Raw genomic sequence first — 121,896 nt, 5'->3', positions numbered from 1 at the left:
CAGCAGATACAACTGATGGAGTCAGTAACGCCAGCCAAATGACAGCTCCATGAGCTATCATCAGTTATATAAGGGAAGGGGTGGAGATACCGGTACCGATACTCATGCAAATGCACTGATACTGGTATCGGTGCAAGCCTACTGAAGACCATTGTCACTGAGACAGATAGTGATGGGTAATCCAACAATTCTGAGCTGTCACCAGTACATGAAGTGAGGGGAAAAGCATCCAATGGGGACACTTATTCCTGTGAACTCTCTAAGGTGGAAATTCTCCTCACTTTGGAGAGACTTCCTCTAATTTCCTGTTCTGTCTCCAAGACAGGAATTTAAGGGAAATCTCCCCAGATGGACACCGAGGGTAAAAAACAAACTTTATAAGGATATTTACCCTTCCCTACCCTAAAACAAGAAGAACAAGTTTTAGGTGTCCACACATTTTAAGCACAGAATGTGTTTGGCTCATTCGGGAGGTTACAGATCTGTGCTGCATACACATGTGATGGTATTCACGCCCATGGAGGAAGTTACTTTTATTAGTTAAAGAGGGAGCCCCGCGAAAATTTTTTTTTAAAAGTCAGCAGCTACAAATACTGCAGCTGCTGACTTTTAAAATATGGACACTTACCTGTCACAGGGTCCAGCGATGTCGGCACCCGAGGCCGAACCGTCCCTCGATCCTCAGGTGCTGCCGCCGCCATCTTCGGTATGGGAATCAGGAAATTAAGCATTGCAGCTTCACTTCACTTCCCGGTTCCCTACTGTGCATGCGCATGCGCGAGTCGCGCAGCACAATCTGAATGGTCCGTGCTGTCTCTGAGACCCGTGTGTGCGGCGGGACAGGAAGAGGCATAGACTCCCGTGGGAGTCTATGCCTGGAAGTGGGTGCAAAGACAGGTATCTGCACCCCCCTCCCCCCTGAAAGGTGCCAAATCTGACACGGGAGGGGGGGGGGTTCTGAAAAGCAGAGGTTCAATTTTTGTGTGAACCTCCGCTTTAAGCTGCAGAGAATGTTTACATAGGAAATGGTTTGTCGACCTGTGTTCTGTGGCTGGGGTTGGTCTTTGCAGATGCATTATTCTGAAAGTAAAAGAGACAAGCTTAGTATAAATATCATAGCAGAGGGATCAGAGGCTACCAGAGAAGATACAGATCTCCGTGTCTCCTCCAAGTAAGTGATGAAAATTGTGTCCACAAAAGGGACAAGCTTAGCATATTGTAGAAAGGGAACCAGAGACCACCAGAGAAGATACAGATCTCTGTGTCTCTTCCAGGTAAGAGATGAGAAATGTGTCTATGAAAGGGACAAGCTTAGCATATGTAGAAAGGGAACCAGAGACCACCAAAGAAGATACAGATATCCATGTCTCCTCCTGATTAGTGGTGAGAATTGTGTCCATGAAAAGGACAAGCTTAGCATAAATATCATTGCACAGTGCAGTGACCAGAGGCCACCAGAGAAGATACCAATATTCCTCCAGGTAAGTGATGACATTTGTATCAGTGATTGTATTCTCCTTCATGCAGATTATAATAGTATGCTCATGTCATAGATTCAGTTTTTGGTTTGTATCATTTGTCCTTGGAGGTAATCAAAAATGTTTCTGAGATAATATATCAGAATTCTGAGTTATTGGTCTTGATTTGGGTCAAGTGTGAGATGGTGCAAGTATCATTAAAGTACTGGTGTAACGCTCAGAGCTGAAATGCCCGACTATGAAAAATAGTGGGAGGATACGTATGCTGGTTCATCAATAGCAACAATAAAAATATATTGTAGAGGTAAAAATTAAAAAAAAACACAAAACAAAAAAAACAAAGGTTTTTGTAAAAAAAACGATCAAAGTCCTAAAATAAACGAGTTAAACATAAAGTTCTAGAGGGTGTGCCCCTGTCAACTCTGAGTCTCTGAAACAAATGCTGCAAAGGGAGCAAGGCTGCTTCAGGCTCGGGCTGGGGGACCCGATCACTATGGGAAAAGGAAGGCAAGAAAGGAAGAGAAGCGCCAGGCAAATCCTAGTGCAGCATTATTTTATTTGATTAAAATACAAATTGTTGACAGTATAAGGTGCACTTACACAGTGCTAGTGAGGGTAGGTGCCTACCATCACTAGGATTTGCACTAGGTCCTCACATACCTCCCCCAAGTTCAACATACAGTACCCACTTCAATCCAAAATCAATATTCAACCCAGTACACAAAAAAGGTCCCTACATACACACCTTTTACCAGATGGTGTATGCAGATCTCATCAAGATATGCCAAACCAACCAGAACTCCAAGAAAATATCCAACCTATCCAAGGCTGAACGAACAGCATTAGACACTCTGGCCGACAACGAGGACGTCATCATAAAAGCTCCAGACAAGGGTGGAGGTATTGTAATTCAAAATAAAACGGATTACATAAAGGAATCCCTGAGACTGTTACCAACACCTACTCTAAGCTAACTCGGGACCCTCTGCCCCGTTTCACTCAGGAAGCTACCACATTAGCCAATAGAGCCCTCCGGGAAGAAATTATTTCCAAACCAGAGTTCTCTTTTCTCATTCTCTTGTCTTACCCCCCCCCCCCCCACAAACAGGTCTGTCTCTGCCCTACCTCCTGTCGGGAGTGGTATAGTAAATATATTGTTTATATATATATATATATATATATATATATATATATATATATATATATACAGTATCTCACAAAAGTGAGTACACCCCTCACATTTTTGTAAATATTTTCTTCTATCTTTTCATGTGACAACACTGAAGAAATTACACTTTGCTACAATGTAAAGTAAAGTAGTGAGTGTACAGCTTGTATAAGGCCCCTTTCACACAAGGCGGACTCCGTTTCTATGGAGCCCGCCTCGGTCCGCCGGCTCAGCGGGAGATCAGTCCGTTGCTCTCCGCTGAGCCGGTGGATGACAGGTCCCTCTCTGCTCACTATGGAGGGATCGGATGAAAACGGACAGCCTGTTCGTTTTCATCAGATCTCACCCGATCCGATCCGCCAGCGACGGACCTGGACGTAGAGCCATCCGTCTGCTTTTAGCGGATCGGACCAGGTCGGATGTCAGCGGACATGTCTCCATAGGCTTACATGGAGCGCCCGTTCAGGTCCGCTGTCAAAACTGACAGGCGGACCTGGCGGTCCGATCGCGTGAAAGGGGCCTTACTGTGTAAACTTGCTGTCCCCTCAAAATAACTCAACACACAGTCATTAATGTCTAACCTGCTGGCAACAAAAGTGAGTACACCCCTAAGTGAAAATCTCCAAATTGGGCCCAAAGTGTCAATAGTTTGTGTGGCCACCATTATTTTTCAGCACTGCCTTAACCCTCTTGGGCATGGAGTTCACCAGAGCTTCACAGGTTGCCACTGGAGTCCTCTTCTACTCCTCCATGACAACATCACGGAGCTGGTGAATGTTAGAGACCTTGCTCTCCTTCACCTCCCATTTGAGGATGCCCCACAGATGCTCAATAGGGTTCAGGTCTGGAGACATGCTTGGCCAGTCTATCACCTTTAACCTCAGCTTCTTTAGCAAGGCAGTGGTCATCTTGGAGGTATGTTTGGGTCATTATCATGTTGGAATACTGCCCTGCGGCCCAGTTTGCAAAGGAAGGGGATCATGCTCTGCTTTAGTATGTCACAGTACATGTTGGCATTTACGGTTCCCTCAATGATCTGTAGCTCCCCAGTGCCAGCAGCTCTCATGCAGCCCCAGACCATGACACTCCCACCACCATGCTTGACTGTAGACAAGACACACTTGTCTTTGTACTCCTCACCTGGTTGCCACCACACACGCTTGACACCATCTGAACCAAATAGGTTTATCTTGGTCTCATCAGACCACAGGACATGGTTCCAGTAATCCATGTCCTTAGTCTGCTAGTTTTCAGCAAACTTTTTACGGGCTTTCTTATGCATCACCTTTAGAAGAGGCTTACTTCTGGGATGACAGCCATGCAGACCAATTTGATGCAGTGTGCAGCGTGTGGTCTGAGCACTGACAGGCTGACCCCCCACCCCTTCAACCTCTGTAGCAATGCTGGTAGCACTTATATGTCTATTTCCCAAAGACAAACTCTGGATATGATGCTGAGCATGTGCACTCAACTTCTTTGGTGGACCATGGCGAGGCCTGTTCTGAGTGGAACCTGTCCTGTTAATCCGCTGTATGGTCTTGGCCACCGTGCTGCAGCTCAGTTTCAGGGTCTTGGCAATCTTCTTACAGCCTAGGCCATCTTTATGTAGAGCAACAATTCTTTTTTTCAGATCCTCAGAGAGTTCGTTGCCATGAGGTGCCATGTTGAACTTCCAGTGACCAGTATGAGAGAGTGAGAGCAATAACACCAAATTTAACACACCTGATCCCCATTCACACCTGAGACCTTTTAACACCGAGTCACATGACTCGGGGGAGGGAAAATGGCTAATTGGGCCCAAATTGGACATTTTTACTTAGGGGTGTACTAACTTTTGTTGCCAGCGGTTTAGACATTAATGGCTGTGTGTTGAGTTATTTTGAGGGGAGAAATGTGAGGGGTGTACTCACTTTTGTGAGATACTGTATATATATATATATATATATATATATATATATATATATATATATATATACACATACACACACACAGACATATATACATATTGCATGATCCATCATTAGGTGCACCCTATTTGGTATCCACACCATGAAGGGACACATAAACATGCCTTGTATACCAATTAGGGGGAATGCAGCACCAATTTTATCATTACCGTTCATTATCATTATTAGGGATGGGCCGAACACCCCCCGGTTCGGTTCGCAGCAGAACATGCGAACAGGCAAAAAATTTGTTTGAACACGCAAACACCGTTAAAGTCTATGGGACACAAACATGAATAATCAAAAGTGCTAATTTTAAAGGCTAATATGCAAGTTATTGTGATAAAAAGTGTTTGGGGACCCGGGTCCTGCCCCAGGGGACATGGATCAATGCAAAAAAATGTTTTAAAAACGTCCGTTTTTTTCGGGAGCAGTGATTTTAATGATGCTTAAAGTAAAACAATAAAAGTGAAATATTCCTTTAAATTTCGTACCTGGGTGGTGTCTATAGTATGCCTGTAAAGTGGCGCATGTTTCCCGTGTTTAGAACAGTCCCTGCACAAAAATGACATTTCTAAAGGAAAAAAAGTAATTTAAAAGTACTCGCGGCTATAATGAATTGTCGATCCCGGCAATACACATCAAAGTCATTGAAAAAAACGGCATGGGATTCCCCCACAGTCCATTACCAGGCCCTTTGGTATGGGTATTAAGGGGGGACCCCGCGCCAAAATTGAAAAAAAAAAATGGCGTGGGGGTCCCCCTCAAAATCTATATCAGACCTGAAATATGGATTTTAAGAGGAACCCCGCGCCAAAATAAAAAAAAATGGCGTGGGGGTCCAACCTGGCAGGCCGCAGGAAAAGAGGGGGGCGAGAGAGCGCCCCCCCTTCTGAACCTGTACCAGGCCACATGCCGCAAGTACTTTTAAATGATTTTTTTCCTTTAGAAATGTCATTTTGCTCTTAGACTGTTGTAAACACGGTAAACATGCGCCACTTTACAGGCATACTATAGACACCCCTCAGGTACGAAATTTAAAGGAATATTTCACTTTAATTGTTTCACTTTAAGAATTATTAAAATCACTGCTCCCGAAAAAACTGACATTTTTAAAACATTTTTTGCATTGATCCATGTCCTCTGGGGCAGGACCCAGGTCCCCAAACACTTTTTATGACAATATCATGCATATAAGCCTTTAAAATTAGCACTTTTGATTTCTCCCATAGGTTTTTAAAGGGTGTTCAGCGGCTTTCGAATTTGCCACAAACAGCCCAAATTGTTTGCTATTCGGCAAACAGGCAAACACACAATGTTCGAGTCGAACTTAAAGTCAAAGAACAATTTTTCCACACCCGTTATTTCTATCCAAAGTCTGAGGTGGAGACACCAGAATTTATCCCAAAAATCTCTAATCTTGTTCCCAGTGCACTACATTGTGGCCTCATCATACAGACTGGCTCCCCAACCCGTTGCTTACAAAATAAAGAACGCTTTATTTTGGGAAAATGTCATTTTTTTGGGGCTTTATAAATGCAATTATTGCTGCAGATGCTTCTATACACAGTACAGATGTGGCACTTTACAGGTGGACTAAGGGGACCCCCCAGACACTATATTAAAATTAATTGTAGCAATAACTCTCGGTGGAGCTGCTGGTTTAAGCAGGTTGTTACTTTCACTCTCGATACCTCTGTTTCACCAGGACCGGGTCTAGGGTTCCGTTGAGTTTACCTCTGGACGATACAAGCACCAACACTTGAGTACGTTTTCAATGCTTTATTGAACCAAGTAATGAAGGAAGTAGCAGGAAAGAGGCAGGAGGAAAACTGCACGGAAGCTCAAATACCTTTCTTTAGGACTCTTTAGAACGTCCTTTAAAGTTGAATATTGTGATTGAATGCGATCCCCTTGTGGGACACGATCTTTGCTCGCCGGGATAGGCCTCTCTCACTTGTCTAGCAGCCAGTACGTAGCACGAACAAAAGTCTCTGCCACATACTTGCTTGGAATAAACCCGTATGATCCTCTGCCACAGGATGTATTGGTTTGCGGTGAATGTCAGACACAGTACTTGGATCTCTAAGCCAACCCGGCAGTACTATGCAGTGAGACTACTTCAGGATACGTCCTCCAACCGAGTCACCAGGCCCATCTCCAGACCAGCATGATCCTTCAATGACGGGTCCTCCCCTGGGATCTCCTCGGTTGTCCAGCTTCTTCACTCTGGATAGACAGCTCAGAACCATTCCTTGGCTGCTGTGGTAGGCCCCAGACAGGAATCTGGGCCCACCCACGCACCGCAGCAACGCAGGCCTCCGGAACGGAGGACCACGAGGTGGTACTCTAACGCATACCTGTCGGCCAGGAGTTCCAGCAGGTGGCTGTAAAAGGAACCCTGAAACATGGCGTCTGTCCCATAAATACCCTCTCCCAGAATGCAACTCGGAGGACCACCTCCACCGAGTTGTCTCCGGGACAGAGGAGCACTCATACGCTTCAACACGTTGCCTTTCCAACACCAGCTAAGGGTAACAACGACACCCACCGGCTCAGTGTGGAATCACACGCAACGTCAGCCAAGCTGGAACAGAGGCAAATCTCATTTCCTCTAACGAGCAATTTACTAAATTTACCTATCAGATGGTAGATCATAAATCTACCAGCGCTACATAATTTTTCATTTTTATGCTTTTACTTTAAGCATCAATAAATCACTGCTCATTTAAAAATGACGTTTTTTACAAACTTTTTTTTCATTGATACATTTCCCCCTGGGCAGTACCTGTACCCCCATAACCATTGTATGCCCATTTACTTGCATATAAGTCTTCAAAACGGGCACTTTTGATTTTTCACGTTCGGCTCCCATAGACTTCAATAGGGTTCGTTATTCGGTTCCGAACTTACGCGATGTTCGAAAGTTTTGGTGCGAACCGAGCAGGTTGTCGTTCGGCCCATCCCTAGTGGCTGCAGAACGCATAAATAGTCTAGAATCTGGAGCAGTCTGGTTCTTGTCCTGGAGAAGTTCCCAGCCTGGAGTGCTACTGCCCTCCCAGACAGCCCAGCTGAAACTTACCTGAGCTCATCGAGATAAAGTTGGGGGACCTAATTGCTAAGAACTTCTGAAGCTAAACCAGAGGGATTTATTATATTTTTTTATTTATCTATCTATCTCTCTCTCTCTCTCTCTCTATATATATTATGCATTCACATCAGTCCCTGCCCACAAGAAGCTTACAATTTCAGGTCCCTTGCTCACATTCATACATACACATACTACGGCCAATTTAGACAGATGGAACGAACGTTCTCAAGCATATGCGCTCTTTAGTTTTAATGTGATTCTATTGCGAGGCGTGGTACGCACACCGATTCGCCATCTTAATTTTACAGGGAGTGATCGCTGATTTGCTCTTCTGAGATTGATGACGCATCACAGGTCTGTTTCTCATTATTGGGGTCATACTTCTTATATAAATCAGAATGGCTACAGTGGACTGGCACCCCAGATGATGTCTATTCAGACGAAACGGATGGGCTCCACTGCCACCATACACATTTCTTAAGCGCTGTTTACTCTTCTCAAATGTGATGCTGGGAAACATGGAACGAAAAAGGAGAAGAGGACGACCGAATACAAGATTGATAGATAGCATCATCGAAACAATGAACATGAAGTTAAGCAAACTCCGGGAGGCAGTAGAGGACAAAAAAGCCTGGCGCACTATAGTCCATGAGGTCACGAAGAGTTGGACACGACTAAACGACTATACAGTAACAGCAACAATAGTGTAGTCTGCGTCTTTGTGGTGCTATGTTGCCCCTCACTTACTGTATATTGCTTTATCATCTAAGTTGCCATATTTCATGAAATCCAAGTTGCCTCCTCATGAAGTTTCCCACACATGCATAGGAATGCATTAAATGCAGGAGAAATTTTGTGGCTATTGTATGGGCGGCAATGCAATTCCACCCCACTGCCAACAAGCTTTGTTTTCAACACTTGCTACAACATTAGTGATGTTATAAATTTTTTGTGGGATCCGACTCTCACAGTAGGTCCAGCGCGCATACAGAGTGAAGGCTTTAAAATTGTTGCCCATGGACAATTTTAGGTACCGTCGTTTGTCACCATCTCACAGGCGAGCCCAGGTTTTAATCTTGACATGTTTGGTATCTATTTACTTGACGCAGCACCATCTTTTATATTTTACCAAAAAAAATGGGTATTATATTGTGTTTGTGTGCACCATAATTAATTTAAATGTATGTTTTCTTGAAAATTTGTATTTGTATTCTCCGGGGCCTCTGCTTTCAGTAAATATATAATGCTTGGGTATGGGACCGACGCACACGTTCGCCTTTGCGTGCTAGCGCGGGGAGGCGGGGACATGAAATATTATACATGAAAGTAAAAAAATAAGGTACTCAAGTCCCCGGGAACAATAATAAAATCAAGACAAACGTATAAAGAATCCCCAAGGATTCTAATTAATTTTCTAGGAGAAAGCCACTTGAGGACCAAGCTTTTTCTGGTACTTTTTGTTTACATGTAACAATCATTTTTTTATGGTAGAAAATTACTTAGAACCCCCAAACATTAGATATTTTATTAAAGCAGAGGCCCTAGATAATAAATTGGCGGGCTTTGCAATTTTTTATGTCACACTGCATTTGCACAGGGGTTTTTAAATTTGTGGGATCTGACCAGTGGCAGCCCGTCCATTAGGGGCGCATGGATGCCACCCCCACCCCCCCCCCCATTCATGCGTCCCGCCCCCTAAATCTACATGCAGGGCGCCGAACGCATGGATTCCAATGTTTTTTTTTTTAAGTACATGATTGGAGCCAGAGGCTCTAATAGGCTTCAAAAAAGGGTGGGCTCTGGGTGTAGAGCACTGTGCCCTGAACCCACCCAGGTGTGTGACAATAACGAATGAATATTCACTATTGTCACACTGATCCTCCTCCCTCCCGATCAGGAAGCAGGTCTTGAGACACGTCACTCGATTGGCTGAAAGGACAGGTGATCCTATTGGATCCCTAGGAGGAGGAGGGAGGAAACGCATGGCGGAATCCACCGTGATGCAGAATAAAAGGAGACGCGATGGAAGCCGCCGCCCGTAGGAGCACTGCCCGCCCTCGACTTAGATGGGGGGGTAAGTGTGGGGCTGAATTACCAACCAACCGCCAGTGCGGGTGACCCGACTGACCGACAGACAGCATGGGGGGGGGTGCCACTGGCTGACCGAGGGGGGGTGGTTGTTGTTTGCTGCCCCCCCCAATAATACACCAGCCGTCACTGGACCCGACTGTATGCGTGATGTGTGAGCTCTGCCAGTGTACACTCTGACTGTGCCACTCGGTATTTGCGCAGCGGTTTCTCAAACGCAATTTTTGGGGAAAAATACATTTTTTTTAATTTTTTTTTTGCATTAAAATTCAAAAAACAATACATGACCCTATTTTTTTGTAAATTATGAAAGATGATGTTACGCCAAGTATATAGATACCAAACATGTCATGCTGTCAAATTGTTCACACCCATGCAACAGCGACAAATGGCGTACATTTTACTATCCATAGGCGACGCTTTCAAAGCTTATACAGGCTACCACTTTAGATTTACAGAAGAGGTCCGGTGCTACAATTACTGCCCATGATCTGATGTTTGTGGCGATACATCACATGTATGGGACAATCGCTGTTTGCGTGTGTGTGTATGGGTCCGACACACACGTTCGCCTTTGCATGCTAGCGCGGGGAGGCGGGGACATGAAATATTATACAAGAAAATAAAAATATAAGGTACTCAAGTCCCTGGGAACAATAATAAAATCATGACAAAGGTATAAAGAAAAATAAGAAGAATAAAATGAATGTAAAATAAAAAAATATATATAATATAATATAATAATAAAAATATAGTATAGTATAATATTAAAAAATAATATTTTTCACATCAGCTATCATCCCACATGAAAAAGGATGTGAGTGGGACCCCTTTTACTGGTTAGCCTCAAAGATTCCAGATTTCATATGTCAGAACCCATTTACATCTACTGAGTTCCTACATGTAGCTTAGGTAGGGCGTACAGAAATTCATGTAGAATAATATAACACTTTTTTTTTGTTCCTGCAGATTATTGCAGAATGAGATCCCTTGTTGGTATACTCTTTTCTGTCTGGCTGATATTTGGGCTTCGGCAGACACAAGCGGTATGTAGACTGAAGTAAATGGTAACCAAATAATAAATAAATGTATTATTTAAATGGGGTTGCAGTTCGGCGAGTAAAATAAGTATTTGATCTCTTGACAAACCAACAATAATTCTCTCTCCCATAGACTGGCTACAGTAGGTGCTCATGTGGTACACAGATTAGTCTTGTCAATGTAAGAAGGTTCTCCTAACGACAACTCATTATGTTTATAAAAGACACCTCTCCACAGAATCGCTTTCTTCCATTAAAACTTTACCATCACGGGCAAGACCAAAGAGCTGTTAAAGGACATCAGGGACAAGATTGTAGACCTACTCAAGGCAGGAATGGGCTACAAGACCATCAGCAAAAAGCTTGGTTAGAAGGAGACAACTGTCGGAGCGATTATTCGCAAATGGATGAAATACAACATAACCATCAATCACCCTCGGTCTGGAGCTCCATGCAAGATTTCCCCTCATGGGGTGAGGATGATCATGAGAAAAGTGAGGGATCAGCTCAGAACTATACGGGAGGAGCTTGTGAATGATCTCAAACCATTGGTAACACAATATGCAGCTATAGATTAAAATCATGCAGTGCCCGCAAGGTCCCTCTCCTTAAGAAGGCACATGTACAGGCTTGTCTGGCACTTGCCAATGAACATCTAAATGATTCAGAGAAGGATTGGGAGAAAGTGATGTGGTCAGATGAGACAGAAATTGAGCTCTTTGGCATTAACTTGACTTGCCGTGCTAGGAGGAAGAAAAATGCTGACTATGACTCTAAGAACACCATCCCTACAGCCAAGCACGGAGGTGCTAACATGATGCTTTGGAGCTGTTTCTCTGCTAAAGGTACAGGCCGATTTTGCTGCATTGAGGGGCCAATGGACGGAGCCACGTATTGTGAAATCTTAGATGAGAACCTTTTTCCCCCAGCCAGAACACTGAAGATGGGTCATGGATGGGTCCACAACAATGACCCAAAACATACCGCCAAGGTAACAAAGGAGTGGCTCAATAAGAAGCACATGAAGGTCATGGAGTGGCCTAGTCAGTCTCCACGACCTTAATCCTATAGAATATTTATGGAGGGAGCTGAAACTTTGAGTTGCAAAGCGACAGCCAAGAAACCTTAATCATTTAGAGAAGATCTGTAAAGAAGAGTGGACCAAAATCCCTCCTGAGATGTGTGCAAACCTCATAACCAACTACAAGAAACTTCTTACCTCTGTGCTTGCCAACAAGGGTTTCTCCACCAAGTACTAAGTCATGTTTTGCTTGGGCATCAAATAATTATTTTACTCACTGAATTGCAACTCAATTTATAACATTTGTGTTTTTATGTGTTTTTTTCTGGATTTTTGGTTGATATTCTGTCTCTATCATTTAAACTACTCCTATGATTAAAATTATAGACCCTTCATTTCTTTGTAAGTGGGAAAACTTACAAAATCTGCAGAAGATCAAATTATTATTTTTGCCACTGTGTAACTGGGCAGGGAACAGGTGCATCTGAAGAGAAGGGGAGGGGTCACTGTGTAAATTTCACCTTCAGCTATTGAGCTCAGCAACCAATAGGGGAGCCTAGAAAATGTGCCGAGAGTCCAATTTGCTTCCTGCATTTGAAAATACTATTTATATACAATATTTCAGATATAACATATCTTTCAAAACATATATTGCCTTTAATAAGGGAGGGCAAAGATAGACAGGCAGCCTAAAGGCCAGTGTTGAAGACATAGGTGTGCACAACCTAAAATCTCCCAAATGTGTGCATCCCAAAGCTCAAACACACATGTGTGTGTGTGTGTACATATAACAGACTTTACTATGCTTTGGTTATGTATGAACGCAGTGAGTGATCGGTACTGATCACTCACTGTGTTCATTTAGAAAAGGAAGGGTCCAGTAAATGACATAGGGGCCCAGGCAGCAAGGGGAATCTGTGCCACATGGGGTATTTGGTATGCGCCCAGGCACACCTGGCACATAGGGTTGCCACATCATCCCTTTAAAACCGAGCACATATGAATTACACAGGTTCTGTGGCTGATTAAGGTGGTATTGAAACTCACTTGGTGCCTTAACTGAATTAAATTAGCCTCAGAACCTGTGTAATTCATGTGTGTTCGGGTTTAAAGGGATGAGGAGGCAACCCTACTGGCACACAATGTATGCACGCCTATGGTTGAAGGGCTTCAGGCTTGTGTTAATGGTATCAGTTTCAGATTCTTCTGAGATATTCTGAACCAGCATTTGACCTGCTTTAACCGGGTTTTGCATTCCCCTAGACTTGTATGGTATGCGAACAATAGCCTGTAAGTGCAGGCCCTTATACCTCCATCACCCATATGCAAAAACGGAAGCCAACTAGTCAGCATGTTATAGGACAGTGGGTGGGAAGATGAGAACATAGGAAAAACTCAGAGATACAAGGAGAACAGACTCAATACATTCCTGGTGGAAAAGGAACCCAGGACAACATAACTAGGTACTGACATTTATAGGTAAAGTTGATCCAGGGAAAATCCGCTTGCCTCTCTGGGATCAGGAAGGAATTTTTTCCCCTGCTGTAGCAAATTGGAGCATGCTCTGCTGGGGGTTTTTGCCTTCCTCTGGATCAACTGTGGGTATAGTATTGGGTATATTGGATTGTACGATTTATTTTTTTTTATGGTTGAACTGGATGGACTTGTGTCTTTTTTCAACCTGACTAACTATGTAACTATGTAACATTGCTGTAATCCCACCATGTCATTTACTATTGCACCATGCTGGAGTTTGTATGTTCTCCCGTATTTGCTGAGGTTCACAGCAGGTACTTTGATCAATTCCAATATCTAAAAGGACAACATGCCCATGGGACTGCCCAACAAAGTTTAAATTACATTACAATAAATTAAATAAACATAATAATAAATAGAAAAATATATAATAATAATTACATAATTATTTATTTATTTATTTTTTTAATTCTTTATTTGCAAAGAGGCAGGAAAACCGCAATATACAAACATCGATAGAAAAGGCACAACAATTTTACACATTTTATATACATTTCTACTGATTAATCCTTACTAGACTAGCAATACCGCCTAATAGCGTGTACACTCCTATACAGTCTTATCCTAGTTGGCCGGTCTACAATTTAAGGAGGTCTGCTGTGCCATGCTTAGTATTATGTATTACCTCTTAATGTATTTTCTTTGCTTAATTTTCTGTGTTCTCCCTCCTTTTTCCTTATCTGTATACCGTAGCATGTGAACAGAAAAACACCAAAAACGGAAAAGAAGGAGACAAGGAAGGTATAGAAAGTGAGGGGGAGAGGGATGAGAAGGAAAGAAGAGAGAGAGAGGGAATTAATAAAAAAAGAAAAAAAAGAAAAAGAAAAAAAAAATTAAATAGGAAGGGGGGGAAGGGGGGGGGGGGGTGGAAAAACCACCCTTCTCTAGCCACACTTACAGTGTCTCCACATTCCTATTCTCCAACCTACTAAGTATCTAGGCCACCAGCCCTGCGTACTCTTCTGAGTAGAAAAATTGGAGCCAATAATACCACTTCTTAGAGAACTGTTCTCCACGCCCCTGGTCAATGGCCACGAGGTCCTCCATTTTGTGAATGTCAACAATTTTTTTCAACCATACTGCGATACCTGGGGGCTCCGTCCTTTTCCAGCTCAGGGGGATGCAACTTTTCGCTGCTGTAATCAATGAGGGCAGGATTGATTTCCTGTATGCCTTGCTTGGTATTTCATGATGTTGTAATAAAAAGAACTCAGGGGTCTTGGGCAGCTCCCTATCTGTAAACTTCTGTGTGATCCGGTGTACCTCTGACCAGAAAGGTGCTGGAAGCCTACAAGACCAGAATATGTGAAGAAGAGTGCCCTCTTCCTCTCCACACCTCCAGCAAACATTCGTGCTCTGAGGAAACATCCGATGTAATCTGTCTGGCGTGTAATACCAATGTGATAGGACCTTGAACCCTGCCTCCTGTTGGGCCGCACAGATCGAGGTCTTGTAGGTAAAGAGAAAATATTCTTTCTGCCTGTCTCTCGTTTAGCTTTATTCCCAAAACTCGTTCCCACTTGGCTAGATAAGGAGGTCTAAATCCCTTGGGGAGTGAGATAAGGAGCTGGTAGGTTAACGAAATGGCATGACGCAACGGCTCCTGCTCCGAAATCATTTATTTTTTTAAATACATATTTTTATTCCATATTAAAGCTTAAAAAGGTGAACTATGGATACATCTTAGTATAAGAATTAAATAGACATGACAGCGTTGCTGTATGTTTCCACATGAAGACAACATTATGCAGAAGGACAGGTACATAAATACTAGACTTCATCTCAACACATTTCATTAAGTGATGTTCACTTTTTCAGAAGCAAACAAAATCCAAAAATCCAAGCATATTTGTCATCAGGGTCATCAGGTCATCATGTCATCAGGGTAAAAAAAGAGGAGAAAAAACACTCTAAGATTTGCAACTGGTTCTTTCTTGCTTAAATATTTTATTGTGTTTTTCAAGATTCATTTGCTATTTCTGAAGCATCGATGTCCAGGACAAACGGTAAAGCAGGGTTAGGGTGTTTAAGGATGGTAGCCGATGTGAAGAGCTCTTTAAGTTTCTCAAAAGCTGCCTGGGCCTGAGGAGTCCAAGAGAATCGGGTTCCCTGCCTGGTTAGTTCGGTTATTGGGGTGATTATTGCTGAAAACCCCTTAATGAACTTCCGGTAAAAATTAGAAAAGCAGATGAAGCGTTGCACACCTTTTTTATCCACAGGCGCAGGACAATCCAGGATGGTGGACACCTTTTGAGGGTCCATCTTGATGCCATCCACCGAGATGATTAGACCTAGGAATTGGATGCACTGGAGTTCGAATTCACATTTCTCTAGTTTTGCATAGAGACTGTGTAGTCTGAGCCAGGTTAGGACATTCCGAACATGTTTGCGGTGATCGGCCAGTGAGGAGGAAAAGATCAGAATATAGTCAAGATACACTATTACGTACAAATCCAGGTAGTCACGAAAAATGTCATTAACAAAGTGCTGGAATGTTGCAGGGGCGTTGCAGAGGCCAAAGGGCATGACAAGGTACTCGAAATGCCCAAATCGAGTGCGGAATGCCGTTTTCCACTCGTCACCTTACCGGATTCAAATTAAATTATAAGGTCCATGAAGATCAAGCTTCGTGAATACGACTGCAGTTCCCAACCTTTGAAAAAGTTCTGATACTAAGGGCAGAGGATAACGGTTCTTGATAGTTATCCTATTCAATTCCCGATAATCTATGCAGGGATGTAGGGAATGGTCTTTCTTTTTGACAAAAAAGATGCCTGCACCGGCTGGGGAGGTGGAAAGGCGGATAAATCCTTTTTTCCAGATTTTCGTCGATGTAGGTCTTTAGTGTGCTTAACTCCTGCTCAGTTAGCGGAAAGATTCTTCCGAAGGGAACCTCAGTTCCTGGTAAAAGTTCTATAGGACAGTCATAAGGCCTGTGCACAGGCAAAGTTTCTGCTCCTTTCTTGCTGAATATGTCCACAAAGTCTCGGTAGGGTTCAGGGATGGACTGTTGTAGTTCCAGATCGGAGTCCATACAAAGGAGTGGAGATGTTTCAGTAGAGGACCTGTATAAGCAGTGCTGCTGGCAGTACCCGGAAGGAAAAGTAACTTCCACTGTGGTCCAGTTAATGCTGGGATTATGGGCTTGCAGCCAAGGTATTCCCAAGATGATGGGGAAGAGAGGAGAGGAGATGGCATCCAAACAAAGGTGTTCCCGGTGATGGGTGCCAATGATGGCTAGTAAAGGGACGGTCTCTTGGGTGACCGGGCCAGAACGAAGGGCGGAGCCATCTGCCAGGTGTATAGTAAGTCCTTGGGCCTTAGGTTGAAGCGGGATGCGGAGATTAGCCGCGAGCGTCAGGTCGACGAAGCAACTACAGGCACCGGAATCAATGATGGCCGTCACTGGGGTAGTCCCTCCTGGAAGCTGCAAAGTGATGGAGAGAGCGCGGTGAGAACCGGTCTTAGGTACAATAGATGCACAAAATGAAGAAGCAGGAAGGCACTTACGCATCTTGTTGGGGCAGGCCCTCGCGTAGTGCCCGGGTTCACCGCAATACAGACAGAGGTTGTGGGCTCGTCTACGCAGCTTTTCCTCAGGAGTCAGCAAGCCAAGCTGCATGGGCTCTGGGGCGTCTAGAGCAGGTGCGGTAGAGATGGGAGGAAGTTGACTGACCGAACTGGGAACCTTAGGTAGCATCCAAGTAGGTCGTAACTGGTGAGAAGACCTCTCTGACCGGCGTTCCCTCAAACGATGGTCAATCTGGATGGACAGGTTGATGAGTTCATCCAAGGAGGGGGGTATTCCAACACGTGCCAGCTCATCTTTTAGGGGATCCGAAAGTCTCATTCTAAACTGGTGACGCAAGGCGGCGTCATTCCAATTGGTGTCAGAGCTCCAGCGTCTGAACTTCACCCCATAATCCTCCGCTGCTCTGCGACCCTGCCGTAGGGAGTGCAGAGCGGCTTCCGCAGTCGCAGTCAACTGTGGATCCTCATACAGTTGGGACATGGCCAGGAAGAAGGCCTCTAAACTATCCAAGGATACTGATTTTTGTTCCAGCAGGCGGTGGGCCCAGGTTTGGGGTTCGCCGGATAGCAGTGAAATGACAAAGCCCAATTTTGTTGCTTCTAAAGAGAAGGTGCGTGGTTGCAGAGCGAAATAGAGCTCGCAGGCGTTGCGGAACGCACGGTACATGCTGTGCTCTCCGGCAAACCTTTCAGGAGTGGGTACTCTGGGCTAAGGAGGAAGCATTACCATGGAGGGTGCAGATGAAAGTCCCTCAGAAGATGCTCCCTGGGGATTGGAGGGAGAGGATAGAACTGCAACTCGCTCCTCCAGTCTTGCATAGCCTTCCTGAAGGCTTTTCACGGCTTGGGTAAGACCCGCCAGATGTCTGCAAAGTTCATCCATGGGGGAGGCCCCCTGCCCGGACACGGTCATGGCTGCCTGATACTGTCAGACTTTACTTACCAGACCGGTGAGACCGCTTGGGCAGAGGGTGGTCTCCCGTACGTATCCCACTCGCGGCCCCTGGTAGAATGGACAGGAGGCACGGGAGTAAGGAATGGTAAGAGAGCCTGATGAGGGATCCAGGTGCTGGGTGGAAGAGGCTCTTCAAGCAGCAGGTGGAAAACTGGAACACAGGCAAACAGGTGCTGAGCAGGAGCAAGCAGGCAGGTCAGGACACAGGCAGAGTTCGGCAACAGACAGGCAGCACGGTACAAGGGAGCAGGCAGAAGAAGGGTCAAACAAGCCGAAGTCGGGTACGGGCAGCAATCAGAGGAAAGTCAGAGGCAGGCCGGGTCGTCAGGAGATCTGGAACACAGGAACACTAGAACAGGTAGTGGGGAACTAGGGAACCGGAAGCTGTTGATCAGGCAGCACCGAGCAGAGTGCATGGCAAACCTAAATAGGCCTATTGGCGCCTCACAGGCGCCCGCATGCCAGTACACCGACCAGCGCCTGCAGGGACATGCACAGCAGCACGCACAGGAACGCACGCGCCGGCGCACACCGGCGCACTCCAGCACCGCGACCAGCAAGGTAAGCTCTCTGACACACCACCACAATAGATTTGAAATGAAATGAACAAGATGTGCTTTAACTGCAGACTTTCAGCTTTAATTTTAGGGTATTTACATCCAAATCAGGTGAACGGTGTAGGAATTACAACAGTTTGTATATGTGCCTCCCACTTTTTAAGGGAACAAAAGTAATGGGACAGATTAACAATCATCCATCAAACTTTCAGGTTTTAATACTTGGTTGCAAATCCTTTGCAGTCAATTACAGCCTGAAGTCTGGAACGCATAGACATCACCAGACGCTGGGTTTCATCCCTGGTGATGCTCTGCCAGGCCTCTACTGCAAATGTCTTCAGTTCCTGCTTGTTTTGGGGGCATTTTCCCTTCAGTTTTGTCTTCAGCAAGTGAAATGCATGCTCAATCGGATTCAGGTCAGGTGATTGACTTGGCCATAGCATAACATTCCACTTCTTTCCCTTAAAAAACACTTTGGTTGCTTTCGCAGTATGCTTCGGGTCATTGTCCATCTGCACTGTGAAGCGCTGTCCATTGAGTTCTGAAGCATTTTGCTGAATATGAGCAGATAATATTGCCCGAAACACTTCAGAATTCATCCTGCTGCTTTTGTCAGCAGTCACATCATCAATAAATACAAGAGAACCAGTTCCATTGGCAGCCATACATGCCCACGCCATGACACTACCACCACCATGCTTCACTGATGAGGTGGTATGCTTTGCATCATGAGCAGTTCCTTTCCTTCTCCATATTCTTCTCTTCCCATCACTTTGGTACAAGTTGATCTTGGTCTCTCATCTGTCCATAGGATGTTGTTCCAGAACTATGAAGGCTTTTTTAGAAGTTGTTTGGCAAACTCTAATCTGGCCTTCCTGTTTTTGAGGCTCACCAATGGTTTACATCTTGTGGTGAACCCTCTGTATTCACTCTGGTGAAGTCTTCTCTTGATTGTTGACTTTGACACACATACAACTACTTCCTGGAGAGTGTTCTTGATCTGGCCAACTGTTGTGAAGGGTGTTTTCTTCCCCAGGGAAAAAATTCCTCGGTCATCCACCACAGTTGTTTTCCATGGTTTTCTGGGTCTTTTGGTGTTGCTGAGCACACGGTGCGTTCTTTCTTTTTAAGGATGTTCCAAACAGTTGATTTGCCCACACCTAATGTTTTTGCTATCTCTCTGATGGGTTTGTTTTGTTTTTTCAGCCTAATGATGGCTGGCTTCACTGATAGTAACAGCTCTTTGGATCTCATATTGAGAGTTGACAGCAACAGATTCCAAATGCAAATAGCACACTTGAAATGAACTCTGGACCTTTTATCTGCTCCTTGTAAATGGGATAATGAGGGAATAACACACACCTGGCTATGGAACAGCTGAGCAGCCAATTGTCCCATTTCTTTTGGTCCCTTAAAAAGTGGGAGGCACATGTACAAACTGTTGTAATTACTACACCATTCACCTGAAATTTAAAGCTGAAAGTCTGCAGTTAAAGCACATCTTGCTTGTTTAATTTCAAATCCATTGTGGTGGTGTATAGAGCCAAAAAGATAAGAATTGTGTTGATGTCCCAATATTTATGGACCTGACTGTATGTATGTGGGTGCCCAATGTGGTACAACCTCAAAAACAGTTGGAAGAGTATTGTTGGCTAAATTTGGCTATTATGGCTGGAACTAAATACCATCTGGTAATCATTTTGTATTTTGTTTCTAGGGCAACTATATTTGGCGTGGCTGATTTAGTTGCTTGCCAGATCTGAGTCCAATTTAAGTCATCTGTGTGGAGGTGAAGATCTGTCTCCCATTTAGAAGTATAGGATGGGGGAGAGGAAGTTGCATGTGAGAGTAATTGGGCATATAAATCAGAGATAAGTCCACGTCTGTGTGGATCCGATTTGCAACTCTGTTCAAAAATAGAGAATGTAAGAGGCGTGGTATCCAAAGGTTTGTTTTGGATTAAAAAGTTTTTGATTTGAAGATACTGGAAGGTTTCTGTCTGTGGTAGATTATGTTGTTCGCATAAGGTGAGGGAAGGATATTATGTTAGAGGATTAAAAGAATTGGTGGATTCGTATTAAACCAGCTTTAGACCATACTGAAAAGGATGTTGGGGATGACCAGGCCGGGTAGAAGGAAGGATTGTGGAGAAAGGAAAGAAGAAGATTCTATCAAGATTGGAATCTGAAACAAGTTTTCCGTCTATCCCAGATGGAAAGGCTATGTTTGGTGTAGGGATTAGTGATAGTTTTCCGTTGCATGGGGGCAAGCCACAATAGATTTGTAGTGGATCAGGGATCGCAGTCTACTGATTCAAGTGCTACCCACAGTGGTATTTCCTTGGTGGTACTGTATTTGGTCAATTGAGCCAATTGGGCTGCATAATAGTATTTTGTATAATCAGGTACTCCTAGACCTCCTCTGATTTTGGGTGAATACAGAGTATGCTTGGGTAATCGAGGTCTAAGTTTGTCGCAAATGTATTGAATAGTTTTCCGTTGGAGAATGCGTAGAAAGGGTGATGGGACTGGTATAGGGAGTACTCTAAAAAGATAAAGGATCTTGGGAAGAATAACTGTTATACGGCCCATCCATGCCAGTGGTAGGGATGACCAGGTTGAAAGCAATTTAGTAAGTTGTGTTAATAGTGGAGGGTAGTTAGACATATAGAGATCTTTCAGATTAGCTGTGAGATTAATACCTAGATATGTTATATGAGTTGTTGACCAGGTAAACGGGAGAGAGTTGTGCAATTGTGATTGAAATTTAGGTAATAATGATATATTTAGAGCTTTGGATTTATGAGGATTTATCATGAGGCCAGATAGATGTCCAAATTCTGTAAGGATGTTAAAAAGGACCTGTGCAGATATCAAGGGTTCAGTGAGAAATATTGGGACATCGTCTGCGAATAGGCAAATTTTATGGTGGTGACCTCCAAGTTCAAGACCCCTGATGTTTGCATTGGAACAAATGAGTTGGGCCAAGGGTTCAATTGCTAAAGCGAAGAGGGGGGCAACCTGACGCGTTCCTCTTTCTATGATAAAGAGATCAGAACAGAATTCTGAGTAGGATATAAATGCTTTTGGATGCTGATATAAGGTAGAAATCCATCTCAGGAAGTGTGTGCCAAATCCCCATTGAAGAAGGATCGAGTTTAAATAAAGCCAGGATAGCGAATCAAATGCCTTTCTGATGTCTAGTCAAAGGAAGCAGATTGGGATACTGCAGGTATGTGCAGTGTGAGCTAAAAGCAAAGCACGACGTATATTGTCTCCTACCTGTCTGGAGGGGATAAACCCTGTTTGGTCTCGATGGATTAGGGTACCTATAATAGGATTGAGTCTGTTAGAGAGGACCTTAGCTAATAGTTTAATATCAATATTGAGTATTGATATTGGTCTGTAATTAGACCAAGAGGTATAATCTGCGTTTGGTTTTGGAATCACTGAAATAGAGGCAACTAGTGATTCTGAACGGAAGGAGTGGCCTGTGAGAAGGGAGTTGAAGGCTTCAACCATGAGTGGAGATAGTAGTGTTGCAAATCGCTTATAATAAGTGGCTGAAAAACCATCTATGCCTGGGCGTTTACATGGTTTTAGTGATTTTATTGCTGTCTGTGTTTCTAGTTCGGTGATTGGTCTGTCTAGGGTTTCTTGTTGAGTATTGGAAAGGGAAGCAGACAAATTGAGGACAGAAGGGTGGTTAATCGTGAATAGTCAAATCTATGGGGATCTCTTTCAGTTCAGTTCAGACAGTTTTCTTTAAAATTCATGTAGGATTTTTTGTGGATTGCTGGTATAATTATTTTTGGTTAGTTTTAGTCTAATGGGTTTCAGATTATAGGTTTTCTTTCGTAATGCAAGGGCTAAGAAGGTGTCAGGTTTATTAGCCTTCATATAGAAAGTGTGCTTGGATTTTCGGAGAATCTTTTCCGCTGATTCCATCAAGAATAGAAGCTTCATTGAATGCATTTTCTAACTTTTTGTGAAGCATTCGCTTCTGTTTATGAAAGTAAGAAGCTTGACTTACACAAATCCCTCTGATACATGGTTTAAGAGCTTCCCAACTGGGTCAGGGGGTTTGTATCATCAGTATTGTTATTCACAATGTAATCTTTAATAGATTTCTCAATTATCTGTCTATATGAGGAATTTGCTAATAAACCATCATTTATGTAGCAGGTTCTGTGGTTCGGTCTTGGGATTAGTGAGGAAAGAGATGTCATGACCAAATTATGATCAGACCATGCGCATGGTAAAATGAGCGAGTTTTGAATATATACAGAGAGATTGGCGTTGATAAAGAGGTGATCTATGCGTGAGAATTGTTTGTGAGGATGGGAATAATGGGTTGTTTAGGTGGGTTTTGTTCTCTCCACGTGTCAAGAAGAGAATATTGATTAAGAAGTTGTTGATATGAGTGACGGTGAGCTGTTGCCGGAGTTGGGGATTTGTCTAGGAATGGATATATTATTTGATTTGAATCCCCACCTAATATAAGAGTGCCACGTTTATGATTTTCTACCACAGAAAATAGATGGGAGAGAAATGACAGCAGATTTTTGTTGGGAGCATAAAAGGAGACTATTGTCATTTCAGTATCTTGTAAGAGACCGGATAAAAGTATATATCGACCTTCAGGGTCTTTAAGTTCCGTATGGAGTGTAAATGGTGTTGTATGATGAAAAGCAATTAATAAACCTCTTTGTTTGGTTTCAGCTGAAGAAGTGTAAACTTGGGGGTATTTACGACTAAGGAATTTTGGATATGATTGAGATGAAAAGTGTGCCTCTTGAAGGCATACCACATGTAGAAATTTGTTTTGAAAAGGATCGAAAAGCTTTAGTACGTTTCGGGGGTGAATTAAGACCTTGGACATTAAGCGTTATTATGTTTAGAGGGGCCGTTATTTGAGTTGAAGAAAGTCAAGTGTTGTGGAGATAATTTGTGTGATTATCTCTCTGGGAGAAATTAGGGGAATAATGGTTAATGAGAGATTAGAGAAAAGTATGGATCGAGAAGGGGGTTAGTCAGTACATTGTTTATGTATATTTAGTCAAAGAAATAAGAAGCTTGTATTTCAGCTAAGGAGAAGGTGGCTCCTAAATGGAGCTAGTATGAAAAAACACCAGCCAGTGGGTACAATTTGTCCAAGAGTGTCCAAACCAATCCGTCCGGCACTCAAGGACATATTGGAGGTGCAGTGGCTATCTCCGGGACTACGACAGCCATCAAATAGGTGATTTAAAAACAAACATTATAACAATCAAGTCTCAAGTACAATAAATATTCGAGGTAACAAGTATGGATCCAATTGGTATGGTAAGGTAAACTGGATCATTTATTCTAGAACAGTGTTGTAGTTAATGTACAGTGGGGACGGAAAGTATTCAGACCCCCTTAAATTTTTCACTCTTAGTTATATTGCAGCCATTTGCTAAAATCATTTAAGTTCATTTTTTTCCTCATTAATGTACACACAGCACCCCATATTGACAGAAAAACACAGAATTGTTGACATTTTTCCAGATTTGATAAAAAAAGAAAAACTGAAATATCACATGGTCCTAAGTATTCAGACCCTTTGCTCAGTATTTAGTAGAAGCCCCTTTTGATCTAATACAGCCATAAGTCTCTTTGGGAAAGATGCAACAAGTTTTTCACACCTGGATTTGGGGATCCTCTGCCATTCCTCCTTGCAGATCCTCTCCAGTTCTGTCAGGTTAGATGGTAAACGTTGGTGGACAGCCATTTTTAGGTCTCTCCAGAAATGCTCAATTGGGTTTAAGTCAGGACTCTGGCTGGGCCATTCAAGAACAGTCACGAAGTTGTTGTGAAGCCACTCCTTTGTTATTTTAGCTGTGTGCTTAAGTTCATTGTCTTGTTGGAAGGTAAACCTTTGGCTCAGTCTGAGGTCCTGAGCACTCTGGAGAAGGTTTTCGTCCAGGATATCCCTGTACTTGGCCGTATTCATCTTTCCCTCGATTGCAACCAGTCATCCTGTCCCCACAGCATGATGCTGCCAGCACCATGCTTCACTGTTGGGACTGTATTGGACAGGTGATGAGCAGTGCCTGGTTTTCTCCACACATACCGCTTAGAATTAAGGCCAAAAAGTTCTATCCTGGTCTCATCAAACCAGAGAATCTTATTGCTCACCATCTTGGAGTCCTTCAGGTGTTTTTAGCAAACTCCATGCAGGCTTAAACATAAACCAACATAAACCACTTAACCCAGCCTGTTGACCTCTGACAGCGACCCACCTCTTTTCCAATATTTAATATCCCATATGTAAATATACCACCACATACAGCCTCCAGCTGTAGCCGCTCGGAGACACCCCCTTTCCCGCAGTGCCCATTACCGTATTTCAGACACCGTGCTGGAATACACCGGAGGGGCTCATCCTGCCGATGAACCCCCCACCCCATTATTATCACGTATATTTTACCGCCACTGTCAGAGACCAACAAGCAACACTACCACAGCCCGAAAGGGTGACTACCTTACTCTTGAGGGCGCCTCCACGGCCGCAGTGCCCTTTGGATCCCCTCCTGCAAACCCATTGTCCAAAGATCTATCCCTACATCTGAAAGATGAACCCCATCCTTCCTAAAATAAAGCCCAACATTCTTTTCAAGTTCCAAGTGCCGGACTACTAAACCCCCATTTTTAACCATAAACCGCCCCACCTCTTGTTGACTCGAATGCGTGTCTTCTGAATACTTGCCACTGACCGAGCCTCACGCCAAACTGTCCTTGCCACGATGTCAGACCATATCAACATGGTCTCAGGAAATTGTACTCGCAACTGTAAAAAATCTGACTTGTCGGCAAGCAAATCCCTCACTGGGCGGACCCCCAAGTCGTTTCCCCCGGCATGAAGTACCAAAATGTCCGGAGGTCTGCTTAAAGCGGCGTACCACACCACCTCCCGCATCACTCGCTCCCACTTCATCCCAGGCACACCCAACCACCTCACGTAAGCCTCTCTCCATTAAATGCCCAATTGGCGGCCATCCAGCCTAGCATCTCCTCTCCTGGCCCCTAACACACATAAGAATGCCTGAGGATCCAGACGAGGCCCGTGGAACCTCCATCTGAAACGATAAAACAACAAAACAGGATAGCAATACCCATTATGCCTGAACTTACTGACTAACTCCCCTGCACCTTATACCACAAACACCGTCCTTCGTAACCCCTTTTTTTTTTTTTAATTCAATGACCATATGCGGCCTAACATATGTACAAAATCTCCTAGATTCCCATCTCCCAATTCTGCGCACTGCCGCTTCATCCAACCCACATCTGGCAGCCTCAGTAGCCGCCCCTATGCAGAAGGAGTGTGAAGCATATTGTGCCCCGGCAAAGCCCGCCATTGCTAAACATTTTCTGAACACCGCAACAAACTGGAACTTTGACAAATATGACCCATCTTCATGTCACAACAACGGCCCTCCCCCTTGCGTTCTTACCTGCAAAAATCCCCTTACTGCCGTAACTGGGCATACCTCGGAACCCGGCAATGCAAATAACCAAATATCCACCCCGTTTCATCGTTGGTCCGTTTTTGACTTAGGCAGCCGACAACACACCCTGTCCTCTTCCAACCTTACATCCCGCTCCAACATCCCTCCTGCAATTCCCCTTGACGGGCTCACCAACTCCCCTATCCGGAACGCCCCATAAAATGCCAAGGAGAACGCTGCCTTAAACAAAATTACCTCATAGCTAGAAGTACACACCCCCAGTAACCATCCACAGATGGTCCTTAAATTTGCAAACGTGACAGGCCGCCTTGCATCCAATTGCATCCTCCCCCTCCTGGATTTTGCATCTGAGGTGGTCTGAAGGGCTTTAATAAGGACTCTTTCAAATTGACTAATTAAGTCAGAATTGAGTGATGTATGTTGTAGAGAATTAGGAATTATCCCAATCATATTCTGGCTCACTGTGCTGTGAGGAGACTGCAGCTGCTTCTGTGAGTAAGACAATAGCGGAGCCGCCATTTTACTTGTGGATCTAGTCAGCGGTTCTTGCACTTTCCCTGCCTTCAGTTTGGCTTTCCTCCCACTATACATCATTCCAAAAAGTGCCTGGGGGTAGCAGCTAGATACCTGTCACTGAGAAATGTCAGTATGTGAGCGAGGCTCGAGTTATTAGTCTGTTGTGTCCCAGTCGGAGCGGAGCGCTTAAGCGGACATGTCCATCTCAGGTGGCTTCGTGCAGGCGCCCCTGCAACTGGTTCTTTCTAGCCAAATCACTTAGTTTGTACCTTCAGGTTTTAGGTTCCTATAGCCAATGCTGACTTGTCTTTTAAATTCCTATACTAAAATATACAGTGGGGACGGAAAGTATTCAGACCCCCTTAAATTTTTCACTTTTTGTTATATTGCAGCCATTTGCTAAAATCATTTAAGTACATTTTTTTCTCATTAATGTACACACAGCACCCCACATTGACAGAAAAACACAGAATTGTGGACATTTTTGCAGATTTATTCAAAAAGAAAAACTGAAATATCACATGGTCCTAAGTATTCAGACCCTTTGCTCAGTATTTAGTAGAAGCGCCCTTTTGATCTAATACAGCCATGAGTCTTTTTGGGAAAGGTGCAACAAGTTTTTCACACCTGGATTTGGGGATCCTCTGCCATTCCGACTTGCAGATCCTCTCCAGTTCTGTCAGGTTGGATGGTAAACGTTGGTGGACAGCCATTTTTAGGTCTCTCCAGAGATGCTTAATTGGGTTTAAGTCAGGGCTCTGGCTGGGCCATTCAAGAACAGTCACGGAGTTGTTGTGAAGCCACTCCTTCGTTATTTTAGCTGTGTGCTTAGGGTCATTGTCTTGTTGGAAGGTAAACCTTTGGCTCAGTCTGAGGTCCTGAGCACTCTGGAGAAGGTTTTCGTCCAGGATATCCCTGTACTTGGCCGCATTCATCTTTCCCTCGATTGCAAACAGTTGTCCTGTCCCTGCAGCTGAAAAACACCCCCAAAGCATGATGCTGCCACCACCATGCTTCACTGTTGGGACTGTATTGGACAGGTGATGAGCAGTGCCTGGTTTTCTCCACACATACCGCTTAGAATTAAGGCCAAAAAGTTCTATCCTGGTCTCATCAGACCAGAGAATCTTATTTCTCACTATCTTGGAGTCCTTCAGGTGTTTTTTTTAGCAAACTCCAGGCAGACTTTCATGTGTCTTGCACTGAGGAGAGGCTTCCGTTGGGCCACTCTGCCATAAAGCCCCGACTGGTGGAGGGCTGCAGTGATGGTGGACTTTCTACAACTTTCTCCCATCTCCCGACTGCATCTCTGGAGCTCAAACACAGTCATCTTTGGGTTCTTCTTTACCTTTCTCACCAAGGCTCTTCTCCCCCGATAGCTCAGTTTGGCCGGACGGCCAGCTCTAGGAAGGGTTCTGGTCATCCCAAACGTCTTCCATTTAAGGATTATGGAGGCCACTGTGCTCTTAGCAACCTTAAGTGCAGCAGAACATTTTTTGTAACCTTGGCCAGATCTGTGCCTTGCCACAATTCTGTCTCTGAGCTCTTCAGGCAGTTCCTTTGACCTCATGATTCTCATTTGCTCTGACATGCACTGTGAGCTGTAAGGTCTTATATAGACAGGTGTGTGGCTTTCCTAATCAAGTCCAGTCAGTGTAATCAAACACAGCTGGACTCAAATTAACGTGTAGAACCATCTCAAGGATGATCAGAAGAAATGGACAGCACCTGAATTAAATATATGAGTGTCACAGTAAAGGGTCTGAATACTTAGGACCATGTGATATTTCAGTTTTTCTTTTTTAATAAATCTGCAAAAATATCAACAATTCTGTGTTTTCCTGTCAATATGGGGTGCTGTGTGTACAATATGGGGTGCTGTGTGTACATTAATGAGGAAAAAAATGAACTTGAATGATTTTAGCAAATGGCTGCAATATAACAAAGAGTGAAAAATTTAAGGGGGTCTGAATACTTTCCGTCCCCACTGTATGTATTGTTCATCGTTACATGGTTAGTCTGGCCGAAAAAAGACACAAGTCCATCCAGTTCAACCAATAAACCGTACAACCCCATATACACAATCCTATTAAACTTTATTATGGAATACAAATATGTATAATTTTATGTAATGTCATTTCAACTTTTTTGGCACAACTCAAACAAAGTCCTATGGGCATGTTCTCCTTTTAGATATCGTTTGGTTTAGGGATTGAGTTCTGCCTTCATCTCATGCACTCCTGGCCACCTTTATCTTTATACCTACTTCCCACTGTCCAAAAAATATTCTGATTGGTCAACACACTTCTAAATAAACTGACCCAAAATTCCATGCGGCAAGTAGGTTTAAAGTGGTTGTATACCCGCAATTTTTTTAAAATTTTTTTTTAACCCTGTAAAGCAAAAGGCATAATGAGCTAGTATGCACCGCATACTGATATGCCCGCGGCAGATTTCTTACCCGGCGAGGTCCAGCAGTTGCCGGGCTTCAGCCGAGAATCCCCTGTGCGCATGCGCCGCTGCAGTCAGCGCCTCATAGCAAGGGGAATTACGGTTTAGGAGATATTTTTTTTACCTCCAGGTAAGCCTTATTATAGGCTTACCTGTAGGTAAAAGTAAAAAAAATGACTATACAACCACTTTAAGGGCTTCCTGCTCGTGTTTATTGGTCAGTCAGCGTAGAGGAAAGCAAAATATAGGACCGGGGTAAGAGTCACAGTCCAAAACAAAAGTCCAGCAAAACAATTCAGGCCGGGCTCACACATGTCCGGCTGTGGTTTGCAGTGTGGAGTCCGGTGCGTTTCTGTTCACTGGTTTAGGTGCGATTTAGGTGCAAATTTTTGCCTGAATTCCCACCTGAACTGGACCCACAACTGCACAGGAAAACCGCACATCCCGGACATGCTTAAAAAAACGTCTAAAAACGCATCCAATTTGCATATATGTGAACCCAGCCTAAGCCTCCTGGCTAGTAAATAGACCTCGCTGGGTCTGCTTCAGACCGGTCGGTCAGGAAAAGGGGTGGGGACGAGCGAGCGCCCCCCCCCCCCCCCCCGAACCGTACAGACATGTTACCTCATAGCCTTCTTGCATTCTTTCCCAGTAACAACCCATTAAAGTGTTGCTAAACCCACAACAGTAACATCAGTCTGTATTTGCAGTAAAGCATGTTTGTTATACTCACTGTGGAGCCTAAGGGGTTAATCCTCTTTATTGTATATAAAAAGGCTGTTTGACAGTGGTGGCCCGTCCATAGGTCCATACATGGTGCTATCCCCTAATCCATGTGCCTAGCCCCTAATCTACTGGACGCATGGATTCCAACAAGGTTATTTATTTATTTATTTTTTTGAAGCACATGATTAGAGCTAGAGGCTCTAATTGGCTTAAAAAAAGTGTGGACTCGGGGCGCAGAGCATTGCACCCTGAGCCCACCCAGTTGTGTGACAGTAGCAAATTAATATTCCCTTATGTCTTTCTGATTCTCCTCCTTGCCAATCAGGAAGCGGGTCCTGAGACCTGTCACCCGATTGGCCGAGAGCAGAAGTGATCCTATTGGCCGCCTAGGAGGAGGAGACACAGGGGAAGCCGCCGCCTGCCCACCCAGAGGAAGCGATGCCTGCGACCTAGATGGGGTAAGTGAGGGGCTGGTGACTAACTGACCGACCGGCAATACACTGAGCATGTGCAGCCTGTCCCCTGGCTCTGTTCTATCGGGGGATGGTTTGAGGACAGGGGAAAAAGGGGAGGATCAGAGAAGACAGGATCAAACAGCAGTGGCGGCTGGTGGTATATTTTTTTTTGGGGGGGTAGAAAACAATGAAATGCAAAAAAATATATACCACCAGCCGCCACTGCTGTTTGATCCTGTCTCCTCCCCTTCTTCCACTATCTTCAAACCACCTCCTGATAGAACAGAGCCAGGGGACAGGCTGCACATGCTCAGTTTGGTGTGTATTGCTGGAGAGTTTTTTTTCTTCTTCTTGGTAGAGTGTATGATCAGCACAGGGCCAATTAGAACTCGTAGGACAGTCAGGGGGAATGAAAACGCCTCCTACAAGCTTTAACCAGACACTGATAGAAGTCACAAGACTGCTATATACTGCTGATTAGAAAAGGTATTCAGCAGTTTATATTTACTAAAATAATTGCATTTGCATGTTCTGTGTACTGTGGGAGACCAGATATTCAGGGTCCTGGGTTTAGTAACACTTTAACACAAGGAATGACAAATTATAACCCAGGTGGGGAACAAGGTGTGGTCAGTGATTAACCTCCTGCATCCTGCTACAAACTTTGCATTGCCGACCATTTACATCATGAACTGCAAAATCCTTTGTGGCAGATACACTGACTCCATGCACAGACAGGGGCGGTTTGTCACAATGTACATGTATGACCATAACAGAGTTCTTCTGATCCCACTAGGTCCCACTAACTATGAGTGACACGGCGTTTGATGATCAATACGAAGGCTGCACAGAAGAGATGGAAAGTAGAATAAATTCCCTACTTGCTGAAGAAAAACGAGCTGACCCAGAATTTAGTAGAACTTGGGATGCAGCTGAAAAGAAATGGAACACAAAGAAACCGACTGTACCGAGTGGCTTTCGGGATGAGTACGGCATTGCCATCATGGCTTATTCCAACAACGAGACCAACCTTTATAAGGAATTCAACAAGGCAGTGCGAGATTATCGGAGCAGGGACGCATTCCGTTACCATTCTCTGCATTTCTTGATGACACGAGCTGTAGTGCTCCTCAGGTCGAGCTGTTGGTGGTCATGGTCGGTATACAGAGGGATGAAAAACATACATTTTGAGCCTGAAAAAATAGGAGGAGAAGTCAGATTTGGCCAGTTTTCCTCTTCATCCACCAACCAAAAAGTAGCGGAGGGCTTTGGAAATGACACGTTTTTCACCTTCACCAGCTGCTTCGGTGCCAAGATCGAAGAATATTCCTATAATCCAAACCTAAAGGAGATTCTGATACCAGTAGACGAGATTTTCACAGTGACCAACTTTACAGATCAGGGAGGTAAAAACAGATTTATCCTTAAAACGACAAAAAGAAGATGTCACTACTACAACTGTGACTACCTAAGGAAAGGTTAGTAAACTTTTTTTACTTTTTTGACAGTTTGCTCTGGGCTTTCATGTGGAAAAAAGAGAATGTAGGTCCAACTAAACATATACCTGCTACAAACATGGACAATTCAAATCAAACATGATAAAAAAAAAAACAAAAAAACAACAACACATACTTTACACTTACAGGAATGAGTCACATACACTATATTATCAAAAGTATTGGGACGCCTGCCTTTACACACACGTGAACTTTAATGGCATCCCAGTCTAAAGCCTCGTACACACGTACGGATTGTTGGCCAATAAAGCGTCAGATTTTTGTCCAAAGGGCGTGTGCTGGGAACTTGTCTTGCATACAAACATAGTGACGTACTACGTGGAATTTCAGCTCTTGAGTGCCACCCTTTTGGCACCTTCTGCTAATGTCATGTTTGGTGAGCATTGATTCCGAGCATGCGTGTTTCTACTTTTTCGACTTTTGTGTGACGGACTTGTGTACAAACGATAGGAAAATCTGACAACAAACCGTTGTCTGCCGACAAATTTACTAGCCTGCCAACCAACATTTGTTGGTAGAAAGTTGGACAACAATTGTCTGATGGAGCGTACTAACGGTCGGATTTTAGGCAAACAGTCTGTCATCACACAATTCCCTGCCGAAAATCCTATTGTGTGTACGAGGCTTTAGTCCATAGGGTTCAATATTGAGTTGGCCCACCCTTTGCAGCTATAACAGCTTCAGCTCTTCTGGGAAGGCTGTCCACAAGGTTTAGGAGTGTGTCTATGGGAATGTTTGACCATTCTTCCAGAAGCGCATTTGTGAGGTCAGGCACTGATGTTGGATGAGAAGACCTGGCTTGCAGTCTCCATTCTAATTCCTCCCAGAGGTGTTCTACCGGGTTGAGGTCAGGACTCTGTGCAGGCCAATCAAGTTCCTCCACCCCAACCTCGCTCATCCATGTCGTTATGGACCTTGGTTTGTGCACTGGTCCAAATCATTTGGTGGAGGGGGGATTATGGTGTGGAGTTTTTTTTCAGGGGTTGGTCTTGGCCCCTTAGTTCCAGTGAGGGAAACTCTTAGGGCTTCAGCATACCAAGACATTTTGGATAATTTCCTGCTCCCAACTTTGTGGGAACAGTTTGGAGATGGCCCCTTCCAGTTCCCACATGACTGCTCACCAGTGCACAAAGCAAGGTCCATAAAGACATGAATGAGCGAGTTTGGGGTGGAGGCATTTGACTGGCCTGCACAGAGTCCTGACCCCCAACCAATAGAAACCTTTTGGGATGAAATAGAGCGGAGACTGTGAGCCAGGCCTTCTCATCCACATCAGTACCTGACCTCATAAATGCGCTTCTGGAAGAATGGTCAAACATTCCCATAGACACACTCCTAAACCTTGTGGACAGCCTTCCCAGAAGAGTTGAAGCTGTTATAGCTGCAAAGGGTGGGCCAACTAAATATTGAACCCTACGGACTAAGACTGGGATGGTTTATGTGCGTGTAAAGGCAGGCATCACAATACTTTTGGCAATATAGTGTAGTTACATATTTAAGACAGAAAAAATGTAGCGCTAATGATGACAATGATAAACACATGGAAATAATATCCACTAGAAAAAAGCCATGAATGTGACTGTTAAGGTACAATAAATCATTAGAGTTCATTGGTATCCAAATAGGTAAAAATATATAATGGTAGTCCCATGATGGTAAGTATATGTAATGAATACAACCAGACTGTAAGGTCTTCACGTCTGTGTAACATTAATTAAGCGATCTTAAAAAGGAAACAGCTGAAATACGCTTACTGGAAGTGATGGATTCGGATGCCGGTGACACCGAATCAAACAGGCTCAGAGATCCACAGTGGATATGGTTGGTCCAAGAAACCCCGGATCTCAAGGGGAATCTTCCCTCTGCGGTCCCGATTACGGCTGCACCTCCGGAAGGTCCAGGATAGGAGGTGCAGCCGTAATCGGGATCGGGACTTAATTAATGTTACACAGACGTGAAGACCTTACAGTCTGGTTGTATTCATTACATATACTTACCATCATGGGACTACCATTATATATTTTTACCTATTTGGATACCAATGAACTCTATTGATTTATTGTACCTTAACAGTCACATTCATGGCTTTTTTCTAGTGGATATTATTTCCATGTGTTTATCATTGTCATCATTAGCGCTACATTTTTTCATCATATGCTTTTGAATACTGGTCACATTTGTATGTAGCTGCTTCTTGTCACGTTTTGGGTTAGCGCGGTGTGATATATTTTTTCCTAGTTACATATTTAGTTTGAAAATACACTTCCAACAAGTCAATTGAGCTTAACCAATAGAAAAAAATTAATAGCTGAATTGTAAACCTCCAACTACAAAACCATAAACCCACAGTTGATCCAGAAGAAGAAAAATATCCTGATAAGTCGTGGTACAAATTATTCCAACGGGAGATAAAAATCCCTCCTGATTCCTGAAAAATGCAATATTTCAGGATGACTTGGATCCCTTCTTCAGGTTTGAATTGTATCAAATCAAACTCATTCAGAGGGCCATACTCAGACTATAATAACACTACACTAATGCTGCGTACACACGGTCGGACTTTCTGGGAAGCTAGGTCCGACGTACTTGCCGCCAGACTTCCGGCGGACTACTGCCGGACTTTCTGAACGGACGGACTTGCCTACACACGACTGGACTTTTCGGAATCTGGTCTTCCCGACGGACTTCCGCTGGACTTTCAGAATGAACGGACTTTCCCACACACGGACAAGTCCGTTCATTTTGAACGTGACTCGGGTACGACGGGACTAGAAAAGGAAGTAAATCTCGCAGCTTTTATCGGCGAGATTGACACCTTGCGAGCCCCGTCGCGGGCATCCCAGGCCCTTAGGGGAACCCCCATACGCCGAAAAAACAGCATAGGGTCCCCCCAAAATCCATACCAGACCCCGATCCGAGCACACAGCCCGGCCGGTCAGGAAAAGGGGTGGGGACAAGCGAGCGCCCCCCCCCTCCTGAACCGTACCAGGCCACATGCCCTCAACATGGGGGGGTGGGTGCTTTGGGGGAGGGAGGGCGCCCTGCGGGGCCCCCCCACCACAAAGCATCTTGTCCCCATGTTGATGAGGACAAGGGCCTCTTCCCAACAACCCTTGCCGTTGGTTGTCGGGGTCTGCGGGTGGGGGGCTTATCGGAATCCAGGAGCCCCCTTTAATAAGAGGGCCCCCAGGTCCCAGCCCCCCACCCTATGTGAATGAGCATGTGGTACATGGTACCCCTACCCATTTACCTAAGGAAAAAGTGTCAATAATAAAACACACTACACAGGTTTTTAAAATAATTTATTAGACAGCTCCGGGGGGTCTTCTTCCGGCTTCGGGGGTCTTCTTCCAGCTTCAGGGGTCCCTCCGATTTCTCTTCTCCGGCGTCCGGTTGGTTCTTCTCCGCTCTCTCTGGCCTCTTCTCCCTATGTTCCAATTATTCTGCCGGCTCCTCTGCTATCTTCATGCCGCTCTTTTGCCAGCGGAGGCCCGGACTTTTGGGCTTCTGGGCACTTCTCTTGGTACGATGTTGACACAACGGTCTCTCCGTCTGGAATGCTCTCTGAGCATTCCGATGTGACTGATATAGGCGGAGACCCAGCCCGCTTATGCCGTCACAGTCCCTGGGCATGCTGGGACTGTGACCGCATAAGGGGGCGTGGTCAACATCACCCGGTGACCACGCCCCCTTATGCCGTCACAGTCCCAGCATGCCCAGGGACTGTGACGGCATAAGGGGGTGGGGTCTCTGCCTATATAAGTCACATCCGAGCGCTCAGAGAGCATTCCAGCCGGAGAGACTTGTCGTGTCAACATCGGAAGAAGAGAAGAGCCCAGAAGCCCAGAAGTCTGGGCCTCCGCTGGCAAAAGAGCGGCATGAAGATAGCGGAGGAGCCGGCAGAAGAACTGGAACACAGGGAGAAGAGGCCAGAGAGAACGGAGAAGAACCAACCGGACGCCGGGAGAAGAGGAATCGGAGGGACCCCCGAAGATCGGAAAAAGACCCCCGAAGCCGGAAGAAGACCCCCCCCGGAGCTGTCTAATAATCTACTTTAAAAACCTGTGTAGTGTGTTCTATTATTGACACTTTTTCCCTAGGTGAATGGGTAGGGGTACCATGTACCCCATACTCATTCACATAGGGTGGGTGGCCGGGACCTGGGGGCCCTCTTATTAAAGGGGGCTCCCGGATTCCGATAAGCCCCCTGCCCGCAGACCCCGACAACCAACGGCCAGGGTTGTCGGGAAGAGGCCCTTGTCGAAAGAGAAAAATATCCTGGACTGCTGCACACCATAGAAGGCATCTTTATTGATATGAAGAAATAAAATCCAAATGCAGTCACCTCATGTACAGGGAGGAACAGGAAAGATAGCTAACATGTTTCACGCCCCATCATGGCGCTTATTCATAGCTCAGTTCCATTAGGGCGGGTGTCTTGATACGGATTTGAGAGATTGGAGTGGCAATCTTTTGCTTAAGATGCCCTTGTCCTCATCAACATGGGGACAAGGTGCTTTGTGGTAGGGGGGCCCCACAGGGCGCCCCCCTTCCCCCAAAGCACCCACCCCCCCATGTTGAGGGCATGCGGCCTGGTACAGTTCAGGAGGGGGGGGGGCGCTCGCTCCTCCCCACCCCCTTTCCTGACCGGCCGAGCTGTGTGCTTGGATCGGGTCTGGTATGGATTTTGGGGGGGACCCTGCGCTGTTTTTCCGGCGTATGGGGGTTCCCCTTAAAATCCATACCAGACCTAAGGGCCTGGGATGCCCCGCGCTCGCCTCAATAAGAAATTTTGTTTTTCCTATTGCAGCGAGCGCGAGATGCAGTACCCTGCCCTTCCGTCGTATCTGGTCCGTCGGACCAGCCTACAGACGAACGGGCTTTCCGTCAGGAACTGAGTCCGGTGGAGTTATGACGTAAAGATTGGAAGCAGGCTTCAAATCTAAAGTACGTCGGATTTCCGGCCGAAACGGTCTGTCGGAAGTCCGATGCACACCACACACGGTCGGATTTGGTCCGGCGGCGTCCGTCTGACTTTTGTAGCCGAAAAGTCCGACCGTGTGTACGCGGCATAACACTCTACACTCAAAGCTACAATAAGTGAACACACTAACTCACTAATAGAAAACTGAGCCCTGCTCTATCTATCTCCACTCCAACAACACACTGCAAATGGTTCCTGTGGGAAGAAACCTTTTATAGTGTGGGGTGGGACTATTGGAACTGAGCCATGATTGGGCAAAGTCATCATGACTTTGTCCAATCATAGCTCTGACTGTGCTCTGTGCCCTGATTTTGCAAATTCTTGCACCTGACCAGCGGTCAGGTGCATTGCTTTATCCAATTAGGGCCCTAGAATGCACTGTGCAGCGCGCAGTGCATTGTGAGGTGCTCAGTGGGCGAATATCCTGCCGAACGACCTGCAAATTTGGGTGTTCGCCGAACGGGTGAACAAGCAATGTTCGGGCTGAAGTTTTGCTCGCTCAAACTGTTCGCCAAAAGGTTATCACTGAAAGAGTAAATTCACCTTTTAGAAAAAAATTAAAGGCAAACTAACCTCAAATGTCCTGGGCAGACCCTTATCTGAGCACGCAACCTGGCAGGCTGCAGGAAAAGAGGGGGGACGAGAGAGCGCCCCCAACCATCACCGTATCAGGCCACATGCCCTCAACATTGGGAGGGTGCTTTGGGGTAGCCCCCCAAAACACCTTGTCTCCATGTTGATGGGGACAAGGGCCTCATCCCCACAACCCTTGCCTGGTGGTTGTGGGGGTCTGTGGGCAGGGGGCTTATCGGAATCTGGAAGCCCTCTTTAACAAGGGGACCCCCAGATCCCGGCCCTCCCCCCCTGTGTGAAATGGTAAGGGGGTACAAAAGTTCTGTTTTTTTTTTAAATTTTGATTTGGGGTTCCCCCGTGGGGAATTCCCATTCCGTTTTTATCAATGAACTTTTATGTGTATTGTCGGACCGACAATTTATTAATAGCCGCGAGTAGTTTTAAATGACTTTTTTTCCTTTGAAATGTCATTTTGCTGTCAGACTGTTCTAAACACGGGAAACATGCGCCCCTTTACAGGCATACTATAGACACCCCCCAGGTACGAAATTTAAATGGATATTACACTTTTATTGTTTCACTTTAAGCATTATTAAAATTACTGCTCCCGAAAAAATGGCCGTTTTTAAAACTTTTTTTGCATTGATCCTTGTCCCCTGGGGTGGGACCCGGGTCCCCAAACACTTTTTATGACTATAACTTGCTTTTAAGCCTTTAAAATTAGCACTTTTGATTATTCATGTTCGTGTCCCATAGACTTTAACAGTGTTCGCACAAATTTTTTGCCTGTTTGCAAGTTCTGGTGCGAACTGAACAGGGGAGTGTTCGGCTCATCCCTATTGATCACCTTCTCCCTAAATTGATGAGGACAAAGGCCTCTTCCCCACAACCTTGGCCTAGTGGTTGTGGGGGCCTGCAGGTGATTGGAATTTGGAAGCCCCTTTTTAAAACAATGGGACCCACAGATACCAGCACTCCCCCACTCATTCATAAAAAAAAAAAAATCCCCCCAAAAAATGTCCCATGATGTAAATCCATTGTCAATCATGTCACCCAGAGATAGGCCAAAGGTCAATCACAATGAATGATGTCTGACTGACTACAGGATATACTTTATCACCACACTCACTGCATATTACTTCTCCTGTTCCCTGCTGCTATATGTGAAACATAAGAGTGGGATCTGCCAGGTGGTGCCTTTGACCAAAATATGGCAATTGCCATATATGGTCAATGTCATTGCCAAAATATAGCCACGTGCCCATATTTGGTCAATGCTGTCAGCACTTTCCTTGCCCCTTAGTTTACATAGTTGGGGGTTCCCAGCCAGTAAATAAACAGGGCTGGGTGAAGTCACTGGTTGCTAAGGATGAGGTGGATGCCGGAACTTGTTACTTCCTTAACAACCATTGACAGGAAGCTGTCATATATAGTATTGGAAGACATACTGCTACTATAGATCATGTTTGGCTCCCATCAAATGAGCAAAAAGTCGCATGTATGGTCATTTGTTCAAACGATCAATATGTAAAACTCTGAGCACATTCCTAGTGATAACAGAGTCTTGAGTAGAGCAGGACAAGGTGCCATTTCAGATGGTGATATTTCAATGTTTCCTTAGAAAATTATGTTTACAGTACGTGAATTAAAAAATAAATAAATAAAAAAGATTCAAAACCAGGATTAGATTTATTACCTGAATTAGTTTTGTCTGTGATCACTTTTAGGAGAAATGTACTCTGAAAACAAAAAAAAAAAATGGAGTTGAAAGTATAACTAAAAAGGCAAAATTTTTTTTTTTAGTTTTGGACAGAGTGGAGAAGGATTAGAGCCCCTGCCAGTTTTTATTGCTGTCTGTGCCCCGTTATGGGGATTCACCTTCTCTATTTGTCCTGTTTACCATTATCATTGAAAGTGAGGGTAAAAAGAAAACCCCAATTTTTGGGTTGTCCCCAGAAAAGTAATAGATGGAAAATCTTCCAATGGGGACACTAGTTCTGGTGAGCTTGGTGTCCCCAAAAAATTCCTTTAATTTGCAGAAATATCATCTCAATTCATGCTTGGTTATGGGACAGGAAGTGAAGGGAAATCTCCGCAGTGTTACAGAGATGGCGAAAAAAAAAAATCTGACAGCGGTTAAAACCCTCCCTTAATCTATCCAAAATGAGAAAAAAATGGAAAATTGTATCATACTTACCATAATTTTCCTTTCCTGGTGCCTATCCATGGCAGCATACCTGTGATAAGCTCCGCCCTGGGCTCCTCCTCTCAGGATAGTGAATATATTATAACAGAAAGACCAATACCCCCCCGCATTCTCCTGTATATTGAATACCAAGGGAGGGCATGTATGCTGCCATGGATAGGCACCAGGAAAGGAAAATTACTGTAAGTATGATGCAATTTTCCGTTTTCCTGGTGCCTCCATGGCAGCATACCTGTGATACAATAAATAGCTGAAAAACTGGGTGGGTAATGCTCATAAAGACATTTTATTAAGTAAACATCAGAGCTGATTCAATTGCCCTTCTTCCGAACTCCACTGAAGTGAGTGCTCCTGGATCAATTCTATAATGTCCCATGAATGTGTTTGAAGAAGACCAGGAAGCTGCTCTGCAAATCGTTTCAAGAGAGACATTTACCCTTGCAGCCCAAGATGTCCTAATATGTTCTTTGAATTAGTTTGCAAATCCAGGAGGCAATCGTTCTTGAGACTGCTTCCTTTCCTCTATTCTTGCCCCAAGGTAGAACAACTAGTCTATTTGATGCCCTGAAGGATGCTGTGGCCTGAAGGTAATATCTTAGAACTCTGGACACGTCTAGTTCATGTAAAGACCCTGACTGTGGATCTGGAAAGGTAGGTAGAGCCCAAGCCTCCGTGAGAGTGGATCGCGAAGACACATTAGGCACAAATCCTTGAACTGTCCGAAGCTCCACTCTGTCTGGGAAGAAGGATATATGCTCATCCTCTGCCCCTAATGCTTGCAGTTTTGAGGCTCTGTTCCCTGAAGTCACTGCAATCAAAAAGGCAGTCTTGAGCGTCAGGTTCCATAATGTAGCAGATTCCGATGGGGCAAAAGGTTGAGTTGTCAGAGAGTCCAATACCACAAAGAGATCCCAAGCAGGAAAAGCACGCTTTACTGGTGGTCTAATTTTCTTAACTGCTCTGAGGAATTGGATGATAAGAACGTCTTCTGCCCATCTCTTTTGTGTGGCTGCCGAAATGGCTGCCACCTGAACTTTCAGGGAACTTAGACCGAGACCAAGGTTCAGGCCTGCTTGAAGGAAGTCTAAGAGCAGCGAGGAGGAAGGGACCAAACACCTGCCGGCTGCAAACAATTTGAATTTGTTCCAGATCTTGGTGTATACACCATTTGTGGATGGCTTTCTGGCCTTTAGCAGTGTAGAGATCACTTCCGATGAGCAACCCAGAGATTGGAAATTTTGACTTTCAACATCCAAAACATGAAGATTTAGTTTGTGAGGTGCTGGGTGCACAAATCACCCTTGAGGGAAAAGCGGAGGTAAGATCGGAATCTTGACAGGATGACAAGTGCTGAGGTGCATTGCCCAAGGAAACCACGGCCTCCTCGGCCAGTATGGGAGTATTGCCACCTCACTGATTGACTCATTCAGTAATCTGAGGAGAAATCTCGAGAATAATGGTTTAGGGGGGAAATGCATAAACTGTCCTGCACTGCCACAAACTCAAAAGGACATCCACTGACTCTGCCCGGGGATGAGGCAGACATGTAAGGAACCTTGGCAATTTGGCATTCTCTGCTGAAGCGAAGAGATCGATTTCTCTGGGATTCTGGAGACCCATGATCCAACTGAATATTGAGGGGTGAAGGGACCATTCGTTACTGTCTTGAAAGTTCCGGGACAGATGATCTGCCTTCTCGTTCAGGCGGCCCGGAAGGTAGATTGCCTTGAGCTCCAGCAAGTTTCTCTCTGCCCACAGCATAATGGGCTCCACTTCCTTCAACAACGGGATGCTGTGAGTTCCCCCTGTCGCTGGATATATGCCACTGTCCAAGCGTAACAAGACCGGTTTTTGTAGTAATTGGTCCCCCAGATTCACTAGGGCTAGATAGGCTGCCCATATTTCCAGGACATTTGAGACTATTCCCGTCGTGGGAAAGTCCCACTTACCTTGCACCTCAAGATGATCGCAGTGTGCTCCCCAGCCTCCTGAACTTCCATTGGTAGTAAGTATGGTCCAAGAGTGGCACTGCGGATTCCGTGGCTTCGAGATCTTTCTTCATCCACCAAAGAAGACTCCTCTTCATGGGGATCGAGATGAAAATCTGCTGATGCAATGACTGTTTCTTCCACTGCGACAGGAAGCCTACTTGAAAAAACCTTAGGTGCCAATGGGCCCAAGGCAGCATCAGGATGCTGGCATTCTCTGCTGAGGCGAAGAGATCAATTTCTCGGGGATTCTGGAGACATAATCCCGAATAAACTCAGGCAACCTGATGCAGATAGGTGGGACAGTGATCTGACCTGGATCATCCTCTGGGAAATAGCCGCCACTTTCTGGGGAGGAAGACACACTGTCCTGGTCGAAGTGTTGAACAAGGCTCCCAGGTAGATCATTGTCTGGGTTGGTGTAAGAAGACTCTTTCCCCCAAATTTTGCTAAGGTGGACAGCAAGATCTTCTTGTGCTTCAGAAGTTGTTCCGGGCTGAGAGCTAGTAATAAGATGTCGTCTAGATAATGAAAAACTCTCAGCCCTCTCTCCCTTAAGGGGGCTAGAACTGCAATTAGGATCCTCGAAAATACCCTCGGTGAGGTGCAGAGGCCAAAAGGGGAGAGACTGGAACTGAAGATGCGTGTGCCCTACTGCAACCCTTAGATATTTTTAGAAGGCAGGGAGAATGGGCACGTGAAAGTAGGCATCTTGGAGATCCACTGAGATCATCCAATCTACCGGTTGTACCATCTGGATGATCGTTTGCAAGGATTCCATCTTGAAGATGTCTAGATGAATGAAATGATTTAGACGCTTTAAATCCACCACCGGTATCCAAACCCCATTCTTTTTGGGGATCAGAAAAAGGGTTGAATAAAACCCTGTGAACCTCTCGGAGGGAGGGACAGGGACTACTGCTTGTTGGACGTGTAATGGGAGTAGAAATTTTTGCAGTTTCTCTGCTTTCTGCGGTGAGACTGGTACCGATACCACCCAAGGATCCTTGCAGTGGCTGGCCCAGACCCCAGAGAAGCGGCTTAGTCTGGCCCCGATCGGGATCCCCTGGGGTGACCTTGTGTCAAAAAGATTTCGCTCTATCCTCGGCGTTGGGAATATTTCTCTGTTTATTAGATTTTAAGAAGGTAGCTTGAGTGCTTCTCCAGTTCCTTTTAGGATCTCTATTTTGACGGAACTGAGAGAAATTCCTATTCCTGGAAGACTGAAACTTGGAGGAAAAAACTTGAGACCTTCCCATCCTCTTGTCTTGAGGGAGTAAACCTGGGTTTCCCCCTGTTACCCGGGAGATCGCCTTTTCAAGTCTATCCCCAAATAGTGCCTTTCCGTCAAAGGGGATCCTGCACCAATTCTGTTTAAAGGCTGCATCAGCCGCCCATGGCTTTACCCTCAAGGCCAGTTTGGTCATAATTGTATGCAGCATGGCTTTAGCTGAAAATCTTATTTCATCGATGTCCGCTTCCCCCACAAAATCAGCTGACATCTTGAGCTCTTCCAGTACTTTAATGATATCATCTTTTGGGACGTCTTGTCTTATGGCCACCTCTATGTTCTCCATCCAGACCCTAATGGCATTTGAGACTGATGTTAACGCCACAGCTGGTCTGCAGGCGCCTCCAGCCGACTGGTAGGCCTTCTTAAGGTCTGAATCAATGCGCCTAACTAAGGGATCCTTAAAGGAGGATGAGTCCTCTATTGGCAAGGTAATGTTCTTGGCTAGGCGAACTACTGCAGCGTCAACCACCGGGGAGGTGTCCAAAAGAGTCTGATTCGGCTAAAGGGTAAAGTTTATGCAACTGGTTTAAGGAAAAACGTTTCTCAGTCTTTTTCCATTCATCAAAGATGAGGTCTTTCACTTCCTCCATAAGCGGGAAAAAGTAAAGTCTTTTCTTCAAAAAAGGAATATAAGACCTCGACTTTTTAGGAGGTTCCTCGACCACCTCCCAACCTATAGCCTGCTTCACGGCTGACACAAATGGATGGACTAAAGAAAAATGGAACCCCGATGGGTCAGTCTCATCAGCAGATTCTTCGGACTCATCCTTGTCCCCACCAGTTGTAGGAGGAGGTACTGATGCGGACCAACCAGAACCAGTGGCAGAGGGACCTGGAAGCACTATATCTGCCGTCTTCTCCTTCTCACCTGTCGCAATCTGCTGGGGAAGCATTGTTCCCACTAGTTCTGCAAGTGAGTCCTTAACGACTTTTTTGATCAAGTCTGTAACTTGCTGAGCTTCCGCTTCCCCTTGAGCGGCATAGCTTCGAAAACAATCCTTGTAGACCAGTTTATCTGCTATAGGGACAGCACCACAAGCCCAAACACTTTTTTGGACCTTCTCATCTAGGAGAATTTGTAGATTGATGTCTCTTGGAAGATCTGTCATCCGAATGACGTTGTGATCTAGATAACCGACTGCGTTCATGGCTTGGATAGCTTGGCTATGGCTTCATGACCTCCATAGTGGCCAGAAGTCCTGTTAGACTTACCTTTTGTTTCAGCCCTATACGCCAAGATAACAGCGTAAAAGCACTCTTTTTCTAATAAACAAACAAAAATAAATGTCTTCTTTTTTTTTTTTTTTTTCTAGGAACCGAAGTGCATGTCCTTACCTAGAGAAACAAGGGAAAAGAGGGGGAGAAGAAAAAAGAAAAAGGAAGATTTCAGCTATACACTATTTCTGACTCCAAACTCCGTCCAAAATTAAAGACAAAAATATGCTAAACAAAATATTTTCCCCTATTTTCCCCTCTTTTACCTTTGCAAGTACAGACACAAAAGAAAAAAAACAGCAACATTTTCCCCTATTTTTTTTTTTTTCACCTACCAGAGAACATAGACTGCGGTCATACAGGAGCACTCGGCACAGACAACCTGCTGCACCAAAGCAGACCGCCATACTAAACTCCCCTGCTCCTTAAATAAGAGCAGGGGAGGGAAAGAGGGCATGGACATAGCTTAATGTCCGCCCCCCAGCCATCCTCCTATAGTGAGGGCAACAGCCTAAGCTGAGTCCCTCAAGGAAGATGGCACCTGAGTCTTCACCACTATTGTGCATGCCCCGCACGGCGGCCGATGCGAGCACGCTTGCCGCCTATCCCTAAGGACGCCACAGACTCCCCATACACCCTTAGAAGTGAAAGACATAATGAATACGAAGTGACAGAAAATAAAGCTAAGCAGTTATGCTGCCTTACCTGCTCCCCAGCATGGTACTGGCCATAATTCATCTGCAGACCAAGCGCTTCGATTTAGGAGACTGCTGCGGCCCCAAAAGATCCTCAGAAGGGGCTCCCCACCTTATTAGCGCTTTTAGCAGCCCAAGGATGAGGACTGCGTCTGGGAGAGGCTCAGAACCCAGACGGAACCTGCACAAGGTAGTGGCAAGGACACACACACCACTATCCATGGAGGTATGAGTAAAAAAAGGAGAATGCTGGGGGGGGGGGGGGGGGGGGTATTGGTCTTTTTTTTATAATATATTCACTATCCTGAGAGGAGGAGCCTGGGGCAGGGCTTATCACAGGTATGCTGCCATGGAGGCACCAGGAAAAAGAATTGCCTAGTGCACATAATCTCATATAATACAAGTGTTATGATGATTTTAAACTGTATCAAGGTTCTTTACAAGAATTATTAAAAAATTGAACAGTAATGAATGATATTGCTCACTGCGTTGGTCATATTCCCTGTTGTGTAGGCCCGGACTGGGACAAAAATAGGACCGGGCATTTTAGACTGAGCAGCCCATTTTTTTTTTTTTAACTCCCCTTCCTCCGCCGCTTTCACATCATCACCCCCCCCCCCCACCTCCCTCATCACTGTAGTGTTCTCTACCCCTCTTCCCCCACAGTAGTGCCCTGCAGGGACATGCAGTCAGGGGAGGCAGGTGAGGCAGAGCCATGAACATTAAAGAATTAAAATAAAAAATAACGAACTTCAGGGGTCATAGCTCAGCGACCTGAGGTAACCCAAGTCCTACACCACCACTGGTAAAAATTTAGGGCTCCTGGGATGGATCCTATGGTTCTGGAGATACAGGGCTCCTTGAGCAGCCTGTCAAAAGCTACATACAGAGCAGCCACTTTAAATGCAAGCTGGCACACTCTGTTTGCAGCAGACTGAGAGGATGAGCTCACAGTGCCTCTCCTCACTTCTTGTCAGATGCACTGAGCTCAATGAACAGCTTGGAGCCTTGGACCAATGGTAAAGTACCATTAGCCCCAGCTGTCCAATAAAAATGCTGCAGTGGAGGCAAGCCTCTCACTGCAGTGTCATAGAAGGGGGCGTGTCTAAAAGCCACATGCTCCCTTCCAGCCCAACCCTCTTAACTAGAAGGAAAAAACATGTGTTTATGGGTATAAGATTTACCCACAATCCAATGTTTTTCTCACGCAGTTAAGAGGGAGAAACGGATTCTGTTGAAAAATTACTGTTTTATTCAAGCTAAATCATATAGTGTGTTAGCAGAGACCCTAGGGAATAAAATGGTGGTCATTGCAACTTTTTATGTTTCACGGTATTTGCACAGCAATTTCTCAAACGCGTTTAAAAAAAAAAAACTTTCATGAATTTAAAAATGAAACACTAAAGATAACACAATTTTTTATATAATGTGAAAGATGATGTTATGCCAAGTAAATAGATACCTAACATGTCACGCTTTAAAATTGCGCACACTCGTGGAATGGCGGCAAACTTCAGTACTTAAAAAACTCCATAGGCGACGCTTTGAATTTTTTTTTACCGGTTACATGTTTAGAGTTACAGAGGAGGTCTAGTGCTAGAATTATTGCTCTCGTTCTAACGATCGTGGCGTATGTAACCTGTGTGTATCTGGCTCCGATACCAGCCAGTGCCTCACTAGCCAACTCAACTCACCGCACGTCCCTGGTGTCCTGTACCCCTCATAGCAGTGTCCTCTGCCACCTTAACATCACCCCCCACCACCATTGTAGTGTCCTCTGCCCCTCTTCCTCCACAGTTGTTTCCTGTACCCTCCAAAGACGAATCCCCTGCCCTCTTCACATTACCCCCCCCTCCCCCACCACTTAGTGTCCTGTACTCCCCAATACTGTGCCCTCTGTCCCTTCACATCACCCCCCTGTAATGTCCTCTGCCCCCTCCCCCCACAGTAGTGTCCTGTACCCCCAAAGCAGTGTTCTCTTCCCCCCCTTCAAATCACCCCCTGTAATGTCCTCTGCCTAGGGTGACCACATTTCCAAACTGCCATTCAGGGACACCCCCCCCCCCCCGCGCGCGCCGCGGAGGGGGACACGGAGGAAGAACGGAGGGGGACACGGAGGAAGAACGGAGGGGGACACAGAGGAAGAACGGAGGGGGACACAGAGGAAGAACGGAGGGGGACACAGAGGAAGAACGGAGGGGGACACAGAGGAAGAATGGAGGGGGACAGCAGGACAGAGGGGGACATCAGCAGAATGGAGGGCGACACGGAGGAAGAACGGAGGAGGACAGCAGCATAACGGAGGGGGACACGGAGGAAGAACGGAGGGGGACACGGAGGGGGACACGGAGGAAGAACGGAGGGGGACACAGAGGAAGAACGGAGGGGGACACAGAGGAAGAACGGAGGGGGACACAGAGGAAGAACGGAGGGGGACAGCAGGACGGAGGGGGACAGCAGCAGAATGGAGGGGGACACGGAGGAAGAACGGAGGGGGCAGCAGCAGAACGGAGGGTGACACGGAGGAAGAACGGAGGGGGACACAGAAGAAGAATGGAGGGGGACACAGAGGAAGAACGGAGGGGGACACAGAGGAAGAACGGAGGGGGACACAGAGGAAGAACGGAGGGGGACAGCAGCAGAATGGAGGGGGACACGGAGGAAGAACAGAGAGGGACAGAGAAGAAGAATGGAGGGGGACACAGAAGAAGAATGGAGGGGGACACAGAGGAAAAACGGAGGGGGACACAGAGGAGGAAACGGAGGGGGACAGCAGGACGGAGGGGGACAGCAGCAGAATGGAGGGGGACACGGAGGAAGAACGGAGGGGGACAGCAGCAGAACGGAGGGGGACACGGAGGAAGAACGGAGGGGGACACGGAGGAAGAACGGAGGGGGACACAGAGGAAGAACGGAGGGGGACACAGAGGAAGAACGGAGGGGGACACAGAGGAAGAATGGAGGGGGACAGCAGGACAGAGGGGGACATCAGCAGAATGGAGGGCGACACGGAGGAAGAACGGAGGGGGACAGCAGCATAACGGAGGGGGACACGGAGGAAGAACGGAGGGGGACACGGAGGAAGAACGGAGGGGGACACGGAGGAAGAACGGAGGGGGACACAGAGGAAGAACGGAGGGGGACACAGAGGAAGAACGGAGGGGGACACAGAGGAAGAACGGAGGGGGACAGCAGGACGGAGGGGGACAGCAGCAGAATGGAGGGGGACACGGAGGAAGAACGGAGGGGGCAGCAGCAGAACGGAGGGTGACACGGAGGAAGAACGGAGGGGGACACAGAAGAAGAATGGAGGGGGACACAGAGGAAGAACGGAGGGGGACACAGAGGAAGAACGGAGGGGGACACAGAGGAAGAACGGAGGGGGACAGCAGCAGAATGGAGGGGGACACGGAGGAAGAACAGAGAGGGACAGAGAAGAAGAATGGAGGGGGACACAGAAGAAGAATGGAGGGGGACACAGAGGAAAAACGGAGGGGGACACAGAGGAGGAAACGGAGGGGGACAGCAGGACGGAGGGGGACAGCAGCAGAATGGAGGGGGACACGGAGGAAGAACGGAGGGGGACAGCAGCAGAACGGAGGGGGACCCGGAGGAAGAACGGAGGGGGACACGGAGGAAGAACGGAGGGGGACACGGAGGAAGAACGGAGGGGGACACGGAGGAAGAACGGAGGAGGACACAGAGGAAGAACGGAGGGGAACAGCAGCAGAACGGAGGGGGACACGGAGGAAGAATGGAGGGGGACACAGAAGAAGAATGGAGGGGGACACAGAAGAAGAATGGAGGGGGACACAGAAGAAGAATGGAGGGGGACACGGAGGAAGAACGGAGGGGGACACGGAGGAAGAACGGAGGGGGACACGGAGGAAGAACGGAGGGGGACACAGAGGAAGAATGGAGGGGGACACAGAGGAAGAACGGAGGGGGACACAGAGGAAGAACGGAGGGGGACACAGAGGAAGAACGGAGGGGGACACAGAAGAAGAATGGAGGGGGACACAGAGGAAGAACGGAGGGGGACACAGAAGAAGAATGGAGGGGGACAGCAGCAGAACAGAGGGGGACATGGAGGAAAGATGGAGGGGGAGAGCAGCAGAACTAAGGGAGAGTGGGGGACAGCAGCAGATCTGAGGGGGGTGGGGGACAGCAGCAGAACTGAGAGGGAGTGTGGCTGTGTGGGGGACACAGCAGCAGAACTGAGGGGGGTGGGGGTCTGGGGACAGCAGCAGATTTGAGAGAGGGAGTGTGCTGTGTGCATGCATTGCTCACTGACTGTGGAAGTTACACTAACCTTTCAGGACGTACTCTGGCGGGCGGACCTCGTGGGCGGGAGGGAGCCGGAGCCCGGAGGGAGGACTCGGACGAGGAGGCGGCTCAGTCAGGACTCAGTCACGGCGGGCAGGCGGGCAGCTCGGCGGCGGCTCTGGGTCCGGGACTGGCAGTGGCAGGCACCACCACTGACTGGGGCTGGGCACAACAGGGCACTGTGGGCAGGCTAGTAAGCATGGACTGGACTGTCTGGCTCTGCTGGCAGGCTGGCGGCTGCTCTCTCTCTCTCAGGCGCGCTGCTCAGCCGTAGAGTCTAGAGTGTGCCGTGCGGGTGCCCACTGCACTGACTCTCCCACGTGACTGCTGAGTGCTGACGTGACGTCACTGGTTGCTAGACGTGGGGCGGGCGGCCCTAGCCTAGCAACCAGTCAGCTGCCATATCTGTGTGTGTTTAAGGAAGAACTGTACTGTAAAAGGATAAGGGTGGCAGTCGGACTGGTGCAAGCCGGCGGTGTGTGTTTTTTTTCATTCCGGGACACTGTATTGTCCCGGAATGAAGGTACCCGGGACACGGGACAAAAAACTCAAATAAGGGACACGTGGCCACCCTACCTCTGCACCCCCCCAGTAGTGTCCTGTACTCCCAATTAGGGATGAGCTTCGTGTTCGAGTCGAACCCATGTTCGACTCCAACATCGGCTGTTCGATCGTTCGTCGAATTGCGAACGATATGGGCCGTTCGTGCCAAATTCGTGTGGCGCGTCACAGCCCATAATTCACTGCGGCATCGCAGTGCATTGCTTGCTGATGATTGGCCAAGCATGCACTATGACCCACATGCTTGGCCAATCACAGCGCCGCCTTAACAGAGAGCCGTAATTGGCCAAAGCCAAGGAGGCTTTGGCCAATTATGGCTCAGGGGATTTAGTACACGCCCCACACTATATAAGGCCGCCTGCACGGCGGCCCTGTGCAGTGTGTTCCAGTGTGCTGAGAAATAGAGAGAGAGAGAGACAGTGTCATTTCATTTGAGTTAGCTAGATTAGGCAGGACAGTCAGTCAGTTAGCTGCACTTAAAGTGTATTGTGTATATAAATGCATCCCAGGTGTTGCATATATATATATATATATATATATACACTGTATTCAGTTTAGCTAGATCCGTTCCTGTTATCTTCTAGACTATTTACATTTAGTGCAGTGCGTCCTGCTCACAGTGTTCAGCTAGATCCGTTCCTGTTATATTCCTACTGACAGGCAGGCTTGTCTTGTTACAGTATTTTGAAGAAAATTACTGGTGTTCTTTTGATCCTATTAGTACCACAGTCAGGCAGCTAGACTATTTACATTTAGTGCAGTGCGTCCTGCTCACAGTGTTCAGCTAGATCCGTTCCTGTTATCTTCTTACTGACAGGCAGGCTTGTCTTGTTACAGTATTTTGAAGAAAATTACTGGTGTTCTTTTGATCCTATTAGTACCACAGTCAGGCAGCTAGACTATTTACATTTAGTGCAGAGCGTCCTGCTCACAGTGTTCTGCTAAACTTACAAGTTAGTGGGGTGCGTCCTGCTCACAGTGTTCAGCTAGATCCGTTTCTGTTATCTTCTTACTGACAGGCAGGCTTGTCTTGTTACAGTAAATACAGCTACCTGAAGAAAATTGCTGGTGTTCTTTTGATCCTATTAGTACCACAGTCAGGCAGCTAGACTATTTACAGTTAGTGCAGTGCGTCCTGCTCACAGTGTTCTGCTAAACCTGCAAGTTAGTGCGGTGCGTCCTGCTCACAGTGTTCAGCTAAACCTACAAGTTAGTGCGGTGCATCCTGCTCACAGTGTTCAGCTAAACCTACAAGTTAGTGGGGTGCGTCCACCTCACAGTGTTCAGCTAAACCTACAAGCTAGTGGGGTGCGTCCTGCTCACAGTGTTCAGCTAGATCCGTTTCTGTTATCTTCTTACTGACAGGCAGGCTTGTATTGTTACAGTAAATACAGCTACCTGAAGAAAATTGCTGGTGTTCTTTTGATCCTATTAGTACCACAGTCAGGCAGCTAGACTATTTACAGTTAGTGCAGTGTGTCCTGCTCACAGTGTTCAGCTAAACCTACAAGTTAGTGGGGTGCGTCCACCTCACAGTGTTCAGCTAAAGCTACATGTAGAAGGTTGGTGGTGTTCTCATACTACAGGCAGGCAGTTGATTTTGCTAGCTGCAGTATCAGTACATATATATCCCAGCTTAGTGCAGCTACAGGCCATTAGTATGTCTGGAAGGCCAAGAAGGAGAGGCAGACAGTCACAAGCCAATAAGAGAGGGCAAGCAGGCTCTGTGTCTAGTGCTGGTCGTGGAGACGGTGCATCCTCATCAGCACATGGCCATGAGACACGCTTGGCCTTTTTTTCGGCAGCTGGCCATGTTGAGCCGCAACATGCGGAAGACTTGGTCGAGTGGATGACCAAGCCGTCCTCATCCTCCTCATCCTCTCTCACCCATGCCCAGGGTACTTTGTCTGGCAAAGCAGCGGCCTCTTCCCTAGGCTCAATGTCATCAGTGACTCCTTCCCTAGCCCCACCATGTCCTCCTGAGGAGTCCCTCGAACTGTTTGACCACAGTATTGGGTACATGCTCCAGGAGGATGCCCAGCGTTTGGAAGGCTCTGATGATGATACTGAGCTCGATGAAGGCAGTAACATGAGCACGGACAGAGGGGGTGCCCAAGAAGGACAGCAATCTGGCAGTCATGCTCCCCCTGCTGCAGCATACTGCCAGGTTTGCTCCAGTGATGAGGAGGGAGGGGATGATGAGGTCACTGATTCAACGTGGGTGTCTGATAGGAGAGAGGAGGAGGAGGAGGAGGAGGAGGCGGCACATCACCAACGAGGCAGGATGCCCTCCAGGGGCCAGCCTAAGGGCAGCACATTGACTGCATCACACCCCAAAGCTCCACATGTGCAGGGCGCTGCAGTCTCTGCGCGTTATTCAAAAAGTTCTTTGGTGTGGGCCTTTTTTGAGACGAGTGCATCAGATCGCACCGCTGCTATTTGCAACATATGTCTCAAGCGTATCTCGCGTGGCCAAAACATCTCCCGCTTGGGTACCACATGCTTGACCAGACATATGTTGACCTGCCATGCAGTTCGTTGGCAAGCGTATCTAAAAGACCCACACCAAAGAACAAAGAGGACCTCTCCTTGCTCCTCATCAGCTGAGATTTCCAACCCCACTAGACCTTCAGTCCTCTCTGAGACCTGCACTGGGAGGAATGAAGGTGTAGAATTAGGTGTGTCACAGCCAAGTACTTGTGGGCAATCTGCTTTTGGTACACCGACGTCAGATTGTACCAGGCAAATTTCCCTGCCCCAGCTGCTGCACCGCCGAAAGAAGTTTGCTCCCAGCCATCCACATGCCCAGCGGTTGAATGCTAGCTTGGCAAAATTGCTAGCACTTCAACTGCTGCCTTTTCAGTTGGTAGACTCTGCCCCCTTCCGTGAGTTTGTGGAATGTGCGGTTCCTCAGTGGCAGGTACCCAAACGCCACTTTTTCTCACGGAAGGCGATTCCGGCTCTCTACCAGCATGTGGAAGGCAATGTCCATGCCTCGCTGGACAGGGCGGTCAGCGGTAAGGTACATATTACCGCTGACTCATGGTCCAGCAGGCATGGACAGGGACGTTACCTAAGTTTCACGGCGCATTGGGTGACTCTGCTGGCAGCTGGGAAGGATGCAGGACAAGGTGCAGTAGTGTTGGAGGTTGTTCCGCCACCACGCCTCCAAAATGCTAATGATTGTGACACACCTCTCTCCTCCACCCCCTCCTCTTCTTCTTCCTCCATGGCCTCTTCCTCGGAACCAGCGGTGCTCCGTAGTCGTTCAAGGGGCTACGCAAGTACGCAGGCCAAAAGATGCCATGCGGTGCTTGAGCTGGTGTGCTTGGGGGACAGGAGCCACACTGGGGCAAAGGTTCTGTCAGCTCTGCAGGGGCAGGTTCAGAGGTGGTTGACACCACGCCAACTTAAGGCAGGAATGGTGGTTTGCGACAATGGCACCAACCTCCTTTCTGCCCTCCGACAGGGACAAATGACCCATGTGCCCTGTTTGGCTCACGTCCTTAACTTGGTGGTGCAGCGGTTCTTGAGCAGGTACCCGGGCTTACAGGATGTCCTGAGGCAGGCCAGGAAAGTCTGTGTGCATTTCCGCCGGTCATATAATGCCAGTGCTCGGCTGACGGACCTCCAAAAGGAGTTTAACCTGCCCAAGAACCGCCTAATCTGTGACATGCCCACCAGGTGGAACTCAACGTTGGCCATGCTGCAGCGGCTGCACACGCAGCAGAGGGCCATCAATGAGTACCTGCGCGACTATGGCACCAGGACAGGGTCAGGGGAGCTTGTTTTTTTTTTCCCACGCCAGTGGGCCATGATTAGGGATGCATGCACTGTCCTGTTACCATTTGAGGAGGCCACGAGGATGGTGAGCAGTGACAGTGCATGCATCAGTGACACTGTCCCCTTGTCCACCTGTTGAATAATGGACAGGGCACTTGAGGCAGGAAGAGGAGGACTTCCTTAGCTCTCAAGGCCCCCTTTATCCAGACAGTGTTCCTTCGTGCCCGCCGATCACACAGGAAGAGGACGAGGAGGAGGAGGAGGAGGAGGAGGAGGAAGATTGTGTCAGTATGGAGGTGGAGCCTGGCACTCAGCATCAGCAGCAGTCTTTAAGGGATCAGTCCCAAGAAACACATGGACTTGTACGTGGCTGGGAGGAGGTGGCTGCGGACCATGTTGTCCTTAGTGACCCAGAGGACTCCGGACCGAATGCCTCAGCAAACCTATGCTGCATGGCCTCCCTGATCCTGCAAAGCCTGCGTAAGGATCCTCGTATTCGTGGTATCAAGGAGAAGGACCAATACTGGCTGGCAACCCTCCTTGATCCACGTTACAAGGGTAAGGTTGCGGACCTTATCTTGCCATCGCAGAGGGAGCAGAGGATGAAACATATTCGGGAGGCCTTGCAGAAAGGTCTGTGCAACGCGTTCCCAGAGACTGGGAGGTTACAAACTCCTGTTTCTGGACAACGTGTTGCTGAGGCTTCGGTCAGTCAAAGAAGGAGCGGTGGAGAAGGTGGCCGTCTGACCGATGCTGTCACGAACGTATGTCCCGTTCAAGAAGGCGTGCGCCTATGCGAATGCGCGAATCACGGACCGCTCGTACGAACGTGCGCATGCCCAATGGCTTTTAAAAGATGCTCAGTGGCGCTGCCTCTTGCGGTTTGATCTGCTTCCATTCCCTGTGTTCCTGATTGTACCAGTACTCTGTTCCTGTGTTCCGACCCGGCTTCCTGACCCTGCTTACGTCTCCAATCCTGACCTTGGCTAGTTTGACTCAGCTCTGTTACCTGCCTGATTGCCTGTTGCCAAGACCCAGCCTGGACTCTGACTATTCTCTGTTTGCCGTTTCTGCTGTATTCCCTGATGTGTATGACCCGGCTCGTCTGACTCTGCATCTGTCTGCTAACCTGCATCCGCTGCTCTGCAAACCTGCAACTGCTGACCTGCATCCGCTGATCTGTAAACCTGCATCTGCTAACCTGCATCCGCTGCTCTGCAAACCTGCACCTGCTGACCTGCATCCGCTGCTCTGCAAACCTGCACCTGCTGACCTGCATCCGCTGCTCTGCAAACCTGCATCTGCTGACCTGCATCTGCAACCACCTCAAGCAGTAAGGACTCAGGCACCTTTACCTCACTGTGCTCTTACCGCCACTGTTCTCATTCCAGTGGTCTTCCAGCCAGGGTGGTACGGGAGGTCTCCCTCCACACGTCAGGCTCACATCCCAGGTACGTTACAGTATCAAACCGCCATGTCTGAGCCTGCAGGAGGAACTTCGCCTATGGACTTTGTCTATCAAACTCTCACAACCCTCACTCAGGTCATGGAGACCCTGCAAAGCAGTCTCGTCCGAATGGAGGAGCGGACACAAGAATTGACCATCTTGGCAGACCCATCTCCCGAGCCTAGAGTGCCTGTTCCTGAAAAATTCTCTGGAAATCGTAACCAATTCCGGGCGTTTCGCAATGCATGCGAACTTTATTTTTCATTGCTGCCACGGACTTTTTCATCCGAAATTACCAAAGTAGGCTTTGTTATTACCCTGCTGCAAGGGGAGCCCCAGGCCTGGGCCCACCACCTACTCGAAGTCCGCCATATGGATCTGAACTCTTTATCCTCCTTCCTTAATGCCATGGCCCGACTTTATGATGACCCCCAGCGGACTTCCACCGCCGAGGCTGCCCTCCACGCGCTCCAGCAAGGCCATTGAGCGGCAGAGGACTATGTAACCGATTTCAGACGCTGGAGCGCGGACACTCAGTGGAATGAGGCTGCTCTCCGACACCAGTTTCGTCTCGGTCTATCTGAGAGTTTGAAGGACGAATTGGCCCGGGTTGATGTTCCTGATACTCTAGAGACTTTAATTACGCTATCCATCCAGATAGACCGACGACTTCGGGAACACAGAGCAGAGAAGTCTTCTCAGCAGTTCCGTCCAGCTTGGATGATATCCCGGATGCCAACTTCCATGCACTCCATCAAATCAAAGCAGCCTGAATTGATGAAACGTTCCCTGTCCGCTCAAGAACGACTTCGTCGGCAGCAGAACTTTCTATGCCTATACTGTGGAGAAGCCGGTCACTACATTTCCTCTTGTCCTGCTAAGATGCGCAAGTTCCTGGCTTCCTCTTCTTCTAACCACGCACCTTCTACTGCCAGCACCACTCACCTGGCCATACCAATTTCATTTCAATTGCCGGAAAGAACTATACCAGTGACGGCAATAATAGACTCAGGGGCATGCAGTTGTTTTATCGATTTAGACTTTGCAACCCAACAACGCATTCCCCTTCAGCCCAAGGCCCAGGGACTCTCCATCTTCCTGGCAGACGGGTCCCGCATCAAATCTGGAATTGTGACCCAGGAGACCCCTCCTTTGCCTGTAATCACCCTTGTGGATCATAAGGAACTTCTGAGCCTGAATGCTATTTCCTCTCCTTTGTTTCCAGTTATCCTTGGCTTACCTTGGCTTCAGGCACACAATCCCCTAGATCGATTGGGGAACCGGAAGTGTTAGGTTCCAGTCACCTTACTGCCTGCACCATTGCATGCCATCATGCCCCAGTACCTCTGGTCCGTTGTTTTGCCTGGAACCAGATCCTGAAACTTGCTCTGCTGTGCCCAAACAATACCATGAGTTTCTGGACGTTTTCAGTAAACGTGGGGCCGAAGTTCTTCCACCTCATCGTCCATACGACTGTCCAATTGAGCTTCTTCCCGGTGCTGAGATCCCTTTTGGACGTATCTTTCCTTTATCTGTACGGGAACTAGGGGTACTGAAGGAATACGTTGATGAAAATCTTAAGAGGGGATTTATCCGCCCTTCCACCTCTCCAGCAGGAGCAGGAATCTTTTTTGTAGAAAAAAAAGACCACTCTCTCTGACCCTGTGTGGACTATCGGGAGCTGAACAAGATCACGGTTAAAAATCGTTACCCTTTGCCCCTGGTGCCTGAACTCTTCCAAAGACTTAGAACCGCCTCTGTGTTTACCAAATTAGACCTGCGGGGGGCTTACAACTTGGTCCGCATCCGTGCAGGGGATGAGTGGAAGACTGCCTTTCGTACTAGGTTCGGCCATTACGAATATCTAGTAATGCCTTTTGGGTTATGTAACGCCCCAGCCACATTTCAGCACCTGATTAATTATGTTTTCAGAGACTGTCTGGACATTTATGTAGTTGTCTATCTAGACGATATTTTGATTTTTTCTTCTTCCCTCGAGCAGCATCGAGTCCATGTCAAGAGTGTACTCTGTCGCCTTCGTCAACACGGACTATACACAAAACCAGAAAAATGCGAGTTTGAGCGACAGAGTATCCAGTTCCTTGGTCTCGTGATATCAACAGAGGGATTCAAGATGGATCCTCAAAAAGTGTCAGCCGTTCTGGATTGGCCTGCACCTTCAGACAAGAAAGGGGTGCAGCGCTTTGTTGGTTTCGCAAACTTTTATCGGAGATTCATCAAGGGCTTCTCTGCTATTATCTCCCCAATCACGCAGCTGACCAAGCAGAATGTTCGGTTCCAGTGGACTTCCGAGGCACAGACCGCCTTCACAGACTTAAAGAAACTTTTTACATCGGCCCCTATTCTGAGTCATCCTGACCCTGCGCTCCCTTACCTACTTGAAGTAGATGCCTCCGAGACTGCGGTTGGAGTTGTCATCTCCCAACGCCAGGGCGTCAAGGACTTGATGCATCCCATAGCTTTCTTCTCCCGGAAGCTCACCCCATCCGAAAGGAATTATGATGTTGGGGATAGGGAACTACTGGCCATTAAATCGGCTCTTGAGGAGTGGAGGTACTTGTTGGAAGGAGCAGCGCACCCCATACTTATTTATACAGATCATAAGAACTTAGAGTATCTGAGAGCTGCCAAACGTCTGAGACCCCGCCAGGCACGATGGGCATTATTTTTCTCTAGGTTCTCATTTCACATAACTTACCGGCCTGGCTCCAAGAACACCAAACCGGATGCTCTTTCTCGCATGTTTGATGATCCGAAGGAAGTACCAGCTCCAGATACCATTCTATCGGAGGGTAACTTTTTACTTCTGCAGACTGACCTCATGTCCAGCTTGAAGCAAGCCTCTGCAGGTGTGTCTGCCCCTCCCGGAGTTACTCTACTACTTAAGGATGGTCTACTGTGGAGGAACAGCAAGATCTTTGTGCCTGAAGAGGACCGAGTCACAGTGCTGAATTTGTGTCATGATCATCCTCTGGCAGGCCATTTCGGAATGCATAAGACTCTGGAGCTAGTCCAACGTACGTTTTGGTGGCCGGATCTTGAGAAGAACTGCAGGGAATATATAAGCTCTTGTGCCACCTGTATCCGTAGCAAGACCACCAGAAGCAAGGCCTGGGGTCTACTCAGACCTTTACCAGTCCCCGACCGTCCTTGGAACATGATTGCCATGGATTTTGTAGTGGAACTGCCTCCATCGGAGGGATATTCAGCAATCTTCGTCGTGGTTGATCGTTTATCCAAGATGGCCCACTTTGTTCCATTAAAAAGCACACCCTCTGCCATGGAAACTGCCCAAGTCTTCATTAGAGAGATAGTAATGCCGCGTACACACGGTCGGACTTTTCGTCTACAAAAGTCCGACAGCCTGTCCAACAGACTTCCGACGTACCTTCGGCGGACTTGCGGCAGACTTTCTTACGAACGGACTTGCCTACACACGACCACACAAAAGTCCGACGGATTCGTACGTGATGACGTACACCGGACTAAAATAAGGAAGTTCATAGCCAGTAGCCAATAGCTGCCCTAGCATGGGTTTTTGTCCGTCGGACTAGCACACAGACGAGCGGATTTCGGGGTCCGTCGTACTTACGACGTAAAGATTTGAAGCATGTTTCAAATCTAAAGTCCGTCGGATTTGAGGCTAAAAAAGTCCGTTGAAAGTCCGGAGAAGCCCACACACGATCGGATTACCAGCCAGCTTTAGTCCGTCAGCGTCCGTTGGACTTTTGTAGACGAAAAGTCCGACCGTGTGTACGCGGCATAAGGCTACACGGGGTTCCTGCGGACATTGTTTCGGACAGAGGGGTGCAGTTCACCTCTCGTTTCTGGAGGGCTTTATGCAAGGCTTTGAAGATTGAACTGTCTATGTCTTCGTCCTATCACCCTCAGACTAATGGGCAAACCGATAGGACGAACCAAACGCTCGAGCAGTATCTCCGATGCTTCACCTCCTTTGTTCAGGACGACTGGGTATCATTATTACCTCTGGCAGAATTTGCCTTTAATAATGCCAGTCATTCGGCTACAGGTCAGTCGCCATTCTTTGCTAATTACGGGTACCATCCAACCTTCCTACCTGATCTCATTCCGGATTCATCAGTTCCGGCAGTCCAGAGTACTGTCGATTTTCTGACTCGCAATAGCAAGATATTACAGGAAGCCATGACCAGGGCACAGGCAACCAATAAGAAGATATTTGACAGGAAGAGGAGGGGGGAGTTATGTCTGCAACAGGGCGATCAAGTATGGTTATCCACCACCAATCTTAAGATGGCCTGCCCTGCAAGGAAATTGGCACCCAAATTCATTGGTCCTTTTCCAGTAAAGCGGAAATTAAATGACGTTTCCTATGAACTTGTCTTACCGGAGTCTTTGAAAATCCATCCGGTATTTCATGTCTCATTATTGAAACCTACAGTGCCGGATCCCTTTCCTGACAGAGGATCAAGACCACCTGAACCTGTGATCATTGACGGAAATGAGGAGTTTGAAGTAGAGGCCGTCTTAGACTGCCGAAGAAGAAGGAATCAGCTACAGTTCCTGATCAAATGGAGAGGTTACGGTCTGGAAGAAAATTCTTGGGAACCCCAACGGAATATTCACGCTCAAGAATTAATCCAGGCCTTTTTCCGTAATCACCCCCAGAAAAGAGTTCTCTTGGGCACCCGGAGGTTGCCCTTAAGGGGGGGGCACTGTCACGAACGTATGTCCCGTTCAAGAAGGCGTGCGCATGCGCATGCGCGAATCACGGACCGCTCGTACGAACGTGCGCATGCGCGTTCGTTAAGACGTGCTTTGGCGCCCAATGGCCTTTAAAAGATGCTCAGTGGCGCTGCCTCTTGCGGTTTGATCTGCTTCCATTCCCTGTGTTCCTGATTGTACCAGTACTCTGTTCCTGTGTTCCGACCCGGCTTCCTGACCCTGCTTACGTCTCCAATCCTGACCTTGGCTAGTTTGACTCAGCTCTGTTACCTGCCTGATTGCCTGTTGCCAAGACCCAGCCTGGACTCTGACTATTCTCTGCTTGCCGTTTCTGCTGTATTCCCTGATGTGTATGACCCGGCTCGTCTGACTCTGCATCTGTCTGCTAACCTGCATCCGCTGCTCTGCAAACCTGCAACTGCTGACCTGCATCCGCTGATCTGTAAACCTGCATCTGCTAACCTGCATCCGCTGCTCTGCAAACCTGCACCTGCTGACCTGCATCCGCTGCTCTGCAAACCTGCATCTGCTGACCTGCATCTGCAACCACCTCAAGCAGTAAGGACTCAGGCACCTTTACCTCACTGTGCTCTTACCGCCACTGTTCTCATTCCAGTGGTCTTCCAGCCAGGGTGGTACGGGAGGTCTCCCTCCACACGTCAGGCTCACATCCCAGGTACGTTACAGATGCGTTCAGACAATTTTTTGGTTCGCAGCCCCAAGGTATGATCGGTTCCAGCAACCATCGCCAGCGTCTGTTTTACATGGTGCAGGAATACCTAGGGGCAAGATCAGACTTGGACACCTTTCCCACCGAAAATCCTCTGGGTTACTGGGTCTTGAGGATGGATCACTGGCCAGAGCTTGCACAGTATGCAATTGAGCTACTGGCCTGTCCTGCATCCAGCGTTCTTTCGGAACGCACATTCAGTGCTGCTGGAGGCGTGGTAACCGATCACAGGGTGCGTCTGTCCACTGACTCGGTCGATCGACTGACCTTCATAAAAATGAATCAGTCTTGGATCACCACCAGCTACCAAGCACCTGATGCTGATGTAACCGAATAATTTTTTTTGAAATCTCAGATCCCTTCAAAGACTGCCTATGCTGATGCTGAGTGACTATTCCTGAGTAATTATCCTCTTCCTCCTCAATCATCACGCTGATAGCTTGTAAGAACATTTTTGGTTCTGGGCGCCACCACCAGTGCCTAAGGCCCATTTTTTCTGCCCCTGTTTAACAGGGGCGTGTAATTACAATTTTTGATGCAATACTTTGCAGCAGGGCTCGTTCCTGCGTTCCAACTAGAGTGTCTGTGAGGGTTTGCAGTGTTGTGGCACCAGCACCAGTGCCTAAGGCCCATTTTTTCTGCCCCTGTTTAACAGGGGCATGTAATTACAATTTTTGATGCAATACTTTGCAGCAGGGCTCGTTCCTGCGTTCCAACTAGAATGTCTGTGAGGGGTTGCAGTGTTGTGGCACCAGCACCAGTGCCTAGGGCCCAATTTTTCAGCCCTTGTTTAACAGGGGCATGTAATTACAATTTTTGATGCAATACTTTACAGCAGGGCTCGTTCCTGCGTTCCAACTAGAGTGTCTGTGAGGGGTTGCAGTGTTGTGGCACCAGCACCAGTGCCTAAGGCCTAATTTTTCAGCTCCTGTTCAACAGGGGCTGGTAATTACAATTCTTGATCTAATATTTCACAGCAGGGCCCTGTGAGGGCTTACAGTGTTGTGGCCACAGCAACACATAAGGCCCAAATTTCTGCTGAGTATATAGGGCAGGACCCTACTTTCAAACAACTAACTTACAAACGACTCCTACTTGCAAACGGAAGGAGACAACAGGAAGTGAGAATAAATCTACCCCTAGGAAGGGAAATTCTCTCCTGTAAGCGTTAATATGGGAAAAACATTTCTCCTTTCCACTGATGCTTTCCAATCCATTGGGACAAAAAGTGAGGTGAAATCTTCTGAAGAGGAGGAAAGACAGCAAAACAAATGTCACAGGGGTGATAACCCTTCCCTATGTTTTCCAAAAAGCTTAAAAAAGATTTTTTGGCTGGAGCTAAACACGTTAAAAATGTACCCGTTCAAAATTACAAAGAGATTCTACTTAACAACAAACCTACAGTCCCTGTCTTGTTTGCACCGCCTGTATACTGCTGTTCAGAGTATATAGGGCCTGGTGGCCCCACACCTTTCCTTATTTTAATTTGGGTGCGGGGTTCCCCTTAATATCCATACAAGACCCAAAGGGCCTGGTAATGGACTAGGGGGTACCCATGCCGTTTGTCTCACTCATTTTCATCCATATTGCCAGGACCCGACATTACATTAAACCCGCAAGCAGTTTTAAATGAGATTTTTTCCTTTAAAAATGACATTTGGTGCAGGGACTGTTCTAAACACAGGAAACACGCGTCACTTTACAGGCATACTATAGACACCCCTCAGATACGATATTTAAAGGAATATTTCACTTTTTTTTTTTTTACTTTAAGCATCATTAAAATCACTGCTCCCGAAAAAACGTCCGTTTTTAAAAGTTTTTTTGGCATTGATACATGTCCCCTGGGGTAGGACCCGGGTCCCCAAACCCTTTTTAGGACAATACCATGCAAATTAGTTTTTAAAATGAGCACTTTTGATTTCGAACGTTCGAGTCCCATAGACGTCAATGGGGTTCTAACGTTCGTGCGAACTTTCGGTCCGTTCGCAGGTTCTGGTGCGAACCGAACCGGGGGGTGTTCGGCTCATCCCTACTCCCAATACTGTGCCCTCTGCCTCTTCACATCACCCCCCTGTAATGTCCTCTGCCTCCCTCCCCACACAGAAGTGTCCTGTACTTCCCAATACTGTGCCCTCTGCCCCTTCACATTAACCCTCCTCTAATGTCCTCTGCCCCCCTCCCCACACAGAAGTGTCCTGTACCCCCTAAAGCAGTGTCTTCTTCCCCCCTTCACATCACTGCCCCCCCCCCCCATCTGTAGCATCCTCTGGCCCCTTTCCCCCCAGTAGTGTCCTGTACCTCTCCCAAAAGAGTGTTCTTGCCCCCCTTCACATCACCCTCCCCACTGTAGTGTCCTCTACCCCCCCCAACATAGCAGTGTCTTCTGCCCCTCACAGGGTGACCTCTGCTCCCAGTGCCCCCTGAAAGCAGTGTCTTCTGCCTCCCTGTCCCCTAAAGCAGTGCATCACAATATCCCCCTCCCCCCAATGTAAGTGTCCTCTGTCCCCCCTCCAACAGTATATCCTCTGTCCCCTTCACTTCATTCCCCCCAACATACACACGGCGCTGTGTAGGTAGCACTTCCTACGTGCCGGCGTGTGTACAGCAGAGAGAAGATCAGGAAACAGCAAAGTGCTGGGTGGAAGACAAGAGCAGGTGCTGCCAGAGTTCATAAGAGCAAGCTGGTGATTGGTTGTTAGGACCGCCTAGCAACCAATCACTGAGGCAGCTCCCGCCCAGACCCTCATCCAGCACTATGCTGCCTCCCGCTCTCCACTCTGCAGTTAACATGAGAGTGTTGGTGGCTGGGGGGGAAGGCCGAGCCATGGTCACAATCCACCTGTCAACTCCCTGCAGTCGACCGGTCGTTCGCTTGCCGACCCCCGGCTGCGTTAGGACATGTGGCTCGGTTAGCTCTATGGCCAGTCTGGGCTTGCTGTTGTAGTAGAGTCTGTTTTTTCTTATTGTGATTCGGATTGCACTGATACCGTTTTTTTACCGCCGAGTACGAGTACTGATACTTTTCATCAAGTACTTGCCGATACCGAGTACTGATACTTTGCGATTTGCGTCCATACAAAATGAATAGGCGCAAATCACATTGCAAAGAATCACATGCAATTTGAACAGGAATGCTGTGCGATTCCTGTCCGAATCGCATGTGATTTCCCCCACAGCTCCTGTGTGAACCCAGTATAGAAAGGGAAGCGCCATCTAGTTGGCAGTTTATTAAAAATGTTTTAACTCACATTAAAGTACATCTACTCAAATCCAAATCTGCATAGTGTTCCTGTCCTGCCGATGATAGAAAATTACGGCCACTGGATGTGCTCACAGGGCTGGGGAGAGAAGTTCTGGGATTCCTGACAGTATAGGGAGGAAGTGATGTCAGCTTTGGGGCAGACCGCTTATAGATCTCCTCAAACGGCCATGGTTTTCTATTATCGGCGGTAGGGGTGCAATGGATCGTCATCGATCCGTGATCCGATCCGCGGAGGTTGATCCGTACGGGGCACCCGCGATCCGAGGAGCGCTCTGTGGCCTTGGCCACACCATAGCGGCCATCTTGGTACACCCGGCGGCCGTTTAGCACGTGATCGCTCTGTCAAATGACGGAGCGATCACTTGTAACAAACCGGCATCATGTCATGACGCCGGTTCCTCTCTCCCCTCTGTGTACTGATCTGTACAGTGGAGGGGAGAGATCGGATGGCAGCAGTGCCAATACTCTGCAATGCCCTGCCAATACTCTGCAATGCTCTGCTGCAATGCCCTGCCAATACTCTGCAATGCCCTGCTGCAATACCCTGCCAATACTCTGCAATGCCCTGCTGCAATACCCTGCTGCAATGCCCTGACAATACTCTGCAATGCCCTGACAATACTCTTCCATACCCTGTCAATACTCTGCAATACCCTGCCAATACTCTGCAATGCCCTGCTGCAATACCCTGCTGCAATGCCCTGCTGCAATACCCTGCTGCAATGCCCTGACAATACTCTGCAATGCCCTGACAATACTCTTCCATACCCTGTCAATACTCTTCCATACCCTGTCAATACTCTGCAATACCCTGCCAATACCCTGTCAATATACCCGCCAATACCCTGCCAATATACCCGCCAATACCCTGCCAATAGGGAGATTGTGGATATTACAGTGGGGGAGATATTTTTTTTTGTTGATCCGAAAATGATCCGAACCGTGACTCCTGATCCGAGGAACGATCCGAACCGTGAGTTTTTTGCACCTCTAATCGGCGGGATGGGGACCCTATGAAAATTTGGAGTAGAGCAGATAGGTATTGTTATCGGTGCATCCCTAGTTGTGATATGACATTTCTGGTCATTGTTTTTACAGGAGGAAAAAACAATACATGTGTGACCAGCGGAGGTAAGCATGAAACCTTCTCCTAAACCAATCATGGATGCTAATATTTAGAGTATATCACAAGACAGATATTATATGTATTTCTTCATAAGAAAGCCAGAAACATCAAAGAAAACATTCCCCCATACTTCCAATTTTTTCCTAGTATTTTCTGCCTTATGGAGGGTCTGATATCCTTATGGTGGGTGTAGCCACAAAGGAGAAGAGAAGGTCAGGAGCAGAGTATTTACTACATTATAGAGGGTCAAGTTGAAGTAGGTTGTGATATCCCAGTGGTGAGTCTTCTCACCAAGGCAGAGAGTATGTCAGGAGCTGAGTATTTTCACTTTAGGGAAAGTCATGTTGGAGGTGTGATATCTCAGAGGTGGGTGTAATCAAGAAGGTAGGGAGAAGGTCAGGAGCAAATCATTTTCTATCTGATGGAAGGCCATGTTGGAGGGTGTGATATCCCGGATGGTGGGTATAATCAGGAACTTAGAAAATACTCTGCTCCTGAGCTTCCCTCTAAGTTCCTGATTACACCCACCACCAGGATATCACACCCTCCAACATGACCTTCTATCAGATAGAAAATACTCTGCTCCTGAGCTTCCCTCTATCGGATAGAAGGTCATGTTGGAGGGTGTGATATACTGGTGGTGGGTGTAATCAGGAAGGTAGGGATAAGGTCTGGAGCATAGTATTTTCTATCTGATGGAAAATCATGTTGGAGGGTGTGATATCCCGGATGGTGAGCGTAATCAGGAACGTAGAGGGAAGGTCAGGAGTAGGGATGAGCCGAACACCCCCCGGTTCGGTTCGCACCAGAACCCGGGAACGGACCGAAAGTTCGCACGAACGTTAGAACCCCATTGACGTCTATGGGACTCGAACGTTCGAAATCAAAAGTGCTCATTTTAAAGGCTAATTTGCATGGTATTGTCCTAAAAAGGGTTTGGGGACCCGGGTCCTACCCCAGGGGACATGTATCAATGCAAAAAAAACTTTTAAAAACGGCCGTTTTTTCGGGAGCAGTGATTTTAATGATGCTTAAAGTAAAAAAAAAAAAGTGAAATATTCCTTTAAATATCGTACCTGGGGGGTGTCTATAGTATGCCTGTAAAGTGACGCGTGTTTCCCATGTTTAGAACAGTCCCTGCACCAAATGTCATTTTTAAAGGAAAAAATCTCATTTAAAACTGCTTGCGGGTTTAATGTCATGTCGGGTCATGGCAATATGGATGAAAATCAGTGAGACAAACGGCATGGGTACCCCCCAGTCCATTACCAGTCCCTTTGGGTCTTGTATGGATATTAAGGGGAACCCCGCACCCAAATTAAAATAAGGAAAGGTGTGGGGCCACCAGGCCCTATATACTCTGAACAGCAGTATACAGGCGGTGCAAACAAGACAGGGACTGTAGGTTTGTTGTTAAGTAGAATCTGTTTGTAATTTTGAACATTTTTAACGTGTTTAGCTCCAGCCAAAAAATCTTTTCTAAGCTTTTTGGAAAACATAGGGAAGGGTTATCACCCCTGTGACATTTGTTTTGCTGTCTTTCCTCCTCTTCAGAAGATTTCACCTCACTTTTTTGTCCCAATGAAAAATGTTTTTTGAAAATTTGGGTTTTTTTGTGGAACAAGGATTGGAAAGCATCAGTGGAAAGGAGAACTTGTTTTCCCATATTAACTCTTACAGGAGAGAATTTCCCTTCCTAGGGGTAGATTTCATCTCACTTCCTGTTGTCTCCTTCCGTTTGCAAGTAGGAGTCGTTTGTAAGTTAGATGTTTGAAAGTAGGGTCCTGCCCTATATACTCAGCAGAAATTTGGGCCTTAGGTGTTGCTGTGGCCACAACACTGTAAGCCCTCACAGGGCCCTGCTGTGAAATATTAGATCAAGAATTGTAATTACATGCCCCTGTTGAACAGGAGCTGAAAAATTAGGCCTTAGGCACTGGTGCTGGTGCCACAACACTGCAACCCCTCACAGACACTCTAGTTGGAACGCAGGAACGAGCCCTGCTGCAAATTATTGCTTCAAAAATTGTAATTACACGCCCCTGTTAGACAGGGGCAGAAAAATTGGGCCTTAGGCACTGGTGCTGGTGCCACAACACTGCAACCCCTCACAGACACTCTAGTTGGAACGCAGGAACGAGCCCTGCTGCAAAGTATTGCATCAAAAATTGTAATTACACGCCCCTGTTAGACAGGGGCAGAAAAATTGGGCCTTAGGCACTGGTGCTGGTGCCACAACACTGCAACCCCTCACAGACACTCTAGTTGGAACGCAGGAACGAGCCCTGCTGCAAAGTATTGCATCAAAAATTGTAATTACACGCCCCTGTTAGACAGGGGCAGAAAAATTGGGCCCTAGGCACTGGTGCTGGTGCCACAACACTGCAACCCCTCACAGACACTCTAGTTGGAATGCAGGAACGAGCCCTGCTGCAAAGTATTACATCAAAAATTGTAATTACACGCCCCTGTTAAACAGGGGCTGAAAAATTGTGCCTTAGGCACTGGTGGTGGCGCCCAGAACCAAAAATGTTCTTACAAGCTATCAGCGTGATGATTGAGGAGGAAGAGGATAATTACTCAGGGATAGTCACTCAGCATCAGCATAGGCAGTCTTTGAAGGGATCTGAGATTTCAAAAAAAATTATTCGGTTACATCAGCATCAGGTGCTTGGTAGCTGGTGGTGATCCAAGACTCATTCATTTTTATGAAGGTCAGCCGATCGACCGAGTCGGTGGACAGACGCACCCTGTGATCGGTTACCACGCCTCCAGCAGCACTGAATGTGCGTTCCGAAAGAACGCTGGATGCAGGACAGGCCAGTAGCTCAATTGCATACTGTGCAAGCTCTGGCCAGTGATCCATCCTCAAGACCCAGTAACCCAGAGGATTTTCGGTGGGAAAGGTGTCCAAGTCTGATCTTGCCCCTAGGTATTCCTGCACCATGTAAAACAGACGATGGCGATGGTTGCTGGAACCGATCATACCTTGGGGCTGCGGACCAAAAAATTGTCTGAACGCATCGGTCAGACGGCCACCTTCTCCACCGCTCCTTCTTTGACTGACCGAAGCCTCAGCAACACGTTGTCCAGAAACAGGAGTTTGTAACCTCCCAGTCTCTGGGAACGCGTTGCACAGACCTTTCTGCAAGGCCTCCCGAAGATGTTTCATCCTCTGCTCCCTCTGCGATGGCAAGATAAGGTCCGCAACCTTACCCTTGTAACGTGGATCAAGGAGGGTTGCCAGCCAGTATTGGTCCTTCTCCTTGATACCACGAATACGAGGATCCTTACGCAGACTTTGCAGGATCAGGGAGGCCATGCAGCGTAGGTTTGCTGAGGCATTCGGTCCGGAGTCCTCTGGGTCACTAAGAACGACATGGTCCGCAGCCACCTCCTCCCAGCCACGTACAAGTCCATGTGTTTCTTGGGACTGATCCCTTAAAGACTGCTGCTGATGCTGAGTGCCAGGCTCCACCTCCATACTGACACAATCTTCCTCCTCCTCCTCTTCCTCCTCGTCCTCTTCCTGTGTGATCGGCGGGCACGCAGGAACACTGTCTGGATAAAGGGGGCCTTGAGAGCTAAGGAAGTCCTCCTCTTCCTGCCTCTGTTCTGCCTCAAGTGCCCTGTCCATTATTCCACGCAGCGTGTGCTCCAACAGGTGGACAAGGGGGACAGTGTCACTGATGCATGCACTGTCACTGCTCACCATCCTCGTGGCCTCCTCGAATGGTGACAGGACAGTGCATGCATCCCTGATCATGGCCCACTGGCGTGGGGAAAAAAAACCAAGCTCCCCTGACCCTGTCCTGGTGCCATAGTCGCACAGGTACTCATTGATGGCCCTCTGCTGCGTGTGCAGCCGCTGCAGCATGGCCAACGTTGAGTTCCACCTGGTGGGCATGTCACAGATTAGGCGGTTCTTGGGCAGGTTAAACTCCTTTTGGAGGTCCGTCAGCCGAGCACTGGCATTATATGACCGGCGGAAATGCACACAGACTTTCCTGGCCTGCCTCAGGACATCCTGTAAGCCCGGGTACCTGCCCAAGAACCGCTGCACCACCAAGTTAAGGACGTGAGCCAAACAGGGCACATGGGTCATTTGTCCCTGTCGGAGGGCAGAGAGGAGGTTGGTGCCATTGTCGCAAACCACCATTCCTGCCTTAAGTTGGCGTGGCGTCAACCACCTCTGAACCTGCCCCTGCAGAGCTGACAGAACCTCTGCCCCAGTGTGGCTCCTGTCCCCCAAGCACACCAGCTCAAGCACCGCATGGCATCTTTTGGCCTGCGTACTTGCGTAGCCCCTTGAACGCCTACGGAGCACCGCTGGTTCCGAGGAAGAGGCCATGGAGGAAGAAGAAGAGGAGGGGGTGGAGGAGAGAGGTGTGTCACAATCAGCATTTTGGAGGCGTGGTGGCGGAACAACCTCCAACACTACTGCACCTTGTCCTGCATCCTTCCCAGCTGCCAGCAGAGTCACCCAATGCGCCGTGAAACTTAGGTAACGTCCCTGTCCATGCCTGCTGGACCATGAGTCAGCGGTAATATGCACCTTACCGCTGACCGCCCTGTCCAGCGAGGCATGGACATTGCCTTCCACATGCCGGTAGAGAGCCGGAATCGCCTTCCGTGAGAAAAAGTGGCGTTTGGGTACCTGCCACTGAGGAACCGCACATTCCACAAACTCACGGAAGGGGGCAGAGTCTACCAACTGAAAAGGCAGCAGTTGAAGTGCTAGCAATTTTGCCAAGCTAGCATTCAACCGCTGGGCATGTGGATGGCTGGGAGCAAACTTCTTTCGGCGGTGCAGCAGCTGGGGCAGGGAAATTTGCCTGGTACAATCTGACGTCGGTGTACCAAAAGCAGATTGCCCACAAGTACTTGGCTGTGACACACCTAATTCTACACCTTCATTCCTCTCACTGCAGGTCTCAGAGAGGACTGAAGGTCTAGTGGGGTTGGAAATCTCAGCTGATGAGGAGCAAGGAGAGATCCTCTTTGTTCTTTGGTGTGGGTCTTTTAGATACGCTTGCCAACGAACTGCATGGCAGGTCAACATATGTCTGGTCAAGCATGTGGTACCCAAGCGGGAGATATTTTGGCCACGCGAGATACGCTTGAGACATATGTTGCAAATAGCAGCGGTGCGATCTGATGCACTCGTCTCAAAAAAGGCCCACACCAAAGAACTTTTTGAATAACGCGCAGAGACTGCAGCGCCCTGCACATGTGGAGCTTTGGGGTGTGATGCAGTCAATGTGCTGCCCTTAGGCTGGCCCCTGGAGGGCATCCTGCCTCGTTGGTGATGTGCTGCCGCCTCCTCCTCCTCCTCCTCCTCCTCCTCCTCCTCCTCTCTCCTATCAGGCACCCACGTTGAGTCAGTGACCTCATCATCCCCTCCCTCCTCATCACTGGAGCAAACCTGGCAGTATGCTGCAGCAGGGGGAGCATGACTGCCAGATTGCTGTCCTTCTTGGGCACCCCCTCTGTCCGCGCTCATGTTACTGCCTTCATCGAGCTCAGTATCGTCATCAGAGCCTTCCAAACGCTGGGCATCCTCCTGGAGCATGTACCCAACACTGTGGTCAAACAGTTCGAGGGAATCCTCATGAGGACATGGTGGAGCTAGGGAAGGAGTCACTGATGACATTGAGCTGAGGGAAGAGGCCGCTGCTTTGCCAGACAAAGCACCCTGGGCATGGGTGAGAGAGGATGAGGAGGATGAGGACGGCTTGGTCATCCACTCGACCAAGTCTTCCGCATGTTGCGGCTCAACATGGCCAGCTGCCGAAAAAAAGGCCAAGCGTGTCCCATGGCCACGTGCTGATGAGGATGCACCGTCTCCACGACCAGCACTAGACACAGAGCCTGCTTGCCCTCTCTTATTGGCTTGTGACTGTCTGCCTCTCCTTCTTGGCCTTCCAGACATACTAATGGCCTGTAGCTGCACTAAGCTGGGATAGAACACCTGTAATTTTCTTCAAGTAGCTTTATATACTGTAACCAGACAAGCCTGCCTGTCAGTAGGAAGATAACAGGAACGGATCTAGCTGAACACTGTGAGCAGGACGCACTGTACTAAATGTAAATAGTCTAGCTGCCTGACCGTGGTACTAATAGGATCAAATAGAACACCTGTAATTTTCTTCAGGTAGCTTTATATACTGTAACCAGACAAGCCTGCCTGTCAGTAGGAAGATAACAGGAACGGATCTAGCTGTACACTGTGAGCAGGACGCACTGTACTAAATGTAAATAGTCTAGCTGCCTGACCGTGGTACTAATAGGATCAAATAGAACACCTGTAATTTTCTTCAGGTAGCTTTATATACTGTAACCAGACAAGCCTGCCTGTCAGTAGGAAGATAACAGGAACGGATCTAGCTGTACACTGTGAGCAGGACGCACTGTACTAAATGTAAATAGTCTAGCTGCCTGACCGTGGTACTAATAGGATCAAATAGAACACCTGTAATTTTCTTCAGGTAGCTTTATATACTGTAACCAGACAAGCCTGCCTGTCAGTAGGAAGATAACAGGAACGGATCTAGCTGAACACTGTGAGCAGGACGCACTGTACTAAATGTAAATAGTCTAGCTGCCTGACCGTGGTACTAATAGGATCAAATAGAACACCTGTAATTTTCTTCAGGTAGCTTTATATACTGTAACCAGACAAGCCTGCCGGTCAGTAGGAATTTAACAGGAACGGATCTAGCTGAACACTGTGAGCAGGACGCACTGCACTAAATGTAAATAGCAGGAACGGATCTAGCTGAACACTGTGAGCAGGACGCACTGCACTAAATGTAAATAGTCTAGAAGATAACAGGAACGGATCTAGCTGAACACTGTGAGCAGGACGCACTGCACTAAATGTAAATAGTCTAGAAGATAACAGGAACGGATCTAGCTGAACACTGTGAGCAGGACGCACTGCACTAAATGTAAATAGCAGGAACGGCTCTAGCTGAACACTGTGCGCAGGACGCACTGCACTAAATGTAAATAGCAGGAACGGATCTAGCTGAACACTGTGAGCAGGACGCACTGCACTAAATGTAAATAGCAGGAACGGATCTAGCTGAACACTGTGAGCAGGACGCACTGCACTAAATGTAAATAGCAGGAACGGATCTAGCTGAACACTGTGAGCAGGACGCACTGCACTAAATGTAAATAGCAGGAACGGATCTAGCTGAACACTGTGAGCAGGACGCACTGCACTAAATGTAAATTGCAGGAACGGATCTAGCTGAACACTGTGAGCAGGACGCACTGCACTAAATGTAAATAGTCTAGAAGATAACAGGAACGGATCTAGCTGAACACTGTGAGCAGGACGCACTGCACTAAATGTAAATAGCAGGAACGGATCTAGCTGAACACTGTGAGCAGGACGCACTGCATTAAATGTAAATAGTCTAGATAGAAGATAACAGGAACGGATCTAGCTAAACTGAATACAGTGTATATATATATATGCAACACCTGGGATGCATATATATACACAATACACTGTAAGTGCAGCTAACTGACTGACTGTTCTGCCTAATCTATCTAACTCAAATCAAATGACACTGTCTCTCTCTCTCTCTATCTCTCAGCACACCGGAACACACACTACACAGGGCCGCCGTGCAGGCGGCCTTATATAGTGTGGGGTGTGTACTAAATCCCCTGAGCCATAATTGGCCAAAGCCACCCTGGCTTTGGCCAATTACAGCTCTCTCTACTGACAGCTCTGTGATTGGCCAAGCATGCGGGTCATAGTGCATGCTTGGCCAATCATCAGCCAGCAATGCACTGCGATGCCGCAGTGAATTATGGGCCGTGACGCGCCACACGAATTTAGCGCGAACGGCCCATAACGTTCGCAATTCGGCGAACGATCGAACAGCCGATGTTCGAGTCGAACATGGGTTCGACTCGAACACGAAGCTCATCCCTAGTCAGGAGCAGAGTATTTTCTACCTTATAAAGGGTCATGTTAGAGGGTGTGATATCTCCGTGGTAAGTGCAATCAGAGAGGTAGACAGAAGGTCAGGCACATATTAAAGTGATTCTAAAGGTATTAAAAAAAAAAAAAAAAAAAAAAAGGAAACACAAAAAACCAACATGTTATACTTATCTGCTCTGTATAATAATTTTGCACAGAGCAGCCCCAATCCTCTTCTTTCCACTCCCTGCTCTCTCTTTATTGGCTCACTGGCTGTGATTGACAGCAGTGGGAGCCAATGGCTCCCGCAGCTGGGTGAGCCACTTAGGAGAGAGAGACTCGGGAGGGCCGCTGCTCTCATGCACATCACTGGATCGAGATAGGGCTCAGGTAAGTATGGGGGGGAGTGTTTACATTTTATGCATTCATGTAAAAAAAACCTTCTGCCTTTAGAACCAGTTTAAAGATCGTGATCCTTCCATCCTTTAAGGGTCTTTTCTCTGAATCATGGTGTTATTGTTTAGTAATTATCACATTCTGAGGCTTTACTTTGATGTTTTTTCCAGGGACCCGGATTTTTTCATCTCTGGCTGTGATAGCTCTTCTTGCTCTGCCAATATATCATATTTAACCGCTGTTTTTTGAGGAGCTCATATACCAACTGACCACCTTGATATTGGGGGTCTGAGAAGTCGGTCATCCAGAAAATACACTTATTAATTCTCCTGCTCTAATTTGCTAAAGTGGAGCTCAGGCCACCACATTTCCGTTTTAGATGGAGTGGGGAATGGTTAGAACCGCTGTCAGGTTTTTATCACTTTCTGTGTCTCCATTGTTGCCATTCCCCTTTATTCCTGTCCTGGAGACCTCAGAAAAGGGCTTTTTTTCAGCAGGAACGTGGAGGAACGCAGTTTCGGCACCTCCAGCAATGAATGTATGTAATGGCAAGGAGTGCTGGGGTGTGCTGGAAGGTCTATTGCTGCTTGCTGCTGGGGGATCTATTGTCACTGGTGGAGATCTATTTTTGTGTGGAGGTCTATTGCTGCTAGGTCGATCCATTGTTGCTAGTGGGGGGGGTCTTATGTTTCCGGGGGGGATGTACTGTTGAGGGAGAGGTCTATTGTTGCTGCCTCCTGGAGGGTCTATTGATGCAGTCTGCTGGGACATCTGTTGTTGTTGCCGGGGCTCTATTTTTGCTCGGGGGAGGGTCTACTGTTGCTGGGGTAAGGTCGATTGTTGCTCACTGCAGGGGATTTATTTTACTGTCTCTCTTTGTTATCATTAACAAGTTCCGTGCAAATCACTTAGTAGCAAAAATGATACTTGGTTCTGTATTCTCTAAAATGGGCAGCACTGGGAGGTCGGTAGGAGGTGGAACCAAGGAACGGTGCTCAGGGGTGGGTAGGGAGCAGAAACGAAGGGTGAAGGTCGGAGTTCCTGCACCTATTCTCTGAGAAGAAAAAACGCCCTGCCTCAGACACAGTAAAAATATTTCAAGCTTGAACACAGACAGTAAACGCAATGGGAGAGATTTACAAAACTTTGACTAGTATAGAGAACCAGACATATTTAACATTTAAATATAGATTTAACCACTTCAGCCCGGAAGATTTTACCCCCTTCCTGACCAGAGCACTTTTTGCGATTTGGCACTGCGTCGCTTTAACTGACAATTGTGCGATCATGCGACGTTGTACCCAAACAAAATTAACGTCCTTTTTTCCCCACAAATAGAGCTTTCTTTTGGTGGTATTTGATCACCTCTGCGGTTTTTATTTTTTGCGCTATAAACAAAAAAAGAGCGTCAATTTTGAAAATAACGCAATATTTTTTATATTTTGCTATAATAAATATCCCCCAAAAATATATAAAAAAAAAAATTTTTCCCCAGTTTAGGCCAATATGTAGGCTTCCACATATTACATACATTTTGGTAAAAAAAAAAAAAAATAGCAATAAGCGTATATTGATTGGTTTGCGCAAAATGTATAGCGTCTACAAAATAGGGGATACTTTTATGGCATTTTTATTTTATTAGTAATGGCGGCGATCTGGGTTTTTTATCGGGACTGCGATATTTTTGACACCATTTTGGGACCATTGTTATTTATACAGCAATCAATGCAATACTGTGTAAATGACACTGGCAGTGAAGGGGTTAATCACTAGGGGGCAGTGAAGGGGTTAAGTGTGTCCTAGGGAGTGATTCTAACTGTTAGGGGGCTGGACGTCAACACACAGGAAGGCGATCACAGCTCTCGATGACAGAGAGCTGTGATCTCTGTCCTGTCACTAGGCAGAACGGGGAAATGCTTTGTTTACAAAAGCATCTCCCTGTTCTTCCTCTCTGTGACACGATCGCGGGCACCCGGTGGACATCGAGTTCGCGGGAGCCGCGGTCACGGAGACTGTGGCGGGCTTGTGCCCGCGACACCTCTTCTTAAAGGGGATGTACCTGTACGCCCTTTTGCCTACCAGCGCCATTCTGCCAATGTACATTGGCGTACGCTGGTCGGCAAGCGGTTAATGGCCAAAGTTTGGAGATATCCGACCATCACACCTACCTCTAAGGCCAAAAGTATTGGGGTGCCCTACTGAATTGAGTTCAGATGATTCCAATGAAAGGCACTACTACTGTACTAACACTACATCATACAAAAAACATTGCAAACAAATTGTGCTCTTTCAGTCTTGTGGTAACAGTTTGGTGAAGACCCTATTCTGTTCCAGCATGACTGTGTCCTGTGTACAAAGCCAGCTCCATAAAGACATGGTGTGACCAGTTGCGGAGGAACTCGAGTGTCCTGCACTGAAGTCTGACCTCAACTCTACTGAACACCTTTGGTGAGCCAGGTCTACTCATCCAACATCAGAATCTAACCTCATAAATTGGCAAAAATTCCCAAAGACACTCCAAAATCTTGTCTAAAGCCTTCTCAGGGGAATGGAAGCTGTTATAGAGGGCAATTCTATATTAATGGTCATTTTTTTGGAATGGGATATCCAACAATCTCATATAGGTGTGATGGTCAGGTATAAACAGAATTTTGGTCATTTAGTGTCTATACGGTATGTTGGGGTGACCTTTTCTTGTTGGATGATTAGGTGTTTTTGTAGTTAGCCCCAGTGAGTTTTTGGGAGTGTTTTGAATATTAAATGTAAAATTGTTAGTACCATTACCTCGGGGGCTTCAGAGGCAATAGCGTTTGCCATTTACTTAGGGTCTATTTTAGGTGTCTCTTAGTAAATGACCACCATGACACAGGCTCCGCCCCTTTGTCCTATCAGGACTTGAGTATGAAGCATATTTTACTATATATGTATGTAAATGTTCATGGTTATATTTACAAGGGTACCCTGTACAGTACAAATGTACTCTTTTGGCGCCTACTTCCTAGCAACCAAGGATGTTAGGCGGCAGGAAAAACCTGCATCCTAGCAGCTAATAGAGCCAATAGGGTACATTTTGCACTATGTTTTGTACAAACTTAAACATTAGCACATGTGTACAGCACAAATGTAGAGCCACCTTCATCTTAGCAACCAAGGACTCTAGGTGGTAGTGTACCCATGTCCCAGCAGCCAATAAGACCCCTTCTGCACTGTAAGGTGTATGCATGTAAATTTTAGCATATACGTACAGCACTAATGTACTCTATTAAAGCCACCTGCATCCTAGCAACCAAGAATGCTAGACGATAGGAGCCTTCTGCTTCCTAGCAACCAAGGATGCTAGCTAACCATGGAAACTAGACAGCAGGAATGACATGTATCCTAGCAACCAAGGATGCTAGGCAAGTTACCTGCATCCCAGCAGCCAATAGTGTAGAGAGCTGTATGCAGGACTTTTTTTTCCCCCTTAGAGAATAGGGGCAGGAACTCCTCCCTTCGGAGTCTCCCCTTAACTCCGCCCCCTACCCACCTCCGAGCACCATTTCTTTCTTCCACCCCCTACCCACCTCCCATTACCACCCCTTTTAGAGAATACAGAACCAAGTATCATTTTGTGGTGCTAAGTATTTTGTATTGAATTTGTTAATGATAACAAAAAAGGCAGCAAAATAGATCTAGCAACAATTGACACCCCAGTGACAAAAGATCCACCCCAGCAACAATGGACTCCCAACAGTCAGCAACATTAGACCCTTATCTCAATAATAGAACCCTCCCAGCAATGATTGACCCCCTGCAACATAAATCCCGTCACCAGCAACAATAGTTCCCCCACTTGCAACAAAGGCCATCCCAGCAGCAATAGACCCCCAGCAAAAATAGATCCCCTCCAGCAACAATGGATTCCCCAGCAGCTAGTATCAATAGACCCTTCAGTAATCAGCAACAAGGACCCCTCCCTCAACAGTAAATCCCCCCAGCAACGATTGGGCCCCCAGTAACATAAGACCCACCCCAGCTACAATAGATCCCCCACGAGCAACAGAAGACCTCCCCAGCAACAATAAACCCTCTTCCTCCACAAAAATAGATCCCCTCCAGCAACAATAGATTCCCCAGCAGCCAGCATCAATAGACCCTCCAGCACATCCCAGAACCCCTTGCAATTACATACATTCAGTTCTGGAGGAGCAGGAACTGCGTTCCCCTGTGTCCCTTCTGAAAAAAATGCCTTGGCTGTATGCATGTAAATGTTAGCACATGCATACAGCACTAATGTACTCTTTTGGAGCCAACTGCATCCTAGCAACCAAGGACGCCAAATGGTAGGAGTTTTCTGCTTCCTAGCAACCAACGATGTTAGGCGATAGTAGCCAACCATGGAAACTAGGCAGCAAGAACCACCTGCATCCTAGCGACCAAGGATTCTAGGCTAGTACCTGCATCCTAGCAGCCAATAGGGTACTTTTGCATTGTAATATGTATTCATGTAAATGTTAGCACATGCATATAGCGCAAATGTACACTATTAGAGCCAACTGCACTCTAGCAACCAGGGATGCTAAGCGGCAGGAGAAACCTGCTTCCATGCAGCTAATAGGGCCAATATGGTACATTTACTCTATATGCTCCACACACATAGCTTCCAACTGTCCCTGATTTCGAGGGACTGTCCCTGATTTGGAACAAAGTCCCTCTGTCCTCCTTATTTGTCCCTCATTTTGGCCTGATCTATATAGTTGTATATAAAATGCACTGCTTATCAAAACGTGTCTCCCAGTGCTAAACCTTTTATCCAATTTCTAAATTTCTGCATTTGTAAATTTCAAAAGCCAATATAAAGGAATAGTAGGTGCAAAAAAAAAAAAAAAAACACTTGTGGGTTTGACTAATCTTTTTTTTTTTTGCATTATTCTCCTTTAAGTAGGCATGGCAGGAGGTGTGCTCTATGCCTACATACTTTTGCTAATAGGTGTTCCTCGTTCTCATTTTGAAAAGTTGGGAGGTATGTCTACAGATGTACTATAAATGTTAGCACAAATGCGTACAGCCTATGGACAAGATTTTATGTGGGATCGTACCACCACCTAGAGGCCTTGCTGACAGCAAAGACCTACGTAAAATCACATACCCTGTGTGCCTGATCTCTTAAAGTGTATCTGAGCCCAAAACGTTGTCATCTGAGCTAAAAGTGATGGGAAATCCCAAATTTACGATGTCTCCAGAAAAGCAATAGAGTTAAATCTTCCAAAAAGCACACTTTACAGCTGTCTAAAAGGGTATATCCCTCACTTCCTGATGTTATGTCTACAGGACAGGAAGTGAAGGTAAACTTCCCCAATGTTAAATGTAAACAAAAGAAAATGGTGTGCTAATTCAATAAGTAAGAGTGTCCCAATACTCTAAATTCAGCAACATGAACACAAATTACAGTGAAACAATAATATACACACTATAGTAGTTCCAAAAAAATTTCAAATTAGAATTCAAGTTCCATAAAGTTAAAAAGACTAATTCTTCCGTAAACAATTTGCTCCAACAAGTGCAACTTATCACTAAAGATTGGTGATAATGAAAACCACCACCGCCACCTCCTGGTGAATTGCCTGTTCACCTTAGGAGAAGACCCGTTGGGTCTAATCACGTCTCTGGTATTGTCGTCTTTAAAACTCCTGACTGGTATCACCGCTGTCCCTTTGGTCTTTCTGGTCTCCTCAATTACTCAGAGCAGCTTCTCCTCAGAGATACTAAGAACAGCTTCTTCAATATTAACTCAAAATGAAAAGAAAACCTTCATCAAGCAAAATTGCTTCAATAATTAAAATTGTATTGCACAAAAAATGCCCACTCACATAGCAATCATATTTAGTATTGCATGACATAGAAAAGCTTGCCTCCTCATCGCTCCTTCCAGGTTTCCGAGACACCAGAAGTGATGTCACCGGCTCCGCGCGACGCGTTGCATCACTGGTCACGTGACTTCTTCAAGGCTTTTCTATGTTGCTCAAAAACAGGAACAGTCCCTTGAAACCAGGGACAGTTGGGAGCTATGGTGTAGTGTGCCCAGTCAAACTGACCTGGCCCTACCTCTTGACCGCCATTATTTAAACTCAAACCTGCTCACCAGCGTTTGATGTGTATAATCACCAATTTGCATGCTATAAATCCTATATTCTCTATATTGCCAGTGCAGTGTTTGAATCCAGGGTCCATGCCATAATACATAGTTACATAGTTAGTCAGGTTGAAAAAAAGACACAAGTCCATCTAGTTCAACCATAAAAATAAATAAATAAAAATAAATAATATCATACAATCCCATATACCCAATCCTATACCCACAGTTGATCCAGAGGAAGGCAAAAAAAAACAGCAAAGCATGATCCAGTTTGCTACAGCAGGGGCAAAAAAATCCTTCCTGACCCCCAAGAGGCAATCAGATTTTCCCTGGATCAACTTTACCTATAAATGTCAGTACCAAGTTATATTGTGTGCATTTAGGAAAGTATCCAGGACTTTCTTAAAGCAATCTACTGAGCTGGCCAGAACCACCTCTGGAGGGAGTCTATTCCAGATTTTCATAGCTCTTACTGTGAAGAAACTTTTCCGTATTTGGAGATGAAATCTCTTTTCCTCTAGGTGTAAAGAGTGCCCCCTTGTCCTCTGTGTTGACTGTAAAGTGAATAACCCAACACCAAGTTCACTATATGGACCCCTTTTATATTTGTACATGTTGATCATATCCCCCCTTATTCTCCTTTTCTCAAGAAGTGAATAAATTCAGTTCCTCTAATCTTTCCTCATAGCTGAGCTCCTCCATGCCTCTTATCAGTTTGGTTTCCCTTCTCTGCACTTTCTCCAGTTCCCCGATATCCTTTTTGAGAACTGGTGCCCAAAACTGAACTGCATATTCCAGATGAGGTCTTACTAATGACTTGTAGAGGGGCAAAATTATATCTCTCTTTCTGAAGTCCATACCTCTCTTATACAAGAAAGGACTTTGCTTGCTTTGAAAACCGCAGCTTGGCATTGCATGTTATTACTGAGCTTATGATCTACCAAAACCCCATATCCTTCTCCACCATGTATTCATTGTATAATCCAATAATAATCATCTGTATTTGATATTATTATACATGATCATATTTTCCTTATGAAATGTATTATATCTCTGTCTATAAGAACTGTTTCTTTAGACTTTTCTATATTGAATGTAATAAAAAGAGATTACTCCTGAACTCAGCATGTTGTCAATTCTTTCATGGGGAACACAGGAGCTGTCACAGTGATATTGGCCTCTGTAGACTATGTGGAGTATTATGGGTGACATAGGGAAGCTAGACAGATATATGGGGTCACACAGTCTGTATAAAAAGTGGTTTGGGATACTAAGCTTAACATTGTATACATATATACAGTATTATACAGTAGTACACCCCTCACATTTTTGTAAATATTTTATTATATCTTTTCATGTGACAACACTGAAGAAATTACACTTTGCTACAATGTAAAGTAGTGAGTGTACAGCTTGTATAACAGTGTAAATTTGCTGTCCCCTCAAAATAACTCAACACACAGCCATTAATGTCTAAACCACTGGTAACAAAAGTGAGTACACCCCTAAGTGAAAATGTCCAAATTGGCCCCAATTAGCCAGATTTAGATTTCCCTCCTCGGTGTCATGTGACTCGTTAGTGTTACATGGTCTCAGGTGTGAATAGGGAGCAGGTGTGCTAAATTTGGTGTTATCACTCTCACTCTCTCATACTGGTCACTGGAAGTTCAACATGGCACCTCATGGCAAAGAACTCTGAAGATCTGAAAAAAAAAAAAAAAAGAATAGTTGCTCTACATTGAAAGGAATTCTACACCTTGACGACCACTCTGGTCTATGCAGGCAGATCATTTTCGGGAGCAGTGATTTTAATAATGCTTAAAGTGAAACAATGAAAGTGAAATACTCCTTTAAATTTCGTACCTGACGGGTGTCTATAGTATGCCTGTAAAGTAACGCACGTTTCCCATGTTTAGAACAGTCCCTGCACAAAATGACATTTCTAAAGGAAAAAAAAAGTACTCGCGGCTATAATGAATTGTCTGGTCTCAGCAATACAGCTAAAAGTCATTGAAAAAAACAGCATGGGATCCCTCCCAGTCCATTACCAGGCCCTTTGGGTCTGGTATGAATATTAAGGGGAACCCCGAACCAAAATTAAAAAAAAAAAATTGCATGGGGGTCCCCCCAAATTCCACACAGGCCCTTCAGGTCTGGTATGGATATTAAGGGGAACCCTGCGCCAATTTAAAAAAAAAAATGGCATAGGGGTCCCCTTCAAAATCCATACCAGACCCTTCAGCTCTGGTATGGATTTTAAGGGGAACCCCACGCCAAAATGAAAAAAAAAATTGGTTGGGGGTCCCCACATAAATCCATACCAGACCCTTATCCGAGCACGCAACTTGGCAGGCCGCAGGAAAAGAGGGGGGATGAGAGAGCGCCCCCCTTCTGAACCATACCAGGCCACATGCCGTCAACATGGGGAGGATGTCCCCATGTTGATGGGGACAAGGGCCTCATCCCCACAACCCTTGCCCGGTGGTTGTGGGGGGTCTGCGGGCGGGGGGCTTATTGGAATCTGGAAGCCCCCTTTAACAAGGGGGCCCCCAGATCCCGCCTCCCCCTGTGTGAAATGGTAACGGGGTACAAATGTACCCTTATCATTTCACAAAAATGTGTCAAAATGTTAAAAACTACACAGCTTGGGGACAAGTCCTTTATTACAAAATAAAAATGTCCCACAAAGTCCATTCATGTTTTTCTCTCACGCGCCCGGACCAAAAAAAACCAAAAAAAAAAAACCCAGAGACCGATCCACATCCATGGGAGGCACCCGCCGTATGACACTAACGCGGATGACAGTTCTTTTATAGCTGAGGGCGGGGCCACGCGGTGACATCCCCGGGTGACCGCGTCTCCCTCTGACGCACGGGGACTTCACGGGGACTTCCCTGTGGCCTTCCCCGTGTTGTCAGAGGGGGGCAAGATCACCTGGTTACGTAAACGGGTGACCCTGCTCCCCTCTGACAACCCGGGGAAAGCCACAGGGAAGTCCCCATGAAGTCCCCGTGCGTCAGAGGAGGGCGGGGTCATCCGTTTATGTAACCAGGTGACCCCGCCCCCCTCCATTATATAAGAAGTGTCAGAAGAACTGACGCATCACAAGACTCCCACTGAGGTGGATCGTGCGGATGGAGCGGAGAAGAAGCGGGACGAGAAGAGCGGAGGAAGAAGAAGATGGAGAAGAAGAAGATGGAGGAAGAAGAACAACACCGAAGGAAGACCTGAAGAAAGAAGATGGAAGAAGAAATTAATAAAGGACTTGTCAAAAACCATCTCTTGTGTTTTTTTAGCTTTTTGACACTTTTTTGTGAATTGGTAGGGGTACCAATTCACACAGGGGGGGCGGGATCTGGGGTTCCCCTTGTTAAAGGGTGCTTCAAGATTCCGATAAGCCCCCCGCCTGCAGACCCCACAACCACCGGGGAAGGGTTGTGGGGACGAGGCCCTTCTCCCCATCAACATGGGGACAAGGTGCTTTGGGGGCTACACTAAAGCACCCTCCCAATGTTGAGGGCATGTGGCCTGGTACGGTTCAGGAGGGGGGGCGCTCTGTTGTCCCCCCCCCTTTTCCTGCGGCCTGCCAGGTTGCGTGCTCGGATAAGGGTCTGGTATGGATTTTTGGGGGGACCCCACGTCATTTTTTTTTAGTTTTGGCGCAGGATTCCCCTTAATATCTATACCAGACATGAAGGGCCTGGTGTGATATTTAGGGGACCCCCACGCATTTTTTTTTACATTTTGTGGGGGAATCCCATGCCGTTTTATCAATGAACTTTTATGTGTATTGCCGGGCCGATAATTCATTATAGTAGTTTTACAGTAGTTAGTAGTGATAAGATAATATATAAAAAATTTGCGCCAACTCCTACAAAGTGAAGCAGCCAACACAACAACCTGACCCGTGTAAATGTGTGAAAAAAATAATAAAGTGTGGCGCTAAAACTAATATCATCTAAAGTATAATGATAATGATATTTACATAAATAGAAGTGCACAATCCTGAGGTATGTGCAGAAAATGTTAGTATTGATTTTGTCGGGTGAATAAGGATATAGTGACCTCCACAGATGTATACCAAATACACTGGTGATGATCCTAAGAGTGTATAAAGAGATAATAACCTCCTCACCCGAAATATCTCATAAACGAAATCAGCAATAATAAAGTTACATATGCAGTGATATAACTACATCCATATACCAAAAAAGGTGGGCTGATATCCAGTATATCAGCATTGGGTGAAACAACTCAACTAATTACCTGAAGATTCAACAACAAGGTATAGACATAAAAAAGAAAACAATAAAAAAAAAGGACTGTTTGCACCTAGACTGATATGAAGCGATCCAGAATTATCCCATTATATGGTGGTGGACTTTAAATATATGTATACTTACTACACTGATGGACTTCTGATTCTGTATTTTGGTCTAGTTTTAGGGTTATAAGTTATTTAATACACATCACTGTGTTGCTTCTAAATATCCTTTTTTTTTATTGTTTTCTTTTTTATGTCTATACCTTGTTGTTGAATCTTCAGGTAATTAGTTGAGTTGTTTCACCCAATGCTGATATACTGGATATCAGCCCACCTTTTTTGGTATATGGATGTAGTTATATCACTGCACATGTAACTTTATTATTGCTGATTTCGTTTATGAGATATTTCGGGTGAGGAGGTTATTATCTCTTTATACACTCTTAGGATCATCACCAGCGTATTTGGTATACATCTGTGGAGGTCACTATATCCTTATTCACCCGACAAAATCAATACTAACATTTTCTGCACACACCTCAGGATTGTGCACTTCTATTTATGTAAATATCATTATCATTATACTTTAGTTAGTAGTGATAGTAGTTTTACATGACTTTTTTCCTTTGAAATGTCATTTTGCTGTCAGACCTGAAGGGTCTGGTATGGAATTTGGGGGGACCCCTACGCAATTTTTTTTTTTTTAATTTTGGTTCGGGCTTCCCCAAAGGGCCTGGTAATGGACTGGGGGGATCCCCTGCCGTTTTTTTCAATGACTTTTATCTGTATTGCCGAGACTCGACAATTCATTATAGCTGTGAGTACTTTTAAATGACTTTTTTTTCTTTAGAAATGTCATTTTGTGCAGGGACTGTTCTAAACACAGGAAAAATGCGCCACTTTACAGGCATACTATAGACACCCCCACCAGGTACGAAATTTAAAGGAATATTTCAGCTTTATTTGCTTCACTTTAAGCATTATTAAAATCCCTGCTCCTGAAAAAACGTCTGTTCCTAAAACTTATTTTTGCATTGATACATGTCCCCTGGGGCAGGACCCGGGTCCCCAAACACTTTTTATGACAATAACTTGCATATAAGCCTTTAAAATGAGCACTTTTGATTTTTCATGTTCGTGCCCCATAGACTTTAACGGTATTTGTGTGTTCTGCTGAAATTTTTGCCTGTTCGGTATGTTCTGATGCGAACTGAACCAGGGGGTGTTCGGCCCATCCCTAATGGTCAGTTAGGAGCTTAAACTGTCACCCTAACTTATAATATTTTAAACTTTCAAGAGCCCATTTGATGGCTAGACATTCCCTTTCTACAATGGCGTATCTTTTTTTAGCAGGTGTCAATTTTCTGCTTAAGAATGCTATGGGGTGTTCCTCCCCATTCACCACTTGGGACAACACTGCACCTAATCCCACGTCTGAAGCATCTGTCTGCACTACAAATTCCTGTGTGAAATCTGGGGTAATTAAGACAGGGCTATTACACAGGGCTGTCTTTAGGTTCTGGAAAGCTTTCTCAGCTTCTGGGGACCAAGTTACCCCTGTGGACTTCCCCCCTTGGTAAGATCTGTAAGGGGAGCGGCCAATGTAGCAAAATTCGGGACAAACCTTCTGTAGTAGACTACTAACCCCAAAAAAGCCCTGACCTGTTTTTTATTAAGGGGTCTTGGCCAACTTTGGATTGCCTGGACTTTTGTGACTTGAGGTTTAACTACCCCCCTGCCAATAATGTACCCTAAATACCAAGCCTCCTCTAATCCCACAGCACACTTCTTAGGATTGGCTGTCAGACTCTCACAATGGAGGGCGTTAACAACAGCCCGCAGTTTAGGTAAGTGGCTCTCCCAGTCTGCACTAAAAATTACCACGTCATCTAAATATGCAGATGCATAGGCTTGGTGGGGTTTAAGGATGCGATCCATCATCCGCTGAAAAGTGGCCAGGGCCCCATGTAGGTCAAATGGCATCCTCTTATACTGCCAGTTCCCTTCAGGAGTAGAAAAGGCTGTCTTCTTTTTCGCACGTTCTGCAAGTGGTATTTGACAATACCCCTTCCTAAGGTCCAGAGTGGTGATATATCGAGCATGTCCTAAACGCTCAATTAGCTCATCCACCCTGGGCATAGGATAAGCATCAAATTTTGACACCTCATTCAGCTTTTGGAAGTCATTACAAAATTGGATGCTTCCATCTGGCTTGGGAATAAGGACGATTGGACTACACCACTCACTATGGGATTCTTCTATTACATCAAGCTCCAACATCCTCCTTATTTCTTCTGAGACTACTTGGCGCCGGGCTTCTGGGATGCAATAAGGTTTTAAGTTAACTTTCACCCCTGGCCCGGTCACAATATCATGCCTTATTACTGAAGTTACCCCTGGAAGATCAGAGAAGAACTCCCTATTTCTTAGTAGAAATTCCTTGGTCTCTTGTTTCTGGCTTACGGACAGGGCCTCAGCGATCTCTACCCTAGGCACGGTAGAAGGACCTGCGGTAGTCATCATCAAGGGTGCGTGGACCACAAGGGATTCTCTGTCTTTCCAGGGCTTCAATAGATTGACATGATAGATTTGGTAGTGCTTCCTTTTGCCAGGCTGATGTACTCTATAGTTAACTTCCCCCACCTGTTCTACAACCTCGTATGGCCCTTGCCATTTCGCCAGAAATTTGTTTTCCACCGTAGGTACCAGCACAAGAACTCTGTCACCGGGGTTAAAGGTTCGGATCTTGGCTGAACGGTTATAGACTCTAGCCTGAGCCTGCTGAGCCTGTTGCAAATGGGATTTAACAAGGGGCATGACTTTTCCAATCCAGTCTTGCATTTGAGCAATATGTTCCACTACACTTTTGAGTGGGGTTGCCTCTTGTTACCAGGTCTCTTTTGCTATATCTAATAGGCCTCTCAGATGTCGGCCATACAGCAACTCAAAAGGGGAAAAGCCGGTGGAGGCTTGGGGTACCTCCCGTATAGCAAACATGAGATAGGCCATATCTGTATGGATGTCACACCACTTCCTCAAACTCAACTTGTCCAAAACTGAGCTTATAATATTTCCTCACCCACGTGCCTCTTCCCCTGACTTGTCTGTCAAGAGCAATGGCACAACCATCCACCCATCCCCACATGTCAGAGTGCTAGGTGTTATCCTGGATTCTGAACTCTCCTTTCTGCCCCACATCCAATCACATTCCAAAGCTTGCCACCTCAACCTCCGCAACATCTCTAAACTACGTCCCTTTCTAACCAATGAAACCACAAAGCTCCTGATTCACTCCCTGGTTATCTTTCGGCTTAACTACTGCAACTCCCTCCTCATTGGCTTACCTTTAAATAGACTATCCCCCTTTCAGTCTATCAAGAATGCTGCTGCCAGACTCATCCACCTTACAAACCGCTCAGTGTATGCTACCCCTCTCTGCCAATCCCTCCATTGGCTGCCACTCGCCCAACGAATTAAATTCAAAATACTAACAATAAGTTACAAAGCCATCCACAACTCTGCCCCCAGCTACATCACTAGCCTAGTCTCAAAATACCAACCTAATCGCCCACTTCGTTCCTCCCAAGACCTCCTGCTCTCTAGTTCCCTCATCACCTCCTCCCATATCCGCCTCCAGGACTTCTCCCGAGCCTCGCCCATCCTCTGGAATTCCCTACCCCAATCTGTCAGACTGTCTCCAAATGTATCCACTTTTAGGCGATTCCTGAAAACTTTCCTCTTCAGAGAAGCCTATCCTGCCTCCATCTAACAACTGCACTATTTTCTCCAATAGCTCATCACCCACAGCTATTACCCTTTTGTATGACATGACTCTCCCTCCTAGATTGTAAGCTCTAACGGGCAGGACTCTCTGATTCCTCCTGTATTGAATTGTATTGTATTGTAATTGTACTGTCTGCCCTAATGTTGTAAAGCACTGCGTAAACTGTCAGCGCTATATAAATCCTGTATAATAATAAATAATAAAAGGGCAAGAGGCAGTTCCAGTCCCTACCATCTGCTGCTACCACTCGTTTTAACATTCCTTTCAGTGTTTTGTGGAACTTTTCCACTAGACCATCTGTTTGTGGGTGGTACACAGAAGTGCGTAAGTGATTAATTTTAAACAATTTACACTTCAACATGAAGGGCGTGCCCTTGTCAGTAAACAGCTCCCGAGGAATACCCACACGTAAAAACATAAGAAAAAGCTCTTTAGCAATACTCTTAGCTGAGGGGTTCCTTAATGGGATTGCCTCTGGGTACCGGGTGGCATAGTCCAAGACAACCAGGATATACTGGTGCCCCCTAGTGGATTTAACCAAGGAACCTACGATATCCATGGCAATCCTGTCAAAGGGCACCTCAATGATGGGTAAAGGTACCAATGGACTCCGGAAATGTGAGACTAGAGCGGTGAGCTGACAAACTGGGCAAGATTCACGGTACAATTTTACCTCTTTGTGTAAGCCTGGCCAATATAACCGTTTCAATATGCTCTCCTTAGTTTTATTCACCCCCAGATGTCCCCCAAGAACATGAGAATGTGCCAGGTCTAGCACCATGCGTCTATGAGGTTGAGGTACTAGCAACTGTTCCAGTCTCTCTCCTCGTATTTCATCAACTTGGTAAAAAAGGTCATTTTCTATAGCAAAATGGGGGAATAGAGCTTCCTCCCCTGGCTCTTGGGGTACCCCATTTACCACTTTTACCTGTTCCCTTGCCCTAGCTAAAGTGGGGTCCCTAAGCTGGGCCATGCCAAACTTTTCTCGGGTCGTGGGCAGGTCCGGTAGGTCAAACTCCAGAGGGGGGTCCTCTGTGTCACCTGCAAGGACCTCCAAGGGAAAATTTGCAGACTCTTTCTCTTCATTCTGCCCCTCCAGTGGTTCCAGGCAGTAGGAATCCATTCCAACCTGCTCCCTGTGCCTTTTCCCATAAGTCCCAAAAAAAGAGAAGTCTCATCCGAGGACAGTGTTATTCATGAGATTTTGGACTACTCCAACCTCATGGTCCCTGGTGCCACAGGGAGATTTGATAGACACAATGGCCATGGGGTAGCACTCGGTATCCCCATGAATATAAACAATGCCCATTAGCTGTCGCTGCAACTTTTGGGGGTTCACGAGACTGGCATGCATTAGAGTTACTAGACTGCCAGAATCCAGCAAGGGAGTCAACTGGCAACCGTCCACATTAATGACACAAATCTGTTTCTCAGTGCCGCCTGGCTGTTGTGGGGTGCCTCCTGGTGTAGCAACAAAAGAGCTTTGCTGAGTCCTACTGTAATCCATAGATTCCTGATTTCATGGACAACTGGCAGCCAGGTGCCCCGGTTCTTGGCAATGCAAGCACACTATAGGACCCCGTTCCTGGCAGGTCTCCCTTTGGTGATTGAGTCTCTTCACACCTTGCGCCTCAGGAACTTCAGTCGCATTTACCACCTTTTTCCCCCACTTTAGATCGCCTTTTCCCAGGTTGGTGGGCTTCTGTCTCTTGGAGAAGGATTCTTTGGGTACTACCCCCTGAAGAAAATCCTCAGTACACAAGTACCGCTCCATGAGGGCCACCAACTCATTGGCATCTTTAGGATCAGCGCTCCCGGCAAACCGCTGTATAGGGGTTGGAAGAACTCTCACAAAGCAGTCCACTACGACTCTCTCCACGATTTGGGCTGGGGTGGCAACCTCTGGCTGTAACCACATCCGTGTGAGGTGAATGAGGTCATACATCTGAGACCTTGCAGGTTGGTCCACCTTAAATTGCCAAGCATGGACGAGCTGAGCTCTCACAGCTATTGTTACGCCAAGGCGGGCCAGAATCTCATTTTTCAGACTTATATTGCCGGGCCTCAGCAGCATTCAGATCAAAATAGGCCTTTTGTGGGTCCCCAGTCAAAAAAGGGGCAAGGACCTCAGCCCATTGGTCCTGGGGTAGCCCTTCACACTCTGCCACCCTCTCAAAAACTGTGAGGAAAGCCTCCACGTCATCCTCGGCCGTCATTTTCTGTAGTGCAGCCTGCATTTGCTTGGGGAATACTGCAACATTGTCCATATGTAGAACCTTGTGAGCCAGGGACTGCACCTAACTCTGTATGAGCTTATTGAACTCCTTCTGCTCCTGCATGGCCGCTTGGGTAGCAGTTATCAACAAGCGTTTAGTTTCTTGTTGGTCTGTGCATGCTTGTACCAGCTGTTTGATTATTTCCTCCATTCTCTTAACAGTATACTGGTACCAGTGAATTAAAAAAAAAAAAAAACGCTTCCTTTTTTTTCTTTTCAAAATCCTGCTGCAAGAGGTACAGTCTCTGGGTCTTGTCCCCGCTTCAAGCCACCAATTGTAGGGGATCAGACTCAATGCAGGGACAAACTCAAAGTGTCTTTAGGAAGACATCATGTTTAATCCACAGGATATTCCCAAACAGAAAAAAAGGGCATCTTGCCATTAATCAAACAAAAATAAATTTCTGCTCTACCGAGCCTTACTGTGTCCGTAGTCTGACCAGTCCTTGGTTTTGTAGTAAGTGTCCTTATAAACGCAAACACTTTGTAACCAAAGTCAGGGTATAAGCAGCAATGCTCCTAGTTGCCTCCTCACATGGAGACACACACTCTCTGTGAGAGCTAGGACCAGCTGCTTTAATCAAGACCTAAAAAGAAAACATTAAACTGCGATCCATGGACTTGGGAGTCTGTCCCACGCAGATCTCTATCAGACTCCCAATAAAACCTGCCCGGAACGGACTTTACTAATACAGGGTAAAGAACTATCCTTCTTTACCCTGAAGTCTTTGCTGTTATTATCTTAGATTGCAAATCTAAGAATCCGTGGAGGAACATATATCCCATCAATCACTTTTCCTAAAATTTTAACCTGTTTCACAGGTAACCCGCTACAGTATATACAATTGTACTCATAAGTTTACATACCCTGCCAAAATGTATGATTTCTTGGCCATTTTTCAGAGAATATGGATGAGATAACACAAAAACATTCATTTCACTCATAGTCAGTGTTTGGCTGAAGCCATTTATTATCAATCAACTGTGTTTACTCTTTTTAAATCATAATGGCAACAGAAACTACCCAAATGACCCTGATCAAAAGTTTACATACCCTGGTGATTTTGGCCTGATAACATGCACACAAAGTTGACACAAAGGGGTTTAAATGGCTATTAAAGGTAACCATCCTTACCTGTAATCTGTCATGGGGAAAGCAAAAGAATTGTCAAAGGATCTGCGGGAAAATGTAGTTGAACTGTATAAAACAGGAAAGGGATATAAAGAGATATCCAAGGAATTGAGAATGCCAATCAGCAGTGTTCAAACGCTAATCAAGAACTGGAAAATGAGGGGTTCTGTTGAAACCAAACCACGGTCAGGTAGACCAACTAAAATTTCAGCCACAACTGCCAGGAAAATTGTTCGGGATGCAAATAAAAACCCACAAATAACTTCAGGTGAAATACAGGACTCTCTGAAAACATGTGGTGTGGCTGTTTCAAGATGCACATTAAGGAGGCACTTGAAGAAATATGGGCTGCATGGTCGAGTCGCCAGAAGAAAGTCATTACTACGCAAATGCCACAAGGTATCCCGCTTATAATACACCAAACAACACAGAGACAAGCCCCAAACCTGCTGGCACAAAGTCATTTGGAGTTATGAGACCAAAATTGAGCTTTTTGGCCACAACCATAAACGCTTAATTTGGAGATAAGTCAACAAGGCCTATGGTGAAAGGTACGGAGGTGGATCGCAGATGTTTTGGGGATGTGTGAGCTACAAAGGCACAGGAAATTTGGTCAAAATTGATGGCAAGATGAATGCAGTATGTTATCAAAAAATACTGGAGGAACATTTACATTCATCAGCCAGGAAGCTGCACATGGGACGTACTTGGACATTCCAACATGACAATAATACAAAACACAAGGCCAAGTTGACCTGTCATTGGCTACAACAGAATAAAGTGAAGGTTCTGGAGTGGCCATCTCAGTCTTCTGACCTCAATATCATTGAGCCACTCTGGGGAGATCTCAAACGTGCAGTTCATGCAAGACAGCCCAAGAATTTACAGGAACTGGAGGCTTTTTGCCAAGAGGAATGGGCAGCTTTACCTTTCTGAGAAGATAAAGAGCCTCATCCACAAATACCACAAAAGACTTCAAGCTGTCATTGCTGACAGCTGAGGGGGCAATACACGGTATTAAGACCTGGGGTATGTAAACTTTTGATCAGGGTCATTTGGGTAGTTTATTTAAAAAAGAGATATGGGGAATTGGTGCTGCCCTATTAATATTAGATGTTAATTAAAGATCACAGAAAAATGTAAATAAGTATATAAAAAGAAGAGAAAGGGGCTAGAAGTGTATCCCTTAAGTGAATGTACCCCTACGTTTGTGCCAAAGTTAGTAAAATTAGTGAAAAAATTAATAAAATTAGTGAAAAAATTATTTTATATAGTGTGCGATCCTTTAAAGTGAACGTGCGATTCCTCTGTATTGCGTAAGTGAGTATTACAGTATATGGGTTTGGTTTAAACTTGCCCCACCTCCATTGCAAAACTACACATTTACAACATATCAAATCATATCAGACCAAAGCTTTTGAAAATTATTAAGTAGCCTCCTATAAAATTGTTGGGTTCTGTGACAAAACACACTATTTGGGGGCTATCAGTATCCGTGTGGGGTTACCACATATCCCTAATATATATAGTGACTAAAGTGCACTGTGCATAAAGTGAAACCAAAGTGCATTAACCTCTATGATACAATCTCAAAATTCATATATAATAAATTCATATATAAACAAATTCATATATAAAAAATTCATAAAAATAGGAATCCAAACCATTAGCACTCAAAATAAAAAGTGACTAATATGGATACACATCTGTGAAAACACTCCCTGTGATGGACCCAGGCAGGGTTAGAATGTCTTAATTTTTATAGACAAGATTATTAAGAACGTCAGGATCGGTTAACATGTATTTAAAAATGCCCAAGGGATGGTAAAAAGTGACTTCCGTGCATGTAGAAGCTGGTGACTCCAAGTGCTCCCCCCCCGTGCTCCCCCACTCACCAGAATCAGTCACCCCCTAGGGGGTATTGGGCAGAGGAGTGGGTGTATATAAACTGGATGTACTTCACTATGCAAGCCCCCTGTCTATTTCTTTGCGGAAGGAGGAGGATCTAGCAGTACGGAGGTGGATAGTAGTGGAGGCACCCGGACCTGGATCAGCAGAAGGGGACCCTCACCACCAGTGTAACAGAAGGAACTCACGGAGCAGTAAAGCCTAAGAGGGACATCCATCACAGGCAGTCATCCAGAGACACCCACTCCTCTGCCCAATACCCCCTAGGGGGTGACGGATTCTGGTGAGTGGGGGAGCACGGGGGGGAAGCACTTGGAGTCACCAGCTTCTACATGCACGGAAGTCACTTTTTACCATCCCTTGGGCATTTTTAAATACATGTTAACCGATCCTGACGTTCTTAATAATCTTGTCTATAAAAATTAAGACATTCTAACCCTGCCTGGGTCCATCACAGGGACTGTTTTCACAGATGTGTATCCATATTCGTCACTTTTTATTTTGAGTGCTAATGGTTTGGATTCCTATTTTTATGAATTTTTTATATATGAATTTGTTTATATATGAATTTATTATATATGAATTTTGAGATTGTATCATAGAGGTTAATGCACTTTGGTTTCACTTTATGCACAGTGCACTTTAGTCACTATATATATTAGGGATATGTGGTAACCCCACACGGATACTGATAGCCCCCAAATAGTGTGTTTTGTCACAGAACCCAACAATTTTATAGGAGGCTACTTAATAAATTTCAAAAGCTTTGGTCTGATATGATTTGATATGTTGTAAATGTGTAGTTTTGCAATGGAGGTGGGGCAAGTTTAAACCAAACCCATATACTGTAATACTCACTTACGCAATCCAGAGGAATCGCACGTTCACTTTAAAGGATCGCACACTATATAAAATAATTTTTTCACTAATTTTATTGATTTTTTCACTAAGTTTACTAACTTTGGCACAAACGTAGGGGTACATTCACTTAACGGATACACTTCTAGCCCCATTCTCTTCTTTTTATATACTTATTTACATTTTTCTGTGATCTTTAATCAACATCTAATATTAATAGGGCAGCGCCAATTCCCCATATCTCTTTTTTAAATATTTCCAATTAATTTCTATTAGGAATTAATTGAGGGGAGGCTGCAGCCCTTCTAAAATATTTTCCTAAGCGCGGACTTCTAATCTAGTATTTGGGTAGTTTATGTTGCCATTATGATTTAAAAAGAGTAAACACAGTTGATTGATAATAAATGGCTTCAGCCAAACACTAACCATGAGTGAAAAGAAAAGTTTAGTGTTATCATTCATATTCTCTGAAGAATGACCAAAAAATCATAAATTCTGCCAGGGTATGTAAACGTATGAGCACAACTGTATATATATATATATATATATATATATATATATATATATATATATATATATATATATATATAGATATAATATAATGTGTGATCCGGTGAAAAGGTGCCGCCCTGTAGCAGTAAGGGCTAGTTTACACTTGCTTCAAAACGTGGCTTCGTAAACGCTTTGTTAAAACTTTCTGAGCATCGGTCAAACTTTTGCTTGGTGCTTCGATGAGTCTTTGGTGGAACGTCGATAGGGCTTCAATGGGGCTTCGGTGAGGCTTTGTGGGGCTTAGATGAGGCTTCGGTGGGGCTTCAAGCAAACATTGCCATAGACTTCTATGGAGGCTTTGAAGACGCTTTGAAGCGTCACTGAAACTACATGGGGTATAATTTTTAAAGCGAAGCCGAAGTCGAAGCAAAGCAAAGCAAAGCAAAGCAAAGCAAAGCAAAAGCAAGGTGTAAACAGGACTGTAAGCTAACCATTTTATTTAGTGACAGAGCTTTGACTAGCATTCAGAGAGCTTTAACAAAGCCTGTCCGAAGCCTTGTTGAAGCCCTGTTGAAGCCGAAGCAAGTGTACATGAGCCCTAAAACTGCTATAGGCAGACTTTAAGTGGTTAAAAATAAAAACTACTTCCAGCCTGGACCGGAAGTGGCATCGCTCCGGTCCTCCAAGGCTGTAGAGGCAAACAAAGAGGATCTACTCTTCGATCGCCTATGGGATCAGCCGGTGGAACCGTCGGATCGGTCTTCGGGCGAACCTGCGGAAACGGTAAGCCCGAGAGACGTGACTCATGAGAAAGCCAGCCACTGGCTGTAAAAAATGATACCGGGGTTATGGCTATTAGCTTTAGCCATAACTCTGGTAAACCACTTCAAAGCCTCAATGTACAGTATATATACTGTATATATTACATTAATTTTGTAAAGCCCCTACAATGTGTTATGTTCCATTTTTAAAAAAATCACATTGTTTTTTATACATTTTATGTTATTTCTATGAGAGGATTAAGGTTTTCACACAAATAACATTATTTGAATGGAATTTGTTATCAGCATTCTCACATTTGACACAAACTCAGAAAAATTTCAGAAACCACATGAAGATTTCCTGTCCCTGGGGTCACCACAACTCACAATGAAGTGAAAGCTCTTCACAAACACACAGAAATAAGCACAAAATAAGAGACCAAAAGACATCTTCAGGTTCAGGCACAGGTAAGATAAAGTGCTGGAATTTCCTGTCATGGCAATAATATAGACAAATCTTGAGTCCAGGTACTTAGAACTCAAGCCCCTGCAAGGATCAGTCCACCCAAAACTGATAAAAAAGCTATATCAGTCTTTAATGGATGCTGCAGAGTAAATCCGCCTGATGGTCTTTTCTATCTCGTATCTTTTATTGAGATATCTTCACTAATGGTTCTGCATACTTGCTGTGTCCATAAGGGATTATGAGGGGTTCCCACCATCCCTGTGCTGAGTTCCCAAGTCTGTACACCTGCTGTGCCCATTATGAGGGGTTCCCACCATCCCTGTGCTGAGTTCCCAAGTCTGTACACCTGCTGTGTCCATTATAAGGGGTTCCCACAATTCCTGTGCTGAGTACCCTGGCCTGTATACCTGCTGTGTTCATTATGAGGGGTTCCCACCATCCCTGTGCTGAGTTCCCGGGTCTGTACACCTGCTGTGCCCATTATGAGGGGTTCACACCATCCCTGTGCTGAGTTCCCAAGTCTGTACACCTGCTGTGCCCATTATGAGGGGTTCCCACCATCCCTGTGCTGAGTTCCCAAGTCTGTACACCTGCTGTGTCCATTATAAGGGGTTCCCACAATTCCTGTGCTGAGTACCCTGGCCTGTATACCTGCTGTGTTCATTATGAGGGGTTCCCACCATCCCTGTGCTGAGTTCCCGGGTCTGTACACCTGCTGTGCCCATTATGAGGGGTTCACACCATCCCTGTGCTGAGTTCCCGGGTCTGTACACCTGCTGTGCCCATTATGAGGGGTTCACACCATCCCTGTGCTGAGTTCCCAGTCTGTACACCTGCTGTGCCCATTATGAGGTGTTCCCACCATCCCTGTGCTGAGTTCCCAGGGTTAACTTCGAAGTTAGTCCATAGTTCCAGTCCCCCAATGCCCATACCCGCACAGTATCCCAAACACATTGTCCCAAACAGAGCATTACTCACCCAGCCAACCTCTGCCTCTCTCGTACAACATACCCGCCGCTGGGGAGAAGTGCGGACTGGTCCTTCTCCCTGGAGTCCTTTCAGCTGCTGGAGAGAAGACAGGGTGACTGGGCTCATCCCGTCATGCTGTTGGGGATCTGGGCCGACTGCCCAGCATCCCTGGGGTATACAAGTGGAGACTGAAGTCCCCTCTACTGTTACTAGATGAAAATCCCCCAGTGTTTGCAGAGCAAGGCTGACATCCTCCTGTCCCAATGCCGGACCTTTTTATGGGGTTGGGTCAGTGGGGACCGAAGTCCCATCCACTACCACAGGAATTCCATCTTCTGTTAGCTGAGGGCAGAGGCCAGTAGCACTCTGCCCTGTTGCCAGTGCTTCTGCTGGGGACTCCACATCATCCACTCCAGGTAACCATTGGGACAAGAGGCCGGCTTCCCCTTCCATTCCCTCATCTGGATGACATTTCTCTGTCACTGTCTCCCAGGTGCATGGATCCTGGCTGTGGAGTGAAGACAATTTCCTCCACACTGTCTGAATGTTGGGAAGGGAAGACGACAACCTCTTCTCCCATCTCCCCCTGGATCCCGATCTGCAGCTCAGGATGAACTGCCACCATTCACCCTGGGCCTCCCGAACTGCCCCAGTTGTGAGGCAGATGTCTTGGACCCTCTGTCCGGTTGCCAGAGCTTCAGCAGTGTTGGTGTCATCATTCTGGGGCGTCGTCTGCTGCTGGGACTCCCTTTCTCTGGTACTAACAACAGACTTGGGGAGAACACCCTAAAAATGTGTTTAAATTCAAGATGGCAAAAGGGGGTTTTGGGACTTTAAATGTGATGCATGATACCATGCACCTCCATCCCTAAATCAGAAATAAGAAAGGGGTTTTTGGGACCTTGAGTGAGGCACAAGACACATGGTAGGAAAAATTATAAAATTGGTTAATTGACATGTAAACAAAGCCTACCTCATAAACATATGATACATGGTTGAACATAAGTATTTTTATCTATATACAGAAAAGAAGGATTCATATATATGTATATACACATGCACGCATCTGAAATCGCATAGTATCCCATGGAAGTAATTTGTGTAAAAAGCCAAATGCTTATTGAGTAATGGATACAAATAGGATCTAATATTTTGCCCAGATAGTACAAAAAGAATGTAGGGGCAAGGGGAAACAAGATGTATATCTCCCTGAAATACTTACGTATAAATTGTTCCAAATAAGCAGTGTCACATGTCAGGATCTGCGAGGCAAGTCTGTCCCGGGAGCTGAGGGAATGAACCCAAGGAAGAAGCGAGCGCACCAACACACCCCAGGAGTACCCTCCAAACGCAATAGGTAAGGGTGAAAAAATTCCAAATATGTCTGTAGAGTAAATGATATTGGACCAATATGTGTGAATGGTACCGGTATATACATACAGTATTCATGAACTAAAAACCAACACCCATTATTGCCTGAAAGAGTGAAAAGCGTAGTAGATACAAAGTGAAGGGAATAATATATATCGCATAAAGAGAAAAGAAAAGAAAAAGTGAAAAATCGAATGAAAATCATACGATACTCCAAAGGGGAAAGGATGAAGAAAAACAAAGAGGTGTGCAGTCTTGGTGATAGAGGAAATCACAGGGATGGTTACCTGGTGACATCGCACAGAGACATGCTCTGAGACATTACATGTAGCACGGCCCCCCTAGGAGACTGCTTAGATTTACCTGCTCATCTGTATCGCCATGACCCTGCAAACCTTCCAACCCACCTGACACTCTGGGTTCAGACATCATTGCAACACCTTTAAGTAATAAGACAGCACTCAATGCGTTTGTATTCTATTAACATTTACTGGAATATTTCAGTTAAGGTAGATTGTACAACGAGGTAATGATACAACTGAGTTTAGGGTAACAGCACAAGCTCAGCCGAACCACCACTTAAGAAAAGTCAGTTGAAACAGAATGCAACAACAGAATAGTATATACACCTATGTACAGTAGGGTACCACTTGAGTATAATCTGCAAGGATAAAACAAGTTAAGCAGCAATACTGACAATACTTCTTGAAAGAGAAACCCAGGCCGGCCTGTCTAACCTCTGATCCTAATGAGAGATGTTGCTAAATATGGATGGTGTAGGGCCCTTCAGGTAGCAATGACAGAATGTCCCCGCTGCAGATCTTATGGTCTTTACCGGCAGTCAGAGCTCCTTAATTATATCCAATAGGGTATAGTAACAGAGTGGTAATATATCTTGTGATGACTGTAGCTAAAGAGAATTATGTACAGTGTTCAAAGACGCAGTGAAGTGTTCCCAAGGTAAAGCTGTCTGTGTCCCAATGAAGCAAAGGAAAGACTTGCAAAGGTGGGCGATAGCCCTCTCACCAACAACCAGGCAGATTCCACGACTTCCAGATAGCGACTCCCAAATGGACATTCTGGCTGAAGATCCGCTGGTGATGATCTTCCCCATTACGGAGCACAAAGCGTGGGTAGCTGCACTGTAGAGATGGTGTCAACACGATGTCCGATAACAGCAGGCAGTGGGGATCCCTTCTTGGTCAGGTAGTAATGCTGTGGACCGGGTGGTAGGCTGCGACCTTACTCTCCCTGTGTGGAGAGGTCCCTCACACACGAGGCCCAGGAGGAAGAAATCACGAGGTGGGTCTCTGGTTTCTTTTATAGTTCTTCCCAGCAATCTCTCTGGTGGTAGCAAAGATCCCTGGGATATGTAGTCTGAAAGTGTAGTCATACAGGGGAACAGCCATCTGTTGGAACTACCAATCCCACAACCCCTTTGGTTGGCCTCACAAATATGATGTCAGTTTGATGATGCTGGGCACTAGAAGGACAACATGGTATACAGACAGGGCATGGAATAGCTGTTCGTGGCAATTATAGTCCATATTGCTACACCCCCCCCACTTTAAAGTCTTTGGTCCCTGAAGACAGAACATAACCTTTAAGATCACCTCACTGTATATAAAAACAAATGGTTAATCATATGACAAATTGGAAGTTGCAACAGCCAATAACTGATCCAAAGAGGGGTTTTGTAACAGAAACTTATGTACATTTTCAGGTAGGGTCATATCAAGTTTATGACAGGCCAGTAACAAGTTAGTGGCCCACCCAGTAGTGTCACGGGGTGGATCAATCCTCTACTAAAGGCTCAATAAAGGAGGCAAGTGCTTGACTAGGGCGCTGAGCAGTAGAAATCAGTTCATCAGAATTCTCCCCAAATGTCAATCTTTTGGGGGGGCATATTCTTTGTCTTAATCTGGAGTGGATATTTTCCAGCGGTTCTGAGTCAGGTTCTGATTCCCGGTCTGGTTCAAACTCTAGTTCATGTTCTGGTTCAAGCTCTGGTGCATATTCTGGTTCTAACTCTGATACATGTACTGGCCTGATAACATGCACACAAGTTGACACAAAGGGGTTTGAATGGCTATTAAAGGTAACCATCCTCACCTTTGATCTGTTTGCTTGTAATTGGTGTGTGTGTGTATAAAATGTCAATGAGTTTCTGGACTCCTGACAGACCCTTGCATCTTTCATCCAGTGCTGCACTGACGTTTCTGGATTCTGAGTCATGGGGAAAGCAAAAGATTTGTCAAAGGATCTGTGGGAAAAGGTAGTTGAACTGTATAAAACAAGAAAAAGATATAAAAAGATATTCAAGGAATTGAGAATGCCAATCAGCAGCGTTCAAACGCTAATTAAGAACTGGAAAATGAGGGGTTCTGTTGAAACCAAACCGCGGTCAGGAAAACCAACTAAAATTTCAGCCACAACTGCCAGGAAAATAGTTTGAGATGCAAAGAAAAACCCACAAATAACTTCAGGTGAAATAGAGGACTCTCTGAAAACATGTGGTGTGGCTGTTTCAAGATGCACAATAAGGAGGCACTTGAAGAAAGATGGGCTGCATAGCCGAGTCATCAGAAGAAAGCCATTACTACGCAAATGCCACAAAGTATCCCACTTTCAATACGCCAAACAGCCTATGATGAAAGGTACACCATTCCTACTGTGAAACACGGAGGTGGATGGCTGATGTTTTGGGGATGTGTGAGCTACAAAGGTGCAGGAAATATAGTCAAAATTGATGACAAGATGAATGCAGAATGTTATCAAAAATACTGGAGGAATGTTATCAAAAATACTGGAGGAACATTTGCATTCATCAGCCAGGAAGCTGCGCATGGGACGTACTTGTAATGTAGCGCTCTAAAAATAAAACATAAACATGACGTAATGCAGGTGACAAAGAGGTCAATAAACCCAAATGATCTCAACTTATGAATTGAAAAATAACAGAGGAACATATACAAATGTGATAATCTGTGCATAAAAGTGATTAAATGTTCATAAAAGGTCAGAATAACACTATTCAAAAAACAGTTCAAAACTTCATGTGAATATCCAAACAGTGAATGGATATATGACTATAGTGAGGGGGACCACCACCGAAAAATAGAAGGCTTACCAAAGCGTTTGAACCCAAAAGAACATACGTTTTATGAGTCAAAAGGGCTTGTGTTGTATGAACAACCCATGTGGATGGACACTTGGAATCTTCAAATTGCTGGAACAAGAACACCTGGCTGTCCGCAAGATGGAGGGTATCCTTGCAGAATTGTCCTGTGGGAGACGGTGGTCAGATATCCATAAGCATGATATGGGTGTGACACACCCCAGACGATGTCCTTGGAGACGAAACGCGCCGGCAAGGACTCCACTGCCGCCATTTGATTTTAAAGTGCTTATTTTACCTACGAAATGTAGGTTTTCTAGCTACATTAAAACGTTTTGTACTTAAACGGAATCACACTATGTGGACCTTTCTGTTCTCCTTTCTTTTAATCACCCATACCATACTTATGGATATCTGACCACCGTCTCCCAGGAGACAATCCTGCAAGGATACCCTCCATTTTGCGGACAGCCAGGTGTTCCTGTTCCAGCAATTTGAAGATTCCAAGTGTCCATCCACATTGGTTGTTCATACAACACAAGCCGATTTGACTCATAGAACATATGTTCTTTTGGGTTCAAATGCTTCGGTAAGCCTTCTGTTTTTCGGTGGTGGTCCCCCTCACTCTAGCCATACATTCACGTTCACCATTTGGATATTCACATGAAGTTTTGAACTGTTTTTTGAATAGTGTTATTCTGACCTTTTATGGACATTTAATCACTTTTATGCACAGATTATCACATTTGTATATGTTCCTCTGTTTTTTTCAATTCATAAGTTCATTTGGGTTTACTGCCCTCTTCGCCTGCATTACGTCATGTTTATGTTTAATTTTTAGAGCGCTACACTATTTGTTTTCTTATTGTTTTGCTATTATCTAATTGCTGTGTTAGCTGCTAATTACAAAGGGCAGCATGGAGTTACTTTTTACACCATGGGACGTACTTGGACATTCCAACATGACAATGATCCAAAACACAAGGCCAAGTCGACCTGTCATTAGCTACAGCAGAATAAAGTGAAGGTTCTGGAGTGGCCATCTCGGTCTTCTGACCTCAATATCATTGAGCCACTCTGGGGAGGTCTCAAATGTGCAGTTCATGCAAGACAGCCCAAGAATTTACAGGAACTGGAGGATTTTTGCCAAGAGGAATGGGCAGCTTTACCATCTGAGAAGATAAAGAGCCTCATCCACAAATACCACAAAAGACTTAAAGCTGTCATTGATGTTAAAGGGGTCAATACATGGTATTAAGAACTGGGGTATGTAAACTTTTGATCAGGGTCATTTGGGTAGTTTCTGTTGTGATTATGATTTAAAAAGAGTAAACACACAGTTAATAAATGGCTTCAGCCAAACACTAACCATGAGTGAAAGAAAAGTTTTTGTGTTATCGTTCATATTCTCTGAAAAATGGCGAAGAAATCATAAATTCTGCCAGGGTATGTAAACTTATGAGCACAACTGTAACTACATTAATACCGGCCACTTTTACCCCCATCCTGCCCAGGCCAATTTTCAACTTTCAGCGCTGTCACACTTTGAACGACAATTGAGCGGTCATGTCACACTGTACCTATATGAATTTTTTATTTATCAATTTTATGAATAGAGCGTTCTTTTGGTGGTATTTAATCACTAATGTATTTTTTTTATTTTTGCCAAAATAAATTAAAAAAAGGCCAAAAATTTTGAAAACAAAATGTGTTTTTCTTAGTTTCTGTTATAAAATTTTTACAAATAAATAATCTTTCTTCATAAATTTAGGTCAACATGTATTCTGCTACATTTCTTTGGTGAAAATAACTCAAATCAGTTTATATTATTTGTAGGGCTGTTACAGAATAAAATTTTCGTGTTCGATCAATCGATTTTTTTTTTAGATTGATTAATTGACTAATTTCGATTAATTAGAACGATTAATTATAACGCACATACAGATCCAACTACTTTTAGCTGACGTCATGCGTAGCTCCTCCCCTGTACACGTTACGTTCAATCAGAACTTCCTCAGTGGGGCGGCGTCACCCTACATTCTAATTAAATAGCACCGTTGTGCATCAGGGGGACCGATGGAGAGCCAGAGACATCCATCACCTGCTGAGACAGCAAAGTGTCAGCTCTTTGGAAAAAAAGTGCCCTCATCATAAATGTTTCTTATTTGCTGGATAACCAATCAATGTCAGTTCATTTTCAAACTGACTTACAGCCAGGAAATCCCTCAGATATGTTGATTTTCATAGCCAAGTCCAGGATTTACATAGATATTTATCTGAATACTTTGACCAGTGAGATCAATCAAATCGTTAGGATCTGTCTTCCTCAATTTATGATTTCATGGACATCGACGTCAGCGGACTCCTCCCCCCTTCCCTTCGTTAGCAGATGGAGGCACTTGGGGAAGGGGGGAGGAGTCCGGTGACGTAGATGTCCGTGACGTCACCGGATCTCCGACGAAACTCCCCGAAGACCCGGAAGCCAGCGGAGAGGTGAGTACCTATCAAAAAAATTTTGATCGATCAAAAAAATATCTGAAAATTGATCAATTCTGTCATGTACTGACATTTCTTGAGGCCTGAAAACACCAGGACAATAAAAAATATTCCCCAAATGACCCCTTTTTGGAAAGTAGACAGTCCAAGGTATTTAGTAAGAGGCATGGCAAGCTTTTTGAAGTTTGCGATGCATACTAGCCCATTATGCTTTTACTTTGCAGGGGATAAAAAAGGAAGTAAAAACCCATCAGGGTTTACTTCCTCTTTAATATTATGTCCAATGACACCAATGCTGGGGGTTATTATTACATCTACTGACACCAATGCTGGGGGTTATTATTTTATCCACTGACACAAATTGTAAGAAAAACCAGATTCATAGCATCAGAAAGCCAGTGCAGATTTGTGCTCATGCTCTTGCACACGTGCTCATTTTTCCAAGCGAAGGGGTAATGTTAGTTATACTGTGCTATATGTCGCGCACAAATTAATGCGCGAGCATGTGCGCATACCAATCAGTACTTGGTGCCCAGTGGCCTATATAAACTGGTCTATCACTATGAGCAGTTGCTGAGTGGTCTTCAGCTTGCACCTGTGTTCCTTATGCCGCGTACACACGATCGGACATTCCGACAACAAAATCCTGGAATTATTTCCGACGGATGTTGGCTCAAACTTGTCTTGCATACACACAATCACACAAAATGTTGTCGGAAATTCCGATCGCCAAGAACGCGGTGACGTACAACTGGTACGACGAGCCGAGGAAAATGAAGTTCAATAGCCAGTGTGGCTCTTCTGCATGCGTGGAATTTTGTGAGTCGGAATTGTGTACACACGATCGGAATTTACAACAGATTTTGTTGTTGGAAAATTTGAGATCCAGCTCTCAAATTTTTGTTGTCGGAAATTCCGACAACAAATGTCCGATGGAGCCTACACACAGTCGGAATTTCAGACAACAAGCTTCCATCGAACATTTGTTGTCGGAAATTCTGACCGTGTGTACGCAGCATTAGACTTTATCCACTGTACCTCCTTGCCTGTGTATGACCCAGATTTCCTTTGGACTTCGCTTCTGCTCTTGCTCTAGCTCTGTTATCTAACTACTCCAACCTCAGCCTGTTTACTGGACTTGTCCTGTCTGCTGACTCTTTATTGCTTTGCCCAGCTGTTGCTGACATTGGCCTGCCTTTTGCACTTGCTTTGCCTACTAATTCTCGTTGCCCAGTTGTTGCGGGGGGTATTATTGCGTCTATTGACACCAACGCTGGACGCTATTATTGCATCCATTGACACCAATACATAGGGTTATTATTGCATTCACCGACACCCATGCTGGGGGTTATCATTGCATCCATATTCCTGATATGTGGCTGCTGTAAAATGTACTTTATACGAGAAAGTATCCTGTTCTCTTTGTATTGCTTTCTTTATGTGAAATCCTTGGTGTTCCTTCCAGTCCCTCTGCTTTCCTAATAAAAAAACCGACCACACTAAGCAGGGGAGCACACCGTGGTCCAAATATGCTGCAGAAATCTCCCTCCACTGAGTCTGGCTGCAACCATTTCAACTGTGGGCAGCTGAAGCTGCTGCCTGTTCACTTCCTGGATTTACACAGAGGCACACCTCCAAATCTGCAGCCCTGCAGCTCTCATTGGCCCTCTTTTGACTCATCCCCCCTCCCTTCCTGGCAAACTCTCATGAGAGTGAGAGAGAGAGCTGTGCATGATGTCATAAGTCTAGGCTAATGGCCAGACAAGAAAGAGGAAGTGGGCTGTAGAAGGGATTTACTGGCAGAAAAAAAATGTATTACTAGCCAAAGTTCAAACAGCAACAACAAGGGCAGATGACTGAAGTTGAAAAAATGACTGAAGATCCGCTTTATGCACAACTTGTTTTCAGCATTCGTGGTTATAACCCAGAATGCGGAAACTGTCAGAAACCACAGGAGGTTTTCAAGTCCCGATGTCACAACAGTCACACCGAATAAAAGGTTAAAGCTTAATTTTGACACGTACACACAGAAACGAGCGCAACATAAAAGGCTGCAATAAATCTTCAGGTACAGTCAAGAAAAGCTGCTGGAATGAATACTGATATGGTGATAATGTAGACAAATCTTGGGTTCATGTACTCAGCATTCAAGTCCTTGAAGGAGTCAGTCCACCTGAAACTGATATTTTATTCTTCTCTCAGGGAATCTATTGTGAGATATCTGTCCCCAGGTCTGTACACCTGCGGTGCCCATTATGAGGGGTTCCCACCATCCCTGTGCTGAGTTCTCAGGTCTGTATACTCGCTGTGCCCATTATGAGGGGTTCCCACCATCCCTGGGCTGAGTTCTCAGGTCTGTACACTCGCTGTGCCCATTATGAGGGGTTCACACCATCCCTGTGCTGAGTTCCCAGGTCTGTACACCCGCTGTGCCCATTATGAGGGGTTCCCACCATCCCTGTGCTGAGTTCTCAGGTCTGTACACCTGCTGTGCCCATTATGAGGGGTTCCCACCATCCCTGTGTTGAGTTCTCAGGTCTGTACACCTGCTGTGCCCATTATGAGGGGTCCCCACCATCCCTGTGCTGAGTTCTCAGGTCTGTACACCCGCTGTGCCCATTATGACGGGTTCCCACCATCCCTGTGCTGAGTTCTCAGGTCTGTACACCTGCTGTGCCAATTATGAGTGGTTCCCACCATCCCTGTGCTGAGTTCCCGGGTCTGTACACCTGCTGTGCCCATTATGATGGGTTCCCACCATCCCTGTGCTGGGTTCCCGGGTCTGTACACCTGCTGTGCCCATTATGAGGGGTTCCCACCATCCCTGAGTTCTCAGATCTGTACAAGAGAAGGAGATAATTATTGGGGCAAATATGGGCACTGTACTTACAAGCAATATATAGAGACACAAAGGAACCAACTCATAAAAATTATATCTGTATGGCGTCCCTATGTCATCCATAATCTTCCACATATAATGGCCTATATCATTGTGTCCTCCTGTGACCCCCATGAAAGAATTGACAACACACTGAGTTTAGGAATAATCCTACTTTATTAAATTCATTATAAAAAAAAAGTCTAAAGAAACAATTCTTATAGATGGAGATATAAATAAATAAATAAATAAATAGAATAAAAGAATAAAACAATGCCCAATTGAGGACAAAATAATATTTTTACAAGGGTGCGTTCTCCAACAGCCTCAAAACTCCCCCCCCCCCCCTTAATTTTGTTATTATTATTCAATTTCTGTGACAATTGTGACCCAACAAAAATGATCATCATTCGATTTCCACACTCGGAACCATCTCCTGTATTTGGGAAAGAACTGAATTAGCTGATGCGCAATAATCTTCAAGACAACGTGATTAATATTGAACAAATATTAGGAAGAATGTATATACTGTATATATGCTAGTGACAAACTTATACAATGTAATAGAATTCACAGTAATGTCCCAATATATCCAAACATCGTCTTTCTCCAGAATAGACACAAACATGAAGATAGAACAATGATGGGTCACAAATGTTTGGATACATTAGACTATCAGTGTGAATTATGTTACATTGTATAAATCTGCATATTTTTTATTTATATGAGCGCTACATACTTCCCATTATTTGTTCAGAAAGAACATACAAAAAATTGGATTTTCATCCACATATTATTATATGATGATTGGAGAGAGGAACGAGAATCTGCCTTCAAAACGACGATTCTTCTATGACAGTCTAAGAAGCTCCAGGCTCCAATCACTGAGGACCCCCAAGGTTTCACCCCCATTGTCGGCTGACAATACAAGCCTGTTTGACTCATAGAATGTATGCTCTCTTGAGTTCAAACTTTCTGGTAAGCCTGCATCTATCTTGGTGGTGGCTCCATCACATTGGTGTTCCTATTTTCCATCTACCACATTGGCTTTACGTATGGTGATCGAGACCATCTTATTCCATTATGGACTGTTATTATTCACTGCACATTGTGGATCCTTGAGATTTTTATGGACTTTATCACTTACTTTATGTGTGTTTTGTATTTCTTTACATATCCTCTCACCACGTGTCATTTGCATTTATGTATATAAGTTTACTGTGGTTTGTTTATTGATTTAATTTATGTTCACATTATAGCTGCGGTAACTTAGTTTGGCACCTCAGCGCTACATTTATGCACTTACTTATTTTTTAGTCAAACATATTTTTACTTTAATTGTAAATTTTTAAGACTCATGCACCCAGGAATACAATACTCCGCATTCGGATTCGTAAATTTATAGAGATCTGAATGCAGCAATATTGTATTCTATAGACCCCGGGTGCAAACAGCTGGCTGGCCATATAAAAGCCAATGGGAAGGGGGCATTATGTTTATTTATTGTTGCAGTTTGGCAGAAATAAAGTGATTATTTTCTATATGCGTGTAAAAGTATTCAGCCTGATGTACTAATCATATCAGCGTGTTCTTTTTTTAAATTATGTACACTATATTATCAAAAGTATTGGGACACCTGCCTTTACACGCACATGAACTTTAATGGCATCCCAGTCTTAGTCCGTAGGGTTCAATATTGAGTTGGCAATTTTTTTATTTTGAGAATCTTGCAAACAAGAAACACATTCCAACTTTTTTTTATACAGAAATACAAAAAATAAATATTTTTTTATATATGCATAACATATTGTATACACGACTAAACATAATAATAAAGGCTTACTTCAACCTGTAATATATGAACAAAAGTTTTTTTTTTTTTCCTCAACCAAGAGAAATATCACTGTAATATATATATATATATATATATATATATATATATATATATATCACTAAATAGCACAGACATCTTCAAAAATTCTACACATTACTCAACTTGATTAACATTCAGGCCAAGAAACATAGATTATCATGTGTACGTAGCCTTTCTTCAAAATTATGTTTATTCTTGAAAATCTAAGGGAGTGTCCAGAGAGAAGACAGGGAAAGAACTCAACACCCAGAGATCAACAAACAGCAGCTACAGGCCTGATATTCCTCCACGCCTTTATCCAGACCCTTTGCCGCCATCTGTCTTTCTCGAGACCCTGAATTTTCCCTACCTCACCAAGAATCTCACACACCACCACCGGAACAGGAAGGACTTTCTGCCGAAGGGATACCTGACACCGCGCATTCCAGGTGTAATATCGGACTACTAAGCTGACTAGAAAAAGAGTGTCCAAATCAAATCCCTTGCGATTCTGCAATGCTCCATACACCCACTCAGCATAAGACATGCAAGGCAGGAAAGGAATATTCAGAGCCCTCCCCACCCTTTTATACACTTCTACATTGAAAGGGCACTGAAGCAAGAAGTGGTCCATGGTTTCCACTTCACCCTGATACTCCGCTCTTGGACAACCACGATTGTCCAAAGAGCGGCACTTCACGTTCCCCCTCACATAGAGCCTACTGTGGAAAGCGAGCCAGGCCTGGTCCCTAAATTTCAAGGGAATCTGCTCAGAATTTATTAAACGTAAACCCTCCCTCATAATATGACCTGGGCAATCCCTTAAGGCCAGTGGCACATGAAAGACAGTACCCACAATCTTCTCCCCCAGGAGTCTCCTAGGAAGGGACCTGATATCCTCCGCTGTTACATGCCACCATTTAAGAATTTTCAGGCACAGGGCAACATAAGTTGGGAGCTTACCATACTTGATCCTTAGGCTTTTCACTGGCCCACCACTCTCCCAACAGCCCAGAAAAGGTCTAAACCAGATCTGGAAAATACCCACCCATCCAGGCGGTCTCTCTGCTAGCATGTTACCAAAATTGTGTTCCAAAAACATCAGAGAGAAGAACACAACCGGGTTGACCATCCCTAGGCCACCCTTTCACCTAGATTATTATTATTCATGATTTATATAGCGCCAACAGTTTACGCAGCGCTTTACAATGTATAGGGGGGACAACACAATTACAGTACAATACAAAAGGTACAGGAGGGCCCTGCTCATAGAGCTTACATTCTAAAGGGAGGGGGTGGTGGTATAAAAGGTAATAGCTGCAAAGAATGATTTGATGGGGGTGTCTTGGGGACATTTGTTAGGTGGGTGTGGGATAGGCTTCCCTGAATAAATGAGTTTTCAGGGATCTCCTAAAGGTGGACAGGGTAGGGGCTGATCGGACATACTGGGGCAGGGAGTTCCAGAGGATGGGAGAGGCTCTGGAGAAGTCCTGAAGGCGAGCATGGGAGGTGGTAACAAGGAAGCTAGAGAGCAGGAGGTCCTGGGAGGAGCGGAGGGGACGATTTGGGCGATATCTGCAGATAAAGTTGGTGATGTAGAGGGGGGCGATGTTGTGAATGGCCTTGTAGGTTATGGTTATCATTTTGAATTTTACGTGGTGGGGTAGGGGAAGCCAGTGAAGGGATTGGCAGAGAGGAGCAGCAGTCATGGATTGGTTGGTGAGATGTATTAGTCTAGCAGCAGAATTCATAATAGACTGAAGGGGGGATAGCCTGCTTAAAGGTAGGCCATTAAGGAGAGAGTTGCAGTAGTCAAGGTGGGAAATAATCAAGGAGTGAATAAGTTGCTTTGTGGTGTCATTAGTCAGGAATGGTCGAATTCTGGAGATGTTGCGGAGGTTAAGGCGGTAGGATTTAGCCAGTGATTGAATGTGGGGGCTGAAGGATAGGTCAGAGTCAAGGATTACACCCAGCACCCTGGCATGTGTGGAGGGACCAATGGTTGTGTTGTTGATATTAATGGTGAAGTCACAGGGGGGGCCGTGAAGGAGGAAATATAACAAACTCAGTTTTAGAAAGATTGAGTTTGAGGAAGTGATGTGACATCCATATCAATATGTCATTTAGTAAGTTTGAGATCCATGAGGAGATCGAGGGGGTGAGTCGAGGAGTGGAGAGATAGATCTGGGTGTCATATATAGGTGTCAGATAGGTAAGTCACATTCCGCTTCACAAGATTCAGCCTGTTCCCCCATAATAATTGGAAGAAACAACTATAAATCCTGGTATAGCAGGACTTTGGCAAGATGCAAACAAAGCTGACATACAGAAAGGTAGAAATCAGGTAGGTCTTAATCAAGTCCACCCTTTCCCTCATTTCACCTTGACATCAGAATCATTCAGCCTGGCTTCCCAATTTGACTTACTGTAAACATCAGGGCCAAACTCGATGCCTAATACTTTGACTTTCTGCTGAGGCCTCAGGAAGGTGTCCGGAAGTGCAAAGCTCTCACCTCCCTCGCTCATCCAAAAAACTTCACTTTTATCACGGTTGACCTTGGAGCCTGATGCCTCAGAATACAGCTCTATAACTGAGACGACCACCTCCTGCGCCTCCTCTGTCCCAGAGATAAAGACAGAAACATCATCAGCACAGGCTATAACCCTCAAGGGCGGCTCACCATTAATGCTCCCTGACACCCCGCACTGGTTCAAGGCTCTAGCCTTCTGATGAAGGGGTCGATTGCGAACACGTATAGCAAAGGGCTCAGGGGACACCCCTGGCGCACCCCCGATCCGACCCTGAAGGGCCGTCCAATCCAACCGTTAACAAGCATGAAGATCTCTGCCTCTCTGTATAAAGTTTTCAGCCATCCAATAAACCCACCCTCCAGGCCATACTTGTCAAGGAGAAGCCAGAGGTACTCATGATTGACACGATCAAAAGCCTTCGTCCGATCCAATGCCAGCAAATATTTTCCCCAGCCCTCAGCCCTGCAATGTTCCAGAGCCTCCCGGACAGCTAACACCGCTGATAAAGTGCTTCTGCCCTGGACCGAACAGTGCTGCTGACGAGAAAGCAATCTGTCTGCTACTGACGACAAGCGCCAGAAAATTATCTTCGCCAGAATCTTTCTATCGATATTGAGAAGGCTAATGGGGCGCCAATGCTCAATCATCGAGGGATCCTTGCCTTTTGACAACAGAATCACAGCAGATGGTCTCATGGAGGGAGGGAGCGAACCCTTCTGCAGACAGCCGTTAAATACTTCCACAAGATAAGATACCAAGCTGGATTTGAAAGTCTTATAAATTTCAGCCGTCAATCCGTCTGGCCCAGGTGTTTTCTTAATAGCTAGACCATCTATAGCTTTGACTACCTCTTCTGGTTTGATTCCCCCTGTCAAACTTGCCAGCGGAATGTTATTTCCTAGACCTGGTGTAGAATCCAGAAAACGCAACATCTTTGCCTGATCGAGGTACTTCCCCCCCCAGAAGATCCACATAAAAAGACCTTGAGACCTCCAGGATCCCTGACCTGGATTTCGTCAAAGAACCCGTACCATCCCTTAGCCCAACAACTGTCTTAACTGCTGCGCTTTGTTTACAGTTCTGATAAGGGTCGGGCGAGTGATATTTTCCGTAGTCCCTTTCCAGAACCAAAGAAGTGTGCCGGTCATACTGATACTTCCTAAGGAGAAGCTTTACCTCAGAGATTGCTCCTGAATCTCCACTAGGGATGAGCCGAACACCCCCCTGTTCGGTTCGCACCAGAACATGCGAACAGGAAAAAAGTTCGTTCGAACACGCGAACACCGTTAAAGTCTATGGGACACGAACATGAATAATCAAAAGTGCTCATTTTAAAGGCTTATATGCAAGTTATTGTCAAAGAAAGTGTTTGGGGACCTGGGTCCTGCCCCAGGGGACATGTATCAATGCAAAAAAAACTTTTAAAAACGGCCGTTTTTTCAGGAGCAGTGATTTTAATCATGCTTAAAGTCAAACAATAAAAGTGTAATATCCCTTTAAATTTCGTAGCTGGGGGGTGTCTATAGTATGCCTGTAAAGGGGCGCATGTTTCCCGTGTTTAGAAAAGTCTGACAGCAAAATGACATTTCAAAGAAAAAAAGTCATTTAAAACTACTCGCGGCTATTGCATTGCCGGTCCGACAATACACATAAAAGTTCATTGATAAAAACAGCATGGGAATTCCCCACAGGGGAACCCCGAACCAAAATTTAAAAAAAAAATTACGTGGGGGTCCCCCTAAATTCCATACCAGACCCTTCAGGTCTGGTATGGATTTTAAGGGGAACCCCGCGCCAAAATAAAAAAAACCGGCGTGGGGTCCCCCCAAAAATCCATACCAGACCCTTATATGAGCACGCAACCTGGCAGGCCGCAGGAAAAGAGGGGGGACGAGAGAGCGCCCTCCCCCTCCTGAACCATACCAGGCCACATGCCCTCAACAACCACTGGCCAGGGTTATGGGGATGAGGCCCTTGTCCTACCCCAAAGCACCCTCCTAATGTTGAGAGCATGTGGCCTGGTATGGTCTGCGGGCGGGGGGCTTATCGGAATCTGGAAGCCCCTTTTAACAAGGGGATCCCCAGATCCTGTCAAAAATGTTAAAAATGACAAGAGACAGTTTTTGACAATTCCTTTTTTTAAATGCTTCTTCTTTCTTCTATCTTCCTTCATCTTCTTCTTCTGGCTCTTCTGGTTCTTCCTCCGGTGTTCTCGTCCAGCATATCCTCCGCGGGCGTCTTCTATCTTCTTCTCCTCGGGCCGCTCCACACCCATGGCATGCTACATGGAAATTGATCCTCTAGCGGGACTTTTAAAGGGAACACCTACTCATGGGTCATAAAGAGTATGGAAAATGTAGAATTAGTATGATAAAGTGTTTATTGTTAATATATATAATTAAAGGGATCTGTGGTACATAGGGGTACATATGCAGCATACGTAATACATACAAAAAAAATAGCAATACAAATGCCAGTGCAAACAATTCACAATCATTTAACTCCAATACACATGGAACACATATGCGGGGAGTACCCGACGCGTTTCGAGATATATACTCTTCCTCAGGGGTATCAGATTGGAATCGGCAAGCAAAGGATATGTCTATAAATTAAGAAAACAGTGATAAACCAATTGTAAGGGTGTTATACACAACATATATATATATAAACATGAGAGAGGTAATGGTTGAAATGCAAGTATACATTATATATATATATATATATATATATATATATATATATATATATATATATATATATATATATATATATATATATATATATAAAAGGGTAACCAGTAAAATGCTGACCATAAAGTATTGCTTGAAGGGCATGTGTCTAATGCTGCATCCATATTTAAAACAAAAGGTAAAGATCAGGGGTCTGAAGGGGACGTAACACTGCTGAACATAAAGGTGTGTCCTGGTCCTAGTCCACAACCCGCAAGGCTTGTATGTCCCTCACGGCGCGGCCGCCAGGAAGAGCTTCCCCAACAGAGGGCGTCAGAGAAGACCACCAATAGTAAGGAATGATCCTAAGAGGCTCCAATCTGTGGGGAGCAAAAGATAGGAAAAAAGGGGGGGGGGTTTGATGAAGGGGCAAGGAGGTGTATAATGGTAGTTGTTGAGTAGTGCAGAAAGACCCCAAGGAGCATGGTAGCCCAATAAAAGGTAATGACCAACAAGAAGTACCTGAATGAGCCTGTAAGGCTGGGAGAGTAATAGATAATGGTGCGTCTAAGGCCAGGGTCCAGAGTGGCCGGGTGTTCTACCTCCACTGGATGATCCCCAGAATAAGGGGGTCCCCGATGCTATAAGCAGGGGGGGAGGGAGTGATGCCGGTCAAGGGATGGTCCAGACAATGCAGTGGTGAAGGATGGACAGGAGGTTCCAGACCCGGGGACACTTGCAGGGTCCTGTCTGCAATGATTGAAAGAAAGACAGTAAGCATGATGGATCCCTGGGGGGGCGGACGCCAAAAGTTGTGGTCTTACCTAGAGGGGTCCCGAGTGTAGACTGGATGTAGTATGTCAGCGTGCTGACATACTTGCCGATTCCAATCTGATACCCCTGAGGAAGAGTATATATCTCGAAACGCGTCGGGTACTCCCCGCATATGTGTTCCATGTGTATTGGAGTTCCATGATTGTGAATTGTTTGCACTGGCATTTGTATTGCTATTTTTTTTTTGTATGTATTACGTATACTGCATATGTACCCCTATGTACCACAGATCCCTTTAATTATATATATTAACAATAAACACTTTATCATACTAATTCTACATTTTCCATACTCTTTATGACCCATGAGTAGGTGTTCCCTTTAAAAGTCCCGCTAGAGGATCAATTTCCATGTAGCCAGTTTAACTTGGGATGTGGGTTCATCCTACCTTTTAGACCAACCTTGCACCAAACCCCTCCTCGCATTCGATTTTCCCGGGTAGCAAATACCCACGATTCCTCGCCTGGTGCCTTGTTTGGTCTATTTAACTACACTCATCCACACCCTATCACCGTAAATACGGTCTCACACTGTCACCATGACTAATTATATCCACCCTAGTTGGGACAGTGTAATGTCAGGACACTACAGGAATTTTACACAGAAAGAAAAAATTGACTCTGAACTATTTGCCACTTTCTCCGAACTAAGAAAACTATTGGAGAAAAAATCTCTTAATCACTGGCACATTCATTCCTTCCAACAATACCTTACCAACCATATTAACCCCTTTGGCCTAAGGATCCAGATTTTCCCCACGATGGAGAACATTGGATCCAAGTTCAAAAAGGAATGGGAGGATAACCTCTCCACATGCTCCAATAAGATGATGTTACTCCTTATAGAGGAATACAAGACCACCATCACACAAATAGACAGAGAACTGGAACCCCTCTACACTAAACTATCTACCTTGAAGACCCATGCCCAATACAATCAACAAGATAAAGAACTCAATGAACATCTAGAACGGTTTAACCGTGATATTTTAATAAAAAAAGAAAACAAATTCCTTAGGGACTCAAAGGCCTTCCAGGAACTTAAAGCCTATCACTGGAAGAGCCCTCAACCCAGAAACAGACTTTATCCCAAAACCAAATATAACACTCAGGATCCCGGTTTCTCTGATGCATCCTCCGTATCATCCACTTCCTCCCGCAAACCATTCCATCACAACAAGTCAAGGAAAAACAAGAGAGACTCACAAGGTAACAGTTCCCAGGAAAAATCACACAAAATACGTATCACAGAACCTATGCCAGATAGACATGACACCTCTATACCCCATAGTAATCCTACCCCCTCTTCCAGTTTTCAATCTGAAACTAACACCCTGCTTCCCAGGATTGTATCTTTAGGTACCAAGGCACCACCATTACAAGTCCACCCTGATAATCGCAGCGGTGGACCTCCTCCGAACTTCGAACCACTCTGACTCTTGGATCAGGTAAGGACTGAATCCCTCCCCACCATCAATTCCACCACAGATAACCTCAACGTCATTAACCTGTCATCTTACCCTCTATCAGACTTACAGACAAAAGTTCTGGCCAAGGGTTTGAGCTTTTGTCCTAACCAGAACTTAGACCAATTTGAGGTTATCAAGGACATTCAACTTTTCGCCAGAAAGTTAATACTCAAACAAATGTACACTAAAGAGACACCCAATCAACCTAATTTTGAGCAACATGAACTCAAAGCTCTTGACACCCTTGTTGAACTCCTTGAGGAGAACGACACACCAGATCTAATTGACCGTATTGATTTGGAACAGTTGCTTGGCCGCTTTGACCAATCGGACCTCCCTCCTCCCCCACCATGTACACTCAAAAACAAATCTGACAAATTTCCCAGCCTCAATACCAACTCCAATGTTGCCGCCTTTGTGAAACTCGTTACCAGGGACATCTGCAGAATAAAATCCCCAGACTCTAGAAAGGACAATTTGACGAGACCCGAACGTGAGGCTCTCCGCCTACTCAAGGACCACCCCACTATAACCATTAAACCCTCCGACAAAGGAGGGAACATTGTGGTTATGGACAATGAGTTGTACATTAACATGTGCACTCAAATACTTGACAACCATGACTGGTACTGTAAGATACCGGCAATCAAACTTGAAAGATATCACAGAGAGTTTTACAGCTTGATTGACCACGCCTACAGTGAGGGCGTTATCAACAAAGCTGAATGGGACTTTTTACGCACCCCACACCCACGTACCCCCACATTTTATGCCCTACCCAAGGTACATAAAAGCATGAGAGAGGTAATGGTTGAAATGCAAGTATACATTATATATATATATATATATATATATATATATATATATATATATATATATATATATATATATATATATATATATATATATATATATAATGTATACTTGCATTTCAACCATTACCTCTCTCATGTTTATATATATATATGTTGTGTATAACACCCTTAAAATTGGTTTATCACTGTTTTCTTAATTTATAGACATATCCTTTGCTTGCCGATTCCAATCTGATACCCCTGAGGAAGAGTATATATCTCGAAACGCGTCGGGTACTCCCCGCATATGTGTTCCATGTGTATTGGAGTTAAATGATTGTGAATTGTTTGCACTGGCATTTGTATTGCTATTTTTTTTGTATGTATTACGTATGCTGCATATGTACCCCTATGTACCACAGATCCCTTTAATTATATATATTAACAATAAACACTTTATCATACTAATTCTACATTTTCCATACTCTTTATGACCCATGAGTAGGTGTTCCCTTTAAAAGTCCTGCTAGAGGATCAATTTCCATGTAGCCAGTTTAACTTGGGATGTGGGTTCATCCTACCTTTTAGACCAAGCTTGCACCAAACCCCTCCTCGCGCACCCATGGCATGGGGGGAGGCTCCCGCTCTTCTCTTCATCTTCTTCTCTTCTTCATCTTCTTCTCCGGGCTGCTCCGTATCCATGCTGGCATGGAGGGAGGCTCCCGCTGTGTGACGCGTCTCCTCTTCTGACGGTTCTTAAATAATGGGGGGCGTGGCCACCCAGTGACCCCGCCCCCTCTGACGCACGGTGACTTGACGGGACCTCCCTATGACATCACGGGGAATGCCACGGGGAAGTCCCGTCATGTCCCGTGCGTCAGAGGGGGGCGGGGTCACCGGATGGCCCCGCCCCCCATTATTTAAGAACCGTCAGAAGAGGAGACGTGTCACACAGCGGGAGCCTCCCACCATGCCAGCATGGATACGGAGCGGCCCGGAGAAGAAGATGAAGAAGAAAAGAAGATAAAGAAGGGAAGAAGATGAAGAAGAGAAGAAGATGAAGAGAAGAGCAGGAGCCTCCCCCCGTGCCATGGGTGCGGAGCGGCCCAAGGAGAAGAAGATAGAAGATGCCGCAGAGGAGATGCTGGACGAGAACACCGGAGGAAGAACCAGAAGAGCCAGAAGAACCAGAAGTAGAAGAAGAAGATGAAGGAAGATAGAAGAAAGAAGAAGCATTTAAATAAAGGAATTGTCAAAAACTGTCTCTTGTCATTTTTAACATTTTTGACAGTTTTTTAGTAAAATGGTAGGGGTACTTTTGTACCTCCTTACCATTTCACACAGGGGGGGCGGGATCTGGGGGTCCCCTTGTTAAAGGGGGCTTCCAGATTCCGATAAGCCCCCCACCCGCAGACCCCCACAACCACCGGCCAGGGTTGTGGGGATGAGGCCCTTGTCCTCATCAACATGGGGACAAGGTGTTTTGGGGGGCTACCCCAAAGCACCCTCCCAATGTTGAGGGCATGTGGCCTGGTATGGTTCAGGAGGGGGGGCGCTCTCTCGTCCCCCCTCTTTTCCTGCGGGCTGCCAGCTTGCGTGCTCAGATAAGGGTCTGGTATGGATTTTTGGGGGGACCCCCACGTCATTTTTTTTTTTCAATTTTGGTTCGGGGTTCCCCTGTGGGGAATTCCCATGCCGTTTTTATCAATGAACTTTTATATGTATTGTCGGACCGGCAATGCAATAGCTGCGATTAGTTTAAAATGACTTTTTTTCTTTGAAATGTCATTTTGCTGTCAGACTGTTCTAAACACGGGAAACATGCGCCCCTTTACAGGCATACTATAGACACCCCCCAGCTACGAAATTTAAATGACAGTAACTTGCCTATAAGCCTTTAAAATTAGCACTTTTGATTTCTCCCATAGACTTTTAAAGGGTGTTCCGCGGCATTCGAATTTGCCGCGAACACCCCAAATTGTTCGCTGTTCGACTCAGACTCGAAGCTCATCCCTAATCTCCACCATTCGAGACAAGGCGATCAAGTTTTCTCCGCAGCTGCTGGTAGGCAATGTACTTACCAAGGTGTTTCCTTTTTCCTATGGCCTTGAAAAACCCAATAATCCTGGTTTTGGCAAGCTCCCACCACTCCGACTTACTGCTGAAGAAATCCAGGATGGTTACCTGAGCCTGAAAAAAATACTCATTGATTGTCTTACCTCCTCGTCATCCAGCAGAGCCGAATTCATCCTCCAAATACCCTTTCCTTTAGGTGGCATATCTGAAGCATTGAGAATAACAGCAAAAGGTGATCAGAGAACTCCACCATACGACACTCAGGAGCCGAAAAGGCATAGTTGTCAGGAACAGATGGAGCAGAGGCTTCTGACAAAGAATTATTTACCTTACCCTTGGTAATTCTTATTTCATATCAGTAACTAAAGGGTTACTTACAGTGGAGATTTCCTTATCAGCACTCTTCACAGCAGAGTCTGCACACCCTTCACTGGCTTTCTGTACACAGGTGTGAGTCTCATCCAGGAGATGAGCTTGCTCTCTGCTGCCCTCTACTGCACCATCTATAGGAACTACACCTCCATTATGTTGTATAGGCAAGTCCTGAACAAAAACAGCTTTTCCTGTCACTCGATGTTTCAAAGATTTTGGAGGGACATCATTATCCTCTTCTTCATCCTCAGATGATCCAGACACGGCAAACTTGCGACCATGCAAAGGCAATTCCATTTCTGTAATGAAATTTAGCATACCTGCTCCCTTCACAGGCTCAGATGGATCATCTTGCTCCATAGCCTCCTGCTGCGGTGACAAGGGCACAGAACTTCCTTGGCCTGATGACATATTGCCAGTCAAAACATTTGACTGCTGATTACCCGCAGCCTGTGTGCCAGAGCTTTCTCCGCTTTCTGCAGGCATACTGATACTTGACACAGGATGTAAAGATTTTCCAGCGTGCTGGCCAGAAACACAGTCCGAGCCCACAGAAACGTTTTTGGATTGCACTGACCTTGGCTTCTCGCACTCTGGTGATGCCTGCCCTCCACTGGCCTCTATGGCCCCTCTGCGCATTGTACGGAAGCGATCATCATTGCCATACTTCTCCTTGAAAGCACCGCTGGTTTCTTTCAATGTTGTCACCAGCAGACTCTGCTTTTCCACTTTGGCCTCCAAAGTCATTAACTCAGGCCGCATCTGTCTTCTCTTGGAATTGTGAATCCGGTCATTTGCAATTTTTTTTATGCTTGAAATCAAACTTTAACTTTGCCAATACCTCTTCCTCCTTGGCGATTCTCGCAATCCTAGCACAAACCCTCTTTCTGTAGGCTGCCAGGCTTTCACCTTTAGCTGGGCCATTTCCCAGGTCCTCAAACACTGGTATGGGAGGACCGGTACTCTGGCCATCCGGGGGATCCTCCCCTGGGTCCACCCCAGATTCCTGCATGCACTCTGGGTATAGGGAGTAATCAAGATCCCTGGATCAGTAGGCCTCACTGGAGCTCAGGAAATCACCAGTAGTGCAGCCACACCCTTTGCAGCCATAGCAGCTTCAACTCTTCTGAAAAGGCTGTCCACAAGGTTTAGGAGTGTGTCTATGGGAATGTTTGACTATTCTTCCAGAAGCGCATTTGTGTGGTCAGGATGAGAAGGCCTGAGTCGCAGTCTCTCCTCTAATTCATCCCAAAGTGTTCTATCGGGTTAAGGTCAAGACTCTGTGCAGGCCAGTCAAGTTCCTCTACCACATACTCGCTCATCCATGTCTTCATGGACTTTGCTTTGTGCACTGGTGCACAGTCATGTTGGAACAGAAAGGGGCCATCCCCAAACTGTTCCCACAAAGTTGGGAGCATGAAATTGTCCATGTCTTGGTATGCTGACACCTTAAGAGTTCCCTTTATTGGAACTAAGGGGCCAAGCCCAACCCCTGAAAAACAACCCCACACCATAATCCCCCCTCCACCAAATTATTTGGACCAATACACAAAGCAAGGTCCATAAATACATGGATGAACGAGTTTGATAGAACACCTTTGGGATGAATTAGAGTGGAGACTGCGAGCCAGGCCTTCTTGTCCAACATTAGTGCCTTACCCATTAGCGAGCCCACCCCCCCAAAGCTACTAAAAAAAAAAAAAAATCTCAAAAAAAAATTCAATTTCAGTGTCCCTTTAAGTGGGTGTGTTAAGGGCGCCAGACACAGGGGTGCTATTGGAGGCATGACCCATGTGTAAACACGTGATTGGAGCTAAGAAGCTCTATTGGCGTAGTTTAGAGTGTGCTCGGGGCTATAAGCTCTGTGCCCCGAAAACTCCACCTCTAGCATTAGGTTTCCTGTTGTTGTAATTGATTGGCGGGTCCATAGGTTGGGGCTTTTATCAGACCTGTGGTGGCATTGGCTCACATGCTGCCTGTCTCCTTCAGCAAGTGAGGGGAATCACCAGCAGAAGAAAGGTGACGGGCTCAGGACAGACTGGGAGCGATAGGTCTCTGAAGAGGCAGAGGTCCATTCATCTCCCTGTGACACAGACTCGGCATCCAGCAGTGCACACAGAGGGATCAAACAGAAATCTCCAGGTACAGTACATGCCAAGACTGGAGGGGGGCAGAAGGGGCTATTATCACTGTGTCCTGAGTGACTCCACAGCAGCACTTTTAATCTCCAACTTTACTTCCCCTCTCTCTTCCCTATCACACAGATCCTCCCCCTCCCCCCCTTCACTATATCCTGTTTGCTTAGATCTTCACTGCTCTCATCCTGCAGCCTCTGGTCTCAGATCTGACCATTCCAATCACTGACTGCCACCCTTTCCCTCCCAGATTACTTTATATCTCTTTTACCTGTCCAGCAGCTCAGTACATTCACTGCACTCATTTAAGGTGGCCGTAGGAATGAATTTAAAAAGGAATCATCTATTCTACGGCCATGAGTGCAGAGAATGCACTGAGCTGCTGAACAGTTTGGAAGAGATAAAGAGGAATGTGGGATGGAAAGGGTGGCAGTCAGTGATTGGACCCCTAGAGAGGAATGCCCAGATCTGAGACCACACGTCTAAGAACTCAGCACAGGGATGGTGGGAACCCCTCATAATGGGCACAGCGAGTATACAGACCTGGGAACTCAGCACAGAGATGGTGAGAACCCCTCATAATGGGCACAGCAGGTGTACAGACCCGGGAACTCAGCACAGAGATGGTGGGAACCCCTCATAATGGGCACAGCAGGTGTGCAGACCTGGGAACTCAGCACAGAGATGGTGAGAACCCCTCATAATGGGCACAGCAGGTGTACAGACCCGGGAACTCAGCACAGGGATGGTGGGAACCCCTCATAATTAGCCTTCTTAATGTCGATAGGAAGATACTGGCAAAGATTTTCTTCTGGCGATTATCACCAGTGGCAGGCAGTTTGTTATCCCGCCACCAGCACTGTTCGGTCCAAGGTAGAAGCACTTTCTCAGCGGTGTTAGCTGTCCGGGAGGCCTTGGAGCGTTGTAGGGCTGCTGGTTGGGGTAAATTTTTGCTGACATTGGATCAGGCTAAGGTCTTTGATCGGGTTAATCATGAGTACTTGTGGCTCCTTCTTGACAAATATGGCCTGGAGGGGGGTTTCATTGATTGGCTCAAGATTTTGTACAAAGGGGCTGAAAGCTTTCCTCTGGTTAATGGTTGGGTCGGATAGCCCTTTGCGGTCCGCTCAGGTGTGCGTCAGGGGTGTCCATTGAGTCCTCTGCTATATGTGTTTGCAATCGACCCCTTCATTAGAAGGCTAGAGAGTGGACCATTGTGTGGGGTACCTTTGGGCATCGCTGGTGAGCCTCCTTTGAAGGTTGTGGCCTATGCTGATGATGTTTCTGTTTTTATCTCTGGGACTGCGGAGGCGCAGGAAGTGGTCTCAGTGATAGGGCAGTATGCAGAGGCATCAGGTTCAAAGGTCAACCAGGACAAGTGTGAAGCTTTCTGGATGGGTGTGGAAGGTGAGAGCTTTGTTCTCCCGGATGACTTCCCGGAGCCCC

General features: G+C 45.8%; 1 protein-coding gene across 4 annotated transcripts; it reads left to right on the top strand.

Annotated features, from left to right (window-relative positions):
* The first annotated feature begins 1,066 nt into the window (after window positions 1–1,066).
* Window positions 1,067–75,935, top strand: LOC141126647 (ecto-ADP-ribosyltransferase 5-like). Of its 4 annotated transcripts, none has more exons than XM_073612580.1 (5): window positions 1,067–1,171; window positions 10,741–10,817; window positions 30,851–31,532; window positions 64,463–64,495; window positions 72,999–75,935. In XM_073612580.1, exons 2-5 carry the CDS (start codon window positions 10,752–10,754, stop codon window positions 73,061–73,063), a joined length of 846 nt encoding a protein of 281 aa, XP_073468681.1. In that variant the 5' UTR covers window positions 1,067–1,171; window positions 10,741–10,751; the 3' UTR covers window positions 73,064–75,935. The 4 variants fall into 4 exon arrangements, with proteins under 4 accessions (XP_073468681.1, XP_073468683.1, XP_073468684.1 ...); XM_073612581.1 differs by lacking the exon at window positions 1,067–1,171 and adding an exon at window positions 1,210–1,481; XM_073612582.1 differs by lacking the exon at window positions 64,463–64,495.
* The last annotated feature ends 45,961 nt before the right edge of the window (window positions 75,936–121,896 follow it).

Source organism: Aquarana catesbeiana, linkage group LG02, assembly GCF_042186555.1.
Source record: "Aquarana catesbeiana isolate 2022-GZ linkage group LG02, ASM4218655v1, whole genome shotgun sequence".
NCBI lineage: Eukaryota > Metazoa > Chordata > Amphibia > Anura > Ranidae > Aquarana > Aquarana catesbeiana.
The sequence above is the reverse complement of the archived record's forward strand: the minus strand, read 5'-3'. Positions and strand labels throughout refer to the sequence as shown.

What these genes read in the sequence shown, in the direction of transcription:
- LOC141126647 (XM_073612580.1), top strand. Translation starts at nt 10,752, where the DNA reads ATGAGATCCCTTGTTGGTATACTCTTTTCTGTCTGGCTGATATTTGGG. An exon ending in GGCTTCGGCAGACACAAGCG is followed by an intron (nt 10,818 to 30,850) that starts GTATGTAGACTG and finishes TGATCCCACTAG; the next exon opens with GTCCCACTAACTATGAGTGA. An exon ending in CTGTGACTACCTAAGGAAAG is followed by an intron (nt 31,533 to 64,462) that starts GTTAGTAAACTT and finishes TTGTTTTTACAG; the next exon opens with GAGGAAAAAACAATACATGT.